The sequence below is a fragment of the Dipodomys spectabilis genome, unplaced genomic scaffold, assembly GCF_019054845.1.
Source record: "Dipodomys spectabilis isolate Male_0828 unplaced genomic scaffold, ASM1905484v1 ptg000002l, whole genome shotgun sequence".
Taxonomy (NCBI): Eukaryota; Metazoa; Chordata; class Mammalia; order Rodentia; family Heteromyidae; genus Dipodomys; species Dipodomys spectabilis.
The window spans coordinates 6677967-6822145 of record NW_024870679.1 but is presented as its reverse complement, the minus strand read 5'-3'; the positions used below and the strand labels follow the sequence as shown (position 1 = coordinate 6822145).

General features: G+C 34.8%; 1 long non-coding RNA gene and 1 pseudogene across 1 annotated transcript; one reads left to right on the top strand and one right to left on the bottom strand.

Annotated features, from left to right (window-relative positions):
- Positions 1-41254: 41254 nt before the first annotated feature.
- LOC122108138 lies at positions 41255-88574 on the bottom strand. Its single transcript, XR_006147479.1, has 3 exons — positions 88525-88574; positions 86564-86674; positions 41255-41597 (listed from the first exon to the last, which is right to left on the bottom strand). It is a non-coding gene; the product is annotated as an uncharacterized LOC122108138 (long non-coding RNA).
- Positions 88575-88640: 66 nt separating this feature from the next.
- LOC122109809 lies at positions 88641-89672 on the top strand (annotated as a pseudogene).
- Positions 89673-144179: the final 54507 nt, after the last annotated feature.

Below are 144179 nucleotides of genomic sequence, written 5' to 3'. Positions count from 1 at the left end.
CGCTGGTGGCTCATGCCTATAATCCTAGTTACACAAGAGGCTGAGACCTGAGGATGGCAGTTCAAAGCCAGCCTGGGCAGGAAAGTCAGTGAAACTCTTATCTTCAATTAACCATGAGAAAACCAGAAGTTGTTCAAATGGTAGAGCATTTGCCTTGAATTGAAGAGCTCATGGACAGTGCCCAGATCTCAAGCCCCACCACTGACCAAATATATATATATATATAAACAGTGAAGCTTATTGAGTTTTGTTTGGAAATTGGGGTGGTGATAATAGACTGTAATTGAGGAGGTGAGTTTGATCAAGGCATATCATGAGCATATATAAATGTATTGAATTATCTTTTTTGAGTAATTCATTTAATGAAATGTAAAAATGCACAATCTTTGTTGTTAGTCATATAGAATATGGGTAAAAGGAAGCAGTCAGAATTATCCATTGAATGGAATTATTTGTAATAGATATGCTTTATCATTTCATACCTCTTCTTTTTATTAGTGCTTTAAGATTTCAAAAGCTACAGCTAGCCTCATACCACTAAGGTGGTAGTGCTTATCTTAAGTGAACACAGAGAAGTCTGGAAAAAGAACTCTCTGCACTGTATCAAAAGCATAAAATCAGAGAACACTGGAAAATCATTTATCACCATTCAGAACAGAAAAGTAGCTCCAGTGACCCATAAGCAACTCTAATGACCCAGAAACTTTATACAGGAAGACCGTAATTTTGTTGTTGCCTTTGAACCAGATTATCTATTGCTTTTTTGATGTAGTAATCTGCCACACTCCTGACTCTTTCTTCCCTTACTTGTGATGATTTTTATGATTATTCCTTTTTTGTGTGTTCTGGTCTTCTAGCTTGAACTTAGTTCCTGGATACTTTCTCAGAACATTTTTGCTCATGGATAGCACTTTATGACTTGAACTACAGCTCCATTTCCAGGCTTTTGGTGGTTAGTTGTAAAGGAGTCTCATGGACTTTCCTGCCTTGGTTGGCTTAAAAACCCTCATTCTCAGTTATCAGTCTCCTGTGTTGCTAGGATTACAGCCATGAGCCTCTGAAGCCCAACACATTGAATTCTTAACCACATCTTCCCTGGAAGTGTTTATCTTTCCACTTAAATGATCTAAAAAATATAAGTTGAGTTGATTAATCATTAGATTCTTGGGCAGCCAATGACTTGACAGTGGTTTTCTCGGATTTTTACTAACAGAAGCTGTTTTTTATAGACAACAATGAAGAGTTCGGATCATTTCCTAGGATTGTTTTATATCAACGATGCATGTAAGGGGTCCCTTGGAAATTGGTTGTCCATAGGAAAGTTGGTGTGGAACATTAGAATGCTGCTAGAGAAAGTCTTTTTCCAAATTACAGGTGGGAGTGTTGTGAAGAGAAAGTGTTTTGCTCCTCTTCCCTTCTACTTTACACTCCATGTCATGTCTTAGGTCACACGACATTTGAGACTGTAACAGTCTCTTTGGAAATGAGGTTCAAGCCTGGGATATAAAATGAATATGCTGAGAAGGATGGCTTGCAGTGGTAGATGTGACCTAGCATAGTCTAGGAAGCCCCACATCAATGCTTCTGGTTACTAAAACCCCACATGTCTTTGGCTTGAAGCCAGGCTGCTGCTACTTCCATGTGAACAAATCCTAACCTGCTATATACTACATACAAACCTGAAGGAGACTGATTTCTCCAGGGAGGATATTACTGAATTCCTTTCATTTCTAGAAGAAATGGGTCACCCCAACACTTTGTGGACACAACAGTAGTCCCACACTTCAAAACATGGTCAAAATGCATAATGGATGGCTTGTATCATCCTTTCTCAGAATGAATGCTCCTTCTCTGAAGAAGTTGAGGAATCAGACTTTTATATAGGACCCAGAATTGATCATCAAAGAAACATTATTTACTCTAAACTAGCTCCTGTTTCAGTGTTTCCTGATGTCCTGACCTGTTAAGAAAGATGACATAGAACAAGTATCTTACAGAAGAAAGGTGGGATTCATAAAATGCAGACTTAGGCTGGGAAGGTGGCTCAGTGATAGAGTGCTTGCCTTGCATGCATGAGACCCTGGGTTCGATTCCTCAGCACCACATAAGCAAAAAATAAAAAAGCCAGAAGTGGCTCTGTGGCTCAAGAGGTAGAGCACTAGCCTTGAGCTGAAGAGCTGAGGGACAGACTCAGAGTTCAGGCCTTACGACCGGACCCCCCCAAAATAATAAATAAATAAATAAAAATAAAATGCAGAGTTGACTGCTACAGATGTGTAGGTACAAAGATTATCTATGCATGTACTTCAGAAAATGAAATACAAATCTTTGAACCTAATACAGGATATTCAGGTGACAATATGTGTATGTCTTAAAAAAATATACACTTTTGCAATACAATTCGCTAGCATATGGCCACTCATCTACTTTATATGTGGATACATGAGTAGTTTGTTAAATAACCTCAGGATAAAGGCTAGGCTAAAAAAATAGGTGAGTTATTTCTTCTGAATAATTTTAATTGATTTATTTACATTCTGTCTTCTCAGAATTAAATAGACCTATCTCTTCTTCCTAAGAAACACACAACATGAATTTAATTATCCTACCAGATATCCCCTTTATAACATAGTTTGTGTAGACCTGAGCCACGTGTTTGTAGTATTTCTTTGGGAAATAAAGAGCATCTTTCAGCTGAACTGAATTATTAGTATATCCAACAATTGCACTTTTAGATATGTCAGGAAGTGACATGAAAATTCTAGTCACAGTCAGAGATGAAGACACGTTGTGAAGCAGCTTATCACATTTCAAGCCCTCCATTTTGTTATTCTTTAAAGGTGTCTTCCTACCTGAATATCAGCTGTGCTGACAGACTACTCTTGTCACCTCCTTCCACAGGTGCTACAGACTGAAAGTGGTTTCTGAGGGAGCCGTAGTAACATGAAGAATTTCATATTCTCCCATCTCATGTATATTTTAAATGAGTGACTCGAAGTAGTGCATTAGGAACATCATTGAATGCATGTAAGGAAGTACTAATAGACATGTATTATCAATATATTTATTAACATCTTCTATACAATTATAAAGTATAGACATGTAACATGAATATATAACAATAAGGATTTAGAAAAATGATTACTTTGGAGACAGTTCTGTTGAATATTTTTCAAATCAAGCTAGCTGATAAATACATATTTTTCCATCAATAATCTACTTTTGTCTCTACTTTTGTGTACCTGCAAAATTTCAGTAAATCATTAGCTGATTGCATTTGATTTCTTCAAATGTCTGTCTCCATTAGATTTTTAAGTTGATCAATGATTTTATCCCAAGATAATTAAAACAAGAGAAATACTTAATAAGTCTGTTGATTATAAATCATATTATCTACCAATATCTATATTAGATAAATTTTCTTTAAAATACTTTTTGAAGGTTTTATGAAACCATAGTGAATATAACAAAAAATGAAATGGATTTACACAAACGGAACACATAAATACAGAAAATGAAATATATCAAATGTCTCCCTTGAGAAATATCCCTTTACGTCTATTGCCCATTTTATAAATTAGATACTATACTTCATTGAATAGTTTAAGCTCTTTCTGGGTTCTCATATTAAACATACATAGACCTTGCAATATGTCCCCCCTTCTGCATGTTTTCTATTCAAGCTGGTGATTATTTTAGTTGTTGTGTAGAAGAATTTTAGTTAAATGCAATCAAATCCATCGGTTTTGTTTTTGTTTCTTGGGCTTTGAAAGATACTACAGAGACAAATATTTACAAATTGTAGTGTCCTGAAACAATTTGTTGATGTTTCTTTCTATTAGTTTCACAAATTGAAACTTCCAAGACTTTATTATCTTTTAATTTCATTTTATATGCAATGAGAGACAGGTGTCTGCCTTGATTCTTCTCCATGCAGATATGCAATTTCTCTATCACCATTTATAAAAGAGACTGGCTTTTCTCTAACATGCATGTTTGCCTCTAATCCCAGTGGAGTGGGAAGTGGAGGTGAAAGAGGTTCCTGATTCATGACTAGCCCTAGAAAAAGTTAGGGAGATATTTATCTAGGTGTGATGGCTGCATGTACAACCTCAGTTACACAGGAGGCATAAGAAAGAGGCTCATTGTTGGAGCTTTGTTTTAGATCTTGTATGAACTTCTTTACTTCCTTAATTTGGTGTCCAGTGTTTATTCTCAAATCACTTAGTTGATTGGTGGACCCATTGCAACAATGAGATGTTCAAGTAGTTATGCCCCAAAACGAACTTTACAACTATGGCCCAGGTGGGGGAGGGGGGAGAAGATGGAAAGGGATAGGAAGGGGAAACAAAGGATGAGGCAACAATGCTTGATAAGAAATGTACTTATTACCTTGCCCATGTAATTGTAACTCCTCTGTACGTTATTTTCACAATAAAAAAAAAAGAGGCTCATGATCTGAGGCTGGCTCTAGGCAAAAATGCATGACTGTGTCCAATAAATAACTGAAGCAAAGAGGACTGAGAATGTGCTCAAATGGTAGAACATTGGCCCATAGAAAGTGAAGCATCAAGTTCAAATCCAAGTATTACCAGAAAATAAAAACAAAAATCCAGTTTATTGCAGATGGGAGTTTTGTTCTGGACTCTACTCTGTTCCACTAATCTACATGTATGGTTTTATGGAAACATCATATACTTTTTGTAGCTGCAAACTTGTAGTATATTATGAAGTAAGGTAATACATTGGTTTCTCTCATGTTCTGTTTTCTCAAGAGAGCTGTGGTTATTTGGGATGTTTTGATGTTCCATATGAACTTTGCTATTGTTTTCACTTATTGTGTAAAGAAATTCATTGTAATTTTCAGGAAGTTGACATGAATCTGTAGACCCCTTTAAAGTGTGTTAGTTTGCTCTTGCTCATGCAAAGTACCAGAGTCAATTCAATACAAAAAAACTGAAGGAATATTTATAAGCCAGACATAGTGACACATGCTTTTAATTCTGGGCTGAAGAAGGAGGATCATAAGTTCCAAGCATGCCTTTGATACATACATAGTGAGATATGGTTTCAAACCGAAAAGGAAGGAAGGGAGGGGAGGGAGGGAAAAAGGGAGGGAGGGAGCAAAAGAGGGAGGGAGGGAGGGAGATCCATTTGGGTTCATGGTTTCAGAGATTTTAGTTTCCAGCCCATATCCAAGAGTTCCTGTAATTTTACTGTTCCAATATGACTTAAAAGTTCAAATCCAAAATGTACATATCACCCAATGTGGAAGAAGTAACTATCAAAAAGCTCATAGAACTCATAAATGTTATAGACCGTGATAGACAATTTGCTCCAGGAAAGTTAGAATGTGTTTGTGACTTTAACTGAGCATCACTGTCCTGCAATACTGTGAAATTTAGGAAATTACGTAACCACTTAATCACAATAAAAAAATTGAAAAAAAAAGTTCAAATCCAAAGTCTTCTGTGGGGATCAAGATACACTTTAGCTGTGAACCTCTGAAAAAAAATTAAAGCAAGTTTTATACATCCATGATAAAATAGTACAGAGCAAATATTCCCACAGGAAGGGGGAAAAATATCATCATGTATGTAAGGATGGATAGGGCCAAAACAAGACTGAAAATGACAAACATTGAATCATAAATTTCTGTGTCTCCATCAAGGACATTCAATGGTATGGTGTGATTACGAAGCGCTTGAGCACAGTCTTTCCTGGATGGCCATACTGGTTGAACCTCACACCTTCCTCTTTCATGCTGACTCTGCACCTTTCCTTGCAGATGATCTACTTCCTGGCATCTCTAACTTTCTACTATAACTGGCTCCACTCACATAGCTCATTTTTAGTTTGAGATCATATCTCAACATATCTGTATCATAGACATGCTTGCAACTTTGATGCTCCATCCTCAGCCTGGAGATGCTGTCAACAGATGTTTGCAAACACTGCAACTAGCCTCTTAGTCCTGGAATAAATAATGGAGGAAAATAATTTTGTAGCTGGCCCTTTCTGAGCTGGATACCCTATTTTCCACTTCTCAAAGGACAATCTTTTAAATGTGATCACATTTTTATACCTTTGTATATACCCAGCTATTGTTATAATATACACAGTTACTTTTATAACTGGAATAGGTAGTTTCTTATTGAATCCTGAGATGTCCTCAAGGAATCTTTCTATGATGATTGTAAAAGGACCTCAGCTAAGAGTTAATGACACTAGTCTTTTAGCAGTCACCTCATTATTGACTAAGACTTTAATCTTTTGTGAGTACACGATTTCTCTAATTTTTATACACTTTGGTTTTCTTTAAGATTTTTACCTTAACTCTGGTAGAAGCAGCCAAGTATACTCATATCCAACTGTTAAGTTACCATGAAGTGTGTCCCACCAGATTAGTCCACCATCTTTAAATTAAATCTCCTACAAAATCTCAGGGCAAGGAACAAAATATTTTAGGATAGAATTTAACACATAAAAGCACATCTTCTTAAAATGTCTTCTATTTGAAACCTTATAAGCATAGACTTTGGTTATTTATATTTCTGTTAAATTTCTAATTTCATGAGATTCTACAAAGAGCTTAGTGTACTCTAAAATATTTTGCAGACTGCTTCTCCAAACTTTTTCATTCCTTCCATCAACAAATTATGAAATATTGGAACTCTATTTTTAGGTAAATTCACAGCAAGGACATTATTCAACAGCATAGATTTTCTATTATTAAACATGGAGACAATCATTTTAAAAGGCGAAATAATTCATTGTTAAAATTGTTTCAACATTTTTAGTTCCTGGTTATCTGCCCTGGCTTATTTGGGGCCTATAGTAGGACAACATATCAAGGTAGCAGCACACGAATGAGAAAAACTGCTTTTTTTTTGGGGGGGGTCTGGTTGTGGGGCCTGAATTCTGGGCCTGGGCACTATCCCTCAGCTCTTCAGCTCAAGGCTAGTGCTCTACCATTTGAGTCAGAGCACCACTTCTGGCTTTTTTCTTTTTGCTTATGTGGTACTGAGGAATTGAACCTAGGGCCTCAGGCATGCAAGGCAAGTGCTCTACCAGTGAGCCACCTTCCCAACCCCAGAAAATCTGCTTTATATTATGGTGGCCAGGAAACAAAGAAATAGAGAGAAGGTCAGAGAATATATGTGTCTGACTTTTGCCGTAAGAGATTCTTAGCTTTATCTTTCGTGTGTGTGTGTGTGTGTGTGTGTGTGTGTGTGTGTGTGTGTGTGTGTGTATACAAGTCCAGAGGCTTGAATTCAGGGGCGTAGGCATTGTCCCTGAATTTTTTTATGCTCAAGTCTAGTGCACTACAATTTGAGCCACAGATCTACTACATTTTCTTCTTATTTCCTTTTTCTTTTTCTTTCTTTTTTTTGTGGACTAATTGGAAATAAGAATCAAATGGACTTTTCTGTCTGTGATGGCTTTGAACCATGATTCTCGGATCTCAGGCTCCTGAGAATCTAGGATTACAAGAATAAGCCACTGGTGCCTGGCTGCCATCTATGATTTTAAATCTAACATATACCATTAGCCAGACTCCATTTTTAGTTTGTATTTTATTTTTTATTATGGTAAGAACAAATGTGATGAATTCTATCCTCTTCACTTTCTAAATACAGAATACTACAGTGTAAAAAGTAAACTATATACAAATGTTGTATGGAAAAACTTCAGAACATATTAGCTTTGCTTAACCAAAATGTATTCCTATTGAAAAATTTCCTCTTCTCAGTCTCTAGAAGTCAGTATTTTGCTTTCTGTTTTCATGAGAGTGGCACACAGCTGCTATTTACAATTAAGAAGAGTCACTTTTTGTCTTTTGTGGCCAACTTACTTTACTCAGAATAGAATTGTATGTTCCAGAAATTAAAAGCACTAAAATTTTAAGTGTTGAACATTGAGATTAGCTATGGGCTTTGCTTTTAAGACTACTGCCATATCAGAACTTTTTTTTCTTGTATTCTTTAAAACACATTGAGAACAAATCTCTTCTGTCTAACGTATTCTCATAAGTTAGTCAGATTGTAAGAGAGTTAACTTTACCTTTCCATCTCAGTTCTCTAATATGCTGATTGCTTCAAAACTAAAAAAATATTTCATAATCATAATGAGCTATAAATTCTGGATTCTACATTGTTACATCTACCAAAGTAATTCTATCGAACTCTCCTGTCTTTATTTCTTTTTGTCCAACAATAAGATTCCTCTAGCAGAGTTAAACAAGGTCTTTAACCTATGTATTCAAGTAGAAAGAATAATGAGAGTTCCAAATCAGATGCTCTTTTTTATTTTTATTTTTTGACTTTTGGGGTTTCAAATATAAATTTTTATAGCATGATCATTCATCTTTTTAGCAGTTTCATTAAGACTGATGAATCACTAAGAATGTCTGAATCTTAAGTAGTATTGTGGAGCCATTTTATGTAAAGGTTAGTATATAGTTTAGTAAATCATGCCTTTTCCTTTTAGTTTCATGTTCAAGATCATCCTATTTAAGCCATTTCTGGTGCATAAAATCTAATTTTGTCATGTTCATAATCCCAGATACTTGGATGGCAGATCTCAATGATTATGGTTTGAAGCATTCCAGGCCAAAGGCATCTAGTGAGATCTCCACCCTACCTCAACAAAAAAAATGAGGAATGATAATGTGCATCTGTATTTCCAGAATGAAGGAGAATGCAGTCTGATGTCATCCTGAGCTAAAGTGAAACCTTTCTGAAATATAAAATTAAGCACAAAGCTTTATGAGAATTAAGTACACGTTTATATGTCTAAGCACACGTGTTTATGAACATCACTGTGTGAAGACTCTTCAGAAGCATACCAAATGTAACATAATCCAAGGTAAAGTCTTCATTCCCAACATCCCCGCACTTACAATCACTTCCCTTAACCTAGTGAATGGTGGTCACTGTGGCTGTTTAAAGGAGAAAGCTCATTTGCCCTTTTGCTTAGATAAAATTAACCAGACATCCTGAAGATTGTTATTTGCTAAAAAGCTGAAGATTGTGTTTGATAAACTTCTTTTCATCTACTATGGCTTGGTTTAAGATCATTTGTCCTTTTACTTTCATAACCAGAACCTGTGTTTTCTGATACATCAGATTATCTTCTTGTGATTGCTTTCCTATCACCCTTCTACATTGCTGCTAGTGATATATTTCAACAAGTCAAAGCACTACCAGTTATGTCAGTAATTTTTCTACTTGCTTAGTATTGTACATTAGTAAGTAGAAGTACTTTGGCTTACCATGTAAGGAACTTCATACATTCATCCCTGCCTATCTCTCTAATGCAATCCATTTCTGGACTTGTACACAGTGCATGTCAGAATGTAATGGCTCCTGAGTGCTTCCCAAATGCATAGTGATACTCCCATATTCATATTTTATGCCACACTTTCCTCTACACGGAATATATTTTCCCATTTCCTACTTAGCACTTAGTGTTCCTTTGAAATTGTCTCTCTATGCTCATCTCCATCCATCTCAAGTGAGGATGGAGCTTTCTCTGCCAGAGTTTTTAATGCTGTGATGTATGTAAAATCAAGGGTTTTTATGTTCTTGCTCCATCTTAGCATTTTGTTTCTTACCCCCAATGAAAGCTAATATCTTGAGAACATGCTTCAACCATCTGAGTGCAAGTTCTCAAAATCTGTCTCTTTTTTTCTTTTTTTTTTAATTGTGAAAATACTGTACAGAGGGGTTGCAATTACATGGACAAGATAATGAGTACATTTCTTATCAAGCATTGTAGCCTCCTCCTTTGTTTCCCCTTCCCATCCCATCCCATCCTCCCCCCACCCCCCCACCCAATACTCCCCCCCTTACCAAAGTTTTAAAGTTCGTTTTTGACATAATGACTTGTACATCTCATTGTTGCAATGGGTCCACCTGTATCCCTATTTAAAATTATAGTAAGTGAAGTAAACCAGGCCCAAAGAAACATAAGTCCCATGGTTTCCCTTATTTGCAATATCTAGTATATGTCTGAGTCAAGCAGAAAAGGTCAAATAAAGTGATATTAGGGAAATGAACCCTAAGACATGTATTCAAATGTTTATTTTTCTTTCATGCCATTGTTTCTAATACATATATAAGATCATTTCTTTGTTGCTTTGTATGTCCCTCCCCCACAGTATAACCCCTGCTTTCACTGTATTTGATGTCAGTATAATTTGTGGAGGGGAAGGGAAAAAAAAAACCAATCGTTCAAAATCTGTCTTATAAACAGATTAATTCTTTCTTGGAAAGACTGAGATTATATATATTTTTTTTGGGGGGGAGGGTCCGGTCGTGGGGCCTGAACTCTGGGCCTGGGCGCTGTCCCTCAGCTCTTCAGCTCAAGGCTAGCACTCTACCACTTAAACCACAGTGCCACTTCTGGCTTTTTTCTTTTTGCTTATGTCGTGCTGAGGAATCGAACCCAGGGCCTCATATATGCAAGGGAAGCGCTCTACCACTGAGCCACCTTCCCAGCCCAAGACTGAGATTATATTAATGAATGATTGCACATTCACTCTTTGCTCCTATGTCCATCCTCAAGTTTCTCCTCTAAAGCAGTTGTAGAGACACAGTACCATGAAGAGTAAGTTTATTTTGGAAAAAAATCCTTTATCATTGAAGCTTTTTTGTTTTTGCTTTTTATCATTCTTTCATTATTTTCCTCAAGAAATCTTTAGTATATTTTAGTATGCAATCTATGGTCTTTGCAAAACTATTTAAATTTTTCTACTATAAATATGTATTGGTTAAAATGTATGTTAAAGAATACAAATTTCTATCATTTATTTTATATCACTACTAATCTTTAATAGATGCTGATGTGTTTTTAGATACTGTTTTATATACAGAAAAAACATCTTATTTCTTCAATATTCCCAACCACTGAGCAATTTCTAATGGGTTATTGTAATTGATGACAGGTTTTGATAGGAGCCAGGGTAGTTTATGAAAGCTGTGAAATCTTCATATTTCAAATACTTCTGAGATTTTTCTCATAAGTATAATTTCATCCTACAAAAGATAAAATAAGCTACACTTAGCTTTTTTAACAAAAGCTAAATTCATCTTATTGAATACTTATTTCTAACTTTTTACAGAATTAACAATTAGTGGCTGATGAAATGCTAACTGGAACTATCTGCTATGACAGTAGACTTCCAACACTGTGACACCAGTGTCACAGCAGAAACAAAGGCAGAGAGATTCAGAAAAACATAAAACCATGGAGAAAGAAATGTTTGAATAATTAGCAAATGTGTTGTGAACAATTCAAATGTGAAAGATGAATGATCTTGACTCATAACTATGACAGAACTTGTTTTTTTTTTGTTCTTTCAATGGATTCATTTAAAATATGCTCAATATTTCTTAACTTGCAGTACTATCATAATAAATGGATTTCTATCCTAATTTAGGAGAGTGCATAACACTTGATGATGATAATACCTTATGTGTTATTGATTTGTGAATTTACCACATTATCCTTTTCATTGTCTATTTACGGACAAAAAGAGAGGTGATATAAAAATATAGGCTGTGTTATACAGCAAGTAATATTGGAGTTTTGGTTTGTCTTATTTTCTGATTGCACAGGTTTCCCATGTGTTTGTTTTCATTTTATGTATTATAGATCAACCCCTCAATAAACAAAATCCATTCTGATATTGAGGTCCCTATTAAAGTGAGTGACCTGCAAACAAAATTAAAGTTGATGAAAACTATAAAGCTGGAAAATAAATGATAATTGTTACACGTTAATAAGGAATGTCCCATTCCTCCAAGCTTAAAGAACAGATAAATAGGAGCAGAAGCCTTGAATGTTTGCGCCACCGAGATGATGGGTTTAATAAAGATCTGAGAAAAGAAAACACCACACATAAAGAAGCAAACCTCTTCGCACTGTGAAGACTGCTGCCAAAGCAAAAGCTTTGCTTGCTATGTTCGAAACAAAAGGGTGCACCTGCTTATAAAAGATGAATTTACTGTTAACTCTGAGTAGTTTGTAGGATCCAAGAATCATGATACGCTGCAGAATGGGAGACAAAGCGGTGAGTCTGTTAGTACTGATGTGAACATAGCTAAGGAAATTTTGTACAATACATAAACTGACTATGGGACAATTATTGGATAGAGCCAATCAGATCAAAGCCATATGACAGAAAAAATCAGAGAAATCAATCAGGGTAATAACTTGTACCATAGTCTAGTTGTAGAGTGGACTATATTTTCTATGTCTGTCTAAGTATACTCTATATTGAACACTGGTGTACTGTACACCAGTAAGCTAGGTGACAAAGATAGACATATTTAGGTATTTGGTGTATTTATTAAGGAAATGGATAGAATAAAACAGCGAGTAAAATCCACATGAATCTGATATCTAAAGAAACTTTGTTTTTTGCAAGCATTTCTATAACTCTTTTCACACCAATTATTATGTATGGATAAAAAATCTATATTATATGTACAATACATTTCATAGTTACATATTTATATTTTACAGATATGTAGAATGTTTGGTCTGATTTGCACAGCAAATATTGTATATTGCAAGTAATTATGCAGATATATGGAATATCACATATATTGCAGTTTGTAAAGATATATATATATGTATGGATGTGAAATATATACATTTAGGTCTACATAATTTTATATACACATACATAGATATATAAGTATATATTATTATAAATATATAATGAATATATAATTTTTATAAAAGAAGTATAGTGTTGATTCAAAGGAAAAATATCAAAACAGTTTTCATATTCATTTTTTTTCTTTTGTACTAATGTTTTTTAATGAAATTTTAAAAAACATTAGCACTTAATGAAACATTTTATGAAAATGCTTGAACAAATAAATAAATATATATATATATATATATATGACCATTCAAGATAATTAAGAATAAATAAAAATGAGAGTATATCCAATAGTTTTGGAAAAAATCCACTGAGACCTTCTGTTCTTCCTTAGCTCCCTCCACATAGATTCTGGGTTGGCCACAGGATAATAGCTGTGACACAGTGAGTGATAGATTTCCTAAGTTCTTATGTACTAGTTGCAAAACCATGTAGATTTATGGACCGCTGCTGAATTTTATTTTGAAAATGATCTCCAAGATAAGTAAACAAAAGATCTCTCTCTTTAAAAATATGAACAGGGACAAAATAATGGCATTTGTAGGGAAAGGATGGAACTAGAAAAATCATTTTGAGTGAGGTAAGCCATGAGCAAAGAGACAAATGGCACATGGTCTCCCTGATATGTGAATGTTAAATACAAAATGGAAGGAGATACAACAAAGTAAACAGGACTTGAGAAAAAAAGGACCTTCACTTATTTTGTTGTATCATTATTAAATGACTCCATGTTCTTGACCACATATACGGTATAAATATGTGCACATTAAAGGGAAGCTAGGGGGAGGTTACAGAATCAGAGGGAAATGGGAAAATATACAACAGAGGGGCCGATTAGTGGGACTGGACATTGAGGAAAGCAAACTAAGCAACTCAAGGGCAGCAATGGGAGGGAGAGAATGAGAGGGAAAGAGGGAACAGCTTACAAACTATTTCAAAGAACAGCCTGGATGTGGTGGCACATGTCTTCAATCTCACCCACACAGAAACAAGGGTAGAAGGATTATGGATGAAAGCCAGCACTGTTAAGAATAAGAAAATGCTATCTAACTTTTTTAAAGGCTAAGGGTGTGGTTCAAAAGGTGGACATCTTGGATGAATTGTTGAAGTCGATTGGCCAAAATTTTGTTGAGAAGTTTTGCATCAACGTTCATCAAAGAAATGTGTCTATAGTTCTCTTTCTTTGATGAGTCACTGCCTGGTTTTGGGATAAGGGTTATGATGGCTTCATAGAATGAGTTCGGTAGTGAACTTTATCTTTTAATTTCATTGAAGAGTTGAAGGAGTATTGGTGTGAGCTCTGTTTTGAAGGCCTTGTAGAATTCCACTGTAAAACCATCTGGTCCTGGGCTTTTCTTAGATGGGAGGTCTCTTATTGCTATTTCTATTTCAATGCTTGATATGGGCCTGTTAAGATGGTTTAACTCATCTTGGTTTAGTTTCGGCATGTCAATATTTGCTAGGAAAACATCCATTTCTGCCAAGTTCTCAAACTTATTAGCATAAAGTTTTGAGAAGTATTCCCTTATAATGTTCTGAATCTTGGTTGTTTCTGTGGTGATGCTTCCATTCTCATTTCTGAGTTTATTTATCTGGGTGTGTTCTCTTCTTTTTCTGATAAGATTTGCTAAGGGTCTGTCTATTTTGTTAAGTTTTTCAAAGAGCCAACACTTTGTTTTGTTGATTCTTTCTAATGTTTTTTTTGGATTCTAATTCATTTAATTCTGATTTAATTTTTATTATTTCTTTCCATCTACTGTATTGGGGCTTATCTTGCTGCTCTTTTTCAAGGAGGCTCAGATGTATCACGAAATTGTTAGTTTCAGATCTCTCCAATTTGTTGATGTAGGAACCCAGAGCTATAAAATTGCCTCTGAGTACTGCCTTTGCTGTGTACCAGAGGAGCTGGTAGTTTGTGTGTTCATTTTTGTTGAATATCATGAACACTTGAATATAATTTCTAATCTCTTCCACGACCCACTGGTGCTTCAACAGTATGTTGTTCAGCCTCCATGTGTTACAGGACTTTCTCTGGTGGCTTTTGGTGTTGAGTTCTAATTTTATTCCCTTGTGGTCTGAAAGAATGCAAGGTATAACTTCAATGTTTCTGAATTTGGACAAGTTTGCTTTGTGATCTAAAATGTGATCTATTTTGGAAAATGTTCCATGTGCTGTTGAGAAGAACGTGTATTCTGATGCTGCTGGGTGAAATATTCATACACCACGATCAAACAGGATCCATTTCAAGGATGCAAAGCTGGTTCATTATACACAAAAAATTAATAAAATTAATCACATCAACAAGAGCAAGGATAAGAACCACATGGTTATATCAATAGATGTAGGAAAAGCATTTGACAAGATCCAACATCTCTGTATGATGAAGGTTCTGGAAAAATTAGGAATCCATGGAACATTCCTCAACACAATAAAGGCTGTATATGACAAACCTACAGCCAGCATTATACTCAATGGTGAAAAACTAAAGCCATTTCCTCTAAAATCAGGAACGAGACAAGGATGCACATTCTCTCCACTGTTCTTCAATCTAGTATTAGAATGCCTAGTGAAAACGTTCCTTAATAGAAAGAACAGTGCTGGAGGGATATCAATACCAAATTTCAAACTCTACTACAAAGCCATAGTAATCAAAACAGCTTGGTACTGGCACAAGAACAGTCTTCAGGACCGATGGAATAGAATTGAAATCTCAGAAAAGAACCTAAAGATCTATAGCTATCTAATCTTCAATAAGGGAGCTAAAAAATAGAATGGAAGAAAGACAGCCTCTTCAGTAAATGGTGCTGGCAAAATTCGTTAACTACTTGTAGAAAACTAAAGCTAGATCCTTAGATATCACCCTGCACCAGAATCAACTCCAAATGGATCAAAGACCTCAGAATCAAAGCTCACACTTTGAAAACATTACAGGATAGAATAGGAGAAACCCTAGGTCTCCTTGGCAAAGGCCAAAATTTTCTTAAGAGATACCCAGAAACACAACAAATCAAAGAAAGGTTGTACAAATGAGATTGCATGAAATTGCAGAGCTTCTGCATGGCAAAGTACATAGCTAGCAAGATCAATAGAAAGCCCACAGATTGGGAGAAGATCTTCACAAGCAATACAAGGGACAAAGGTCTCATATCTAAAATATACCTGGAACTCAAAAAATTAAATCCCCCAGCAACAACTCCTCCAAGAAACAACTGCCCAATAAATAAGTGGGCTAAAGACTTAAAGAGAAACTTCTCTGAAGAGGAAAGAAGGATGGCCAATAGATACATGAAGAAATAGATTATTTCTTTGTTGCTTTGTATGTCCCTCCCCCACAGTATAACCCCTGCTTTCACTTTATTTGATGTTGATATAATTTGTGGAGAGGAAGGGGAAAAACAAGTCGTTTAAATAAGAATACAGGTGGACCCCTTGCAACAACGAGAAGTACAAGTTGTCATGTCGAAAATGAACTTTACAACTTTGGTGGGTGGGAAGGATTGGGTGAGGGGGTAAGGGGAGGCTGCGAAGGGATGGGAAGGGGAAACAAAGGAGGAGGCTACAATGCTTGATAAGAAATGTACTCATTATCTTGCCGTGGGGCTGGGAAGGTGGCTCAGTGGTAGAGTGTTTGCCTTGCATGCCTGAGGCCCTGGGTTCGATTCCTCAGCACCACATAAGCAAAAAGAAAAAAGCCAGAAGTGGCGCTGTGGCTCAAGTGGTAGAGCACTAGCCTTGAGCTGAATTGCTGAGGGACAGCACCAGGCCCAGAATTCAGGACCCATGACTGGATCCCCCCCCCCCCAAAAAAAGAAAGAATTTGTGTCATTATCTTGCCCAGGAAATTGTAACTCCTGTGTACAGTATTTTCCAAATAAAAAATAAAAATTAAAAAAAAGAAATGCTCAACCTCCTTAGCCATAAAAGAAATGCAAATCAAAACAACATTGAGATTCCACTCACTCCAGTTACAATGGCTATAATCAAAAACTCTAGTAACAACAGATGCTGGAGGGGATGTAACGGAAGGAAACCTTACTGCATTGTTGGTGGGAGTGTAAACTTGTTTAACTACTTTGGAAAGCAGTATGGATGGTCCTCAAAAGACTCCACGTAGAGATCCCCTATGACCCAGCAATCCCACTTTTGTGCATTTACCCAAATGATCACAAACAAGACCATATTAAAGCTACCGGCACAACTATGTTTATTGAAGCATTATTTATCATATCTAAAATATGGAACCAACCCAGATGCCCCTCAGTAGATGAATGGATCAAGAAAATGTTGTATATATTCACAATGGAATTTTATGACTCCATCAGAAAGAATGACATTGCCCCATTTGTTAGGAAATGGAAAGTCTTGGAAACAACTTTATGAAGTAAAGTAAGCCAGGCCCAAAGAAACATAGGTCCCATGGTTTCCCTTGTTTGCAATAACTAGTATATGTCTCGTCAAGCAGAAAATGTCAGGTGAATTGATGTTTGGGGAATGAACCCCATGGTAAGTATTCAAATGTTTTTTTTTTCTTTCATGCAATTGTTTTTAACATATTTATAAGATGATTTCTTTGTTGCTTTGTATGTCCCTCCTCCACGGTATAACAACTGCTTTCACTGTATTTGATGTTGGTATAATTTGTGGAGGGGAAGGGCAAAAACAAATTGTTTAACTAGGGATACAGCTGGACCCATTGCAACAATGAGATGTATAAGATATTATGTCGAAAACCGAACTTTACAACTTTGGTGGGGGGGGGGAGGATCAGGTGAGGGGAGATGAGGGGAGATGGGAAGGGATGGGAAGGGGAGACAAAGAGGAGTCAACAATGCTTGATAAGAAATGTACTCGTTATCTTGCCCATGTCATTGTAACTCCTTCGTACGGTATTGTCACAATTAAAAAAAAAAGGTGGACATCTGCCCAGCAAATTTGAGATACTGACTGTAAACATTAGGGCAAAAAAAATCCTAATAAATTTTTTTCCACAAATTAAAAAAAAAATCAGGGAATTAAGTTACAGTTTTTATATCTTCTGCCACCAGAAAAAAATTGATACTGTGAAAAAATCTGATATAATTTATTATTCCATATTTTAAAATATTCAAATAAAGATTTAAAGCCTTTTTCATCACAACCAGGCAGATTTTGTCCCAAGAACTGAACAATTGGTTATATCAAATGACACCTGTGTGTATCCTACAAAAACATTCCAAATGTAAATGAAGAGGAAAAAATTCACATAAAATATTTAATAGTTAAGCCAGATGCTGGTGGCTCATACTTATAATTCTAGCTATTTAGGAGTGTATATTGTTAGACCATTGTTCCAGGCCCAGTTGAAATGAAAATTGAGATTCCCCTTCAACAAACAATCACTGTGGTATGTCCTTGTCATTCTAACTAACAGTCTAATATAGGTAGATCATGCCTGGTCAGGGAGAGAAAAATATAACAAAAATAATGGGAAACATTGGAGCTAGAAGTGTATAGCTCTGTGCTAAGAGTGTCAATGTAGCTAGCATGGGGTCATTGGTTCAAACACCAAAACTCATGTTGGAAAGCAGTTCACAGAAAAATAAATGCAAGTTGTTTTCAATGTCTAATTCAGATGAAAATGCTTACAGTATCAGAAGAGTTGGATGTGATTGCTGGTTTCAAAATTCAGTTACTATGCATTGCACAGACATGTCTAAATCCCCCTTAAGATCAGAAATAAAACAAATTAATTTAATGTTTGGCATGCTATACTACCAGGAATCTATATACATTTTGATTACAGAGAAATACAATAACTTTGGTAGAACAAAATATTCCAAATTTTATGACTTAACCAACAGAAACTATCTCACACTGTGGAGGCAAATCCTGAGATTTGCTGTCAGCAGAGTGCCATCCTTGCACACATGGTAGAGAGATATTGTGTGGGAGAGTCTGGTCCAGCTCTTAGCCATAGCTTCTGGTGGTTTGTGTTTCTGTTAGAAAAGCTAATTTCAATCACAATAACAGAATGTTATAATCCTTAGTCAAGCAACAAAATTGTAATTACATCCATGTATTAAAATGAGTAAATAAAGCAGTTGTAAGTTTTAATTAATGATATTCACTGTATAAATGCCATGTACATTCAAGGCTATTCTCACCAGGCATTGTGTGTTATTTCACATAATAATATTCCAATGTATCTAGGACATTAGGAAACTGTAATTAAGATTTATTTTTAACCTCACAGCTGTAAAAAACCATACAGAATAGTGATTAACTCTGAACAAAGAAATTAATGTTACAATGTTAAAAATGCTATTAAATATGATTTTTTAAAAAAAAAATCTGGCAAGGGTGAGGAAATTTGTCATTGCTATATATTTTCCTGAAAAAAATATGGAATTAAAGGGAAAAACTAAAGAATATTACTCTTATTCTTATATATATAATTAAGTAAAGGAAAAACAACTGAATCAGAATATATCATATCAGCTAAATAATATGAAGGAACTCAAAGAAAGTAAGCAGAAACTGATTTTAAAAATAAATTATATCTGGGTGCTGTGGCCCATACCTGTATTCCTAACTACTAAGGAGGTTAAGAGCTCATGATTGTGGTTCAAAGCCAGACTGGACAGAAAATTACATGAAATTTCCAATTAATTTGAAAAAATGTAGAAGTGGAACTGTGGCTTTTGTGGCAGAATATGAGCCCTGAGTGTAAAAGTTAAGGTCAAGTGCCCAGGCCCAGAGTTCAAGTCCCAGTGAAGGAATACATGCAAAAGAAGTCAACTGTGAGTACAGTAAGAAATATTTTATGTATTTTTCAATAAGTTTTTATTGTGAAAATACTGTACAAAGGGCTTACAATTACATGAGCAAGGTAATGAGTACATTTCTTATCAAGCATTGTTGCCTCCTCCTTTGTTTTTCTCCTACCATCTCTTCTGTCCCACCTCCACAACTACCTCCAAGCCCCTTCGCCCCCTCCCTCCCCCCACCTAAATTGTAAAGTTCATTTTTTGACATAGCATCTTGTATATTTCATTGTTGAAATGTGTCAACCTGTATCCCTATTTAAACAATTTGTTTTTTCCCTTCCTCTCCCCATACTATACTAACATCAAATACAGTGAAAACAGGGTTTCTACCATGGGGAAGGGATATGCAAAGTATCAAAAAAAATCACATGGTACCTTATAAATACATTGCTAGATCCTTATATATCACCCTGCACCAGAATCAACTCCAAATGGATCAAAGACCTCGGAGTCAAAGCAGACACTCTGAAAACATTACAGGACGGAATAGGAGAAGTCCTAAGTCTCCTTGGCACAGGACAAAATTTTCTTAATAGAGACCCAGAAACACAGCAAATCAAAGAAAGGTTGGACAAATGGGATTGCATGAAGATGCAGAACTTCTGCATGGCAAAGGATATAGCTAGCAAGACCAATAGAAAGCCCACGGATTGGGAGAAGATCTTCACTAGTCATACAATGGACAAGGGTCTCATATCTAAAATATACCTGGAACTCAAAAAATTAAATCTCCCAACAACAAATCTTCAAAGTAACAACTGCCCAATAAATAAGTGGGCTAAAGACTTAAAGAGAAATTTCTCTGAAGAGGAAAGAAGGATGGCCAATAGACACATGAAGATATGCTCAACCTCTCTAGCCATAAAAGAAATGCAAATCAAAGTAACATTGAGATACCACCTCACTCCATTTAGAATGGCTAAAGTCAAGAACTCTAGTAACAACAGATGCTGGAGGGGATGTGGACAGAAGGGAACCCTACTGCATTATTGGTGGGTAAACTTGTTCAACCACTTTGGAATGTAGTATGGAGGTTCCTCAAAAGACTACACAGAAAGCTTCTCTATAACCTAGCAATCCCAGTTTTTGGCATTTGCCCAAATAATTTCAAACAAGAACATACTAAAGCTACCAGTACAGCTATGTTTATTGCAGCATTATTAACCATAGCTAAGATATGGAACCAACCAAGATGCCTCTCAGTAGATGAATGGATCAAGAAATATCTTAATGATAGAAGAATCTTTCAGGAGATTTAAACAAACAACTTGCCACATAAAATACCCTCTGCAACAGTGTTCTATTCAATCCCTTGCTAGAATTTTTTCTTTGTGTTGTGAGTTTGATATTTAGTCATCATTGAAAATCAATGACACCATGTTTAATTCTTTATTTCTTGGAAAGTCTCCTCTGAATGGATGTAAAAGAAAGAGCTATTGTTCTTCAGCTGGCAATGGACATAGGAAAGAATACATTGAATATTAAATAACTATTTAGAACAATCTTTGTGACCATTGCAGTATAAATCAAGTATATGTACTTATGAGATATTCCCTTTACTAACAATCTAGAAATGATAGAAATAGTGACAATTAGGAGTGTTTCCTTGTGTCTCCAAATTTTAAAATTGTTTCAAGTCACTACTCATCCTTAAACCTTTACATTGACTGATCAAAAATTGAATACACAGTGTTCATCTGTTGTGTAAAAAATTCATGTATATGTAGCATGCTACATGATATTATGAAATATACATATATAATGGCAATATGCACATGGTCAAACCATTATCTTATTTTATATTTATTATTTTATTTATTCAGAATTATATTGTGTATGTACATATGTGTGACCTATGCATGTGCATCTGTCCATGTTCATGTGAATATGCATATTCTGTATATGTATATGCTGTGTTGAGTATATTGAAATTATCTTAGCACAACTCAAGCATATAATATAATTTCTATTAACTAGAGCCTATAGTATACAATAGAATTCTTAAAAAAAAATTTTGGTTTCCCAGACATTTTTCTTCCCTTTGAACAACATAGAAAGTTTAAAAGGAGGAATCACACATTTTTAGTAAGTGTATTGTCTGAAAATACCTAACTTCTACTTTGACCTTGAATCTCTTGTTATACTACCTTGAATTTCTTTTTACCTTAATGTCACAACTCTTGTTATCTTAATTATCCAAAACAAAACAAGCAGGAAAATGGAATCGCTTGCATGCTTCTTGTCTGATCGTTTGTAAAAAACAATGGTGTAAAAGGATCTGTGCCTTCAGATTTTTGTTTGCTGGCAAACAGGAAGATAGAAGATCGAGCTGCATTTCAATTAAGTATCAAAGAAAACCCAAGTGTTTAGATTAATGTAGACCACCCAGAGTTCCTGTGAAGAAACTTTTGGAAAGTGAGTTATGATAAATCTCTTAAAACGTATTGACTTTGCCAGTCTTTGTCTACATGGCAAATTGTCTCTTCTGCGCCCTGACTGCTTCATGTACAGATTAACCCAGTGATCCTATACATGAAAGAAAATGCTCCAGGACTTCATTTATATTCAAGCCTCTCGATTCCTTGTGGAAAGTCTGAGTAAGCCATACAAATTGCCAGTGGATAATGTCAGAAGCAGAATTGTGAAGAGCAAGTGCCTTCGATTCATTACTTTTATTTTGGAAACAAACCTAATACAAATTAGCTAGAATAAATAGGCATCTATGAACTCAACGCTCTGATTGAAAAGAAACTAATATTCTCAAAATAATAGGATTTGGGGCTGCTGCATTATTATTTGTTGTTTGCAGACACTGACCTCAATATAGTTTAGTACTTAATATTTGTGACTATATATGTGAAAGAACAGAATTGTGTATCATGATGTTTTAAAAACATTGAAATGGGAAAAATCTCCCTAAAATACAATGTGCTTATGTGGTACAAATTTAATGAATACTGTGTACAGATAGATGGAAATACCAACCATATAATATTTTGAATTATGTACCATTTATAGTTTATAAATTAAATTAAAAAATAACATCAGAAATTTTGTCATATTAGTGTACATAAACTTACATATATTTCTGTAAATAAAAACATTTTGTACTTTTTAATTTTTTTCTAAAACATTGCTTCCAAGGTGACATACAACTCCAGTGCTAAAATCTCACATAAAGTCCGGTACACATAGTTCATGCATACAATCCTACTTAATCAGGAGGCTAAGATCTGAGAATCAACATTTAGTGCCTGCCCAGGGAGACAAATCAAAGAAAGTTTTATCTATTAGCAAAAAGCCAGAAGTGGAGGCATGGCAAAGTAATAGAGCAACATAAATGGAGTGTGGCCCTAAGATCATGTCCCAGTTCTATATACCTCTTACAAAAGAATTTGAAAGCATATTTTAGTTGCTTGTAAAAATCTGGGCAAACATATGGCAGGTATATCTCTATGTCATAAACTAAGTTACCCAAATAAAGAAGTTCATGTAGGTAACAGATACAATCCTATGTGATAATCTATAACAAACTGTTGGTTGGATAATTTCCACCAGAATACAAACAATACAGAAATGGTGAATGGAATTCAGTCCAAGGCAGCTCCACAAAAAGAAGGCGATACTGATGATTTGAATGAGCTTATGTATGTGTGCATAAAAACGTAATTCATTTGTAATGAGCTCATATATATTGATTAAAGAGGAATTGTGGTAGGCTAAGGAAATGAAGATACTAGTTGAAGCTATATGGTTTCCTACGAAATGCATAACACTTTACCATGTTCACTATTTCAAGCTGTATCGCATTCTACAATAGACGTTTGTGGCTGTAGGAAATGGTTAGCCATGCCATAGTTTGTTATCTGCCTCTCCACCTCTCAGGAGCTGTCCCTATGTAATTCATTTAACCATGCCATAAATACTTTGTGAGAGACAAGAGGCAGACAGGGTAGAACAAAAGGTCACTCTGGTTCTAGCAACCTATAAGTCACCTACCCCTCTCTAGCAAGCCAAACCCAGGCTCTCGGTACTCACCAAAGACAGTGCTTCACAACATACATGAGCAGCAACTTGGTGACAATCAGGCCCAGTTCTGTTTTGAAGCTAGGTAAATTTGGGATGCCTTTATTGTTATATAAATTGCTAAGAAAGTAAATTCCTTACCTATCGTATCATGACCTCCATAGAGAGAAAAATGAATCTAGAATATTGCAAGATCCAGCAATATTAGGAACTATTATTTTAACATGAGAAAATGTGTATTAAGAATGTGTATAGAATTCATAAAAGTAGAATTTTTCCAGGAATTTCCTCATTTATTACCATTGAGGAAGTTTTGATAAGGTATAAAACGTGATCTTTTTTCTGTTATTATCTTCTGTTATTAACTTTCTCTTAAATAACTGTTACACAACGCTTGCTTCTGTCTAATATTTACTTTTTGTCTTTTTTTAAATAAGTTTTTTATTGTGAAAATATTGTACAGAGGGGTTACAATCACATGAGCAAGGTAAAGGGTACATTCCTTTTATTTGGGGGGGGCGGTTCTGGTCGTGGGGCCTGAACTCTGGGCCTGGGCGCTGTCCCTCAGCTCTTCAGCTCAAGGCTAGCGCTCTACCACTTGAGCCACAGTGCCACTTCCGGCTTTTTTCCTTTTTGCTTATGTGGTGCTGGGGAATCGAACCCAGGGCCTCATGCATGCCACTGAGCCACCTTCCCAGCCTCATGGGTACATTTCTTATCAAGCACTGTTGTCTCCTTTGTTTTTCCCCTACTATCCCTTCCCTCCCATCTCCATACTTTTGTCTTATAGATCCATTATTCCATAAAACTATCAATATGAAATGTGACCATTAAACATGTTAACGTTATATACTCAGTTACCAGTAGCTTCCTGTAATCCTAGCTACTCAGGAGCCTGAGATCTGAGGGTCATGGTTTTTTTTTTTGGGGGGGGGGGCCAGTTATGGGGCCTGAACTCTGGGCCTGGGCGCTGTCCCTCAGCTCTTCAGCTCAATGTAGCGCTCTACCACTTGAGCCACAGCGCCACTTCCGGCTTTTTTCTTTTTGCTTATGTGGTGCTGAGGAATCGAACCCAGGGCCTCTGGCTTGCAAGGCAAGCGCTCTACCACTGAGCCACCTTCCCAGCCCAGGGTCATGGTTTAAAGCCAGTTGGACCAGGAAAATCCGTGAGATGTTTTTCCCCATTAATCACCAAAAGCTGAAAGTGGAGTTGTGGCCCAAGTACCAAAGTACCACTTAATGACAAAAAAAACTAAAGAGCAACACCCTACCCCTGAGTTCAAGTCCCAGTACTAACATAAAAAGAACTTGGGGATGTGTTATAATACCACATTTGGATAACTTTATCTATTTGTTAAGATATATTTTTTACCAGTCCTGGGGCTTGAACTCAGGGCCTGCACACTGTTCCTGAGCTTTTGCTCAAGGCGAATATTCTACCACTTGATTCACAGCACCACTTCCAGTTTTTTCTGTTTATGTTGTACTGAGGAATCAAAGCCAGGGCTTCATGCATTCTAGGAAACACTCTACTACTAAGCCATATCCCCAACTATTTGTTAAGATTTTATTGAGCATTCTAGAAGTTTTATTTTTTTATTTATTTATTTTTGGGGTCCAATCGCGGGGCCTGAACTCTGGGCCTCGGCGCTGTCCCTCAGCTCTTCGGCTCAAGGCTAGTGCTCTACCACTTGAGCCATGGCGCCATTTTTGGCTTTTTTCTTTTTGCTTATGTGGTGCTGAGGAATCAAACCCAGGGCCTCATGCATGCAAGGCAAGCGCTCTACCACTGAGCCACCTTCCCGGCCCTCTATAAGTTTTATATTGAAAACAATTCTTGTCCAGGGGATAATCAGCCTAACCACAGTTAATATTTTTTGTAGCTAGTATAGTGACCATCTGTCCTTGATCCTCGCAGTCACCGTGATACTGACACAAGTTTGGATGACTAGACTTTATGTCACATGGGTTTTATTAGAGAAAATGTCCAAGTAATTGGTATCCTACCTATACCATTTTGTTATTTATGTGTCTACACATACATTTTGAGGTAAGCAAGTAGGTGAGTAGATTTAAAGTCCAACTTATGTAAACTAATCTGTATACTAGTTCAGCAGCATAATTTAGACCATGAAACATAAATTGTGGTGCCAACCTTATACTTATGCTTCTTCAGTGGGTCAAGTGATCATTATGTCATAATACATCTTCTGTATTCTGTTTCTCCAGAGAAGGACTATAGTGTTTATGTGAAGGTCAGATGAGTCACCCTAGCAAAGTTACCACTTCCTCCCATCTGCCAATATTGTTTACCTTCAAAACACCCTCAGAACACCAGTCATCTTCTGTCATTAAAGAAATTCATTTATTGTCATTGTAAAGGTGATGTATAGAGGGATTACAGTTACATTAGTCAGATAAAGAGTACGTTGCTTTTTGAACAATGTCACCTCTTCCCTCACGCTCAATTGGTCCCTTGTGTCCTCACCCATAAGTTGTATAGTTCCTTTTCAACATGTGTCTAACGAGTACCACAAGTCAGTCATTTTCAACAAGTCCATAAGTGATCTTTCCTCTCAGACTATAACTTAGACTACATTAAAATTCTCTATTTACTTCTCAGTAGTCTTGAACTAAGACTTAAAGATTTTTCAGATGGGAATCTTGCCTAATATAATTTGTGTTTATTCACTGAAAGAGTGAATCAATAATTTCAAAAATTAATATGAGATCTCCTAATTATGTAATTATAGAAATATTTAAGGCATGAAAATTTCTAAAATATCAATGAAAATGGGAAAACTGTGTAACCCTACTAAGTTTAAAAATATACATGCCTTAAAATTCATAAAGTAGAATGAGGAATGTGTTTTAGTAGAATCACCTGAAGTAGTAGTGAAATTTGTGACTTCTCATAAGTAGAATATAGACTAATATATAGAGCTTAGTTAATTTTTATGTACTATAGTTTACATCTACATACAAGATAAAAACAACATATGAAAATATGTCAATTTGTAGGGAAACATTGATAAATGAATATATATTATTTATTAAAATACACAAGCAACTAAACTTCAAATCATTTCCTGATCTATGTCTAAATGGAATGTCAGATGATTATACAGATTAATTGATTTACTTTCCACTTCTAACTTTGAATCAATGCTTGATAAGTAATGTACTCATTAGCTTGCCCATGTAATTGTAACTCCTCTGTATGGTATTCTCACAATAAAAATATAAAATTTTATTACATTTGGTGTCTAATCCCAGAATAATTCAATAAAAGAGTAAATAAATTATGAAATGATTAAATTTGGATGTGTCTCCAAAATTATATATAATCAATATAGATTAAAACTATTTTATGAAATGTGAAAGAAAAAAATATGGCTCATTGTTCTTTGTTAAAAGCTTTATTGATTATTCAGAGTATAGTTGCTTTTTGCATGAAATTTAGTATTAAAGATATTTAATAGAAAAATTTATTTAGAAGCAGAGTCTTTCCAAAATCCCAGTGACATTTTGTCAAAGAATAAATGAGAGATACAGTTGTAAGATTACTTACAAGTAATATGAAGTGACAAGCCTGGCATTATATTAAGGATGAAAGACATGAACATAACAGAAAGGTGTTTATCTGTATATATATTGTCCATTAGTCTCTGGCATGTTGAGGCAGAAAATAGAAAGATATGTTTGTTTGCTTATTGAATACTTGATATGATTTACACTAAGTCAAGTTTAAATTTATTGCATACTATAGAAGTTTCTGTTTTTCCAAATAGGACAAAGATGAAAAGTATCAATAGTACTTAAGCTTATCAATGTGTTTATACGTAAACCTAAACATTGAGAAAAAATTGCAAATGTTTCACACAAAAATTTAGGATTATTTTATAGTTAGCTACGCTCAAAATCTTCAATAAGTTACTAATCATTGAAGATATTTTTCCTTCTGTTTCGATCACCAAATGAATGACAACTTGAAATTCAGACAGAAAGTCTCATCAACTAAGCTATGCAATGTATGTATCTTTCAGAAGCTGGATACAATCAACCTATATATATATATATATATATATATATATATATATATATGTAGTGAAAATTCCAAACAGAGGTGTTACAATTACATGGGCAAGATAGTGAGTACAATTCTTATCAAACATTGTTGCCTCCTCCTTTGTTTCCCCATACCATCCCTTCCCCTCTCCACCCCTCATCCCCACACCCCTCTACCACCATCCCCTCAAACCCCCCCACCTCCACCGTGCCAAGGTTGTAAAGTTAGTTTTTCAACATAATGTCTTGTACATCTCATTCTTGTAATGAGTCCACCTGTATCCCTATTTAAATGATTCATTTTTTCCCTTCCCCTCCACATATTATACCAACATCAAATGCAGTGAAAGCAGGGTTTATACCGTGGGGGAAGGACATACAAAGCAACATAGATATCATCTTAGAAATATGTTAGAAACAATTGCATGAAAGAACAAAAAACATTTGAATACTTATCTTGGGGTTCAATCCCCTATCATCAACTTATCTGACCTTTTCTGCTTGACTCAGACATATACTAGTTATTACAAATAAGGGAAACCATGGGACCTATGTTTCTTTGGGGCTGGCTTACTTCACTTACTATAATTTTTCCAAGTCTTTCCATTTCCTAACAAATGGGTCAATGTCATTCTTTCTGATGGAAGCATAGAATTCCATTGTGTATATATACCACATTTTCTTGATCCATTCATCTACTGAGGAGCATCTGGGTTGGTTCCATATCTTAGCTATGGTAAATAATGCTGCAATAAAAATAGTTGTGCTGGTAGCTTTAGTATGGTCTTGTTTGTGAACATTTGGATAAATGCCAAAATGTGGGATTGCTGTGTCATCGGGAGCTCTATGTGGAGTCTTTTGAGGAACCTCCATACTGCTTTCCAAAGTGGTTGAACAAGTTTACACTCCCACCAACAATGAAGTAAGGTTCCCTTCTGTCCACATCCCCTCTATTATCTGTTGTTATTAAAGTTCTTGATTATAGCCATTCTAACTGGGGTGAGGTGATATCTCAATGATATTTTGATTTGCATTCCTTTTATGGTTAGGATGGTTGAGCATTTCTTCATGTGTCTATTGGTCATCCTTCTTTCCTCTTCAGAGAAGTTTCTCTTTAAGTCTTTAGCCCACTTATTTATTGGGCAGTTGTTTATTTGAGGATTTGTTGTTGGGGGATTTAATTTTTTGAGTTCCAGGTATATTTTAGACATGAGGCCCTTGTCCCTTGTATGGCTAGTGAAGATCTTCTCCCAATCTGTGGGCTTTCTATTGATCTTGCTAGCTATATCGTTTGCCATGCAGAAGCTCTGCAATTTCATGCAATCCCATTTGTCCAACCTTTCTTTGATTTGTTGTGGATCTGGGTCTCTATTAAGAAAATTTTGGCCTTTGGCAAGGAAACCTTCGGTTTCTCCTAATCCATCCTGTAATGTTTTCAGAGTGTCTGCTTTGACCCAGAGGTCTTTGATCCATTTGGAGTTGATTCTGGTGCAGGGTGATATATAATGGTCTAGCTTTAGTTTTCTACAAATAGTTAACCAATTTTGCCAGCATCACTTACTGAAGAGACTGTCTGTCTTCCATTTTATTTTTTTGCTCCCTTATCAAAGATAGATGGCTGTAGGTCTATGGGTTCATTTCTGGGTTTTCAATTCTATTCCATCAGTCCTGAGGTCTGTTTTTGTGCCAGTATCAAGCTGTTTTGATTACTATGGCTTTGTAGTAGAGTTTGAAATTTGGTGTTGATATTCCTCCAGCACTATTCTTTTTGTTAAGGATCGTTTTTCCCATTTGGGATCTTTTATTGTTCCATTTGAATTTTTGGATTGCCTCTTCTATTTCTTGAAGAATGAGGTTGGAATATTGATAGTTATCACATTGAATTTGTAGATAGCCTTGGGAAGTATTGCCATTTTCATGATGATGTTGATCCTTCCAATCCAGCAGCAAGGGAGTTTTTGCCACTTTCTAAGTTCTATTTTGATTTCCTTTTTCAGATTTTTAAATTTTTTATCATAGAGGTACTTCACTTGTTTGGTTAATTCCTAGGTACTTTATTTTTTGTGAGGCTATTACAAATGGAGTTGCTTTCCTGATTTCAGCTACACTTTTCTCATTGTTGGCATACAGAAAAGCCATTGACACTCAAATATTGAACTATGTCTTTCAAGTGTTTCACATAGTGAGTCATACTTCATCATCTTCAAAGGAAAGGCATTTTTGTTAGATGATGAATCATCAGTTCATTACATATCAATTCTTCATATTCTAAAGGCACAAAAAGGTCCTAGGAAAGAATGAGAATGAGGTGCTGGGAAGGTGGCTCAGTGGTAGAGCGCACGCCTTGCATGCCTGAGGCCCTGGGTTCTATTCCTCAGTAAAACATAAGCAAAAAGAAAAAAGCTGGAATTGGTGCTGTGGCTCAAAGTGGTAGAGCACTAGCCTTGAGCTGAATAGCTGAGGGACAGCACCCAGGCCCAGATTTCAGGCCCCACGACCAGACCCCCCCCCCAAAAAAAAGTAAAAACATGAGAATGTAACCAAATCTTAAAATTTCTGTCAAGAATATGGTATGCGTTCAGATATTCAAAATTTCAGTTACCCAGAGATGACTTTGTATCTATTGATCCTAGCCAGGGAAAGGTAGCTTATGCCTGGAATCACAGCTACTTGGATACTAATATCTGGAGGACCAGAAAATAAACCAGTCTAGCAGAAAAGTCTACAAGACTCTGCCTCTAAATGATGAGTGTCAAGTATTGGTGAATTCATGGTGGTAGAGCACCAGTACAGCTAAGAAAGCAAGAAAAGCAAATATAAGGGCTTTGGTTCAAAAGAATCTATGTGCATTCAAGAAGCAGGAAATTATTTTAATAATTAGCAACTTTCCTGAGATATATGACACCAAAACCCAAGGAAAGTATAAGAAAATTATGCAAAGACTAGTAAAAGCTTTATTAAATATTGTATTATAATCAAAATAATGTATTTTTTAGAAGTTTGCCTTCTTAGTTAAAGAAAGAAAGTGAATTAATCTGAATTAAAGACAAAACTTTGGTGATATATGGATTGATACAAAATTATTATAGTATTACATTATTATATTATTGATGCAGAATTATTCATACAGCAAGAAATATAACCTTAGTTCAGGTAAAAATGAATATGACAGTAGAAAAGAAAAAGTAGAAAAGAAAAGGCATTTGAAGAACATTTAATAAATTTTGTAGATATATATTTTAGTAAGGTATTTTCAAATAATATCAGATAAAAGTAAAATGAACTCATTCTGGTGAAAAATATACAGCATAAATATAATATATAGTTCAAGAGAATATATTTGAAGTTAAAATCAGAGCACAATGAATCAACATCATTGGTTACAATTCCTACTAAAACTAAAACAGATTTTTAAATCCTGACTTTTGAGTTTAATTGGAATTTACCAACTGAATAATGACAAATTACATACTTCCTCTACTTAATGAAATTTTATTGAATTGTAAAAACCTTTCTTCCAGAAAACAATGATTACGATGTAGTAAGTTAATTCTATATTTAGAAAAAAATCCCATGTGCACTGCAAATGTATCATTTAGAGATACATATGGAGTTTTATTCATGGCTGTAGATATAAGTAATTATTCTTTACATTACACTGCATATTAAGGGCTTTTGTGTTGGAATTTGTATTACTTGATTGTTCCTATTATTCTAAACAAAAATCACACAAATGATTATTTTCAATATACTAAGAAAAGGGGTACAATAATAAAATATAAAATTATATTTAACCAAACAAATTTATTATATCCAATAAGATTAACAAACTATATTAATAAAAATAATGATGTACTAAATTAATTGATGAAAACAAGTCATGTGTCTAAAGTGTTAAAGTTCTAAGAGAAAGATTAGCAAAATAGAATGTCAATAGGTTTAATCTATTATGACTGGACTGCTCTCACAAAGGACTACAAAGGAGAAAGAAATATTGGAAATAAGTGGTATACTTATGCATACTCTGTGTACAAGAGTGTACACAGAATTGGCAAGGAAGTATTACACTACTGCTCATATTCAATGTCTAAAATGGAAATTTAAGTAGATTTCAAGAAATTAAGTCTATTTATAACCTATCATTTTCCATAAATGAAATTCAAAGTATAGAAATCATACTCCTCCACACATTACTAAAGCTTCTTACTTAAGTAATGCCCAGTAAATTGTTTCAAAGGAAAGATGTACAGCATTTTAATTCCCACATTGTAAGAAATGGAATATTCATTGTAACAATTTTTTCCAGAAGGGATAAGTGTCTAAATAAATAAATGAATACAATAAGAACCCTATCCCAAACCATTAGCTTCTTTGCTACACGGAATTCCCTTTAAGCTTGGAATGCAAAGCTGAGTTTATGAAAGCACAATAGAATCTACATACGTGAATTTAAACATTTTATGATTTTTAAAATGTAAAAGAAATCTTACTTAATCTTCTAAGATAAGGTATAGCCTACAATTTGCATAGAGTATATCATCTATCACTCTGATACCAGAGACTGCAGTTTCCTTCCAAAATTGAATCCAATTCTTGGTCATATCCATTGAACAAGGAAATATGTTTGGAGCATAAGAGAAAGGACGATGTGAGGTTTGTACAGGCAAGAAGTGATTTTTTGCTATGTATCAATTACATGCATTTGCTTTATGGAAAAATACAGAAGTCTGATTTATGGTACTGCTCTGGTTGTGGAACAACCAGAGTGAGTTAAAAGTGGAATTCAATGAAATTTCCAGACGAGATGTTTACTTGACAGTTCAACACACAAGATTGCTTCCTAAGAATGGCACCCAACAATATTTGATATAGGTTTTTCCATCAGCCTGGTTTTTGGATGACTGATTCTCACTCATTATTGGCATTTAATATGCCAAGAAGAAAGAAATACATTTGTTGTTTCACATGACTGAGATGTGAGGATTTACAAGACTAAATCATGACCTAGTTTTGGTGAATGATACAGTGAGATTGTTTAGTAAGTGAAATCAGTCTCTTGAAATAAAAGAAGTCTATGAGAACTACACCTATTTATCTATCTATCCTCTCCCTCATTTTCTCCCTCTCTCTCATAACTTAGCATATATTTATGAATTATCTATCATTTATCTATCATTTATCAGCCTATCATCTACCCATCATCTGTCATACATTTGTCATCTATTATCATCTATCTCACATATGGAAAAAGAATTGGACAAAAATTCTAGGTGCCCTTAAATTTGTCCCACAGATTTGATCTTATAGCTTATTATGGATGACAAGATAAATATTTCTTCTAATATTTACTAGGAAAGAGGGGTACAGGGTTTACTTACTGAGAGACAAAAAAAATCCCTTGTTGTTTGTATTATGTTTACATTCCAGGTAGTGTTCTCTAACACAATAAGTATGAGTTGGTTTGAATAGACCTGAAATTTCCCATGTTTAACTGGAATGGGTAAGTTCTATTCTTCTCCTAAATATTTATTAGGGTATAGAGTATAAGCTTAGGACTGGTATATAGATCTACAATAAAATCAATTACACATCTATAGTGGTTTATCCAATTTTAGTAAAATTATTTAAAATCAGAAAGCAAGTTTCAATAGCTAACAAAAAAATTGTTCCAATGGCCCAAGCACTTAAAGTAGAATAAAATCCTAATTCTTATGATGTCTAATTCACAGTCTATTATGAAATTACAAATAACAATAAAATCAACTACTCAAATCACAGGAGACTGTGCAAATTCAAATGGCATTTCATTCTTTGTAGTTTTACCTTTTGTTGAAATCAGCTTATAAATATTGTGAAATGAAGATAGAAAATAGGCTTTTGTTTAATTGGAAAGTTTGGATGTTCTAAAATAACATAATGAAATAAAAAAAAACCAGTTGGTTTTAAGACAATCAAGAATTTTAAACAAACTAAGTTTTATATTGAAAGAAAAAAGGATCCTTAATCACTCTGGAAACTTTAAAACAGCAGAAAAGTCAAATTGGTTTCTCAATATTTTGCCAAAGGACAATCATATCCCATTAAACTACAGTCTATATCACTAGACCAGTTCTAGCCAATGATGCTCCCTCCCAGCTATATTCTGATTACTGTATCTCTGCTCATAGAGTGGACAATCACTTAACCTTTATTCTTCCAATAATAATCTGTGTAAACTCTTATGAATTTAAATGAGCATCAATAGTATGACTGCATTCATTCAGTTATGCCTTAAATATATTAGAGAAACACAATTTGAAAGCAGTTCCCAGGGCAATGGAATAAATTTCTTAGTTCACCTGATGTTATACTTTTACATGAACTGATCATGCTGTGACACATGGGAAGGAAATGGGAAAAGGTCAAGTAACTTTTCTGTGTAGTGTTGGTAGGCAGGTTGGGTGATGGCAGTTCTCTTTGAAAGACAGGAAGCAAAATGGAGAAAAAAATTCCAACAAGAAAGCAAAAGCTTGTATACAGTGCCAATATATGTATTTATTAGTCCTTCTGAATAAATAATAAATAAAATACATATCCCTGAGGTTCAAGTTAACATAGAAATAATAAAGGGATAAAAGTTAACATAGAAATAATAAAAGTTAAAATAGAAATAATAAAGACATAATCCTTGTTTATATTCAGGATAGCCATACAGACTGGAATAAAAGTGTTGTAGGACTTGAACATAATTAAAACTCTAAAAGACTAAATACTGTATGTGTAAAACTTTCATAACTTTTACCAGTGGAAAACAAAGTGTAACCATTGATCAGCAAGAGAGTCTCAAGAGTCAAAGTTCTTTAGAGAAACAGCAGAGCTCAGTTTAGTTTAAAAGTCCTTTGGCTTTTAACAGAAAGATGAAATATAAACTTTGATTTTCAAATCTCCAAACTACCTGCGTGGAAAGTTAGTGTGTTGAATGAATTTCTCTGAAATTATTCTACTGAATGTAGTGACAGGATATGATTTTTATTCTTTGATTAAAAATGGGCATGGGATGGGCGAGAATGTTGAAAAGTGAGACATTGATCAAGATGCATTGCATTCATAAAACCATTTGTGAAATGGCCAGAAAAGTAGTTATGCATCATCTTCATGAATACTAACACAGATACTTGTGAGGCCTCACATTAGCAACATTATGAAGTTGCGGAGACTCAGTTTATTATATTTAATTTCTCCAGGGAATTATTTATTTATATATATATATATATGTCAAGAATTATGTTAAGACAAAAATGTCAGAATTTTTGTAGACAATTTTATATATGGCTAATCAAATTTGTATGCAATTAGAGCAGGTGTCAGTCACATACATACATATTGTATATTCTGCCTGGGACAAGGTTTATTAGAATGTGCATCCAATATTTAAATTTTACTTTTTGATGCATAAAATCATACTTCTTAAAATTATAGTTAAATTGCTTTTGTATTTTTGATTATACCTTATATATGGGGAGTTTATAAGCAGAATGAATATAGTATAATTAACTCATCTATTCAAAAATCTCCTTTTAATTTTTTGTTCTGTGCTAACACATTGGCTTGAACTAAGTTCTTCACAATTCTTAATTAGAGATGAAGTTCCTCAGACTTTTCTGTCTTCATGAAACAATCACCCAGTTCTCAACCTCCTGAGTAGCTAGAATTACAGGCATGGACCACCAGTGTCTGGTTTCAAATGTTTCTTATTAAAAATTAAGCACTAATCTCAGGCCTAGGAAAAAATAAACAGGGAACATGCTTTTATGCAACTCATAATTTATTGCAGGAGATAGTCACCAAGTAAATGAAACAATAATAGAAATATACATTCAATGTATTTGATGATAAGAGACAAATAATAGGATGTTTCCATGGAGTAGAAGTAAATTTCATTGTAGTCAAGATATCTGAATATGGATCTTTTTTTGGACTAAAAGTTAATGTGGCCTCTACTAGAACCAGGCTGTCACACAACAAGGATATAAGTTTTGGTGCAAAAAATAACAACGCAAGGTACAGGACATTATGTTCAAAAACGAGCTTTACAACTTTGGCGGTGAGGAGGAAGGGGGCAGGAATGGGAAGACAGGGATGGTAAGAGAAACAAAGGAGGAGGCAACAATGCTTGATAAGAAATGTACTCATTACCTTGCTCATGTAATTGTAACCCCTCTGTACGATATTTTCACAATTTTAAAAAAAGTAATAATAAAAGAAAGTTTAGGTTTTCCAAATCAGTAAATAATTGACTCTGAAGAAAAAAATCATATAGCACTTTTACCCCAAATAAAAACATATAAACACAGGCATTTGTACAGATATCATAATCCAGGCCTGAGACATGAGTATGTAGTAGTTATGGTGACACTAACCAAAAAGTAGTCTCGTTTTGGAAAGTCAATTTGTCATGGAAATGTTATTATAGAAAAATCTGTTTCCCTTTAAGAATTGGAGGTCAAAAAATAAATAGAATTCCTAGACAGCTTTGTCAGAGCGGTTTAAGGTGTTTTCTCTTTCCTTTGTGATGGTGAAAAGAGAGTTGTTGGATTGAAAATTCCTTTCCAAATTGTTACCTTCCTATTTAGCCGAACCACAACCCCTCTATTTTGATTCAGTGAGAGGGAGAGGCAGAGAGTGTCTTCCAATAAGAACACACTCTATGAACATTTTGGGTGTCTTTAACTTGGGGGAACAAAGGCAGCTCCTATTACAATTAGAAGCTCCTATTAGGTCCATCTCAAGTGTCCAGGTTCTAGAAAAGTGTCTGTTCCCACACATATGTGCATATGAAATACATAAACTTGAGAAAATCAATCATTTTCCTCTTCTACCCAAATGTCTATACTTCCTTTTCTTTTTTTTTTTATTGTTAGACTAACATACAGAGGAATTACAATTACATGGGCACGATTAGGAGTACATTTCTTATCAAGCATTGTTGACTCCTCTTTGTTTCCCCTTCCCATCCTTTTCCATACTTCCCCCACCATACTTCCCCTACTTCCCCCCACCCGATCCTCCCTACCCCCCCCCCCACCAAAGTTGTAAAGTTCGTTTTTTGGCATAAGGACTTGTACATCTCATTGTTGCAATGGGTCCACCTGTATCACTAATTAAACGATTTGTTTTTGCCTGGCCCCTCCACAAATTATACCAACATCAAATACAGTGAAAGCAGGGGTTATACCGTAGGGAAAGGACATACAAAGCAACATAGAAATCATCTTAGAAATATGTTAGAAACAGTTGCATGAAAGAAAAAAAACATTTGAATACTTATCTTGGGGTTCATTCCCCAAACATCAACTTACCTGACCTTTTCTGCTTGACTCAGACATATACTAGTTATTACAAATAAGGGAAACCATGGGACCTATGTTTCTTTGGGCCTGGCTTACTTCACTTAATATATTTTTTTCCAAGTCTTTCCACTTCCTAACAAATGGGGAAATGCCATTCTTTCTGATGGAGGCATAGCATTCCATTGTGTATATATACCACATTTTCTTGATCCATTCATCTGCTAAACTCAGGAACGAGACAAGGATGTCCACTCTCCCCACTGTTCTTCAGTGTAGTATTAGAATGCCTAGCTACAGCAATAAGACAAGATGCAAACATAAAGGGGATCCAAATAGGGAAAGAAGAAGTAAAACTCTCCCTCTTTGTAGATGACATGATCTTGAATTTAAAGAATCCCATGGACTCTGCTCCCAAATTACTCAAGGTGATTCAAAACTTTGGCAAAGTAGCAAGGTATAAAATTAGCCCTCAAAAATCAATGGCTTTTTTGTATGCCAACAATGAAAAAAGTGTGGTTGAAATTAGGAAAGCAACTCTATTCATAATAGCCCCACAAAAAATAAACTACCTAGGAATTAACTTAACCAAAGAAGTGAAGGACCTCTATGATGAAAACTTTAAAAACTTGAAAAAGGAAATCAAAACAGAACTTAGAAAGTGGCAAAAACTCCCATGTTCCTGGATTGGAAAGATTAACATGGTGAAAATGGCAATACTTCCCAAGGCTATCTACAAATTCAATGCGATACCTATCAATATTCCAACCTCATTCTTCAAGGAAATAGAAGAGACAATCCAAAAATTCATATGAAACAATAAAAGACCCTGAATAGCAAAAACGATCCTTAACAGAAGGAACAGTGCTGGAGGAATATTAATACTAAATATCCCTCCTTTTGTTATTTCATATAATAGCACAGGAAGAAGAAAGCTAGAAGTAAGACCTTCACTTTTGTGAGATTTAAATTTCTCCTCTTTAAGAAATATAAATACCTAATAAATATGAATTCAATCCATCTTATGAAAAAATTACATCTGTTCTCTCTGCTAATGAGACATACAATAGCATTATGCCTGTTCTTCTTCATCATAAATCCGTAACTAGGTATAAAAGAAGTACCTTTAACCAGACACTTACACTTCAAGAAATACGTGTTTGAATTGACATATGATTATCATGTACATTTTCTATGTCCACATTAATTCACACCAGTGTCTCTTCTTGTCTTATTGTTCATTTTAACTATTAGTGAAATCTCTATATCAAATTATACTTTTTATTATACTATATAATACTATAGTATAATATAATTATGCAATTATATTGTTTACTTCATTTTCTTCACATATAGGAGACACTGAATATTTTCACACATTTACAAATATAATAGTCAATTATTTTCTTTCTTTTATGATTCATGCTCCAAATTACTTTTTAATCTTGGGGTATTCTTTGTATTTTGAGGAATATAGTGTGTAATACAGATATCTCAGGTTTATTTTAAGATTACATAACAGAATGTCTCAATACAGATACCCACACTGTCCCTTCTCTCTTGTGAAGTTATTATTATTAAGAGAAAAAATAAATACATAGGTAGAGAAGTAGTGAAGCTAAACAAATACCATTGAGTTTTATGTTCATAAGTTTTTTTAAAAACAAGATTTAAGGTTGAAAGTCTGACAGAGCAAAAAGAGAATTACATAATGCATGGTTTTACCAATTTCTTCACAAAAATGTGCAAAATTTATTCAAGAACAAAACCTACTTAGTAATACAGAAAGTCAGTTGCCTTTTCATTGGGTCAACTGACATGAAAATTAAGGAAATAATCATTTTTCCCAACAAATTATCAAGGAATATTCCAAATTGTTTCTTATTTGAGCTGGATAATTAAAATATAGGAAATTTCTGTCCTGAAAGACAACAGTATAGATTTTGATATTTCTAAAATAAGTCAGTTATTTGATTATTTACTACATGTATTTATGTATTCCCAAAATTTTTGAAGCAATTTGTTTATGATCTATATACTCTATGTAGACACAAAGACCAATTAATTTTGTCAACCAGTCTGGTGCACATTGTTAAAAACACATTGCATTACAGAGGAATGACAAAAGTCTGTTAAAAATAATTTAATAACATAATATATACTCTAAAAGTTATATGTCTGTACAACAGAGTTCAGACACTACTAGTCTGAAATAGTGCAACTTCACATGAATTAAATACTTGTATTAGCTCCTTTTTATTAAGATTTTCATTTTAACAGTACTTTGAGAACCAAGGTACTAAAAAATGCCTGTAATCATAGATACTTAGGGGATTGAAATCTGAGGATCACAGTTTGAAGCTATACTGTGCAGGAAAATTCACATATCTCCAATTAACCAGTAGAGAAGCTGGAAGTATAGCTGTTGCTCAAAAAAGATATGGAACCAACCCAGATGCCCTTCAGTAGATGAATGGATAAGAAAATTATATATATATATATATATATATATATATATATATATTTATATATATATATATATTTATATATATATATATGTATGTATGTATGTGTACACAGACAATGGAATTCTATGCCTCCATCAGAAAAAATGGCATTGCTCCAATTGTTAGGAAATGGAAAGACATGGGAAAAATTATATTATGTGAAGTAAGCCAAGCCCAAAGAAACACAGGTTCCATGGTTTCCCTTATTTACAATAACTAGTATATGTCTGGGACAAGCAGAAAAGGTTAAAAGCTATGTACTAATGGCCAGATAGAGATGTTATGTGAAATTAACACCAAGATATGGATACAAGCAGTATTTTCTTTTTTGCTATTGTTCCTAACGTATTTATAATGTACCATGTTATTTTTTTTTTTGCTTTGTATGTTCCTCCCATACAGTATAACCCCTGTTTTCACTGTATTTGATGTTGGTATAATTTGGGGAGGGGAAGGGCAAAAACAAAATGTTTAAGTAGGGATACAGGTTGATCCATAGTAACAATGAGATGTGCAAGACACTGTTGAAAAACAAACTTTACAATTTATGTGGGAGAGCTGGATAGGTGGGAGTGTAGTTGTGGAGGTGGGAAGGAAAGGATGGTGGGGGAAAACAAAGGAGGAGGCAAAAATGCTTGTTAGGAAATGTACTCATTACCTTGCTCATATAACTGTAACCCCTCTGGGCAGTATTTTTACAATTAAAAAAAACTTATTAACAAACAGCCTTAAGCAAATAAGCCACAGGACAGATGTCAGGCCCTGAGTTCAAGCCTCTGTGTTGACAAAAAGAAAAAAACACCACAGTGCCAATAATTTCTTTTTTCTTTTTCTTTCTCTATTTTTTTGCATTTCTTTTTTTTATTGTGAAAATACCGTACAAAGGAGTTACAATTACATGGGCAAGATAATGAGTACATTTCTTATCAAGCATTGTAGCCTCCTCCTTTGTTTCCCCTTCCCATCCCTTCCCATCCTCCTCCCACCCCCCCCCCCCACCCAATCCTCCCACTCTCCTGCACCAAAGTTGTAAAGTTCGTTTTCGACATAACAACTTGTACATCTCATTGTTGCAATGGGTCCACCTGTATCCCTGTTAAACGAGTTGTTTTTCCCCTTCCCCTCCACAAATTATACCGACATCAAATACAGTGAAAGCAGAGGTTATACTCTGGGGGAGGAACATACAAAGCAACAAAGAAATAATCTTATAAATGTGTTAGAAACAATCGCATGAAAAAAAAAACATTTGAATATATATCTTAGGGTTCATTTCCCTAACATCACCTTATTTGTCCTTTTCTACTTGACTCAGATATGTACTAGATATTGCAAATAAGGGAAACCATGGGTTAAAGACTTAAAGAGAAACTTCTCTGAAGAGGAAAGAAGGATGGCCAATAGACACATGAAGAAATGCTCAACCTCCATAGCCATAAACAAAATTCAAATCAAAACAACATTGAGAAACCACCTCATTCCAGTTAGAATGGCTAAAATCAAGAACTCTAATAACAACAGTGCTGTAGGGGATGTGGACAGAAGGGAACCTCATTGTACTGTTGGTGGGAGTGTAAACTTGTTCAACCACTTTGGAAAGTAGTAAGGAGGTTCCTCAAAAGACTCCACATAGAGCTCCTCTGTGACCCAGCATCCCACTTTTGGGCATTTACCCAAATGTTTACAAACAAGACCACACTAAAGCTACCAGCACGACTATGTTTATTGCAGCATTATTTACTATAGCTAAGATATGGAACCAACCCAGATGCCCTTCAGTAGTTGAATGGATCAAGAAAATGTGGTATATATACACAATGGAATTCTATGCCTCCATCAGAAAAAATGACATTTCCCCATTTGTTAGGAAATGGAAAGACTTGGAAAAAATATTAAGTGAAGTAAGCCAGGCCCAAAGTGCCAATAATTTCTGAAGAGAAGTGTCTCAAATTGTTAAAATATAGGAGTTCTGTTTTATCTTGGAGGCCATAAGGCATATAAAGGAGGCTCTATAACTAATAATCTCTTGACTCTAGAGAAGTCCTTTATCTTTACTCTGATTCGGCTTCTTCATCTGTAAAGCAGGAATCATGATTACATTGAACACATAGGGTTTTGATCAGGATCTGTCTCTTCCAGTTCTTGAAGCCGTATCTGCTGCATTACATATGTTCCATACGTGCCAGCTCTGAAAACAATGATAGTCATCATGAAATTGAAGTTGTGCTACAATATTAAAATAAAGAACATTGTTTGGATCTTCACATCCTAAGTTTCAAATGTCTGCATTACATTCCAGCACTTTGAGTTTCACAGCTATATTTTCCTCATGTGTCTGCTGTCAAAATGTGATTCCATTTCAAATATCTCTCTGGGTCAGCCACTGTTTTTAATAGTTTCTTGACACCACACTAAATATGAAGACTCATGGAATCCTAGTCCTATGCTTTACCTTTCAGCAATCATGAACCACATCATTTATCTATTAGTTGTTAAGTGACCAACTATCTAAAACAGAGAGTGAGCACAATAGGTTTTACAGAATGGCTTAATTTGTTCAAGTTGTTTCTGGTGACAGGATAAGATGCAAATAAAAGAACTTGTATGTATGGTTATCTGAATTAGGGAAGGGAAGGAGACCAAAACAATGGTGAGACAAAGAGCAAAAGGGGAACCAAAGCAACAGTGATACTCTCAAGTCACTATGTTGGAAATGATCTGTACAACTTTGTGAGGGGTGGGGGATGGAGGGGCAAAGAGGGAGAAAAAATGAGAGGGAGTAAAAAGTTCAGCAAGAAAGGTACTCACTACCTTACTTACTGGTATAAACACCATGACTTTGTATATGCTCCTAGAATATAACCTGTCTGAATGTTATCTGTCTTGAAAAATCAGGCCAGCTGATACTTATTTTGAAATACCACAGATTTTTAAGCCATCAGTGTATAGCAATTCAGCATTGTTCACTTTGGACACAGGAAGGAAAGGGTATGACTTAGAAACAAAATCTGCAGTGGAGGTTAATCGTGACTTGTGAAAAGCTGTTGTATAAGTAAATGTCTGCTTCATGCTATTTTATATTATCTATTCTGGATGAAGAAGCTGTGAGTTTTAAGTCAGGTCAAAAAAAGGGAAAGGAACAAAAAAGAAAGGTTTCTTAAAAGAGAAAATCTAGGCCACATTTGGCTTCTAAAGCTTCTTTGCTCATTTATTTGATTGTTGTCCTGAATCTAAAAAAGTCAATTTCAAATAAAATAGTTTTCATTCTGTCAGCTTTTAGACTACAAATGGGGACAGAAAATAATAAATGTTTCAGTTTTAGAGGTTTTAAGTCTCTACTATATATTGGGAGTTTGTTTTAAATAAAGTTCAAAACTATGTATCAAACTTTTGTTCAACATCTTTGGCTTTAAACACTGAATTTATAATTATCTGCTCAATAATCATGTACTGAAACTATATTAAAACATTACACTCTATAAGATGCATGAAAATGGGGCTAAAATGTATTACATCTTAATGAAATCCACATTACATGAAGTTATGAACAAAAGGATCCTGAATATAAATAATTTAGGTAAGTCATTTAATTAATTAAGAGGTTTTAAACCTTTATTACTTTTATTGTTTGTTCTCAAATATTTCAAGTAAATCAAAAAAGAAAAATATTTCTAGCAATTATTAGATACAAATACAAAATGTACTTAACATCATACCATGACACTTATGAAATTACATTCAGAGGAAGAGAAGATTGAGGGACATACCAGCCATGCATTGGCATGTCAAAGGTAACATTAAAAAAGCCAGTCCCTGTATTTCTCCCTATTAAAGGCTCCAAGAGACTGAACAGTGGACATAGGAGAAATACAAGATGCCCAAATAAATTAAAGAATTAACTATACACATACAGAAAACTGAAGTTAGATCCTTATATATCACCTTGCACCCAAATCAACTTCAAATGTATCAAAGACCCAGAAGTCATAGCAGATTCCTTGAGGAAGGAAGGGATAAGTGATAGGCTAGGGCTCCTTGACACAGGTAGAAACTTTCTAAATAAAGATCCAGAAACACAATAAATTAAAGAAAAGTCGGATGAATGGGATTGAATTAAATCGCAGAGCTTCTGCATGGCAAAGAGCTTAGCTATCAAAGTTAAATAGAAAGCCCATAAAGTTGGAAAAGATCTTCACTAGCTATACAACAAATGAGGGCTTCATATAAAAAATAGACTTACAGCTCAAAAGTTTAAGCCTTCCAATAACAAATCCTCAAAGAAACAACCACCCCATTAATAAGTGGGCTAAATAATTAAAAAGAGACTTATCTGGGCAGGAAATAAGAATAGTCAATAGGCACATGTTCATTATCGTTGGCCATAAAAGAAATGCAAATTAAAAGTACATCGGGATTCTATCTCACTCCAGTTAGAATGGCCATTATCAAAATTAAAAAAAATTATAATAATAACAGATACTGCTAGGGATGTGGCCAAAAGGGAATGTTACTACACTGTTGGTGAGAATGTATGCTGGTTCAACCACTCTGGAAAGCAGTATGGAGTTTCCTCTTAAGACTAAACATAGAGCTCCACTATGATCCAGCAACCCTACTCCTGGGCATTTACCCAAATAACCACACTAAAAAAGGCCAAACTAAAGCTACCAGCACAACTATGTTCATTACATCATTATTTACCATAGCTAAAATATGGAACCAGCCTATATGTCCCTAGGTAGATGAATGGATCACAAAAATGTGGTATATATACACAATGGAGTTCTATGCTTCCATCAGAGTGACATCGCCCTATTCATAAAGAAATGGAAAGATTTGGAAAAATCATATTAAGTGAAGTAAGCCTGATCCAATGAAACTTAGGCCCCATGGCTTTCCTCATTTGTAATAATTAGTATATGTCTAGAATAGTTCTAGGATAGAATCACAACAGCTCAATAGATGTATATTACCATATAAAATGTTGCTAATCTAACTGAACCCCAAGACATGGAAACAAGAGGGTTTTTATTTAATTTTTGTTGTTTTTGTTTTGTATTTAAGCTACTGTGTGAAGTTATTTCTCCACCCCCTCCCTTTGGTTTGTACCCTGTTGTCATTGTTTTGGTTTTTGTACCCTGTATCTTTTATTTACATTTATCTGATTTGGGGAAGGGAAGGGGAATAACCAAATGGTGAGAAAAAGGAAAGGATGAACCAATTCAACAGCGGTACTCACAAGACACTATGTTGGAAATGAACTTTACAATTTGCAGGGGGCCGAGGAGTTAGGGGGCAGAGTGAGAGAAAATGAGGAAGGAGGTAACAATGTTTGACAAGAAATATATATTCATTATTTTACTTATGTAACTGTTACCCCTTTTAGATCACCTTTACAATGACACAAAATAAAATTTAAAAAGAGTTAAAAACATAATAAAAATTTAAGTTAAAAAAGCTGTTAGATCTATATTATAACCATGTGAAAATGTATGGCGTAATATGCAGGTACGCATAAATCGACAATACGTACAAAAGAAGATTTCAATGAAGAAACTTTTTTGAACGAAAAATGAGTTAAAAAAACAAATGCCAGGAGGCTGGAAAGTATGGTTAAGATATGACGGAGGTTTACTGGGAAGAGGAAGTTGATGAATGGAGAGATTAATATGTGTTAGGGAAAATAGTCATAACCCTCAATGCGCATATCCAAATGAAACCAGGTAACTTCACGGAATAGTAGGGCTGGGAAAGATGAAGGAAGATAGATGGGAAGACAGTGTCAAGGATAATTTTTCTCACAAATGAAGTGTTGATTTGAAACCTCTTTATAAAACAATTTAAACACAATAAACAAAGAAACAGTCATAACTAAAGAAACAGAAAATTCCCAATGTGTTATGTTAATTTTATATTTTTAGAATAATTTAATGAGATTGTTAATCTTGAGATGCTTCTGAAAGCTCACAGATTTAAACAACAGAATGAGATTGAAATAAAAACTACAAAATGGATGCAAGAAGTTCAAGAAAAAAACGTCAGTACAGAACTAAATAGTGAATAAGTAACTTAAAGACGTCACTGATATTTACTTAGTGCTAATGGAAAAGTCTTGAAATAATAACTGGTAAAAATATAAATGAATCACAATGAGTCATATTAATTTCACAAAAATTTATATAGCAGCATGTCACAGAAGATGGAAAATATTCTCCAATAAAAGAATAATTGAAGGGCTGGGAAGGTGGCTCAGTGGTAGAGCGCTTGCCTTGCATGCCTGAGGCCCTGGGATCAATTCCTCAGCACCACACAAGCAAAAAGAAAAAAGCCGGAAGTGGTGCTGTGGCTCAAGTGGTAAAGCGCTAGCCTTCAGCTGAAGAGCTGAGGGACAGCACCCAGGCCCAGAGTTCAGGCCCCATGACCGGAACCCCCCCCCCCCACACACAAAAAAAGAATAATTGAAATCCTTAATTAGTAGGAAAAGAAACACAATGAAGTACATGACTGTAGATCATTATCTTGAAGGAAAATTTATGCAAAATAAAGGATTTCAGGAATGCTTGATATAACAGTTGGCACTCATGCATTCTCTTGTTGATTCTTTAGTTTTTTAAAAAAAGCAGAGAAACATGTTACTTACATGTCCGCACAACTTTCACATGCTTAATATTCATTTTCTACATAGTATTCAAAACCTGAGACACAATAAGATTTTTTTTACAATAAGATTTTATAATGTCAATATTTTTATTATTAATTTGAGGAGCTGAAATCTTTATACAGACTTTTATACTCAGAAAAATACAAGCCCAGCCAGATGTTGATGATTCACAAGTATAACCAAAACTAAATGGGAATTTGAGATTTTAGGATAGTGGTTTAAAGAAATTCTGGGAGGAAAATTTGCAGAACTCTTTCTCAGCCCCATAGCTAGGTACAGTGGTAAGTGTCAATCATCCTTAATTGGGTTCAGGAGGCTGAGATTGGGATGATTGCATTTCTAGGCCAGGCTAGGTTGAAAAATCTGAGTCTCCATGTTCATAAAGAAAAGCTGGACAAAATGACAGCTGTCTGTGTTCTCACTTAGCATGGTAAGCCTGAAGTACATTGGTCATGGCTTGCACTAATTGGAAAAGAGAGTCTACTTAAAGCTAGATTGTGGTAGAGTGCCTGTCTAGCAACAGAAAGGCCATAAGCTCAAACTGATAAAGCAACTGCCAAGAACAGAAGGAGACATTGTATTGTTGGAGAGAAAGAGAGGAAGGAAGGAAGGAAGGAAAAAAGGAAGGAAGGAGGGAAGGAGGGAGGGAGGGAGGGAAGGAGGGAAGGAGGGAAAAAGTGAGGGAGCAAGAAAAAAAGAAAAAGAAAGAACAAAAAGAATGGAAAAATGGAAGTAAAGAAAAGAAGCAAGGAGAAAGAGGGGGAGGGACAGAGAGAGTGGAAGAGAGGGAGAAAGGAAGATGGGAAGAAAGGGAAAAAAGACTAGGGGACAGAGAAAGAAATAGGTAGATACTGAACAGAAAGCAAAAGTATAGCATTATCCAATATGTAAGTAAACATGTACAAATATATTTTATATTGACATCATTATGTAAAAATAATCTAATATCATCAACAAAAGTTTCTGTATATAAGAATATGTATATAAATATTCACTGCATGGCTGGCTATGTTACATCAGAACATGATCAGATATTGTAAGGACATATAGAACAGCATGGTGGTGAAACCTGTATGTACAATTAATATGCACTCAATAACTGTGAAGTTAAAAAGGAGGAGTCAGAAAAAAGGATGATAGGATGGTGAATTTGTATTCAATGTACCAATTCAGAGTGCATTGAAGACATGGATGGCAAGGAAGTCATTTTTTCAAATCCCTTGAAAAACATAATAAAAATAAAAATTTGAACTTTCTGACACCAGCCAAAACAACTCAGTTATTTGGGTCTTATTTTAACATTTATTGCAATGTTTTATAGTTTGAGTTGTCTAGTTCTTGTACTTCTCTATGCAGAATTACTCCCACAGAATCTCACATTTGTAAAATCCAAGAAGAGTTTATCGATGTATGCACAAATAACCCTGTCAGGAGCTAAAAATTATTATATATGATTATTATGTATATGTGTAAATTAGGAGAAATGCTTTCAACAATGAGTTAACACTAAATGATTTCGAGTTTTATTCTAATCATAAACAAGGTGGAGTTATTTATATAAAGATACACAGTTTGAATAATGCAACAGAATATACAAAGAACAAAATGCCCTGATTACTCAAAGACAAACTAATTTTCAAGAATGAGTCAGATACAACCCAATGATTTAAAAATTGTCTTTCAAATAAGTGAAGTGAAATACTAGGATATTTATATGCCTGTATATAAACCTAGACCATATTTTGAATTATATGTAATAATGAACTTATAATGGAATCATTAATTTAAATATAATATCTAAAATTATACACATTTCAGCAACAAATTCTTTGCAGAAAATATTTCCAACTTTGGCTTAGGTCAATAATGTTTTAAATTAAAAAACCCAAAGCAGAACCCATAAAAGAGCCAACTAATAAATCATATTTAATAAAATCATTGTGTCCACAGTCAATAGCATTGTCAAATAGTGAATAACCACAAAAGTAAATTTTTAGCATCCAAGCTCATTATAGTCATTTATAATTATAATTACTTGTATAATTACATATATAATTATAGTGATAATTGGATGTTGATCTTTATTTATTTATTGATAATCATATACACCTTACTGTTGTTTATATTTTTCACACACTATTCACTAAATTTCCTGATTTTTTCTAAAAGGAAGATATGATTTCCTTCATTTCAGATAAAATTAAAGTGTAGACTTGAGAAATAGATTGGTCTGGATCAAAGAGCTTAAGCATATAAATATAAATACATCGTGTTCCTTTTCTCTAATGCCTCATGCAACAGAATACTACAATTAATTGTTAATTTAGTAATTATTATTGAATAAATCATTTGAACACTATGAAGGAAAAAGACTATCTTGGTCATTCAGTAAGTCAGCAGAAATAGAACTTAGTGACTTAGCCACCATGATTACTATCCTGACTCCATTGTAATATTGAATGTTCTCTTTACTTTCTATTTTCTAGCCTCTCCCTACCACATTCCCATTTAATCTCCTGTCTCATTGTTGACATAAAATTTATCTAGATGGTCATTTAAAAGAAATTTTAATTTCCCAAACATTACAGCACTTTTCAGGTTACAATCAGACCTTAACAATGTATGTGCAAAGAACACTGGAGCCATCAGGCAGTAACTAATGTTGATTTTTACCTCTTCTTTCCCTCCTAAAACTGTGCTCTTTTCCAAGCAAAAGCAGAGGAACTTATAAAACTGAGTGCATTCTAATTATGTTCTTTCCAGAGAGATTTTGAAGAGATGAAAAAAATTACAATTACAATTTCTTAGTTACTACTATTAGGAATAAAGTTGTTTAGAAAACATGTCTATCAGATGCTTGGCGCTTGCTTCTTACACTATTCATCCATGCCTGCCTTTTTTGAAAGTGTGAACTCAATGTGAACTTCCCTTTACTAATGAAATACATCTGAAAACAAAACTAAACAAAGAAACTAATGTAGCTTTATTATGCCCAAAGATATTGCCTAATTATGCTACAAATAACAGATATACGGCTTCATATTTAGGCTTTTAAGAGTTTTCCACCATAGCTGTTACAGTCTGAATTACTTTACTTTTACATTTTCTTTATAACATTGGCTGATATCCCCGAGACAAATTCCTTCTTGCCTTGCTTAAGAAATGCCAAGCAATTAAAATATACACTTATGGTTAGGTTTTTACCTATCTTAATCATCCTAAAGGTGTTTCTATCAACTAAACAAAAGGCTTTTAATTATAATAGAGATTAAAATGTTCTACTAGAAATGCTTGATATTTCTATGTAGGTTTTGCATTGCTGGCTTTACTGCATTTACTGTTAGACTTATAGTCAAAATTGTTTCTCTGCCTTTGGATGTGATAACAGGGGTTCCTTTCCATCTAAAGTGGTATTCTCATCGTCTTCAGCCTTACTAGATATCAGCCAACTTAGCATGACAGAGAGAACAAAACAGTGATGACTGTATATGCCTGTAGAAATGAAATCTTACTCTGATTTCCCTAAGACATAATTGATCACTTATTCTCTAGAACATAGAAGTGGTCCATTTATTTATTACATACAAGAATCAATCTAACTAAAACTAAAAAGAACAGTGTAAAAAAAGTGAAAAATTTGTTCTTAAACTTTTTTTTAAAGAGAAAAAGAAAGAACAGGGAATATAGATTTCTAATCACATATATTCAGCACTAGGCACCAGTGGTTCATGCTTGCAATCATAGTTTCTCAGGATGCTGAGATCTGAGGACTACTGTTTGAAGCCAGCAGGGGCAGGAAAGTCCCTGACACTCCTATTCCACTAAACTACTCAGAAAGCCATAAGTGGTGCTGTGGCTCAAGTGGTAAATTTCTAGCCTTGAGCAAAAAAGGGGACTCATGGACAATGTCCAGGCCTTGAGTTCAATCCCTAGGACTGGCAAAAAAGAAAAAGAAAGAAGGAAAGGAGAGAGGGAGGAAGGGAGGGAGGGAGGGAGGGAGGAACGAAGGAAGGAAGGAAGGAAGGAAGGAAAGAAGGAAGGAGGGAAAGAGAGAGAGAGAGAGAGGAAACTAACATTTCTAACTTGTTTCTGTGTCAATACCAGAAATAGACTCACTCAGCTACTGCTAATAATCTGCAGAAAACATACTGAGGATACACAAAAGGAAAGATCATAAAAATAAAGGATATTGAGAAACATGAATATCCACATACACAATAGTAAGTAGGCCATTATAGGACCAAATAGACAAAAAATCAAAATGGATTAAAGAATTAAATGTACAACCTGAGAATATAAAATGAATGGTTTCATGATATTCCTGTTCACAATTACATTTTTGATATGCCACCAAATATAAACACAGCACAAAGCAAAAATAAGTAAGTAAGACTGCATGAAAATCCAAAGCTCCAAAAAGTAAAAATAAAAATAAAAAAGAAATGAAAGTTGAAAGAGTAACCAATAGAATGTATTAAAGTTAATACCCAAAATGTATAAAGAATTTATATACTTAAATATCAAGTGCAAATAAAAGTAAAAAATATAATTCTACTAAAATAAAGCATTTGCATATATAACATATCATGGTAAAACACCTTCTTAAACTTAAAACTGATTAAAAAAATAAAAGAATGGTGGAAAGGTAAAACAGGTTTCAATGGAAACTATGGAAGGGAGCATAAATGTGATCAAACTAGTTTACATGCATTTTTTTATTCACTAATAAGTTTTTTATTGTGAAAATATCGTACAGAAGTTTCACAATTACATGGGCAAGGTAATGAGTACATTTCTTATCAAGCATTGTTGCCTCCTCCTTTGTTTCCCCTTCCCATCCCTTCCCATCTCCCCTCCACCCCCACTGTCAAAGTTGTAAAGTTTGTTTTTTGACATAATGACTTGTACATCTTATTGTTGCAATGGGTCCACCTGTATCCCTATTTAAATGGTTTGTTTTTCCCTTCCCCTCCACAAATTATAACAACATCAAATACAGTGAAAACAGGGGTTATACCATGGGGGAAGTACATACAAAGCAACAAAGAAATCACCTTATAAATATGTTAGAAACAATCGCAAGAAAGAAAAACCATATGAGTCCTTATCTTGGGGTTCATTTTTCCTACCATCAACTTATCTGACTGTTTCTGCTTGTCTCAGACATAAACTAGTTATTACAAATGAGGGAAACCATGGGACCTATGCTTTGGGCCTGGCTTACTTCACTTAATAGAATAATTGAGTCTTAAAATTTTTCAAGAGAGTGGGCAGAGATGAGGGATAGTAACAGAGAATGAGTTTGATCAGGGTACTTGGCATGTTTTTATGGAGTCATAAAAGTGAAACTCCTCCTTGTACCATTAGTAGATGCTAATAAAAAAATCTTCAAAGAATAACAATTTACAACTAAGTAAATTAAAAACTAATAGGAACCCATGATGAGAATTGATGAGTTTAAGAAATTTTATACCATAATGTCTAGCATGTAGAAAGAAAGCTCATTATATGGTAGTTATGTACTTTCTTTTCTTTTCTTTATTATTTGTTTATTTATTTGTCACTCTAGAATCTTGAACTCAGGGACTGGGCAATGTCCCTGAGCTTTGTCGCTCAAGGCTAGCACTCTATCACTTCGAGCTACAAAGTCAGTTCGGATTTTCTGGTTGTTAGTTGGAGATAAGAGTTTCACAGACTTTCCTGCCCTGTCTGGCTTAAAACTTAGATCTTCAGATCTCAGCTTCCTGGGTAGCTAGGATTATAGGCTTGAGACACCGGCACCAGAGCTAGTTACTTTTCAGTGCATATTACTTGCATAAAAATATTTAATATTTAAAAATGTGGAAAGTTTCTAATAAGATAGGATAACAGTAAATGGAATGATACACAGCCTCACTAAAAATGGGGAAAATGCATACATATGTGTTTTGTGTGTGTGGTATGTGTGCACGCGCCTGTGTGTGTACAATAACATTTAAGCAAATGATAAACCTACCATTTTGACAACGAAAATGAAATAATAATGTAAGTTAAATGAACCAAGCATATAAAGACACCAGGTGCAATGATTTTTTTTGTACTTGGAATTGTATAAAAACAGAGTGGAAGGGGGTAATCAAGGGTGAAGGGATTGGAAAATGAACTGACATGGGTCTGAATAGCTAAGTAAAAGGCAGGATGCTGAATAGGATTATTATTATTTTTGTTGTTGTTATTATTATTGTTGTTGTTGTTATTGTTGTTATTTTGGTCATGGGGCTTGAACTCTGGGTCTGGGCACTGTCCCTCAGCTCTTCAGCTCAAGGCTAGCACTCTATCACCGTAGCCAAAGTGCCACTTGTGGTTTTCTGGTGCTTTATTGGAGATAAGAGTCTCATGGACTTTCCTGCCTGGCCTGGCTTTGAGCGGCCATCCTCAGGTCTCAGCTTCCTGAGTAGCTAGGGTTACAGGTGTGAGCCCTCAGTACATGATTTGAATAGGAAATTTTTGAGACATTCCCAAAATAACATTAATAACATTCCCAAACAGGAGCTCTGTAGTAGTTTTCATTTAGGGAAATATGTTCTATTAAATCTCTCAGGGAATGAATTTTACCAAATAACATCCAGAGCCAATGCATTAATTTATTGTTGAAAATTATAAGGTTTTATTGTTTTTATTCAAATGTATATCAATATAAGTGTGCTATAACAACCAAATAGCTTTTACAGTTTTGTGTGAGTGAGTGTGTGTGTGTGTGTGTGCACACACGCGCACACGCGCACTTATTTTTTTCTTACTACTTACTAAGCACCACTAGAGGGCAGGGTTATTTCTCAGTTTTAACTAAATTGGTTCTGTTAATTATAAGCCAAGAAAATAATAACAATGGCACTATGTTGATCTATTTGTTAAGTGTTTTGGAAAGGTCATTTCTATATAACAGCACTTTCAGATTAATTTTATTTTAGTTACATCTTTAGATGTGCTTTTATTTAATTTCAAATTTCATTCTACCTCACAAATTGAAATAAGTGATGAAGAGTTCACAAAGAGACGTGATTTTTTGTTCAAACTATTCCTGATTTATCTAAGTACATAGGAAATATTTATTTAATCTGGAAAGAACAACACATTAAATAATATACTCATGAGTTATGATTTTTTACACTTAATAATATATAAAACTTTTCTTATTACTAGTTAATTGTTAGAACTTTAGGATACACAGAGACAGCCATGCTATTTTAGAGTAATTTGTTTTGAAATCTGTTTTTACTCTCATTCTAGTTTTGAAGTTAGAGAGGATTCCTTTGTGTTTATGCACTTTTACACTGTGGAATGTAAGAATTCATATGAGAACTAACTCAATGATATATCTAATACTACAATTGTGTGTTTCTTAGGCACAATTCAGAATTGTATAAACACGGTATCCCAACAACAAAGAAGAGATCTAGTTATGATTAGAGAGATACTTATTAAAATCTTGTATGTATACATATTACAACAATAGTAGAAAAAGTCAGTAAATATTTATCCTGGCAATATCTGTCATGCATTGTTCATCAATTTCAAATCAATATAGTATCAGTCTAATACCTATGTATGTAGAAAACTGAATCAACAATAATTTTATCCTCAATAAAGTTCAATTAAGCAAGCATATCTGAAGGATTTCTTGTTTATTGTGTTCTCTCAGGACTGAGCACAAGGAGATAAATCAGATATTCTATATCCTTTTAAAGGATGAGATTATAGGCAAATAAAAGCAGGTAAAGCCCTTCATTGTCATTCTTGTAATAACAGAATATCGGAGGTAAATTTTTCAAGTGTTGCTGAGGAAGTAGAAAAGCTGAATATATTATATAGAGCTAGTAGGATGTAATTTAATGCATTCATTGTACCATACATTCCAGAGTTTCCTTAATGAAATTAAAAGCACAATGACTTTAGAATCTAGCCACATTATTCCTTAGTATATACCATGAGGACATAAAATCTCTTGGCTTTTTAAGTCTTGAAAATGTACTTCTTTACTTCCAAATGCTTTTTCTTAAATTCGTATTTTATTTATTTTACTTTATATTTCTCGAACTTCAGTAGTTGTACCCGGGGTCTTGTGGGTACAATGCATCTTGATCAATGCCACCCATTCCATTGTTCTCTCCCATCTTTCCCAATATCAGCTATCTCCTCAATTTCTCTAGCTCCATTTTCACAGATGTACATTTCTACAATTCCAAATGAGAAAAGAACCAGTTTGAACTAGGAGTCCATAGTAAACATGGTAGGCAGCAAAGAACATAAAACAGATACTGAATCCAGCAAATTCTGGCAAAGAAATGAGAATGGCTTTCTTATTAAAGGATCAGGTGAGTAGTAGTGGGAATAGTAATAAAGGAGTAAGAAGAGGCAGATTATAATTAGAGAGAGAACAGAACACAGAGAGAGACTTGAAATATTAATATTAATCATCTATCTGATTAAAAGTAGAAAGAAAATTTAATTTCTTAGTTTTTTTTTGGCTTGACTATTCCATAGACTAAGAGAAACTTACTGAACATTTACATGAGGACTCTAATTTATCTTAACTTCTCATTTTACCACATTCCTGACCAGGAGCGGACATTAAAAGTGAAAGGCTTCCCCAAGAAAATCATTTGGACACTTGGTCAGATACAAAGAAAAAGAAATTTAATGCCAGTAACTTGACAGGCTACTTTGAGGGCAGAGAATAGCAGCTCCGGACTATAAGCACAGTTTTCTAGGGCTGGATTCATGTGGGAGAACTGTGTTTGAAAGGGGTTAACGTTTACACTTGTAGCTGCAAACAAAGGAGAGGGAAATTGCATTTGGGGGAGGGGCTGCGATTTGAGATCATAGCTACCTGAGTCACTAGTTTAGGTAAAAGCCTATGTCATCTGATTTTAAAGAAGACCTTGCTGAAGGTGTAAGGTGGCAGACTGAGTAGAAAGATGGAGAAGGTTAGGCTAACAATGTCTTCCTCTTAAGACTTCTTTTCTTCACTCCTGTAATTCTAGCAGAGATCTAAATATGTAGAGATCTGAGTATTGTGGTTCAATGCCAGCCTAAGCAGAAAAGTATTATCTCCAAGTAAGTGGCAAAAAGCCAGAAATGGAGTCTTGGATCAAGTGGTAGAGTGCCAGCTTTGAGTACAAAATGTTAAGTAACAGCAAAGGGCTCTGAGTCCAAACCTCAGTACTTGCATGCATGTGCACACATGTGTGTACGTGCTCACACACACGTATGAACACATCTTATAGATGATGTATACATATAGCTATGTACTATAATGTATTGTATAATATACATTTACCTAAATTAAATACATTATATAATAAACATTTATTTGTGTTTACTCACATTTTGCATGGGACAAATTTGTCAGAATGCTCGGATTTTCTGCATTTTCTGTATTTCTCTATGTCTACTCCTCTAGATCAAGCAACTCTCCTTATTGTTTGTAAACACTAAGATGATTGATCTTGTCCTTGAGTTCATTTACTAACATGGGAAGGTAAATATTTAGAGCAATACATGGGAATTTAGTCGGTGATTCTCATTATTGTAAATAATAATAAATATTGACAGAGCATTTGTCCCATGTTTGTCCTGAGCCTTGATATAATGAAAAACTCATAATTATTTCTTATAAAATTATTTTTTACAAAAAATTATTTCTTACAAATTTCTGCTGAATTCACTATACTTAAATTTATAACAACACAGACTCCAAGATATTATATAACCCTCTATTTAGAATTCAGTAAAACATAACCAATCTAAATATCACCAGTAGTCTTCAAAGACAGACAAACTCAAAATGTGAACTATTAGCAATTTATAAATGGCTGAAAGAAAAAGGGATATTAAAGAAAAGCCAAGATGGAAGAAAAGGACAATCTGTTAATTGTAATTCTCCACCTCATTCCATTAGCACAGACAGGTTGCAAGATAAATTTCACTGATTTTTTATCACAGTATGTTATACTCTGCTAGTGTAGAAATAGAAGTAAATTAGTTTAAATGACTTTCACTGAAGATGTATCTGAAAATAAGAAAAAGTTATTGCAATGTAGATTCTGCTCTTATGCTAAGAAAAATATCATTTTTAATGCTTTATCTCTAATTGATTCATAGTCCTAGTTAGAAAGGATTAAGAAACTCCCATATTTCTCCCATATAGGAAAACAACTCAAACACTAATACGACTTTGATATTACTCTCTTTGCTAGGAACATCAATGTTCTCAATACGCCTGGTTCTCTAGTCTGACTGTGTAAATCATTTCCCTTAGATAACAAAAAATACTTCAATAATAGAAAAACTGTGTGCAGGAACATGTTCTGTAATGATTTGTTCTGTGCTCAGTCTACTTCCATGAAGAAGATGGGAGTCTAATGTCCCCTCACCCTCCTTCTTGCTGAATGCTGATTGGTTGGAAAGTCTTTGCTACATATGAATTCAAGATGGGTTCAACACTAGTCTGGCCTTTGAAAAGAATAAAATATATTGTTCTAGCACATTGACTATTTTAACAAAGACATTCGATAAACAGCAAATACAACAAAAAGATCACTTTGACCTTCATGCAGTCTGTCAAGAGGTAGTAGATGACATTTCATATGAAATATGCTCTTCTGAAGAGCCCCAAATCAGAGAACAATCTTATCTTTAAGATCCCTTCAATAATGTAGATGTTTCTTTATAACTAAAAATTCATCTAATTCAGTACCTAAATGTCCTGTACTGGTGCTAATTACTTTATTGGTTCTTTAATTGCTTAACAGTAATCCCTTGCCATGTAAAATGTGTATTATTCTTTTTCCCCTGTTAATCTTGTTATGACAATTTAATTTTCTTAATAGTCTAAGCCTCTAAGAGCATAGAGTTGAAAATTTCCCCCCTTTTGCCATCAGCACAAATATATTAGTATTATTTCTATAACTACCATCACAACTGAAGACTGAATTTCCTGATGTGAAGAATATGTCAGAAATAGATGTGCCCCATTACCTTACACTATTCTTGGCATAATATTATATACAGTAAAACTTTTAACTTCTGTCTTATAACCTTCTTATGCATTATATTAGAAAGCATGGCTTACTAAAATAGCTGCATTTTCTGAAAATTAACATTCTATTGAATAGTTGTAATGCCTTCTTGTTTGATGTAGAGGATGATCTGATGACCTAATAAAATTCTCAACCATTCTATACTGTTGTGATTCAGGCTTTCCATAGTCAATCATCACTAGAAAGATACTTGCATAATTGATTCTCATGTGATTTCAATTTGCAAAATGTGTTTAAGTAAACACACCTTTATACTTTGCCAGTGAAATAATTTGTGAAATACAATATGTATGTCTCAGGATTTGCCTGTTGTTTGACCTGGGTAAAGTATTAATTATAATTATTTTTATATTTTAAATATATATATTTTATTGTAAAGATACAGTACAGAAGAGTTACAGTTACATGAGCAAGGTGATGAGTCTATTTCCTATTGAGCATTTTTACCTCCTTCTTTGTTTTTCTCTACCATCTCTTTCCTCAGCACCTCCCCAACTCCTCCATCCTCCTGACCCCCACAAAGTTGTAAAGTATGTTTTCAACATAGAGTCTTGTACATCTCATTGTTACAAGAGATCATCCTGTATCCTTATTTCAGCATTTTGTTATTTCCCTTCCCCTCCCCAAATTGGAAAAATGTATATACAAGATGCAGGACACTGGAATCAAATACAGACAACAGAGGTTGTACCATGGGGGGAAGAATGTACAAAGAGACAAAAATAAGTCACATAGTACATTATAAGTACATTAAAAAGAACAACAAGGAAGATACAATATCTTGTGTCCCTATCTTGGGTTCATTTCGCTTAACATCAGGTTATGGGTGTAGCCAAAATATCTTATATACACATTTATCAAAACTTATTTGCTATAAGAAAATAAGGTAAACATATAGGGGTAAAATTATACAGCCTTCGAGAATTGACACAGTGTAGGTTAGGAAAGAGACTTGTTTGTTCACTGTAGATACCAGAGTTTGAATTCAGAGCATTCTTTCCTTTCTCAAATTACTTGCTCACAGCTGATGCTTTGCCCTTGAGTCACACCTCCCTGTGACATTTCTCTGGTTAATTGAAGAGGCATTCTCCATGAGCTTTCTTTGAACTCTGATCTATCAGAGTGCAGGAATATAGACTTGATCCAGTGATGCTCATCCCATATATTGCATTTTAAACACCTAAATTAGACTAGGATTTCTTAAAGCAAAGGTTGATTCCAACTCCAGGAAACAGAAAAATGTCTGGACAGCTTACTGTGATAGAAAGTAGAGACAGTGTCCTATTTCAGAAATACAGGACATTCTAGTGAAGAATGGTAAAGGTATATCAAAAGAACCCCAAACCTAGTTTAAAGAAGAACATACAAGATCTAGGACAATTGGAACATCAAAATAGATAAATACAACAGCTCATATAATAGGATAAAATAAAAATCTGTGTCTTCTTTTGCTTATGTAAGAAGTAAACAAGGAAATGTTTGATAAGAAATGGGACATTTTATATGGTTTCAAAATATTTCCTCAGACTGCTTTACTTTAGTATCAAAGTGAATAGGAGCAGGAACAGGATGAGTGACTTTGTGTGCCACACAACAGGAAAGTTTGAGAAGAATGCGGTGCCCCGACAGAAAAATGCATAATCTAACATTAGCATAAGGAAATCTTACATAAAAGTATATCTAACCAGATTTTGTAAAATAGTCACATTTTTAAACTAGATCCTGTTGTTAGAAAGGATACTTTTTTTGGGAGGGATAACTCATATTGATAAAATTTGGATGGGGTTTGAAGAACACACAATAGAAGTGTATTGTTCTGGTTCATTATTTCTGTATGTAAAACCACTCTCAATCTAGAGAATGAAAGATTGATTTTGTCATGTTCATGTGTTCTTTGAATACCATTCAGCTGAGATAACTGTGCTTCATGGCACTGGGGGGTTGCAGCTTGCAAAGGGCTTGCTTGCCAAGAGCCACAACCATATGATGTCTCCACTGAAGGTATCAGGATTCCAACACTGAGGTTCTCAAGAATACTACCCTCATTTCTGGCTTTGCCATGGTTTGTCTAGATGCAAGAACAGAGAAGATAAACAGGCTTGCCTCCCTCATCCTAGGCTGAAGGGAGAGGTTTGATGAGAATACAAACTGTGAATGGAAGATAGAGCCTGAGATTCAATCACATTTTAATATTTTAGTTTTGCACAATGAACAAAAAGGGATTCTAGAATTTCCATTGGAACTATAATGGCAAAACACTGCCATCAAAAATCTCTGGATATCAGAAGAAGTAACATGCAAATCAGAGTTATAGAAATAGATTTTAAACAATTAGAATAGCATTTTATAAGCAGAATACTATTTTAGTAATGTATAATCATTCATTTATAATGGAAACATAATTGTAAAAGATGGTTTATTATTTGGTATTAAAAGTAGAAATAGTATCTCAGCTGCCACTTCAAAAATTACAGTAAAATTGAACAGTCAATAATATTTGTAAAAGCATACATTTTAAGGATAGCTCTGTTATTTCATATTTTTGTGACTCTGAACAGACTGCATAAATTCTTCAAGTCTTGTTTAGGTTATATTCTTATAGAACAGTAGGGGTACTATTCATAGCAATATTGCAAAATAATGGATCTAAATATTTAGCATTAAGTCCCTTAATATTTTATGTATTGTAAATAGTACTAATGAAAATAATGCTAGTAGTGGTGATGATAATGACAATCATTTTAATTAGAAGGCTCCTTTTGTTTCATCTATAAAGGCAGGCAAAATGCAAGTACAAGTACAAGGGCAGCCTGGGCCACATAGGTAACTCAGTACAACCATATCTTAAAAAAAAAAGAAGGCTGGGCACTAATCACTCAAACCATTAATTCTAGCCACTTAGAAGGCTGACAATCTAAGGATCACATTTTGAAGCCAGCTCAGGAAGAAGAATCCATGGGATTCTTATCTTCACTTAACTACCAGAAATCCAGATGTGGAACTGTGATTCAAGTGGTAGAGTGTGAGCCTTCAGTGAAAAAGAGAGAGATCACAAGGCCTTGAATTCAAGTACCAGCATCAACACACACACACACACACACAGAATGAGGTAAAGCTATCTCATATTTTATATTATTTAATTCAACATGAAGAAAATATTTTTTCTTTATACATATTGATTTATTGCGTACATCCTACTAGAATATTGCCATATATCTAATGGGGATGTTACACTAAGAGGACTTCTCAAATAGACTTGCACATTTGACAAGTTCTCAGTATTCATGGGGGAGGAGCAGATGCCATAATGGGTGGCACAGCTGTACAGTATCTGTGTACCCATGGCAGCCAGCAGATGGTTCTCTGTATCCATGGTACCTAGTGCATGGTCCTGCTCATGAGCATGGATTTATTACATATCATACCTTACAGTACTGATTTGAAGATTTCTATTACAAGACTATTACATATAAATGTTTGAATTTGTTAAAGATTAGTAAATATTTTTGACAAGGGAATTTTAGCACCATAACATATACGATTACTCTCTTGGAAACATTACATTTTGCTTATGAAAAACATTTTATTTCAAAAAGTTAATTGAAACCTGGGCATTAGTGGTTTATATCCAAAGAGCTCACAGCTACAAACACAGTTGTGGTTAGAAGCCAGACTAGACAAAATAGCATGACCTCATCTCAAATACAAAGAAGGGAATACTGGTCTACTCTTGGGATAGAGGATAGAGGATGATAGTCCAAGCCTAGACCCAAGACAAAGAAGACCCTGCCTGCAAACCAACTGAAGCACAAAAGACTGGAGCTATGGCTCCAACAGTAAAACACAAACACTTTCCCGAAAAGTACTAAGAATCTAAGTTCAAATCCAGAGCAGCTCAAAATGAAAAAGTTAAATAAAAATTATGACACTCATATACACAAAGTATCACAAACAAGGCCATATCAAAGCTACCAGCCCAACTGTTTATCGCAGCATTATTTACCATAGCTAAGATATGGAACCAACCCAGATGCCCCTCAGTAGATGACTGGATCAAGAAAATGTGGTACATATATACAATGGTATTCTTTGCTTCTGTCAGAAAGAACAATACTGCCCACTTTGTTAGGAAATGGACTTGGAAAAAATCATATTAAGTAAAGGTACTCAGTCCCAAAGAAATTTAGATCCTATGGTTTCCTTTATTTGCAATAATTAGCATCCATATAGGATAATCTTATCAGATAAGCTGAAAAGCTCAAAAAAAAAACATGTACAAATGACCATATAAGTTGATGCTAAGTGGAATGAACCCCAAGACATGGACACAAGAAGTCTGTCTTTATTGTTACTGTTTTAAATGTACCATGTGATTTCATTATTTGTTGTTGTTGTTTCCTTTGTGTGTTCTTTCCCCTATGGCTTATCCCCTGTTGTCACTGTACTCTATTTTGATATCCTGCATCTTGTACATACATATGTTTAATCTAGGGAGAGGAAGGGGAATAACAAAACTCTGAAATAAGGACACAGGATGACCCATTGCAACAAAGATACCTACTGGACAGTATGTTGGAAATGAACTTTACAACTTCAGGAGGTGATGGGGGAGAGGGTTAGGAGTGTGGGAGGTGGGGGAGGGAAGGGATAGCGGGAAAACAACAAGAAGGGGAAGGGGTAACAATAATCGACAAGTAATGTACTCATTGCCTTACTTATGTAACTGTAACCCTTCTGTACAACATCTTAACAATAAAATAAAAAATTTAAAAAATTATGACATTGATCAAGATGCATGATACCCATAAATCAACATGTTGAATTGAAACCTATTTGTACATCTTTAAAGATACCAATATAAATATATATATAGTAGTCTGCAACATATAATATGAAACAAACACTTCTCATAAAATCACTTTGAAATAAAAATATTTCATTGAAGACTCAGAGTGGGAGGAAAATTGGCTGTAATATATTTCAGAGATATTTGTAGGGGGATCTCTAATGTCGATCATGATCTACTGAGGGGACTACTCCATACATGTCCTGCTTATCATCTCTGCATACCCCTTATGGTTTATCTGGGATATAATAAAGCATTCAAATTATTTTTCAGAATATTTAACCAAGAAACCATCTTGGCAGTTGTAATGGGGGGCAGAAGCAATCATATCCACCCAAGCAAAGAAAAGGGTTGGAGTTTCTGTACTATAAGCACAGATATATGCTTAATATGCAGTTAATTGAGGAAGTATAATGATTACATATCAACATTTCCCATCACAAATTGGAGATAAAGGCAGTTAAGGTAAATACTCAAAGTCATGCAGACAGTAGCAATATAGTTGAGGTTTAAATTGTTAGATGGACTTGGAAGCACTGATACTAACATCTCAATTTCATATTTGAAAAAAAGGGAAGAAAGAAAGGGGAGAGAGGGAGGGAACAAGGAAAGGAGGGAGGGAAGAAGGAAGGAAGGAAGGAAGGAAGGCAGGCAGGCAGAGAGAGAAGGAGGGAGGGAGGGAAGGAGAAAGAGAGTAAGGGCAGGAGGGAGGGAACTTTGGAGACAAAAGAAGGAAAGAAAGAAATAAGGGAGTAAGTAAAGAAGAGGAAGGAACGAAGGCAGCAAGAAGAAAACAGAAAGAAAACAAAAGGAATTATTTTCTTTCATGAAGTTATCTGCTTATTTGATTTTCATGTACACATTTGAGCAAGTATGTAATATAAAGAAAATTTATTTATGCCAATAGATTAATTGACTTTGCATGAATCAAATAATTTTTAAAGCATAAAATTTTGAAATTACACATTTCTACTAATTGCATAAAGTATTCTCATCACCACATCCCAGGACCCTGCATGCATTCAAACTTGGCCTCATCCAAGAACTACTATGTTTCTTTCCCTCTGTGTGACTTACACTGTTTTCATTCTTCAACTTTGAAACCAAATGGAATTTAATACTTCTATTTCCCTCTGGGACTATAAATAGATTTCTCCTCTTCCCAGACAGTGGAGAATAACAACAGGCAGTAGAATTTCTCTATGTCCTAAACTATCCTTACTTATTGTGCTGGACTGCAACAGATATCTACCTGGCTTCCCAATGAATCCCTGGAAATTTAACAGTAAACATAGCAAAAGTGAGTGTGTTCTACCCTAAGGCACCACACACCTCCTCACCCAGCCAGAACATATGGAGGTCATAATGTGTTTCTCTCTTATCTTGACAATAAATCCTATTTATGTCAGAATGAGGGAATAGATAATTCTGTCCAAAGATTAGTATTCCTGGCAGATATGTCTAGCTGATGTTAATATTGTGACTACTTTGTTCTTCTTGCTTTTATTTTGTTCTTTTTCTTTTTAACTAATGACTCTTTGCAACTTGGGAAACCTGTGAAGTTTCTAAAAGGTATGCTTGGAAAGACTGTTTCCTGCCTCACTCCAATCAATAGGAACCCACAATACTACTTAATACTAGGCGCCTTATGCCTTTCCTAGTTAGGTTTCCTTGGGACCCAATAGTAGATTTTTAATCTAATTGGTAAAAGTTGCACAAATCTATCTCTTTTTCTGATGCCTTCATACTAAACAGATATGAAAATTAACACACGTAAGAGATCATTTTAACCCATAAACCAACATTGGAATATTATATGCAAAATAATTTAAACCAATCAATTGGCTACTTGAATGAGAATAAGTTAATTAGTCATCACATTGAGTTGAACAAGTAAGAATTCTATTCTGTATTGCTTCAGTGTACCGGGCAGTAAAATATAATTTTCCAAACACACAATGGTTTTGTGTACTTTCATTTTTATCTTTTTTTCATTTAAAATACACACTGGATATGCAGTGATAACTTAGGAAAATTATCTCCTATAGACAATTGTATCAAAGCACCTGGGAACTTAATAAAAAGTGTTTATTACTGTGGAACAAGGTATTAAAAGTAAGCAATAAAGTTGAGTCAGTCGGCTGCTTATCATGCAATGTGTAACTTGCAGAAAGAATATGATGTGATCAGAGCTGGAAATCTGTAAGGCCAGTTCAAATGATTAGAATGATTTGATGGAAGCTCTATTAAAAGACTTTCATTTTATGTAGCTATTGTGTTCAAAAAACAAAACCTAAAGTCTCTTCTTGTGGATAGCTGACTTATGATGCAATTTGAATTTTCTGATATAGAAGATCCTATGTTAATGATGGGAAATGGATTGAGAAGGGGATAAATTTCAGAAAAATTGAGATGATACTGAAAATTGATGCCGGCAGATTTTCAAAATTTTAAGAATCTTAAGCCTTTAAACTACACAGAGCCATAGTTTGACAGTACATGTAAGTCTTCCCTATGTCTTGGCCAGTAGGTTTCTTCTGTATAAAGAGCCTATAATGCTATTTGTAAGTCACTGTAGATTCTCCTCAGGAGGATAATACACTCCAGACCATTAAATCGACTTAAGTCCCAGTTGGACCCAGAGGATAAATTACAAACTATGAACAATGGGTAATGCAATATACAGCAAAATAATTGCGCTATTTTTCAATTTATATAGAAAGAAGCTTGGGGAACAAAAAGATGGTAATGGGTCCTAAAAGTATTCAGATTAGTTAGCAAGAATGGAATGCTTGGTAGAACTGAACTTATTGATGAAAGATTTTCAAATGAATCTCTGAGCTCAAATAGTGAGAAGAGTCTCTAACGCATACTGTTGACTGATACATAGTCTTTACCAGAGACTGTTTAAGAAATGTCTGACATGACACAATTTTCTGAGCATACTCCAAATATTTACCCAGGCTTGAATGATTATGTACATATCATCTTCTAGCCAACTATTAACTCTCTTAAAGAGTCCAGAAAATAATCTTTTGGAAAGGACCATAATAAAATGAATGAGGAGAAGTTTACAGATCTGTGTTGTAGTTCCTTACACTTGAAATACACTGTTGCTATTATTCTCTGCCTCCCAGAAGTGAAAATGAAAAATTCTTCCATCACACTCAGATCCTTTAATGCAATAGTGATGATGAGAGTCTGAGGCAGCTGTAGCCAAAAGGAGGTTCTGAACTATCAAAGATACATAGGAGCTGTTAACTTAATGGGGGAACATAGACAAAGGAGGAATCTGAATGCTCTTTTCTCTAGAGGTACTTTGCGTTGACTAGTGGACAATTTTAGGTCTACTTGTGAACCTATGAAAGAGATTTCTCATTTTGTAAGTTGAAAAGCTCTAGGCATACGACAAGTAGAAATCTGAGTTGAATTATCATAATATAATTTTGGGACCTTGACTATTTGACAGGTCTAGGGCCCTTTGAATATAATGGAGATTTTGTTTCTTAGGTATATAACCAGAATGTGATAACCTTCTTCAAGTTTCCTCTTTGTATCATGAAACTATTTTCTAGAGTCCCTGCATTACAGTAGGGAAATTTTCAGAATTTAGGGTTTCTACAAAGTACATATTTGAAAATAGCCCCAATTCTTAAAGATCAGACATTGTGTTAAAGTCTTCTGGAAGTCAGTGATTATGCTCGTTTGGGTATTTGTTCATATTAGATGGATTAATAGCACTACAACACCACCTACAACCTCTCAGCCATGCTGTGGCCTCTTGGGGAATGCTTTACCATCAGCTGACTGAGTAAAACATGTCCTCGCGCATAAAGGATAATGTGAATTAGATGTCTTCAGCCTCACAGTATATAGAAATGCCCTGGACAATATAATTGAGAAATTATTCCAGGACTCTAAGAAATACTCCAAGAACTTCAAACAGCATGCTTGTTTATCCTATTTGTCTTAAAGAAGAGGTAGTGTTTGAAAATATATCTGCAAGTTATAGTAGAAAATAGTGGTGCTGATCCAATATCTAATTAGCAGAGACTGAATGGATGTGATTGAAAATTGGTGGTAAGGTCAGACATTGGTAGCTCATGCTTGTAATCCTAGCTACTCAGGAAACTGAGGTTTGAGGATCATGGTTCAAAGGCAGCCAAGGCAAGAAAGACCTGAGAGTGAGACTTTCATCTCCAATTAGCCACTAAAAAGCTGGAAGGTGAGTTGTGGCTTAAATGGTAGAGGGCTAGCTTTGAACAAAATATTCAGAGACAGTGCTCAGGCCCTGAGTTCAAGGCCCAGGACGAGCATGTGCTCCTGTGCATGCATGTGTGTGTGCACGCGCACACACACACGCACACACACACGCGCACACACACACACCATTGTTGTGTTTGACTATGTTCAGGGGTAGCTTCAAATCTGTTGAAGATATCTGGAGAGAAAAAAAAAAAAGAAAAGAAAATGTTTAGAAAAAAATAAGAAGAATGACAAAACCAAAATGGTTGACAGTATTTTGTGTAAAATCTAATAATAAAACAAAGCAAATATTCTAGAGAAATAACAAGGGTGTAATCATACAGTTGGTTAACTGGTTTAGTGTAGCTGGTGTCTAACCTCTAAGTAATATTATGGTTCTATCATTGTTCCTTATTTTCTTCAACAGCCTCTATCTATTATCTTGCTGCAAACCACAGAGGGAAAATGTTATATTATAATTCCCATATAACCTGTATTTGAGACCAACACTTTCGAGAACCTGTTGTTCATTTCAGAGTTGACACTTTTATAATAGGAACAAAGGATAGCTTGACAGAGTGTGTTTAGAGTAACTTATTAAAACCACACACACACATAGACACACACATACAGAATAAATTTGTGATGCTACAACTACACTACTGATATAGATCTCAATGATTTTGTTCTAGCACTGCCTTGAAATGTTTAGAGACACTGAAATTACCTGTAACTTTCCCAGCTGATATTGACATGTCAGCTTTCATTTCACAAGTAAACGAGACTCTAGGCACCTTCATCTGTGGATTTTTTGGTTTAATCTTTTCTTTATCTCTCCTCTTTTCTTTCTCCATTGCTGGGCCTTTTATTAGAGTCGCCTAATAATGCTAAAGAGGATTTCATTTTCTTCTTTTCATTTATATTTAAATTACTTGAAATCCTGTAATCTTGTACACAAAGTACGTACTATCATTTGAACTCTAAGACTTCTTGCAGGAATAAGGAAATTTAAATAAACAGAAGATAAAAAAAAAACAGGAATGCCTCTATATTATTGTATACTTGGTACACATTTGTTTCTGCCAGGGATATTACATTTAAAGGATCAATGCATATTAATGAACCTCAACACATGAAGGTTTTGATAAAATATACTTGGTGTTTTTATTCTTTTATTAAACTGTTTTATATAATTTTGGGGTATTTCCTCTCATTCTTTTTCTTTTTTTAAAATTTTTATTTATTTTTTATTGTGAAAATACCATACAGAGGGGTTACAATTACATGGGCAAGATAATGAGTACATTTCTTATCAAGCATTGTAGCCTCCTCCTTTGTTTTTCCTCCCCCCACAAAATGTAAAACTCCATGGTCTATTTTTAAAGTTTTACTATTAACTTGTACCACTATGTTGTTTTTCTTCTTGACTGAAAGAATAATGATATGTCTATCATAAGAGAACTACAGTGGATTGGTGTGGGTGTCTCACCATACAACCTCTAGATCTGGTACTGAGATTAGAAAACACCTTTGATCTAATCATCCCAAATGAGAACTTGAGAGGAGTGTGCACTGCTTTTGACTTTCTTTGGGGATGTTAGCAATTTTTGGTATCTTACATAATCAAAAGAATGGAATTCTATGCCTCCATCAGAAAGAATGACATTATTCCATTTGTTAGGAAATACAAAGACTTGGAAAAAATTATATTAAGTAAAGTAAGCCAGGCCCAAAAAAACATAGGTCCCATGGTTTCCCTTATTTGTAATAACTAGTATATGTCTGAGACATGCAGAAACGGTCAGATAAGTTGATGTTAGGCGAAATGAACCCCAAGATAAGGACTTAAATGTTTTTTTTCTTTCTTGCTAGTGATCTCTAACATATTTATCAGATATTTTTTGTTGCTTTGTATGTCCCTCCCCCATGGTATAACCCCTGTTTCCACTGTATCTGATGTTGGTATAATTTGTGGAGGGGAAGGGAGCAAAACAAATTGTTTAAATAGGGATACAGGTGGACCCATTGCAACAATGAGACGTACAAGACTCTATGTTGAAAAAATGAACTTTGCAACTTTGTCTCGGGGGATTGGGGGAGATGATGGGAAGGGATGGGAAAGGGAAACAAAGGAGAAGGCAACAATGCTTGATAAGAAATGTACTCATTACTTTGCCTATGTAATTGTAACCTCTCTGTATGGTATTTTCACAATTAAAAAAAAAGAATCAATTGCTACAAAGATCATAACAATAAGTATAATACTCACATATTACCTAAGTATTTTAGGTTAAAAATCTGCTGTGTAGCCAGTAAGGTCTCTTCAATTCTCACATCTGTTTCATTATTAGCTTGGTACTTAGATTCAGTGTGGATAAAATGCATATGAGACTAGTGAGTTAAAAGCAAAAGGAGTTAGGGAGAAGGAAGGAAGAAAGAACAGTGAATATTATCAAAGTACATTATATGCATACATGGAAATGCCATGATAAAATCCAAAAATCCTAGTCCCTTACTATGCAGAATTTGACATATTCCATTAGAGCAATAATTCAATGGCTCCCAGATAAGGTATGTAAGACTATAAAGGAAAGGCTGTTACAGGGAAAGGGAAATGTTATTGATGAGCTGTTTCTAACATATCCTTTGACACATCAGAATATGGAGGCTAATAAAAGCAAAGTAACTGAAAAGATCTCACAAGACAAGAACACCAGCTAGAAATCATATGGGGAAGAAAACAACATTGAATTTAAGGTAGCTTAGCAGGCATCATGAGAGAGAATTGTGAAAATGTGTCCTGCCGTGGACAGACACATGCACAACCTCTTCCTTCAATGGCAAAGGCCTTGATTAATCTGCTACTTTCCTTCTTCATATCTACATCATAAAGAGAGAAGGATGGTTAATTTCCTCGTGTTCCTTTGAAGGCTTAAATAAACCATAATATGTCATTCTGGGAGCTCTACTTGTATCTAGAGTGTGAGCCTTACCCATATCAATTTGGGATATATAAGCCTTCAGTTTTAGCTCAAAGCCGTGCCTCTCTATAGCCTGAGCTGCTCATGTTAAACAGCACTGTTGGTACTGTAGTAGCACTTGCCTGTAATCCTTTCCTCTGTGGACATGGAAGCAGGAAGTTTGATAATTTTTAGCTATTCTCGACTAAACAGCAAATCTGAGATTGGTCCCAAATTTTAAAAAAAAAAGGAAAAAAGAAAGAAAAGATTGCAACCTGGACACAGGTAGCTGACTACTGGTAATTCAAACAACTTATGAGGTTTAGTATAAAGGGATTGTGGGTTGAGTCACAAGACTGCTTCTCAGCCCACAGCTGGGTATGAACCTATGCCTCTCATCCTAAGGTAGAGAACTGTGGATGCAGGGCACCCCATGAAGATACTCCTCAACAGAAATAAGTTGGTCAAGATAGAGTACACCTGTCATTTCAGCTACAATGAGAAGCCTGAAGGAGACAGACTACGTACCAGCCACATAACTAGGCAGGAACTGATAACCTACCCAGAAAATGAACAACACAAAACTGATGGAGGTATGGATCAGCAGTAGAGCTCCTGTCTAGCAAATATGTGGTCTTGAATTCTTCAAGTCACAATTACACACACACACGCACACACACACACACACACACACACACACACACACACACACACACGAAAGTTACAAAAGACATTGGTACACATTTATCAAAAGGCAATAAATATATCAAAAGCATGTCTGCACTTTCATATTTACTGCAGAATCATTCAGATCAACTTCATGTCCACTAGTATGTGAGTGGATAAAAAAAATGTGGGCTGAGCATATGTCTGTAATCATAGCGCTGGAGAGAATATTGTAGTCGTATCACAGGTTTGAAGCCATCCTGGACTGCATAATGAGTCTCTTCTTCAAAAATGGCACAGGCTGGGTGCCAGTGGCTCAGGCCTAAAACCATAGCCACTCAGGAAGTTGAGATGTGAGGATGGTGGCTCCAACTCAGCCACGGTAGAAAAGTCCATAAGACTTTTATCATCAATTAACCACCAAAAGAAAGAAGTGTATCTATGGGTCACTAGTAGAGTATTAGCTTTGATGAAATAAGCTAGACACAGCCCTTAGGCTCTGAGTTCAATTCCCAGTACAAGCACAACCAAAAAAATCATATAAGCACATAAAAAATAAAGAATAATGTATGATACATACGCACAGTAAAAATGTTTCATCTACATAAAAGAATGAAACCCTACTATTTACAGCACAAACATGAAGAATAAAATGTGAAGTGACCACATGGAGAAAAGTCAAGTCTTGTGTCATCTTATTTATATGTGGATTCTAATGATGTTGCTCACCTAGAACAAGAAAGACAAAAAGCTGAGGAGGGTCCGGATAATAAGAGACAAGGAGAGATTGGTCAATTGGTACAAAGTTAAGTGTTATTCCATTTCACAGTAGAGTGATTATGGTTAAAAGTACTGTTTTGAATATTTATAATTTTTTCAGGTAAGGGGTAGGTTTATTCAGTAGACCTGCTTGGACCAGGCAAGGTTGGCACTCCACACAGCTGGCAAAAGACCTGGGAAAGAGGTGGGAAAGAGCTGAGAAAGAGCTAGAAAAGAGAACAGAGAGCTGGGAAAGAGAGAGAAAAGAGCTAGAAAAGAGAGAAAAGAGCTAGAAAAGAGAGCATCTGGGAAAGGTGAGAAAGAGAGCTAGGAAAGAGAAAGAGAAGAGGAGGAAAGAACTGAGAAAGAGTTAGAAAAGAGCAGAGAGAGCTATCTATAATTTAATAGAAGAGAGGAAGAGGATTTTAAATGCTTTCACTAAAAGAAATGGTATACATTAATGGATATAGGAATTACATTGTTCCTCATGAGTATGTGAAGTTATTATGTGACAGTTAAAAGCAAATGAAAAATAAAGGCACAAATGGGCTGGATACATGGTTCTGTGGTAGAAGTGTGAGGCCCTGAGCTCAAATCCCAGTCCACAAAAAACACATAAATAAGATTACAACGAATAAAATATATGAAGATACACAGTATTAAGTATTAAATTTGTTCCAAAGAAATTGCCAGAGGTAATTATCAGGAGGTTTAAAGAAAAAGTGTTTATTTATCATGGACTGGAGATTGGAGATCTGAGACAAGGATACATGGTTGCATTCTGGGTAAAGGCTCTCTTCCTGACTTACAGATAAGTGGCTTTTTGTTGCATCTCCAATAATAGAAAGATAACCAGTTAGCTCAATGATATCTTCTTAAAAGAATATATAACTTCATTCTTCACAGCTGTCTATTCATGATCATATCATCTTCCATAGCCCCAAGTGCTAAACAACTGCTGTATGTAAATATTCACAGGGGTTTGAGGCAGTTTAGATATGTAGTCCCTAGTGGAACTCCATAGTCAAAGTCATGTGATACAGGGACTTGGAATGTGGCTTGTGGTAGAGTGCTTCCCTAGCATGCATGAAGCCCTGGGTTTGATTCTTCAGCCCCACATAAACACAAAAACCCAGAAGTGATGTTGTGGTTCAAGTGATAGAGTACTAACCTTGAGCAGAAGCTCAGGGCCAGTACCCAGGCCCTGAGTTCAAGACCCAGGACTGACAAAAAATAATCATGTGATACAAGATAAAAAGATATTAAACTAATACAAATGATACTACTGTTTTACACCTTACATAGTTAAGGGACATAGAAATAATATTTATATGTGTAATACAATATATTACATATATGTATACAGATATGTTATATTATTTATATAATTACAGTACATACATGTCTATTATATATACAAATTTGTTTGTAACAATAAATAGTAGCAAAGTTTCCTTGGAAATGGGTGTCAGTTTTGTCATTATTTGAAATAATAGGAGAGGATTATTAGAAAATTGATAGAAAGTTGTAATACAAGATATCACTGGCTATGGCTCATATCACATATAGTAAACCAGGAAAATGAAAATTATCTGAAGGATGCATGGGCATATGTGTGCATGTCTGTTTATGTGGATGTATCTATGAATAAGTGTGTGCATATGCAGTGTTGGCATGTATATGCTTTTTCTGTGCCAGGTATGGTAAAGTTCAACTGAATATACCTGTTCACTTAGAGGAAAATTATACATAAGTAAATGCAAAATATATATCAAAATATATACTGTATTTTTTTACATGTGTTAGGGACAAATTGTATTTTTCAAACAATATTATGGGGAAAAAGCCCACCTGACCATAATTAAAAATAACGTCATCAATTGTTGTATGCATTGTGTAGAGGTACACTATCATTGTAGTCTCTAGGGGTTAAAGCTCTGTTGGGGATAATGATTAAATGAATCATAAACTCATGAATGATAAGATTATTTTACTAAAGAGAATGGCAGTCCATTCTGGGAACCAATGAGGTGTGTGTCATCTAGACTAGAGAATTTAAATTGTAGCATGAGTTTGGAAAGTGAATTAGAAACTCTAGTATAATTGACAAAGTGAAGATCAAGTTTTTGAGCCTAGGGAAAATAACATAGCTTGTTCTAAAGAGGTTTTGTAAATGGATAGCATAATCTTGAAAGGAGAACTAAGCAGGAGATGAGGCTAGAATATAGAACGTGATGAGATAAATATTGTTCAGCCTCCACATAAAACAGTGAATTTAAAATCAATGGACATCTTTGGAGGTTTAAAACAAAGAAGCAGTTAGGTAGATTATGTTGGTTTAAAGACCATATTTGATTATAGTTTGGAGAACTATTTGGATTAGAGTCAGATTAGAAACAAAGGAGGCAGAGTTTAATAGCTAATACCCAAAAAGTATGTCTTCATCTAAGCACAATGCCACAATCTGTTTTCTAGTCCTTCTTTTAAGGAAACAAATGCCAAATTCTTATCGATAGAATGTGAATGGAAACACATACACTCTATGAGCCATTTTAAAAATATTCTTCTTAAATCAATATTTTAAGGAGCCTTTTTCATTTTCTATATTAATTTTCTTTCTTTCTCCTTCTGCTGTATGAACATAGATACCATGGCAGAGCCAATAGATAGAAGATGTTTGGGTCTCAAATTAATGCATGAAAAATGCCTAACTATAGCTCAGGAAAAACTGACTTGAAATGTTATACGAATAATACAATATTCTTCAGCTTAAGCCACTGCACTAGGGGAAATTTTTTAAAGGTTAGGTTTTTTTTTCTTTTTCAGTTAGACGTACATTACTAAATACAGGTGAATAGGTAAGTCATCACAGTGAAAAAGTAAAATAGGGAATTTGCTAGTTCCATCATGAATTGATATACATGTATGTAGGTAGATTCAAGAAAGATGTATATCATTCCACATTACTTCATTTTTTTCTTTTATCTGGTTGTGGGGCTTAAGCTCATGGCCTGCATGCTGTCCCTGAACATGATTTTGTCGGTTGTAGGGCCTGAACTCTGGACCTGGGCACTGTCCCTCAGCTCTTCAGCTCAAAGCTAGCACTCTACCACTTGAGCCACAGCACCACTTCTGGCTTTTTTTGCTTATGTGGTGCTGAGGAATCCCAGCCCATGTCCCTGAACTTGTTTGTGTTCAAGGCCAGCACTCTAACACTAGAACAGCACCATTTTGATTGGTTAATTGGAGATAAGAGTATCTTGGGGACTTTTCTGTCCTAGCTGGCTTCAAACCATGAACCTCAGATCTCAACATCCTGAGTAGCTAGGAATACTAGTGTGAGTTATCAGCACCTAGCAATTACTTCATTCTTGATGCAAGTAAAACAATACAGAGACAGGAACTGGTGGATCAAACCTACATCCTATCTAATTTTTTAAAATAAGTGTTTTTTATTGTGAACATACTGAACAGAGGGGTTACAGTTACATGAGCAAGGTAATAAATACAGCATTATTACCTCCTCCTTTGTTTTTCCCCTATCATCCCTTCTCTCCCACCTCCACAACTACACATCTCCCCAAAATGTAAAGTTCGGTTTTCAACATAGTGTCTTGTGTATCTCATTGTTACAATGGGTCAACCTGTATCCCTATTTAAGCATTTTGGTTTTTTCCTTCCCCTCCCCAAATTAGAGACGTATATATACAAGATGCAGGGCACTGACATCAAATACAGTGAAAACAGGGCTTATACCATGGGGAAGGAACATACAAAGAAACAAAAAATCACATGGTACATTATAAATACATTAGAAACAATAGCAAGAAAGAAAAAAAAACCACTTGTGTCCCTATCTTGGGGTTCATTTCGCTTAACGTCATCTTATCTGGCCATTTGAACATAGCTTTTGACTTTTTCTGCTTGTTCCAGACATATACTAGTCATTGCAAATAAGGGAAATCATGGGATCTATGTTCCTTTGAGCCTGGCTTACTTCACTTGATGTGAAGGGCAATCTGGCTGCAAATTCTGTCACCAGATTGATTGCCAGGGTCGATCGGCTGATCTGGCTGGCTAGGTGCGTGTCCCCTTACTCCCTCAACGCTCCATGTGTGTCCCTCTCAAAGCTATGTGCTCAGTAGAAAGGACGGCCATCCCTGATAGAGGAGAACTGGTCTTCAGTCAAGGGTATAGGAGTAGCTGTGCTCCCCTACTAGAATATCCAAACAAGCTCTCAAGGTACTGTCTACTTCTTAATGGCTATGATCTAAGGACCACAATTTGAAGCGAGCCTGAGGAAGAAAAGTTGATGAGATTCTTTTTTATTTTTTTTAATTGTGAAAATACCGTACAGAGGAGTTACAATTACATGGGCAAGGTAATGAGTACATTTCTTACCAAGCATTGTTGCCTCCTCCTTTGTTTCCCTTTACCCATCCCTTCAGATCTCCTCCCTGCCCCGACCTCTCCTCCTAAACTCCCCCTCCCCCCCCCCTCCCTGAAATCTTCAATTAGCCAATTAGCCAGTAAGCCAGATGTGGATATGTGACAGGTAACTTGCTAGGCCTGTGAAAAAAAGCTAAGAGAAAATAAGAAGCTTTTAGTTCTGGCTCAAATACACACACAGACACACACACACACATGCACACACACATACATACAGGCACACACATGCACACTTGAACACACTAAATAGAGAGGAAATTAGGGAAACAACTTGACTAGGAATTGTACATTGTTTCCCTACTTTCCCCTCTCTCAATGTTAGACTAGAATTTCTCCTTAATTTTCCTAGACTATGTAAACTAGTGGTGTGCAACCTTCTGTAGCTTCATCCATTTCCTTCTGTTGTCAGGTATCTCAGTCGCAAGAAAACAGAGAAGCCACATTTTGAGAGGTCTCATTGGGAGTCATTTGCTACACAGAGAATGCTGGCCTTTGGTTTTCCCTAAATGGTTTGATTCACTTTTCTCTGAGGCTATCCCCCATGTGAGGTTGGGAATGATATGCTGGTATGTGAGCTACTTCCCAAATAAGGTCTGCTTTTGTTAAGGGTTGGACTCCACCTCAAATATGTGGTTTTTGTCTTTAAAAGCTATGTTCAAGCTCTATACTGGGCTGCTGGTTTTTGAGACAGAAGTCCACCTTCAGCTGCTGCCTTCTTCCACTGAGCCACCTTCTCAGCCCTTGTCCTTATATATAACATGTGATACGCAAGCCAGGTGCTGGTGGCTCGTACCTGTCATCCTAACTACTTAGGAGGCTGAGGCCTGGGGATTTGCAATTCAAAGCCAGCCTAGATAGGAAAGTCAGAGAGACTCTTATCTTCAATTAAATGCTACGAAACTGGAGCTGTACCTCAAAGTGGTGGATTGCTAGCCTTCATCAAATAAAGCTCAGGGACAACACCCAGTTACTGAGTTCAAGCCCCAGAACTAAAATGAAGAAGTAAATAAAGTGATACTCAAGGCAAAACAGGATTTCTGATTTGTTCCTGAGATCATGAGGTAAGATCCTGAAGTGATCCAGAAAAGGAAGGGAAGGAAATCACCTAGATGATAGCTCCTTTGTTAACTACAGCATCTTAAGAAATTATGTGACATAAGATCATGTTTATGATCATCAAGAAACTTGTATTCCTTGTAGTTACAATTTTCCTAACAAATATTTACTAGGTCTGGATAAATATTTCTCTGATGAGTAAAACTATGTATACATTTCCCTAATAAAAAACACAAAGCCAGGCACAGGTAGCTCACTCCTATAATCCCAGCTACTCAGGAGGCTGACATCTGAGTATCACGGTTCAAAGCAAGCCCATGCAGGAAACTCAGTGAGACTCTTATCTCCAATAAACCACTAGAAAACGAGAAGTGGCACTGTGGCTCAAGTGGTAGAGCACTCACCTTCAGCTGAAGAGCGCAGGGACAGCCCCCAAGCCCAGAGTTCAAGCCCCCAAAACAAAACAAAACAAAATAAAACACACAAATATTACGTATTTGTATGATTTGAATCCCTAATTTTGTTTTCCTAGCAACTTACTCTTCATTGTTATATTTTTATTACATATTTACTTCTGCATCTTCTAGGTCATTCAAAATGTCCTTGAAGGAGGAGACTGAGGTAAGGCATAAGTTGACATTTAGTACACTCTGAATATGTGAATAATCTCCACAATAAATTATATTAATATGCTAACTAAGCTTATAAACTTTAGAGTATGAGACACCAGGCTGAAAGTAGAAGTCTAATAGACCACAGTGCATGGCAAAACAAAGAGCATCATGTTGCTAATAAGGAAAGGCCTGAAAACCATATTCTATCCTCAGGAACCTGGCTGTTTGAAAATTATATATATATCAGTAAGAGATAATATAAAGAAAGACTGGCAAAGTAAATGACCTTGGAGCAACACTAGAATGTCAGTTCAGAAAGCTTGGGATTTACTTTGCAGGGACAGGAATGTCACACTGGTAATGCTTACATTCTATTACTCCATAAAAAGATTCCATGATTTTTTTGAATGACAGGTAAAATGTCACATGCAATAGTCAACGAAAAATAGGAATATGAGAATTTCAAAGTAGGTAGGTAGTGACATTATAAATAAAAAGGAACATGTATAGGTAAAATGTCTTGCCAATAAAAATAGAAAGAATAAATTATGTTGGAATAGCCCTAAATCTAAAACATTCCCAATGTCAAATTCTGGTGACGTTTTAGAGCCCAAAAAACAATTATTCATCCTTCATAGGAATGCATAGTAGTGGAGCTACTTTGGAAGATATTTTGAAATTCTTTTAAACAAATCTAAATATACTTTTCTCTTGTAATGTAGCCATCATATCAGTTGACATTTACCCATAGAATGTGAACACTAATGTTTAGTTAAAAACTTAGGCCAAGAATTTTATTCATAATTGCCAAGATTTGGAAACAATTAAAGCTCCATAGTTAGGTGAACAGATAAATTGTACCTGCAGAGTATGAAATAATATCAATCATTGAAAGAACTGAGCTACCAAGCCATCAAAAAGCATGGAGGAATTTAGGTTCACATTAATGAGAAGCAACTAATGTGTGTGTGTGTGTGTGTGTGTGTGTGTGTGTGTGTGTGTGTGTGGATGAGGATGGAATTCAACATCTTGCACAAATGGGAAGTGAGGTAGAACTGAGCTGTTTATACAGCCCCCAGAAAACTACATGGCATATTCTTCCAATTATCTAACTTAGTGAAGAATGAAAAATTACAGAATCAGAAAAAAGTCCAATAGTTGCTAGAGATTAGAGAGTCAGGGAGGATAAATAAGCGGAAAACAAAGTTTTAATTCACTGAAACTATTCTATATGATACACCAGTAGATAAGTGTCATTATGTGCTTGTCAAATTCATATATACTGTAGACACAGTGTTGACACTCAATTTCAAATATTTGTATCAGGTTAAAAATATTTAATTCTATATGGAATATATAGATGTGTCATATATACATATGTGTGGAATATATGAGATGTGTCATATATACATATATATATAGAGAGAGAGAGAGAGAGAGTAATGTGTCAGTCAGCTTTATGTTATTGTAACAAATTCTTGGGGAGATTAGCTAATAAGAAGAGATTTGAGATGTACAAGTTGTTATGTTGAAAAACGAACCTTACAACTTTGGCTGGGGGGGGGGGGGCGGGGAGGGGAAGGTAAAGGGGAATATGGGTGGGGGGGTGGATATGGGAAGGGATGGGAAGGAGAAACAAAGGAGGAGGCAACAATGCTTGATAAGAAATGTACTCATTATCTTGCCCATGTAATTGTAACTCCTCTGTATGGTATTTTAATAATAAAAAGTTTAAACAAAACAAAAGAGATTTGATTTTAGTTTAGACTGAAGTCTCACAATCCTATTCAAGAGACTATCGTCAATTACCTACACATCTCTAAAGACTCTTCCTCTCCCAAGACCTTTACACCAGAGACCAAGTCTTTAACTTGGGGACAATAAAGATCCATGCTGGAGCATGTACTAATGGCTTTATGTGAATAATTTTACTTCTCTGACTCCCAGTTCTTCACGGTAGAGGAATTAATTCTCCTGTCACCACAATGTCTCAAGTGATCTCTGGCCAAGAAGAAATGCTTAGAAGTTGGCATGTAAAGAAATCAGTAGTAGAAAGAGATCCCTATAACATTCCATTGTTTTGGTTTTTTTAAAAAAAACTATAACTGATACAGGACATTGATAGATGTAACCTCATACGTTCAAAGCAAACTAAATAAAAGTTCAACTCCTTAAGCTTTATGCTTTCCTGGTTTCTAAGTGCATATATCTGAAACAGAAAGTGACCTTTCCAAGCACAGGGCTTGGCTTTGCCTCATATGCAAGGCATTGTCAAGCAGACAAGTTGGTTTTTCTTTATATCATGTGAATGGAAGGACTACTCACAACTCACTGAACTCACCATATTCCTTACTTAACAGCTTTTTATTTTACTTTTAATCATTCTTTTCATCTTCTTGAGCCCCTTTACTAACTCCCCAGCATTTCCAATTTCCAACCAATAGTTCGCACTAATACTTATGACTATTTCTTCTGTAAAGAGTATCTACATATATAAAAAGAAAGTTTCAGTGCTGGATGTGAGTGCCTTATACCTACCATCCTAGTTACTCAGGAAGCTGAGTTCTGGAAGATTATGGTTTGAAAATGTAGAATATAACATTTTCAATTTAAAAGATAAATAGCAGACTGGAGGTGTAGCTTGGGTAGTAGAAACCAAGCCATGAGTAAGCATGCCAAGGCAGAGTGTGCAGCCTTGAGTTCAAGCCATGGAACTGGCTCAATTATTTTTCAATATCATTCCCAATATTATTTTATAACTATTGAGCAGGTTTAGGGGTTGAACTCAGGGCCTTGACACTGTCCCTGCAATTCTTTTGATCAAGTCTAATCCTCTACCACTTGAGCCAGAGTTCTGCTTCCATTCTTTTTTTTTTTTGAGTAGCTTACTGGAGACAAAAGTCTCCAGCACTTTTCTGCCTGGGCTGGTTTCAAATCGTGATCCTCAGATCTCAGACTCCTTAATAGCTAGCATTATTCATGTGAGCCACCCAGCAGATGGTTACAATATCATTTTAATGATAAGGAATGGGCCAGAAAGTTTTACATGACTTTATTGGTTATATTTTTCATGCCCTGCAGTGAGCATGGTGAATGCTCTATGAAGCTGGGCTACATTGTGCTGTGTTCCAAGTTACATGGAATCCAAGGCACGCAACTTGACAACATGGCATCAGTTAATAAAAGATCGGAACACTTGGGTGATAACAAGAGCGATTCAAAAGCTGACATTTAACTGTTATAATAGATTCTCAAGGTTACACCAAATACAAAGTGTTTTCTGTACTTTTTGTCTTTGTATTTGGGAATCTGAGAGTCTTAGAGGACAAACTATAAAGAATACAGCGTGCATTTCATTTTAGCCGTGAGCAAGTTCCATTGTGAACTGTGGATTCATTCAAAGCACATCTGCGACAAGGTTTTTTGCTTTTTAACAATAAAAATGGCAGCATCTAACTCATCACAGGTGTGCAGGGAGCAATTGTATGTTCAAGAGAGATGCACATTTTTAGATTTCAGATGCTTTCAATAGTTTTATAGTTCTTCAAGTAAAGAAATAATCTACCCACCTATATCTGGGTAAACACAGTTACTTTGCTATTCTGTTTTATTTTCTTTAGAGAGAGAATGGGATAAATTTAAAGTCTATTCTGCTATAAGATATGGTATATGTAAGTATATGTGTGCATATGCTTACATCTATGAATACTTTCTATAAAAATTTCAGGCAAGAACTCATCCATTTTATATGCTTAGGCTTGTATGTGGAATGAAACAAATGTGATTTTCTAAGTATCTTTCTTGGAGGAACTGGAGTTTGAACTATGATCTTCACAATAGTTAGGTACTCACTCTGCCCATTGAGCTATAACCTCGGCCCCAAATTAAGGTTTTTCTTTTTTTAGAAGTAGAAAACTTTTTAAATAAGTTTTTTATTGTAAAAATACTACACAGAAGGGTTAGAGTTACATGAGCAATGTAATGAGTACATTTCCTATCAAGCATCGTTGCCTCCTCCTTTGTTTTTCCCCTACCATCCCTTCCCTCCCACCTCCACAACTACACTATCCCCTCCCCCGCCTAAATTGTAAAGTTCATTTTTCAACATAGTGTCTTGTACATCTCATTGTAACAAATTAAGGTTCTTATGACCTGCCTTCTTACAGAATCCCTATATTCAAATACCATTGGGAAAATGCAAGCTATCACTATGTTGCCAGATCAAAGGTGATAATGAATCTGCAGAGGAACAAGTCATCTAGAGAGCCACTAACTGCAGCAGACAAGGGTAGGTACAATAGGACGGATCGGGAGTGTACCCTCAAGTAAAGTTAGTTAGTAAGGTTATTGCCTAGATTACAGTACTATTTGAAGGTTGAAGGTGATGGAAGCTTTAGAGGGTAGGGCTTCATAGAAAGAAGTAGATTAATGGATGTATTAAATTGAAAGATATATAGACTCTCTCTCCCCCTCCTCTCTCTCTGATGCCCTGAGGTAATTATCTCTCCTCTTCCACATATGATCCTTCATGATATTCTGCCTTGCTGCAGACCTAAAGTAACAATGAGGCAAAATAAATCCTTCCTAGCTGGGTGTCAGTGACCCATGCCTGCACTCCTAGCTAGTCAGGGGACAGAGATCTGCTGATTGTGGTTCAAAGCCAGCCTGCCCAGAAAAGTCCTTGAGACTCTTACCTCCAATTAACCACTAAAGAAGGTAGAAGTTGAGCTGTGGCTCAAGTGGGAGAGTGCTAGACTTTTACAAAAACGCTGAGGCAGTGCCTAGGCCTAGTTCAAACCTCCGGACTGGCACAGACACCCATGTGGAAAAGAATGAATGAAAGAAATATGTTCTCTTCTGAGTTCATTATTTAAAAAAATTGTCACAATCCAGGATATGTAACTAATTCAGTAGGATATATACCAAAATAGAACAAAAAGAATCTATTGTTCAACTATTTTTTTCAAAAAACAGATTTTTATGAATCTTACTAATAGTTACTAATTATGGCATTTAGATTTCTTAAGCAATATTTTCTTATATACATTAAAAATTAAGCAAATTCTGGTTGTTTAATCAATCGTCTGAGTAATCAGAATGAGTGAAGCACTTCTATATTCTATGGTCAGAAAACAATACTAGGTTTATTAATATGTGTTGGAGGAATTGCTTTATTTTTATTAGATGGAAATTTTAGGTAGTTCTATGCTGTCTTTTACTTCTTAAATTTGATGATGATGATGGTAATGATGATGCTGACATTGATGATGATGGTCATCATTTTGATAGTAGTGGTGATGTTTTGGATATTCAATGGTCCTTGTAATTTTCATACCAATATCAAGTAATTTTGTTCACTTCTATATCATAGCGAAAACTCTGACTATTCCATTTACAGATAAATCCTTAACAACCAAGGGTGCATTCAATTTTGTTTTGAGCTAATATCTGGTAGTCCTAATCACTTTGGCATTGCAAGGAAAGTAAATAATAAAGAGAGAAAAGTGAGGAAAGACAGGCAAACAGGACAACGAAGTTCTTACTTGACTGCTAAAACCATCAGCTCATTCTTACCCTTTCTGACACCTTAATACATTATAACAATTTAGATTGTGCAAATGCTGATAAAGAGATTCTAAATATTTAATGGCTACTAAAAAGATTCTAAGTATTTATTTTAAGTATTTAACAACTCTTTTTTAAAAAAAAATCATATAACTTTCAACTGTGCCCTTCCAGAAACTGGACCGGACTGTCTTAAATGGATTCCCACAACAAGTCATATCATAGTTCAATTGGAGCTGAACAGTCTCAGAAAGCCTTGTGTGTGTGCAGGGCCTGGAATTGTTGTTATCTGAGTCAGAAGTTCTCATGGATTTTCATCTCATCTTTCAGTAGTATGTCATTTTCACATGCAAAGTACAAAGATCAGTAAGAGAGAGGGCAAAACCATCTCTCTTTGAAAATTTTCAAGAGTACTTTTCAAATTGCAGCCTATGCTTTTCTTTTTTCTTTTTCATTCCATTGGCAAAATGACATCCTATGCGAAGCACGGATACAGCATGAAAAGATACGATCCACGGGTACTGTGAGATTTTTCTGTAACAATTGATCACTTCAGGGCTGTTCTGAGCACCTATGCCAGATGGTCACCCTTATTTCTTACAGTTTCAAAGAAACCCACTAACATCCTAGTTTCTCTTTGCTGATATTTCTATCTGGTAGTCAGCCTTCCTAGATCATGATCCAACACAATTAAGGCTACATTCTTGACTGCATGGCCCTTGGTGTATCTTCAGTTTACACAGAAATCTTTTGCTTGGACAACCTCTAAAAAATTAGGCCAAATCTAATTCAGTTACCTGTTAATGACCCCCATGTTTGGAAGTACTACCCATCCTATCTCATAACTGTTAGATTCCCAACAAGAGCTGGTATGCAGTATAGCTTCTCAACTTCCAGCCAATTTATTGAAGTCTGTACAAAGTCTTGCTCAAGCTAACATCAGGAAGCTTGAGATATGGTGAGACACCTGTCCTTCTTTAAACCTGGGAGTGATTAGAATCATAATTCACCAGATTCACTTCTGAATAAATATTTCAATTCTCTCAATCATCAAAAATACAATTCCTTAACATACCAAATCCACAGACTCTAAAAGTTTTTGCTATTAACATTTTTTCTTCTAAATATTCATCTTAATATGGTTCTTTAATTTGAGGTTTCATAAGTACCATAACTATAGTCTTCCGATCCCTTAGTAGTGTTTTCCAAATCATCATTATTTAGATGGAAAATGACCAAGATAGTGAATCAACCAACATTTTACTTCCCTGGGTAAAAAATGATAGATTACAATATATTATATTTAATGGAGTATATATTGATATCAACTCATCATTATAGACTAGGTAGATTATCTGAAAGAACACTCTTTAATTACTGCACTAATTATTCTCACCAAGATCTGTATTGATTAAAAAATCTGATAGCTCGTGATTATTTCTTCATGTAAGTAAATTTTAAAACCAGTGGAGAATAGAGAAATCAACAACAAAGTCTCTGTCTTTCAACATGTGAACTTCCCATTTGTTGAATTTCCCACTAATATAAACAGAGTCATTTATGATGTATTAAATCTAGATAACTGATTTGCAAAAGCTTATGAACACTCCAATGGATGAATTGAAGGTATAATTTAAAATAGAAGAGTTAGCCCAAACTAAGTATATAACTGTTAGTATATGTTTTGAGTGATGCAACAGGAAATTACAAGATCATTCCAAAGAACTCAAGTTGAATGCTGCTAGAATCTCTCATGTTTTCATCCATCTATTCTTCTAGCAATCTATCAAATTCTGTGCCCTCCATTTAAAGGCCCAACCGTCCTATAACTGACAATATTCTTAAAATTCCTTAATATTTTTCAAGCTTTTTTCTTTTCTACTACCTATTATATTTGATATATAGCAAAAGGTCATTATATACATACACCACACACACACACACACACACACACACACACACACACACACACACACACACACACACACAAACCAACATTTTTTTTTGGTCAGTTGTGAGGCTGGGCTCTGTTCCTGAGCTCTTTTGCTCAAGGCTGGCACTTTACCACTTTGGACCACAACACCACTTCTGGTTTTTGAATGATTAATTGGAGATAAGAGTCTCAATAGGGACTTTTCTGCCCAGGCTGGCTTTCTCAGATCTCAGCCTCCTGAATATCTAGGATAATAGGCATGAGCCACCAGTGCCCAGCTCAGATAATTGCTTTTTTTGATGTTTGTTTTTTGTTTTTTTGTTTTTTAACTTTTTGCTTGGAACTAAGAAGCTGCTATTCTTTTAGCAATATTTCTTAAAGCCTGCCAAATCCCACAGTAAATCCGACACATACATTATTATCTGAAAATTACTTTTCTTCTTTCCTATATTTTCCATTATTCTTAAATGTTCCAGTTCAGGTTTTGTTTTTCTTTTTGTCACTACTTCATCAACACTAAGACGGACTTCACAGGTTTTTTGTTGTTGTTGTTCCCTTCACATTATGGAAAAGATCACAGAGGGACCACAAGCCTCAGGGAATTTACTCATGTGGCTTCACCACATATCTCTTACAGTTTTCCTGCATTTGGCAATGACCTCCCACTTAACCAGAAAGTGATTTAGTTAAATCTTCCCACAACAGAAAAGATTTCCTCACTTTCCCTAATATCACAAAGTAGTTTTGCCTGATAACATTGCTTTCAGAAAACTGTTTTGGTACTTTCCCCCCCAACATTTCCTACTCTGACATGTAAGAGCAAGTCAGGTTTGACTTACTGTGCTACTCATACTCATGTTTTTGAGAATTCTGAAAACCATGAATTGTTTGTTCCTGATGTCTAGCTGTTCCTTTGCTTTTTTATGTATGTTGTTGTGCTGACGTATTTATGTTCATTCTATCTTTTTTAATAATCTTAAGATTATTTTCTCCAACTAGAATTTAAGTCAGGATACATAACTCAACTCTGAAACAGGAAAACTAATGTAAGTTTTTCACAGCAAGTTCTGTTTGACTGTTTAACAAAACTCATTCCTCTCCCAAAACAATTAACCTATTTATGTCATTAAAAAAGTATTTTATATGTAAACAACCTATTTATCTCAAGAAAGAAACATTTTATATATAGCACTTCTATTATTAAAAGATATATTTTATTCCAATCTTCATACAAAGTTCATATATTCTAGCTTGTATTTTATCATGGGTATCATGTATTGCAGACTTACATTGTAAGTCTGCGTTACATTGTGGCATATAAACAGGCCTTAATCCACTTCTAATCAAGACAAGGATAACACAACAACAATAAGTACTATGCTATGCCATTATAGATAAAGCAATACCAAATTCAATTTAAAAATGTTTTTCAATGGATTGAGGTTTATTAAAAGTAAATACTAAGGAAATATTCAAACTTATTACTGTTTTTATTGTTTATTTTCCAAATAAAGGAGATGATTTTATAACTGAGTGAAAAATAAAAATCCATGATACACAAATGTATAGGAAATCATGATCACCAAAGCAGAACAACAAAAATATACTCAAAAACAGTCTTGCACACAAGAGCTGAAGATCAATTAGTAATAAATGTAGTGGATAGAAAAAATTCCACTAAATGAATAGATAAGCAAAGGAAAAGTAAGAAAAGTCAATCACCAAAGTTATTTTTAAATGGCAGAAATTACTGAATACCCTTTTATTTTATTCAATGCCCCTGTCTCAATTCTCCAATCAAAAGACATATAATGCTGAGTTGGTTTCAATGGTAAGACCTGACAATTTGTTCTGTACAATAAGCACATCTTACTGATAACAAACAGTGGTTTATGGTGAAAAGTTGGAAAGAGATCTTCCAAGCAAACAGCCTCTGAAAGCAGCCATTATTCGTAGCTGAATTCTAGAAATCTTCTAACCCAATGGGATCATGGAAATGTATTTTACAAAATCTTGAGCTCAAGGCTTGGGCTCTTTCTCTTAGCTTTTTCACTCAAGACTAGAACTCTACCTTTTGAACCTTTGTGCTGGTTCATTGGATATACGAGTATCTTGGGCTTTCCTGCCCGGGGAAGATTTGAATCATCATCTTCAAATCTCAGTTTCCCAAGAAGCTAGAATTACTGATATGAGTCATTGGTGCCTAGTGGGCCATAGAACCTCTTTTCACCAAAAGCTAGCTAAAGAACTGAAAATATTAGTCTAACTTTTCCAGACCCATCAGTGTAAAATAGATACCAAGGGAGTTATCTGACTTACCTTGTTAGTTGTAGGTTTCAAGAATCCCATTTCAAGAATCCTGGCAAAATGGGTTTCAAGAATCCCATTTCAAGAATCCCATTTCAAGAATCCTGGACGAGGATTCTCCTGCTGTATAAAAGGGCCAAGAAAAAATTTGAACAAATATGTTTTGCTGATTTTCCCTCAGATTATTATTGTCAACATAAGCTATTAAACTGTACCTTTTTTTTTTTTTGGTGAGTCGTGGGCCTTGAACGCTGGGCTGAGGCTCTGTCCCTGAATGCTTCGGCTCAAGGCTAGTGCTCTAACACTTGATCACAGAGCCACTTTCGGTTTCCTAATGGTTAATTGGAGATCAGAATCTCATGACTTTCCTGCCCAGGGGCTGGATTTGAACCACAATCCTCAGATCTCAGGCTTCTGAGTAGCTAGGTTTAAAAGTGTGAGCCACCAGTGCCTGGTTTAAATGGTACCCCTTTACTGAGTTCTATTCTACATGACTCTTCTGCTTAAGTGAACCAAAGCTTACAGAGGGAGAGTTTATCCTCAAACTTTGTGTTTTCAGTTAATAAACTCCCATGTGCCTTAAAACTGTGACCAAAAAAGAGTTGTATTTTTCTCTTCTTATTCTTCTTTTGTTATAGAGGTGTTGGTCATGACTCTTCATGTAGGCAGTCAATGCTTCACCCCCTTCTCTAACCCTTGCCAGGAGACAAAGAATGTTAGGGAGCTGACAAGACTTTTTGCCTCTTGTTTGAATGAACACAGTCCATTCATGAAAGTTTGACCATGAACTTCACTTTAGCTTATTGAATAAACTTGACACCTGATTACATGACCACATGAATCTCAGGGACTAATGCTAGAGCAAAAACAGCTAGACGTCAGTGAGCATATCTACATGATGTCATTTACCGTGAGCTCAAAACAAGATAAACGAATCTTGAATCCAATTAGAAAAGTGGTTTCCTGGGTTTTGGGAAGGAAGGTAGTGGGGAATTCTCTAGAAAGGACAAGTTGGGAAAATCTCACAAGGATAGGGAACATTTTTTTTATTTTATTTTGAATTTTCATCTTTTTTTTATTGTGAAAATACTGTACAGAGGGGTTACAATTACATGGGCAAGATAATGAGTACATTTCTTATCAAGCAGTGTAGCCTCCTCCTTTGCTTCCCTTTCCTATCCCTTCCCATCCTCCCCCTGCCCCCTCCCCACCGAACATTTGTGTTGCAAAGGAACATTTGGATATTTACAACAAAATCCACAGGCCATATCAAACTATCAGTATAGGCAAATAGATGTGGGCAACCAATGAAAACCATTCAAGAAGCACACTAGTGTGTTCCACAAATTAGATTTAGTTGGCCTTATACAGCTTTCAGGCCAGATGTTCCCTCCTCTGCAGCCTTAGAAACAGTGTATATAAATGGTTGCTGTCAAAAGTCACTGTATTGTAGAACTGATTTTCATATCTAATTGTCCTTAATTTTTCCCTAAAAAATTATAAACAAAACAGAAAGGTACTGTGATGTTTTGTGGGAATTCAACCCATATACCCAGTACTTCCAACTGAAAAAATACAAGTATAAGTCAAATTTAATGACAGTAAATGAATTGAATCTTAATGAATGTGTGTTCCCTAGTTTCTACAAGGGAGAAACAAGCAGACTTCTCTCCTGGCTTTGATGGTAACTATAATCACTCTTGTTTATGCAGAGTTTATTATTTCTAAATTACTCACTCAGGGTCTGATTAAAAATGATGTTCATGCTCTTTTTTTCTTCCATTCAGTAATGTATTCCTCAAAGCAAGAAAAAAAGTGCTTATCATGAGCCCAAATTAATTAAATTTGATAAACTCGCTGTTCATTAAACCTCTTCTGAGTTTGCAAACATATCCCTTTCAATTGCACTACTTGGAAATGAGAAATGTAAGGAAATGAAAGGAAAGGAAATAAAATTTCATAAATTAACATACTCTAAATGCGACCAATACCTATGTGCCCACCGTGGTCAAGGCCTTAAACCTACAATAAAGAGAAAAAACAAAAAATATTTCCATATCAAGAAATTGACTATTCTATGCTACATAGCATGCCCTCCTTTAGTCGCATTTGGTCTGAAACATAAGCACACATTCCATCTGCTAGTCTTCTGAGGATCCGTTATTTACCAAGACACAAGTAGTGCCTTCTTTGGATCTTAAAATGTGACTTCTATTTTTTTTAAAAAAACAAGTCACATTTAAAAAATTGAAAATTGCAAAAGGAAAATGTCGCTTAAGAGGAATTAAACTCTGCTGGGCGCCCAAGTAGCAGCCAGAACTAGGGCCTCCTACAAAGGGCTACCCCTTGCAGTCTCCAGCAGGGATCTGGAGAGCAACATGATGCAGTAACAATACCTCCGGAAGTCAGCTGGATAAAACTTTCATTTGTCAGAAATGTCCACCCGGGAAAGGATGCTCATTCTAATCTCCTAACCAAAAGGGAAAGATACAGTCTGTACAAATTAGTGTCACAATGTTAAACTGGAAGACCTAGATGCATACACCACAATTTGTCAAGAGGGATTACCAAAGATTCACGCAGATGAGTGTGACCTTGGTCTTTGGTGGGGGACTTGGAGCACGTGGTATGGTGAGCAGAATCAAGAGATCCACCTGTGGCGATACGAAAGGGGCTATTCAATTCTCAGGGAGGTTAGGAATAAACTCAGGGAAAATCAGGAATTTGTGAATTTCCAGAAGACAAGAAGTGACATGCTTCTCTCGAGCAGAAACCAGCAGCTGTTGGAGTTCACCTTCTGGAATGAGCTTGTCCCATGATCAGGACCGAATATAGATGAATTCAGGTTCTAGCAGCTTTGCCCAGGAACCATGACTAAATGGGACAATTACTGAGCCCTTGGAATTCACTTAGAAGGGACAGTAGAGAGGCAGGGGGAAGGGGCTTCTCTCAGATTGAGCATCATCATAGAACATCATCTTCAGGACCAGGGATGATATACAAAGGGCAGCATTGCACAAACATAGTTGGGAAGAATTGGTATACTATACAGTCCCACTCATGCAGGAAATGGAATCCAGAGTCATGATCCCACTGAAATCTGTAGCCCTCGAATGATGCTACAGAACTTATGTGCTTAAGTAATGTGACTAGGCTAGGAATTAATTTTAATTGTATATCCAGTGACAAGAGAAAACAGTGAGGTGTACACTGCTGTACATAGCTTTAAGAGGCCTCTTGTCTTTAAAATTCATCACAGGAAGGGAAACCATCACTGTGTGGCTGATAGTAGCTACGCCATGCTCTGTTGGCTTGGATCCTCCAGGAAGGGGGTCCAGATTAGAGTCTCAGTCATCTCTGAATAAGATTACAACCATGAAAACAATCAGCCCTTTTGTCATGGTTCTCTTGGGCATATTTTCTGAGTCTCAAACCAGGAGCAAGTTCTGACTGTACTCCATGACTGACCTTGTTTGAATTCCAACTCATCTCTACTCAGTCATTCTCAGTGTGTCATCACTAAGCTGATAGTGGTGTACAGGATGCATTTTCTCAGTAATTTTCTTCACTTCCTTCACTGTGGTCTCCAAGAGCAGGGAAAAAAATGGCTTCAACCTATGGATCATATGACTGAAATGAGCACCTGAAAAATGCGAATTATCTTTGTAATATTTGTTTTCTATGAAACAAGTAGCAACTGGAAAAAGGGTTTTATTTTGTTAAGCAGTCAAAGCCATGGGTGGAAGGTGGACCAGGTGGAGACTTAAATTGTCATGAAGCTACATATTGTGTCTAGATCTGTGGATTCCATTTTTTAATAGTGTGTCAATTTTGAGACTGTATCACATGACAATTCCATTAAGCTGAAAAAAAATTATACCCCATGAATCGAGGAACGCATGTGTAAAATAAAGTATGAATACATTTTAAAGATAATTAAAATCCTTTAATTCCATGTGAGTGATTCAAAATAATCTTCCATCCATTGCTAATCTGAAAGTTAAATTGATGGGAAAGTATTACCTTGTTCTGGCGAATGCCATTTTACTCCCAAACCAGTTCTTTGCTTGAAGTTAAATGTAGCCCAAGCCAAACTTTTAAGGCCATTATAGCCTCAAAGGAGGTAGGGATTAAAAGTAGAGCCTATGTTCAGACACAGAATTGTTAATCAAAATGAGAAGAAGAACAGTAGTAGAAATAGATATACAGACAGAAGAATGTGTAGGTGTGAAAATAGAAGTGCTTGTGGGTGTTGGATTGTGTGTCAAGTCTTAGCCATATGTATTTTGACACTTTAAAGGGGGATGAAATGTAATGTAATAAAAATTACAAAGAGTAAGGTAATAATTCACTAATAATTTTAATTGGTTTTCTAATAGCTTTCAAATGCTTTTACCTGGGGAAATTATTAAATTTATTACCAATCTTCTGAGTTACCCAAAGAAGACAGCTTAAAAAAGGACGTTATTTAACAAAACATAAAGCATTTTTAATTAAAGAGAAGCATTTTATTCTTACTTGCCTTTATTTTTTTTTTGGTTAGTACTTTCTAAGAGGCTTCTGTCATATGGAATTTTAAATCATGAACAGAATTACATTATGGAAAATACCTTTAGCAGGTTTTCAGCATAGACTTGGCCCAATTAGTGAATCACTCTATGGTCCAGGAAATATCCTGATGTCTGCTAGCCAGTGAAGTATATGTATTGTTATATATGCTCCTATACATTGAAGAGTTATGACAAAGATGCCTAAAGCTCCAAGCACTCAATGCTCATGGGCTGTATTTTATTTTAAATATATATGCTATAAATGCATGTATAGTAAAATTATAATATATTAAACATCATAAGTATCTATAATGTAAATTATACATATAATAGTTATTATGTATATAATATATAATTACATATATGTTCTATAATAAATATATAAAATATAACTATTATAAAATATATAACAGGCTTTCATTCAGCTACATAATGCATTTTTTAGTGTGCATCTATGTGTTCCTGTCCTGGGTTTTGAAGTCAGGGCCAGGGTATTCTCCCTGAGTTTATTTTTTTTTCCTCAAAGGTAGAATTCACAGCCATTTTCAGAGTTGTAGTAGAGATAAGAGACTCATGGACTTTCCTTCCCTCTCTGGCTTTAAGTGACAATTCTCAAATCACAGCCTCCTGAGTAGTTAGGATTACAAGCACAAACCAATAACACCTAGTATCATATATTCTTAATAATCAAACTAATATTTCTTCTCAATTGAAGAGCCTTTATCCCTGTACATGCCTCTCCACCAATTCTAATGCATGCAGGCACCTTATATCTAGGGTAAGAAATCAAATTGAGTAGTTCAAGTTGATCTTACTCCATAGATATAAGCTATAGAGTGTTTGGTTTGAGTATAGTCTTTTCTCAATCCTTCCACTGAGGAGAAGCAAACACTCCACTACAAACTATCACTGAACATCAGAAGAGTTCTCCCTAAGACAGAGAAATATCTCTTATTATTCAAACTCAAACTAAACAAATATTAGAAATGCAATTTAGCTCCATACCTGGCTCCTCATGTCTTACCACTGCTGGGAAATCTTCTCATGTTGTGAGAGTTTTAGGAAAACTTGAGCACCAACTGGCTCAGAGACCAGAACAGAATGTGAAAAACAAAACTTCCACTTTGGGTATCTATTAACCAACCTAGCATTCCTTTGCGGTCAGATTGTTCATTCAGGAAAAAAGCATATATTTTCTATGACATGGAATACTTGTGTATCTTCTGTTTCTCTCCTTCCCTTGGGCACAGCTCTTCCCTTCATCTTTACTGTCTGAACAGGGACCATTCTTTTGTAATTTACCACTTTCTTTTCTGTAAGTCCTCATCTGTTCCTCTCATCTATTTCTTTTCTGTACTCTCTATTTGATGTCCAAACCGATTCACAAGGTAATGCCCCAGATAATGTTTTGTTCCCTCCATACTGACAACATATGATCTTCATTAGACTTATTTGGTTTTCCAATTTCCCCTCCATTCAGAGCAGTACCTCTGACCTTACCTGCTGGATACTTTAACACTTCCAATGATATAGAAAACTCCACATTTTCAATAATGCATTAGTGGTACTCTGAAATATTGTCATGTTCTTGCTTTTATTTAACTGGTTAACTGAATGAAGTGTAAAGCCCAGATTTTAACTAAACACTGTACTGTATGTTCAGCCAGAGTAAAAAAACAACTAATGATTTAAAAAAAGTAAAATAAAAGCTTCCTGGAAATTCACAAATCAGTAAGGCACACACTCTGTTATTTGTGAATGGGTTATTTATTTATTAATTTATTTATTTTTGGTCAGTCGTAGGGCTTGAACCATAGGCTTGAGAGCTGTCCTTCAGCTCTTCAGCTCAAAGTGAGCATTCTACCACTTGAGCCTTCGCACCACTCCTGGTTTACTGACTGGTTTATTGGAAATTAGAGTCTCACAGAGTTTCCTGCTCGGCTGGCTTTGAACTACGTTAATCAGATCTCAGCCTCCTGAGTAGCTAGGATTACAGGCATGAGCCACCAGGCACTCAGCTTGCAGTGGGTTATTTTATATATTCCTACAGTTTGCCACTCTATTGGCTCTTACTTCCTGCCTGCATAGGACCCCAAGGTCAGCCAAGGGTAAAGAATGGACTTTTTAGTTCTTCACATGATTTCACACTTTCCTATGGACAGTCATCTATCAGGGACTAAATTGCTCATTATATCTCAAAATTCCTATAGATATCCCATTTCACAGTAGTTCTTTCAAGTTTTGTCAAACTTCTTGCTTATTCTCTTCCTTCTCTTCTTTCTTCCTCCTCCCTCCTTTCTTTTTGCTACTCATTCTTCTTTCTTCCTCCTCTTCCTCCTCTTCCTCCTCTTCCTCCTCCTCTTCCTCCTCTTCCTCCTCCTCCTCCTCATTTGTCTTCCTCTCTCACTGTCTCTCTTTCTCTCTCAAAGAACATTCTTGTGCTAGGGCTTTTAGATTGAGGATCTGAAGCTGCTCAAATAAAAACTAACGCTGTAATAAAAGTTTTTTTTTTTTTTTTTTTTTTTTTTTACAGATCTGAAAAATGGTTAAGTTAGAAACAATGGTCTGAAGATGGAATTTTTAGAGCAGTTCTGTCTTTCCTAGCTCATCCTGTCTCTGCTAGGTTGCTGATTTTAAAGCTTGCTTTGTTCCATGACCAAGTTAACTGTAGAGCTAGGAGAAGAAGATGAGAATATGAGAAGAAGACATGCCACAAAGCTTGATGTTCTTTTCAAAATTCAATTCTTTCAATTGGGCAAATATTCCTTGGATTATAGTAATTCTTTGGTTAAATATGGACACTAAAAATGATAGAAAATATTTGATACATTTTTTTAAATTTTAAGGCAGCATGGATTTAGAATGTCCTTACTATATCTTTCCAAGAAGTAAAATAGATTTTAATAAAAAAGAAAAATCTACCTAAAGTATAAAATACATATTAAGAATTTCTAGAAGATCAAATTATTAAATTTATATTGGTTCTTGACACCAGTCGTTCATTCCTGTAATCCTAGTTTTTCAAAAGTCTAGGATCTGAGAATGGCAACTCATGCCAAATGGGCAGGAAAATCCACAAGACACTTATTTCTACCAATGAATTAACTACCAATGAAAACAGAAATGGGGCTGTTGTTCAAGTAGTAGAATATCAGCCTTGGGTGAAAAAGCTAACAGACAGTACCAAAGGCCTCTGAAAGTTCAAGTCTCAGTACTTGTACACACACACACACACACACACACACACACACACACAACACACACACACACACCCCAGAGGCACCACAAAAAGCAACAAAAGTAAAAGGGATTTTGTTGTTGTGTTGTTAGTCTTGGGTCTTGAACTCAGGGTCTAGGCACTGTTCCTGAACTCTTTTGCTCAAGGCTAGTGCTCTACCACTTGAGCCACAACTACACTTCCAGTTTTCTGGTGGTTAATTAGAAATAAGAGTGTCATGGACTTTCCGGTCTCAACTGGCTTTGAACTGCGATCCTCAGGTCTCAGCCACCTGATTAGATAGTGTTACAGGTGTGAGCCACCAACACCTGGTGTAAATATGAATTTGTAAAGAAATATATTTAGTGATTTGAAGTGACATTTAAGGATTTTCCAATTCCGTTACAGAGTTCTTGATAGTTCACTTTATTAATGTTGCAGCTTTGCTATTTTAACAGATTTCTCATATTTGTATATGTATACTTATATATTATGTATATATATGTAAATAAATTTATATACATGTACATATACATACATGTGTATGTATATATAGAGAGAATGATATTAGATACATATGTAGTATTTAGTAAACCAACATTTGGAAAACAATATCTTTTAAAATGGAGTGGTTTTATTTTCATAGGAAAAAATGCTCCCTTAGCTAATCTTTGAACTTTAGTGCATGCGCTCCCAGAAAGCAAATTAAGACATCTAGATGCGATCATTAATGGTCCTATGTTAACAATACAGGATAACACATGAGTATATAATTTGTCAATGTGGCTAATAAATTATGTGACCTACTACACTGATTCAGTATTTAAATTTTCTCTATTGTATCTTTTACTTAATAAAACTCTGGATGTCTCTGAAGATCTGTGAGTAAGTGCTTTTCTAAAAGGCCAGTTTCAGATTATACCTGTATATAAAAGCTTTTAGTAATGAGGTACTGTCTACAACCATCACATACCCTCATCATCTTGTATGCCTCTGATAGCCTGGCCCTGCTGCTATTCAATTAACCTGTCATCCCAGCTTCCAACAACGGACACAGAGCATTACACATCACAAATGGCTCTCAAGTGAGCTCACTGGGCTGTGGTAAATACATGGTGTGTTCCTTCCGCGAAAGGGGAACTCATGAAGATACAATTTTCCACTTCCTTTGTATCTGGTAAAATTTCTCTCAGTAATCCAATTCACCATGCTCTCTCAATCCCTAACAAACCCTTTCATTCAGAACAACTGACCATACCAAGGGAAATTAGCTTCAGAAGTTTCATATTCCAGTCATACCCATTCTCCCTTTGCAAGAAGTCCTCCCACTTAACAAGGTATGCTGAACATTACTTTGCCTTTCTTTGGAATATTGGAATATTTGTTCACAAATTATTTTCTTATTGATAATAAGGATCTTGTACACAGTTTTCTAAATATCAATCATGTCCTTTTTTTTTTTACTCTACATGCATATGATGACACTGTTGTTCATATGCCTTGGTTGTCATTTTATCTTTTACAAATCTCTTCCTTAGCTTTATTGGGAATGAAATGGGAACAAAGTTAGTGAGGTAATGACTAAAACAACTCCTTTAACTTACAGACTGAGGGTTATTCAAGATCATCTTCTTGTTGGGGATTCTTCTCTTTTTGAAAAGCTTGGTTTTTAAGTTTGAAGCATTACTTTCTGCTTCATTGTTTTGCTTATTTAAATATAATTAATTCATTAGCTGTTGCCAGAAAGTAATGTGACTGATACTAAGTGATTTTTTCTGCATGCAATTTCAAAGAATTTTTTAAAATTTATTTTACTGTTCAATGAAGGTCCAATTTACTGCTAATCATGGAGCCATCTGTACGACAGTTAATGTCCTTCAATCTGAAAAATGAGGAGCTGTGTCTCAAAGGAGGAGTAATGAAGCCCATCCTCCCCAACCTCACCCCAGGGAGGATGCTTTAGACTCTTACAGATCTGGAATTTGAATTCCAGGTTCAGAATATACTCTGTCTGATTGTTACTGAGTGATTTTCCCTTTTCCAACCTCAATTTTGTCACTCAATTTCAACTCAAAGTTGATGCTATCCTTCATACTATAGCTTATTTAAGAGATTTTTTTTTTGTTTTGGTCAGGCAGGGGGCTTGAACTTAGGGCCTAGGTACTGTCTCTGAGCTTTTTTCTCAAAGCTAGAGCTCTACCACTTTGAATCACAGTGCCACTTCCAGTTTTATGGTGATTAATTGGAGATAAGAATCTCAAAGACTGTCTTGTCCAGGCTGGGCAACTGAACTGCAATCCTCAGATCTCATCCTCCTGAGTAGCTGGGATTGAAGTGTGAGCAATTAGCAATGAGCATGAACATAATGATCAATTTTGAAGAAAGGATTTTGTTTTGTTAATGTGTTATTATTTTGTACTTTCTACTGACTAGATTTTTGTATTAATTTGTGAGTGAACATTAAAGAAGTTGGTTCTCTTTAACAAACTAAGATTCATGTGTGTAACTCCAGCTGCATCTCTACTAGACTAAAACCTTCTAGGTCACAGAACTTACTACAAGTAGACTTTTGGCAAATAAGTCAAAGAATAAATGGAAATATACTTTTTATACTGAGCTTCCAAAAGAAAAAAATACATGTGCATATATGTATAGATAGATAGATAGATAGATAGATTTCCTAAACCGGGAGCTCAATACTCTTTGTTCTCTGAGAAACCTGAATCCTGGATCCTATGACACATATTTGTAAACATTTTCAAGTGATACATTCACTTATTCTTTTTTTTTTTTTATGGGTCCGGTAGTGGGGCCTGAACTCTGGGCCTGGGCACTGTCCCTCAGCTCTTCAGCTCAAGGCTAGCACTCTACCACTTGAGCCACAGTGTCACTTCCGGCTTTTTTCTTTTTGCTTATGTGGTGCTGAGGAATCGAACCCAGGGCCTCAAGCATGCAAGGCAAGCGCTCTACCACTGAGCCACCTTCCCAGCCCCTACATTCACTTATTCACTAAGTGAACATTTGATTAAATTCTACATTATTTTTAGCTACTGTTATTTTTAGTTAGATTGCAAACAACATTAAAGAATTAAAGGTTTCAATTATTTCCTTGTTTTGTACATGTATGGCTTATTGACAGGTATATAATTGAAATTTTCATTTCTTCATAAAAATAATCTATAGTTCGATTTTTTTTATTGTTTCCAAATATTTCCTCCCTGTTTCTCTAGAGACATGTTTCCCTGAATTAGCAAATTTTCTCATTTACTGATGCAGTATGGTGACTAACTTCCCATCTTGCCCAATTTCCTCACAGTCATTCTTACCAAAATTGCCTTCTCTTATGATAAAATATGGTTTTTAACAATAATATCAAATGAACCAACAATTTGGATGTAAAAAATGTGTTAAAGTACTAAGAAATACATTTATAATACAATTAAATTTCTTACAATTCTTACAATTCTTGGCAATTCAAAATGTTCTATAAAGACCAAGCTACTTCCATTATAATAAATCTATATATAAGAAATGTTGGGTTGTGTGCCAATGACTCACGCCTGTTATCCTAGCTACTCAGGAAGCTGAGATCTGAGGATCATGGTTCAAAGCCAGCCCAGGCAGGAAAGTCCATGAGACTCATCTCCAATAAACCACCAGAAAACTGAAAGTGGTTCTGTGGCTCAAGTGGAACAGCACTTTTCTTGAGCTAAAGAGCTTAGGGACAGTGTCCAGGCCCAGAGTTCAAACATCATGACCGACAAGAAAAAAAAAAAAAAAAGCAATATTGAATGCTGGGAAAAAACCGTCTGTTTATGAATTTCAGGGGAAGAATATTTAAGTGTCTTTGGTATAACCAATATAATTGATAAAGAAAATCTTCACAGGCAATATCAATAATAAATGAGTAATTAAAAATGTTACTAGAAGTTACTTGCTGAGTATTAGGTAAAGACATTTCAGAATGTCACACATTAAAGTAAGGAATTAAGAGGTTTGCTATATGAGATCTACAGAGAGCTTCGTTTCTATGGATTTACCTGCTGACTTGTTTTATTTATCTTGTTTATTTTGAAGCAGTATCTTTTTATGTAGGCCAAGTTGGTGTTGACCCTGAAATTCCCCTCATTCAGTCTCCCAAGCACTGAGACTGAATCTGCGTGCCACTCCTCTCAGTTTTGGTCTGTTTTATATAGGAACATGACAAACCACTGCCCTACCCCCATACACACAGATAGTTGATTAGTTTTAAAATAGTTTTCACACATTTCATTCTCCTTTGCATTTCACAGGATATCGGTGTGTGAGCTAAGTATTTCCATGAGTAATTATAGGAGTGGAAAATGTATTTTGGGGAACTAATCTCCTCACCTAGAACTGAGAATCAACCCTAAGACTTTTAGTACCATTTATACTGCACAAAATGCACTATTTTAGGAAAAGTAACTAACTGAGTGGAATGAGCCATATGAGAAAAGTTATTAAGATTATTATTAAAATATTAGAGATGGGGGCTGGGAAGGTGGCTCAGTGGTAGAGAGCTTGCCTTGCATGCCTGAGGCCCTGGGTTGGATTCTTCAGCACCACATAAGAAAAAAAGAAAAAAACCAGAAGTGGCACTGTGGCTCAAATGGTAGAGCGCTAGCCCTGAGCTGAAGAGCTGAGGGACAGTGCCCAGGCCCAGAGTTCAGGCTCCATGACTGGACCCCAAAAAAATTTAGAAAAAGATATTAGACATAGTAGATATTAGAAAAATGATTAAGATTAATTAAGTGATTATTTAAGATATTTGATAAATGTATATACAATACCAGGGAACCAAAATCAAATACAGTGACAACAGAGGACATACCATAGAGAAAATAACATACAAAAGAAACAAGAAATCACATAGTACATTAAAAACTACAACAACAAATAAAAACCTTTCTGTTCATGTCTTGAGTTCATTTTGCTTAGCATCATCTTATATGGTCATATGTACATAGCTGTTGAGCTATTCTGCTCATCTGCTAAGATTATCCTAGATATATACTAATTGTTGCAAATAAGAGAAATCATGGGACCTATGTTTCTTTAGATCTGGCTTACATAACTTAATTTGATTTTTTTCCAAGTCTTTCCAGTTCCTTACAAATGGGGCAGTGTCATTCTTTCTTTCTGATATATATATATATATATATATATATATATATATGTATCTATATCTATCTATATATCTCTATCTATATATCTACCTACTAGAATGTGCTCTATCTGTCTGTCTATCTATCTATCTATCACATTTTCTTGATCCATTCATTTACTGAAGGGTATCTGGGTATCTTAGCTATGGTGGGTCGTAAGGGATCCTGGTATTGTATATACATTTATCTGAATTAGGGAAGGGAAGGGAAGCAACAGAATGGTGAGACAAATGACAAGGGGGGGTGGACAAATGCAATGGCAATATTCACAAGACAATAAGTTGGAAATGATCTGTACAACTTGGGGGGGTGATAGGGGGATGAAAAGAGGTAGAAAAATTAGGGAAGGGGTAACAAGTTTGACAAGAAATGTACTTATTACCTTACTTATGGTAACTTATATAGCCCTTCTGTATAACACCCTGACAATAAAAAAGACATTTGAAAAGTGATGGATACTTTATTCACTAAAGCAACAACCTGATTCACCAAATAATATGTATTAAAAACAATTTTATGACAGATAAGAAAGTATGAATTGTCCTGATTACCAATTAGAAATGTATCTATCCCACAAAAAATGGTGATACAAAGCGTGAGCAAATGTACCAACAATACACAGTAGAAAATATATAGAAAATCAACTATAGAAATTATGGGGATGGGTTGAGAAGGAAAATCTTGGAAGAAACACAGGAAGAAGTGACACTGTTCAAAAAGACATGTATTCATTACCTGATTTATGTAATTGTAACCCCTCTATATAGCACCTTTAAATAACAATAGTAGAAGAGAACCTAGAACTAATTATCTTCCACTTAGAGGCACTAGGGTAGCAAGTCCCTACCTACAAAGCAACTGACAGAGCTGGAATTCCAGTGCATAGGTCCAAACATGGAGGCATCCTCAACAGGCGGACAGCTGACCTCATAAGCCAGAAGCATAATAGTAAAAGAAAAAAAATGTGTTTGCTGTAAATACCGCTCTACCACTGATATCAGATGTTAAAAATTACTAAGAACAAGAACATTTACAGAGCCATACTTAATATTTCTTGAATGAAAAAGCAAATTAATTATTTTGGTTTTATACCTCAAAAAAATCTTTCTTAGAAATATTTTGGGTATTGATATATTTTTCATTCTCTTTTTATTGTGAAGGTGATGTACAGAGGTGTTACAGTTACATAAGTGAGGTAATACATTTCTGGTCGAACTTGTTACCCCTTCCCTCATTTTTCTCCCCACCCCCCAAGTTATACAGATCATTTCCAACATACTGTCTTGTGAGTATCATGTTGTGTAGGTTCCCCTTTGTCTCAAAATGCTGTTGTTCCTTTCCCTTCCCTAGTTCAGATAAACGTATATACAATACCCAGAGTACCAAAATTGAATGCAGTGAGAACAGTGGATAAAGTATAGGGTGGAGGAACACAAAAGAAAAAAAGAAATCACATAGTACATTGAGTACAATAGCAACAAAGAAAAACCTCTTGTGTCCAGTTCTTGGAGGTCATTTCACTTAGCATCATTTTATATGGTCGTATGTACATAGATGCTATTAAAATTTTACTAATTTGACATTTTTTATTTTCATTTTTAATAACCAGTACAGTAAAATAAATAAAAGAGTAAAAACAATATCTGTAAGTGATCTCAGAAAAGACTTAAAACCATGATAGCAACTATGCCGAAGTAGAAGAAATATTTTCAATCTCACATCTATATTGAAACTTGTTGTATACAATTGGTTTTCAAATGATCTACAAAGACAGTGAAAATTACTCTTTGCTCTAAGAGCTCATCTTTTATGTGTATTTTAGTATTTTTAACAAATACATTCTAAAACAGACTTAAAAGATACATGGGACCTGAAAGTCAGTATTTATGAATCTATGATGATAATCTGATAATCTCTTGGAAATTGAATCTATTGACTGTTTTTATACTATTTCCAGGAGGTATAATCACAAACATACACTAGATATCAATTGCAAAATAGATTGTTCTCTTACTGTTTCTTTTTTTAATAGTGTGACCTTGTATTATAAAATATTGTTCTATAATGACATATATATTATTGTAAAATAATGTACAGAGGGGGGTTTACAGTTGCATGAGCAAGGTAATGAATCCATTTCCTATAGCACATTGTTATCCCCTCCTTTGTTTTTCCCCTACCATCCCTTTCCTCCCCAACTCCCTAACTCCTCCCTGCCAAGTTGTGAAGTTCATTTTCAACATAGTGTCTTGTACATCTTGTTGTTGATTTTTAAGTTTTAGCCCACACCTATCTTTATTTCTTCTCCTATATAGATTTTTCTCTAAGATACCTGCTAGTCTATCTATGTGTGAAGGGAAAGAATCTCAATTGTAGGAGGATCCTGATGTCTTCAGTAAAATTTGATGTAACAGAAAACAATTTTGAGCAGGTGTTGGTGGTTTAATCTGCAATTCTAGCTCCTGAGGAGACTCAGATTTGGAGGACTCTAGTTCAAAGTGATCAGGCAGAAAAATCTGCAAGACCCCACCAACAATTAATCAACACAATGCCATATTGGAGATGTGACTCAGATGAGCATGAGGTCTTGAGTTTAAAACTTCATTACTGGCAGACACACACACACAGAGAGAGAGAGAGAGAGAGAGAGAGAGAAAGAGAGAGAGAGAACACAATACTACTATTTTGGTGAGAGCATAGCACTTACATGCAATGGAAAAAATAAATGCCTGTCAATTCCTTTATGACAGGGAGACTTCTATAATACATTTCTTTCATATATTTCATCATTTAACCATGTAGCAAACTTTTAAATGGCTATAAATAGAAGTCACATTTTTATCAGATGAAGAGATTACCTTGATTAATGGTATGTATGTGCATAGATTATATAAAAACTATGGCATAAGCCTTTAATAAAGTATGGTACCTTGCAATTGCCACATAATTGAATAATACAAATAGAAATTAAATAAGGAAGGAAGGATAGAAAGGACGAAACATAAAAAAAAAAGGCTAAATTTCTTCTATAAACTGTCCTGAACCCAAAAGATAAATCATCCAATCTCCATAGAACAATAGGAAGCATAATCCCACATATGAAAGAAATGGCTTTAAAATGTTCTGAATATATATATATATATATATATATATATATAATTCACACATTTTAACTTATCTCCAAGTGCCCTATCACTGCACCTCAGGGAGCCTAATCTTTTAGCACCCATTTAATTCCGACTCACTTTTTATATTGTAGGATGACTATCATGAGTCCATTGTTGCCTAAAACTTTATGTGGGATATGATTGTGTCCTTTCAGTAAATGTGTCAGAGGTTTAATAGATAGTGATGTTTATGTGAGTCAATGATTCATTTTTCTATTGTAACTGTGCTAGATCCATGGGTGATTTGGAGCACACATATCTATCATGTACAGAGATTTATTTTATGACATTCAGTGTTCCCTGTAGAGTGGGCTGGGGAAAAAACCTTTTAGTTTTTGCAATGTTATTACTGTACTTTTACAGAAATCTCCAGAATTTCATCATATCCATCTCCCTGCATTTTGTAGCTAAATACAACTTTGGGGAGAAGCATAAATATGTCTGTTCCATTACCTTTGCTAATAACAGGATAAAATCACTTAAAATTAAATATTAAATTTAAGTAGCTCAAGTAGGTTTTCAGAAAGAAAAAAATGTTATGTCTAAGGGATAATAGGAACAGAAAAAAGTATATTTTGCAATCTATATTAAACATCTCGATTCCCAAATTCCAATTCTAGTTTTATAGAGAAATTTCCTGTAATATGATGGTAATACATTTGCCCAAAATTGAATAGTAGGTCATAAAAGTAATTTGCATGGTTAGGCTAAGTACAAAGAAAACTTTAAAGTAAGGAAATAAATATAGTTAAATTTTGTTCTCTAAATTTAACATAATCAATTTAATAAATAAGATACATGATGGTAATAATAATAATCGCTGTATTACTAGATTCATTAATAGATTATAGACTGATGACAGATGATAAACTGTAGATGTAAGGAAACATCATAATCATCAGTAATTGTCAAATATGATAGTTGATAAGACTAAATTAAATACCCCTTTCCTACTTATAAGCATAGTAAAAATTGATACTAGGGAAAATATACAGAACGATGAAAGATATATGCTCAGTTTTACTACTCAGGAAAGCTTTATGGGCAAACAAAGCTTATATGGCAGTAATGATCTTCTTTCTACTGAATGTCATGTTTAGACATCAGAGTTATTGAGCAGTTTTCACACATATGACTTGCCACAGTAAATCAGAGCATGCAGAAACTCAGAAGAATCATTATTGTCTGATTTGAGAGAGCAACAGGCAGAATGTATACATTTTAAATTCTTCATAATCATATAAATCAATCCAAAACCCCTAGTAGAGTTAAAAAGCTGGCAGTGTCCCTGTCTAATCAAATGCTCAGTTGAGATCTAATCCTACATAAGGCCCACTCCTTCTAAGACTTTCTGCCTCAACTGAAACCAAAGTTATAGTCTAAACACAAACTGAGATGAAAGTGTCCAGGCAAGACCATTATCATTTCTAGCAAAAACTGCTTCAACATTAAAAACATAACATATAAACATAAAACAAAAATATAACACATAAACAATGCAGTAGTGAGTTAAGTTCTCATACCACAATAAGCATTTAATGTAAACATAATTATAGAAAATATGCGAAGAGGGCTGGGAAGGTGGCTAAGTAGTAGAGCGCTTGCCTTGCATGCATGAGGCACTGGGTTCGATTCCTCAGCACCACATAAGCAGGAAAAAAAAGCCGGAAATGGCACTGTGGCTCAAGTGGTAGAGTGCTAGCCTTGAGCTGAAGAGCTGAGGGACAGCGTCCAGGCCCAGAGTTCAGGCCCATGACTGGACCCTCCCCCCAAAAAAGAAAAGAAAATATGCAAAAAGTCATGGATATAATTACAGTAAATATAAAAAAGGAATGAAAAACTATGGAATATAACTCTTCATAAAATATAATAGAGATCAGCACCTTTAAATTTTAAGCAAGGATGAAGTACAAACCATTCAACAGATAGAAATCAAAGTAAATAATTAGAAGTATAAATTCGGTTTTAAAATGTTGCTCTGAGAAATGGACTTACAATGTCTTTTGTCTTTGGGGAGAATATAACTGGTTTATTTCATAAATTAAATAGCCATTCTTCTCAAATCAAAATCCATATTTCTAATTGGAAGTACCAATCTTCTCAATAGATTCATGTTGACCCAGGTGAATAACTGTAAAGGTAATCAATTAAGTCAGCACCTGAAAAGAAGCACAATATGCTTTCTCTGAAAATAAAGCCTCATGTTTCTATTCTTGTGGATACATATGAGATTTTTTTAATTAGTTAAAAGAAAGATTGGTTCTGATACATTAAGTTTTGTTAGACAGGTAAGTGGTTAAATTCTAATATTGCTAATGGTAAAACATTTACATTATAAATACATTGTGCCTTAGCTACTTTAAAGGAAATGCACTCTTACTTTCCTATAAAATTTCCATAGTATTGGCCTTTCATATCTGCTAAACATTTTATTTTAAAAATTATATGGTGGCTTTAATGTGAAAAATGTATTTGTTACATGAATTTCAAAGTTCTATATGCATATATATTGAATATTATATTAATAGATGGATAAACACTCAAGGGACCACTGACTCTTGAAAAGAAAAGCATGGTGGAGGATGTTTGAAGTGGATGGATCTTGAGAATTTCTTTCCAATCTGATCATTGCTTATAGCTCCCAGTGGGTGGATGATCATCCCATCAGTTCTTCCATTTTTTCTCCTATAGTTTAAATGTAATATATTATTTCTGATTATAACGGTTCTATTAGGAGTTGATACTTTAACATGTCCAAGTGTCCAGTACTTCTTGTTCAGAATTACTCCTTTTATCATTCAACCCATCTCATCTTTTTCCTGTCTCAGACTCACATTGCATGTTTCCTGCTTCCTTATACACAGATATAAATTGAAATTTTTTTGCTGAATTTGTCCCCTGATTCTTTTTTTATTCAAAAACACAATTTAGTTTACTAAAGTATAATCTATAAATGAGTAAAATTCAATGCAGCAAACCATCCTTCTCTTTCTATAGTCTAGTGATATAAATTTGGACCAAATATATAGAAACTGTGATACAAAGTCCTCTTCCATTTTAGAAAAATCCTTTTCACTGTAGGAAATGGTTTCTAACTTTCCTCCCTCCATTTCACCTCCATTTCATAGTCACATTTATTTAATGTGGTCTGGATAGTTTTCCATTTTGGAAGTCAAATGCTTAATAAGATCCCTTTAATCTTTTTAAAGCTAATTCTTTTTTTCTTAATGCAGCCTATCTGACAACTTTTATCTCTTCACTTAATGTACTTGCAGTCAGTCTGCTAGACACCCGTGCCTTATTTTTGGCCATTTCCAAGTGTTATCACCTGTGAGGATCTTTCTGTCTCTGCCTTATCATGCAATTACATAGTCCTTAGTGGTTTCAATTCTCTCTCTGCTGAGAGCAGCACCAAGGCCCATATATTCATGTGACAGTCTGCACAAATCTCACAGGACAATGCTCTTTTTTGACAATGGTGTTAACCATGAGAGAATTATATATGATTGATTTAACATCAAATACTTTTCAAATTATGACATAGTTTTCAACTATATAGAATGACAAATGACCAAAACCACATATACTTGTAGAATATACTATTATAAAAAATAAAGGAGAAGAGAAAGGAAACTTTTTTTTATTAAAAGAAATCACAGCATATTATTTGAGGATCTCCTCCTCTCTCACTGGGAATAAGCTAGCCTGACACAGTTACTTGAATAATTCATGAGACAGGAATAAAAGATTTATCAATAAAAACAGGGTCAAGTTCTCTTGAGGAGCTGGAGAATATAAGTATATGCTAGAACAGCATGAGAGGTGAGCTATATGTTTGAATGTTCAATTTAAATTTTCACCCAGTGTAGGTCTTTGTTAATAACATAATATAATAAATTCCCAACCCACCACAAAACCTGTGATATATCAGAATCATTGTTTTTTAAAATATTACTTCTGGGAAAAAATCCTCCCAGGCCTCTCAAATAATTTTCCACTATATTAGCTTTGAAGAACTACTCAACTTACCATAATAAGAGGAATGTTCGTTGAATAGCCATATGGATCAGAGAATTGATAAAATACAGTCACATAGACTTCTTGTCATTTACATTTCATAGACTGTGGTGGTTGCTTTATAGAGTCTCATGAAGATATTTTTAGTACATATACTTGTACTTGATGGAACGCTAGGCGAACATCGCCACATGGGTGTAATTATAACACTGGTACATGTTTGCCAGGAATGGAGAAAGAACATTTGGCTGATGCCCCACATCCAGCAGCCATAATAACCCCAACAGGTAGTAACCAAACAAGCAGAGGCACTGCAGATTTAGTAAAACTATTCAAAGCAAAGCAAATGCTCTTACAGTTAGTAATAAATTCTATCAGCGTCTCCTTAGTATGTTGATGATAATTAAAATAAATTCTCTGATTAGATTTACATAATATTGACATACATAAATGTTGAGCTCACAGATGAAATGCAAATAGGTGATGTTTAGAAATGATATGGCTGAATTGAGTTTAGAAATCTCAATGGTTACACCTACAGAGGAAATGTACATATTTGTCAGAAGAATTCTGTCCAAAGTGATTTCTTACTAAAAAGATTTTAATTTTTAATTCATTTTAGCTTTAAACTTCTTCTTCCTAGGAAATCTCTCTTTAGAAAGGTTTGATTTGATGCTAATTACTTGGTCACTTTTAATCACATTGCCTTACTTACATCATAAAATATCACAGCACCAACTATTGGAAGAGTATTATCTTTTACCAGAAAGAGTTGCATAAAATAGGTGCAAAAGGCTATGTTCTAGTGTATTTTGAAAGGTCATCCCACATGAGATGAGGCTAGGCAAATACTTATATGTAGAATATACATTTCATTCATTATAGTAAGAATAATGTAATGTTTCCTAAACAATTAGATAGGATTTCAATGGCCTGATATAGAATTTTTCCTCAAGAGAGCTGTATTTTGAAGTCAGTGATTCTGAAATATCCTTCGTGGTTTCACCCTTGTAATTTTCCATAATTATTTGACAGCTTATTGTTGATGGAAGGTAGTTTCTAAAGTGTGGGAAAAATGGCATCCCCAAATCAAGTTTCTACACTTGTCTCAGCAATTAATAAATCAAGGGAATTGTAAGATTACTCAGTGTGAATCCTTATTATAGAAAACTGTATAAACCCATCAGTATTCTTTTAGATATTAATTTCAAGACACACAAAATATCACTACAGCTGATTACTAGAGATTTATTTTTTGCTTATACTTTATTAGGAATTCCACATCTATAAAAATATTGAACTAAAAAGAAATGGTACCACCTTTTTTAGACAACATGTTTTACAGAACAGTATATGGATAGTAAGTCACTACTGCGAAACAGTTACATAATTTTTCAAAGTTTCTTACTTTCCATAGATCATAACTATGAAAAATTCACAATTTCAGATAAACAAAACACATTTTATTATACCAAAGTATATATTTCAGTACTGAGTTGATGAAAATACTTCAAAGGTCCCAATAAATTACTGTTACTACTTTCCATTTGCTAAAGATAATATAATGATAATATTTGTTATTCATTTTAGAATATTATGTACACAGGATTCTAAATAAGCTCCTTTTATACTTCTAGGTGTCCCTTTTATCACTTACAATGATGTTCTTCAAAATTAAGACCTTATCTTTGACACATCTGGAAAAGATTTTTTCCCAAAAAATAACAGAATAGCTCTAACTGAGCCCACATGTAGGTATAGAACAAAACAGCTTTTGAAAATAAAGATTTTGGTCATAATTCATATGAGCACAAAATATAATAATGTTCATAGAACAATATAGCCTCTTATACAATTAATCCTCAAATGTAATCAAGAATAAAGCTACAGTCCTCAAATGATAAAAGCTAGGATTCACAGATGGTTTGGGGTGAAAATAGAATTTGTTAAATATATCAGCAATTGACCTAAGGGCTTCCTCATAATTAAACACCTGCTCGCCTTACTATCACATATATGAGCCCTTGAGGATAAAAGTAATAACATTTTTGAGAATTCATTGAAGTATCTTACTTTGAAAAACTAAATTCTTGAAAATGTTGGAATAAGCCCATTTTGTAAGGGGGACTCATTTCAACTCAGCTAGCTTGCAAGCATTAAGTATGTTTAATTGATAAAACACAGCAATAGTTTACTACCATAAATACTGAAGATACATAGCATGATTACATTATCTTCAATGAAAATGGAGAGCCCAAGATACAAAAGAAAAGTTGGTCAATGTTAAATAGAGGTAACACCAGTGTAACCTTGGCAGCAAGGATGTCAGCAAGGATGGTAAAAGAGATCCAGCAATAATCAGAAATAAATAGCCTCATATGTTTTGCTGAACTAACAAAGTAAGCAAGGAGGTATTTCAACTCTCATAGAGCTCTGGTTTGTGTAAAATGGACATTCAATATTTCCTTTCTGCCTTCTGTTTCTCCTACATAAAAATAAATCTCTTGTGGTTCTTTACCATTGAACAAGCAAAATTAAGGGAATTACAGGAAAGTAGTTGTAGCCTAGATCAAGTGAACCAGTGCAAGCCCAGCTCATGCATGAATATTCAATAGAAGTTAGATAGCAGAGATGGAAACATAAAGGGCTAAGATAATCATAGATTATTAAGAACTAAATTCTAATTGAGCCATGCAGAATAGCATAGCACAAATGATTTCAGTACCCATTCATAGACACAAATTATCCCTAATTTTTCTAATTTCTAACAGCTTTTATTTTTAGTTTATATAATATGGCTTTTAAAGTATGACATACTATGGTAGCTTACTGCAAAAAGGCTCAGTTTGTATATACATACATACATATAGGCATATATATAGTTTTTATGGATCTTATGTAGATGAATGAATACATAACATAATGTTTGTGATAATATGTCACACAATAGTGTGCAACAAATATATCTGAATTACAATAAACACAGTTAAAATGAATGCTTGGCTATGACACAATAAAGAAAAATAAACTTATTTTTACAATACTAATCATGCTAATCTGCGTTTTTAAACTGTAATGAAAGAATCTTCTTGTATGCTTATATATATTCCTTTCACAAATACAAAGCAAAATTTAAATTCACAGACAATCCACCAAACTCATAAAAAAATGTAAATAAAACAAACATTTTGGGGGGGCGGGGTCCGGTCGTGGGGCCTGAACTCTGGGCCTGGGCGCTGTCCCTCAGCTCTTCAGCTCAAGGCCAGCGCTCTGCCACTTGAGCCATAGAGCCACTTCCGGCTTTTTTCTTTTTGCTTATGTGGTGCTGAGGAATCCAATCCAGGGCCTCATGCATGCAAGGCAAGCGCTCTACCACTGAGCCACCTTCCCAGCCCCAAACATTTTTGAGAGACTTGTACACTCACTCTCCTATTTGGATGAGGAGTCATTCCAGCAGATTAAAAGTTCATGGTGAGCATCTGAGCTGGAATGAATTCATCCTGACTACCACAGCTTACTTAATCTCTCAAAATACCTCATTGATTGATAAATTATCATAGAGTAATAAAATTATTTGGAACATAGAGTTCTTAGAGAACAAGTAGAATATTTCATATGAATGAAATCCTTTAAATACCAAGTACTAAGCACTGTGGACAGTATTAATTTTAAGGTATTTTATTGTCTTTTCTTTTTGTTAAGCTAGTGCTAGGGCTTGAACTTGAGGCCTAGGCATAGTCCCTAAACTTTATTTGCTTAAGGATATTAATCCACTACTTGAGAAAGAGCTCCACTTCTGGCTTTTTGGGTGGTGTTTTTTTTTTTTTTTTTTTTTTTACTGGGGATAGGAAAAGACTTTCTGGGTGAATTGGGTATATATCCAGATCCTCAGATCTCAGCCTCCCAAGTAGCTAGGATTACAAGTGTGAGCCACCCGTGCCTGGCTCATGGCTCATATTTGTTTGAATTTGTAACAAGTACATTCAATCAACTAGTTAAATTTAGTATGTCTTGTAAAGATCTTGCTAAGTAAACATATTACTGGAATACCTGCTAAAACACAAAAATCAATGCTTTCTAAAAGAGTGTTACAAAATATTATCCCCTCCATGTGTTGAGTACTCCTTATAATGTGGCCACAGGATGAGTAGCTCTAAACAGGATATTTCTGCTGGATATTCAAAGCAAATATTAACTGTCCAAACTGTCTTATGTACAGTTGAATTCACTCTGTTGCATTCAATGTTCATATTTATATATACTTGTTTGTATTCTAATCCTGGGAATTGTACTCAGGGCCTAGGCACTATCCCTGAGCTTTTGTGCTCAAAGCTAATGTTCTGCCACTTTGAGCCACAGTGTAATTTCTGGCTTTTTGGTAGTCAATTGAAGGTAAGTCTTATAGACTTTACTGCCTGAGCTTGCTTCAAAACTGTATCTTCAGATGGCAGCTTCCTGATTAGCTAGGATTACAGGTGTGCCCAGCTAACTCAAAAAAATTTTGAACAAAAAATATACAAAGAAGTACGAATGGGTGGTGTTTAAACCATAAAATAGTACTCTCTGGCTTTGAATCTTAGACTGACTTTTGAATATCATCTAAAATGGGGTAGATTGTTTCAATTTCTTTAAATCCATTTCTTCATTTATCAAATGAAATAAGAGGAATAGCATCCTGCTAGAGTTTTCATTGCATTCAGTGAGAACTGTGGCTAACATTTATTAAATGAGTGCAAAAGTTTATTAATTACAAAAAGGAAAATGACTTCTCGTGGAAAACAGTTTAGAAAACATTCTCAATAGACATTCACTAAATTTAATGCTAATGTTTTCATCTTGTTCAGAATTGAATTACACAAGTGTACTCTTTCTTCCTTCTTTCTTTCTCCTTCTTTCCTTCCTTCCTTCCTTCCTTCCTTGCCTTCCTTCCTTCCTTCCTTCTTTGCCTTCCTTCCTTCCTTCCCTCCCTCCTTCCCCTGTCCTCCTCCTCCTCCTCCTCCTCCTCCTAGTCCTCCTCCATCTCTCCTCTCTCTCTCTCTCTCTCTCTCTCTCTCTCTCTCTCTCTCTCTCTCTCTCTCTCTCTCCCTCTCTCCCTCTCTCTCTCTCTCTCTTCCTTGCAGTCTCTGTCCCTAATCTTCTCTTTGTTCAAAGCTAGTGCTCTACCACTTGAGCCACAGCACAACTTCTAGCATTATCTAAGTAGTTTCCTAGAGATAAGTGTCTTAAGGACTTTTCTAACTGGGCTGGCTTTGAGCCTTGATCCTCAGATCTCAGCCTGCTGAGCAGCTAGGATTACAGGCCTGAGCCACCAATGCCTGGCTACAAATCTAGTCTTGGCCCATAGCAGCCCCCCTTTTCTGGAAAGTGAGGTATGCAAAGTCCAGATGAGTACCCCAAGGTTATACACTTCATTTGTGGCACAGGTTTAAATACTAAGCTTTCTAATTACTAATTGAGTAGCTGTTTTTTTTTTCTCCACATTTAGCTGCTTCTCAGATATTCATTTACTTACATATTGATTCTCTTTCTATCAAAAGGAATGGGTGCTTTTTGAAGGGAAAGAAGTTAAGAAATCAATTTCCAATTACATTAGTCATTAATGATATCAAATATAATGGCCTTTCAAATCACTAGTCTCTATCATGGATGCACTACAAAATCACATTCCACTGTGACGCAAAGCTTATTTTCTATTAAAGGAATGAATGTTCGTTTAATAATCTCTATATTATGCTAGCTTGTACTTATGTTTATAGTGTCCTAATAATTATAATTTTAGAATTTAGTCTATGGTATTATTATTATATTTCTTCCTATTTATGGTTGATTTTGATTAGAATGTTATGCACCTATGACCTCCAAATCCAGTGTTCTGAACATTTAAATGTTATAATTTATTTTACTAGGTATGCTAATGCATAAATCATGATATCATTGCAGGTTAATATGAGCCTTCCATAATGATTGTTCCCAAGTAACTTTCAAGTCATTCAATTACATGACTGGTTTTTGAAAACTGAAAATCTTATTGATCTGTTTTTGTTTCACATAGCTCATCATGAGAAATTTTGCAGAAGTCACTAAAATATATAAATGATGTTTATACATCTAATGAAATGATGAGTGTGCCAATAGAAACAAATGATTCAAACAATAAGTAACTTTAGAGATCCATTCAGTGTGCAGACTATTCTGGCTTTAAAAATCCAAAAGTCAAACTGAAACAAAATCAAATCCAATAGATCACTTATGCCAGCAAGCAAGTCACCACTTGCTGCTCTGCCTGAACAATTCACTTGTCAGGACTGGTTACCCCTCAAGTTCTACAAGCCATTCTCCTAAAGACTTAACAAAGGGTCAGGGAAAGAAAATGTGAGAACACTGCCTCTCACGATGTTGTTTATAGAAATCTAGATTTAGATCAGTTCACAAACTCCAGCATCAAGAGTGTTTGCTAACCTGGGTTGTCAGAAGGCTGAGATTTGAGTCATTGGCAGTTTAAAGTCAGTCCAAGTTTGCAAGTCATCATCTCAATAGAAATATTGGGACAGGATGGTGTGTTTCTTTCATCTCCCCATTATAGGACGCATAAAATAGATGGATCATACTCTAGACATATACCTATGCAAAGATCGAGACCCCATCTCAAAAGTAAACACTGCCAGAAAAGTGAAAAGTTGTCTTACTAGCAGAACACATGTCTAACAAGTATTTGTCTTAGTTTAAATCCTAGCATTGCTTTAAAAACATGGTAGCAGATATAATATACAGCAAAAGTGATATTAACCCCCAAAAATCTTAGAAGAGATTTATAAACTATTTAATCCATCTTAGCTTTAATTTAAAATGTTAAAATTGGGATGGGAGTGTGGCTTAGTAGTAGAGTGCTTGCCTAACATGCATGAATCCCTGGGTTTGATTCCTCAGTACCACATAAACAGAAAATCCCAGAAGTGGTACTATGGTTCAAGTGATAGAGTGCTAGCCTGAAGTAAAAGAAGCAGACAGTGCCCAGACCCTGAGTTCAAGCACCAGGACTGACAAAAGAAAAAAAAAAACCGAAATAACATTTTATAAAGTCAGTGTTAGCAAGATGATTTATAGGAAATGAGACTGGGAGAAGATTTCACATCATTGTGTTTTCTCTTAGCTATGTAGTGTTACGAGAATAAACATTTTGTCTCTTTGTACTAAGGCATCGCTATAGTCTCAGCTACTCAGGAGACTGAGGCAAGGATTTCTTGAGCCCAATAACTGAAACTCAGCCTATGCTACATAGTGAAGCTCCATCTTGAAAAATGACTGTATTTATGAACTAATGAGACAAGTATTCTAGTACTTCAGACAAGCATACAGCCTTGTTTTAGTTGTAGCCATTTTTTCAGAGAAATGTCTTAGTTATTTTTTTTTCTAAACTAGCCTTGCCCTGAAGCTCCTATGCTCATTCATAGCTGTGATCACAGGATTGAGCAGTCGTGACCAGTGTTTTCATTGAGATGGATGACTCTCTAATTATTTGGCCAGGCTGATCTTCATCCACATTTTTTCTTACTTCCACCAGTCAAGTACTTGGTATTACATATGTGAGCAGTATGCCTAATTTGATTATTTATATCTTTTTGTTTGTCTACATGGTAAAATTAGGAGTGTAGAAATAAAGGTGTTATTAAATTAGCATTTTAATCTAGAACAAATCATATTAAGAGAGGTAATCTCAGATAAACAAATGGCTGATGTTTTCTCTCATATGCAGAAGCTAGATCTAAAATACACCAGGTCATGATAAATTATAGAGGACTCTAGGCAGTCATACACATAGCAACATCAAAGGAAGATACTCTTAGGTGAGAAACACAAAAGCAAAATGCCTATGTGCACCTGATCAGATAAAATAATATTTATTAAAATCAACTCCAAGAAATGTTAATGAGGTTTTTTTATTTTTTTTTGTTTTGTTTTTGGTTCATTTATCTGTCTTTGCATTGGTAAGGGAGGACAAAGAAATGGAAGGACATACGGTGAACAAATGCAGCAGTGGTACTCACTAAACACTATGTGGAAAATGAGCTATACAACTGTGGCGATAGAGGAAGGGAGAGAAAAACAGGGAGAGAGTGAGGGAAAGGGTGACATTGTCCAAAAAGAAATGTACTTTTTTAACCTGACTTATGTAACTTTAACCCCTCTGTACATCACTTTTATCAAAACTTTAAAAAAACTAATTTTAAGTTCATGATCAAAAAGTTAAAATCTATTAGAAATATCATTAAAGGACTTAAAGATCTAGGCAGAACTTGCTTCTAAAATAATGTTAAAACTAATCACGTAGAATTCAAAATAGTTTTCATCTCAGTTAAAATTATGCTTGTACATGTTAGTATTGTATCAAAAGATTAGCAGATAATGCTCTTACGGTTTTGAGTGGCCTCTGACAAGAATCCACATGCTTTAACTCAGAGTGATATTCTTCAGTTAAATTACATCTTGATTTTTTAATTTGATGTTGGTATAATTTGTGGAGGGGAAGGGAAAAAACAAATTGTTTAAATAGGGATACAGGTGGACCCATTGCAACAATGAGATGTACAAGACGTTATGTCAAAAAATGATCTTTACAACTTAAGTTTTAAAATTTCCACTTAAAAATAATAAGTTCAACTTTTGTTGTCTTCCTCTGTATTTTATACATACTCCCTAGATGAACCTCATTTTCCCAGTGTCAATATCTACTCACACACAAAATTATGTTTGTCTTTTGTAAGCCTGCATGTGTAACGCCAATGAAATTGTACTTGATTTTGTCTCTAATGTAAAATGTTGAGGATAATTTCATTTAATGTCTTCCTTGACAACAAACAGAAAAAAGTAGCACATAGCTTTTAACCCCCCAACAGGCCACTTTTGATAGTGAACGTAGTCCAAGAACCAGAACCTCATAGTATTAGCTCCTTAATTATCTGACCAGTCACCAGGGACAGCATCCACCCAGGAAGTGAGTGCATATAATAATATAGCACCTTACTGGTGCCTTATTTGGTTTGCAAAAGGACTGGTTATTTGGTGGTAATTTGTACCAGTCTACATATAATAAAACATTAATGATATTTGTACTTTCCTTTTCTCTTTTTAAACATTATAATTTCCTATTTTTAAAAAATTAGTAGAGGAGCTGGGAAGGAAGGATGGTAGGGGAAAAACAAAAGAGGAGGCAACAATGCTTGATAAGAAATGTACTCATTATCTTGCTCATGTAACTGTAACCCCTGTGTACAATATTTTCACAATAAAAAACTTATTTAAAATTTATTATTAAATAGGTGTGCAAAGAGGTTATAATTGTATAACTCCTGTGTTCAGTGCATGTGGATTAACATTACTGCTTCCATTACTCTCCTTCATCAAGCTAACCATCAAGTTATATAGCTCAATTCTTACATGCTGTACCTTGAATATAATGATGGTATTTTCTCACCCTCCTTTCCTCCACTTGTGTGCCCCCTTCATTGTCCATGGGCTTTTCCAGCTAGAATGAAAAGAAGCCAAATTACAAAATGAAAGTTGCCCTTTCAAATCCAATACTTCCGTTTCCAAAATAATTTTGCTCAAAATTTTAACTTACTGCTTAGAAAGAGAAAGGACGATAGCCTTTGCACATAGACTACAATGAGCACTTTTTAAAAGTGAGGTCTCTCAGACTACCTGGAAAGGGAAGGAAAAGGGCACAGATAATCTTATTAGTGTTAGGAAGAATTTAAACATAAAGGATACCAGAGTGTTCTACCTATATGCAATCCATCTTCCTGGAAGGTATTGACCTTTGCAAAGGGCACTTTTCTGAGAGTAAACTAACTTCCCGGAGAGAAAATTCTCCCTAAAAATACCCTTGTGTTACAAATAACGGGGGATGTCAAAGTCCTCCCTCGCTAACATTATCCAATATAGACATCTCAATTTGGTTAACATACTTCTCTTTCCCTTTAAATTTCCTAATCCCAGTCACATTAGGATGTTCAGATTAATCATTGCTTTCTATCATATACATGAAAATGCACCCATGATCAATTATCATTCTGATGCTTGAATGTGTAAAATGCTCTAAGTAGATCCATAGTAGGTATTCTCCACCTAGTTTATATTCCTCCTATTTTATTTTCTTTTGTGCTGGTATTTGGGCTTGACTCAAGACTTCGTGCTCTTGCTTAGTGTTTTTGCTCAAGGCTGGTCCTCTAACACTTGAACCACATCTTCACATCCAGCTCTTTCTTAGCTAACTGAAGACAAGAGTCTCAGAATTTCTTCCTTGCACAACTTCAAACCACAGTTCTCCAGAGTAGCTATGATTACAGGCATGAGCCACCAGCACCTTGATCGATTGATATTACTTATGCTTGAACATAATTCAAGTAAAATGTTTTTTCGACCAAAGCAATGTAAGTATAGAATACATACATGTTATGCAAAATATTTAAGCACTGGTTATTTACATTTTTTTGTTCCATTAAATGACTACTCATAACATGTTACTTAAAATAATCTGGATTATTTTATTATTTACCTCTAAGTTCACTGGTATAGTAGAAATGCATGTCTACAAAGAATATTTCTGAATATGTTTATCTTGGATGAAACTGCTGATTCTAAATAAAATTCACAAAGGGATTGGAAGTGGAGTTGGTCTTTACTGAATTACCCATTCTGTTCTTAGATTGTCTCCATTCTATCAAAACTGTGCCTGAAAAGGCTAACCACTTGTTTCTGCTGTATGTAAGAGTTCTGAAGATTACTAATCTTAAAGTTTTCAGAAGTAGTTTTCCATTTATTTATTTATTTATTCATTTATTTTTGTGCCAGTCCTGGGTTTTTAACTCGACCTAGGTGCCACCTGTGAACAGATAATTGAACCACAGTAGATCCTGTGTTAGGTCCTGTACTTCGGATTTGTTAGGTTTCAGAAGTTTTAATTTGTGTTATGTTATAACAGCAGGATGAATGATCCAGGGCACTCTATATGTACATGCAGTTCCATGAACAATTTCAGACTTCTTAAATTACAATGAATGTTATACTGTACTATTTTGTTGAGATAATTTAAAAATATATCCACAACTATAATCTGAATTTGGATATAAATGTATAACTGAGTATAGGAGTATATACACATGCACACATACTTTCATATGTTCGTTTATACATGTGTCAGAAATGGAATTGAACTGTTCATTAATAATAGATTTATTTACTCAATAGATTAAAATAGTTCCAAATGATTTAATTGTATTTCTACTTGACTATATACTTTTAGGCATGTAAATATCACTTTTATAAATGCAAGAAATGAAAAATAAAACAATTTTCCAGAGATTAAACTGATTTAACACATACATTGTCTCTGGCTCAAATTAATAAAGCATCAGCCAATTTCAGCAAAGTAAACATAATTTGACTTTTAAAAATGTACTGATTTCATGAATATTTACTGCCTTTTAATAAACGTTAAGGAATCACAAAGGCAAGGAATACAAACACTGCAATTGGCATCCTTGTTTGATATGAGGAAACAGAGAAGCATTTCTTCCCACAGAACTTTGCTTGGACATACAAAAGCAACCTTTCAAAATGGCTTAGAGCTACTGCAGACATTTTCTCAGTGATTTCAGAAAATACATTCTACCAAGTTTACACATATATGTGTACATGCAATTTCCAATAGAATATTTGTGGTAAGCATACTTCTCTTTTGAAGAAAATTTCAAAAAATTAAAAAACAAACATTTTTACCTTCTTAACATGAAAACAGAGTTAAAGCTGATAATTTATTCAGATATTGCCTAGTTTTTACATATAAAATTGAGTGAGGAGGAAGAAAGATCTAAGGTGACTAAATAGAAATCTTTTGTACTTGTCTCTGACAAAGAGAATCTTTTATAAAAAAAGGTTGAAATTTGACAGTGATGAGAGGGAACAGTGGAAGTCTTCAAGTAACTAAACAGAACCATAAGGACACAGGGACTTGGAAGAGCGAGATAAAGTAACCAAACTTGGTGACTTCAGTCTCTGTCAGAGGACAAGACGAGAGTGTGGGTGAGAGAGAGAGAGTACCTGCCACCATTACAAAGAAAAGGGATGCACTAAAGCAACAACAATCTTAACTATCGAATTCTAGAAACTCCACAAGGTCTTTCTCAGTTAGTAAGGCTGGGAACTGAGCAATTGCTTTGCTCTAAAATAAGAATTCACCTTATACCCATGAACAATGGAACATTATTCAACAGCAAAAAGAGAATCAAATCCTATCCTTTGTAGCAACATAGAGGGTACTTAGCACATTATGATAAGTGAAATAACCCAGATCCAGAAAGAAAAGTACTATACTTTTCTTACTCATTGCTGGAAAAAAAATGTTAATCTTCTGACTACATCATTAGACATCAAGCATAGAAATTAGTGTGCATGGAGTTAGATTTATGGGCTAAAACATACTTAAGTCAGAAGAAGAATTCTGTTTCCTTTAATAGCACAGTAGGATAAATATTGGTTATAATAACCTATATTTTAAATAGCTAGAAGAGTACCTATGTTCCCCATATTGAAATGATTCATCTTTAAAGAGACATTCAATTATTGTGCATTATACTCATGAATGAAACTTCTGGATCCCATAAATAGGTGCAAGTCTTATGTCTCAATAAAAATATTAAAAACTTCAAAAACTCTATTAGTCAATCTATCTTACTTTTTTGTAGTTCACGTTGTAATACACGGTCCTTTTCTCTTAGGTTCCATTTTGTACATTTGTAACCCTTTTGATTTCCCTTACTCCTTAAAAGAGTAAGATGATATCTTCTGTCAAAGCAGAAGGTACACTATTTGCAGACTTCTATTTCCTTTGCATCTTTTTATACTATCACTGAAAGTTTCCCTTAAAGATTTCTTTTTTGTAACAATTCTTAATAACTTTATGTATGATTACATAGTAATGAAGGTTTCCTAGGTACACTCAAAAGTGCTATATTTATGTCATTGGGGGAGCTCTTTTCCAGTTATTCTAATTATCCTCAAACTTCTTTTTGTCATTTTTTTTATTATTCTTCTTGTAAGATAAAATTGATTCTCCTGCTTTCATTACCTTTTCAGTGACCATGGGAAACACTTAGATGCTTATCTCAGGAGCTCAAGAACGTTTATCACAAGTACATCTATTAATATGAGCATTAATTTGCTATGTGATTTAATTATCTTCATTTCTTTGTGTGCCTTCCTATATCTATCATTATTATTGTTATTTAACAAGAGACTCTTACTATTTATTTTGTATTGTATTAGCAACACACAATAAATTTTGTTGGATCAACTGTATGTTTTATCGTTGATGTCATTTTATGGATTTGGCAGACCAAGTCTTTACCAAACTAGTTTTATGAGCCCATATGACTGAGTGATAAACCAATATTATTTAAAAAAACATAAGGTTTTTCTATAATAGCTACATACATGCATACATTTGCTTTATGTACACAATAAACCTTCAGATATTCATGGCTTGAACAGTGTCTTCCCTCATAATTCTTAGTCTGAAACCTCATCATTGATTGTTGAGATCCCAACAGTTGATCTAGATCAGAAAGATGGGTGGAAATGGTACATTAGAATTAAATTAAGCCAAGGGAGCACCTTGGCTGATATGTGAAAAAAAAAAACATGAAGATATTACCCATTTCCTAGAATGTAGATTTGTATCAGGAATTAAATGCTCCAATACTTTGTTCTTGGATATTGTAGACACTACAACACTGAGAAATAAATTTACAAGCCATCCAACTAACTGGTGTTTAATCATTAGAGCATAAGTAGAATTTAAAGTATACACATTTGATTTTACCCTTGACAGTCTTTGAGAAGTTGTTTATTCTGCTAGTAGTTGGGCAACTTAGGACACAACTACAAATCAGACTGAGGTCTGTTACCTTTTCTAGCATGCCTTGACAACCACATAAGCAGGTATAACTGCTTCTGAACAGAGTATACTTTCCTACTCACTTTAGAATGTGCTGATCATACTATTGTATGTACATATATTTCATATCGCTGAAAATCATACCTGATATTCCTTCATTAGGTAATTAATAAGTGGACTAATTGTTAGATAAATAATGAAGATCCCTTAGAGAATGCATCTGAAATCATTTTTTTATAAAAGGCCTCTGGCATTCTTTCTGAATATGTACAAAAGGCAGAAATGTAATGAGAAGTAAATGCTCCACTCATGAAAACTAAAATGGAATAGTATTTCTATACAAATGAATGCCAAAATGAATAGCATTAAGCTCTCTTCTCTGTGTGTATATTTTCTGTATATTGAGAATAATTTATCATAGTAGTCAGAGCACATTTACTGAGTTTCAACATCTGTCCTTCAAACCACAACCCTTTTATGACCAGCACGGTATTTGTGAACAATTAAAATTTGCTTTGCCTCAATTAATCTATGTTAAAGTGATAACTATCATATTATACAACAAGCCTGCTGCAAAAATTGTGGAATTAAATATTTGGAAGTAAATTTCAACCCCCCATTCAGGATACATTAAATCCTAATAACTATCATTAGTGTCTTTAATTGTATTATTGATGTTATTAGAATATATTTTAAATTTAGAGGAAACAGGTTTGTATGAGGAAAATGAAAAACACCTACAGGTATTCACAGTGAGAAATGTATTCTGGTTATGTGTTTCTAAATTACTTCTACCTTACTTACTAAACTCCATATGAATGCCTGGTCTTGTTTGAACTATCTACTTTATTTTTCTTTGGTTAAAAACTATTTGCATAATTTGTCACTGATTTTTTTCCAAGACTATAACAAAACTATCCAGGTACAGATCAGATCTCACAGAAAATGAAAATATAATAAATGCCTATATTATAATCATAATTTGTAAAAACAGTGACTCAAATGGTAAAGACTAGACTTGGTCAAAACAACTTGGGGACAGTGACCAAGCCTCAAGCTCAAGCCCTAAAATTGGTACAAATATGTGTGTGTGTGTGTGTGTGTGTGTGTGTGTGCGCACGCGCACACGCAGTGGTATAATAATAACACAGAATAGACTTCAAGGTATTTTATTAATCAAAACATCCTATTTCAGAATGAGGCATGGATGTACTTTTAACTATTTATCTATATTACTATGCTTGGTTTTATCTTCACAGACAATTTATAAAGGAATAAACTAAAAATCTTTTGACAATGCTGTCTCTTAGTAATATTGTATTAAGTTCCAGGAATTCTTAATTTCCAGTATTTATCCCATGGTATCTATAACTTTTATTAGAGGATCATTATAATTAATAATGGTAAGAAAACAGCCATGGTATATGTACTGCCATTCATATCAGAGCTGATTAATTTTTCTTAATTAGTATGCTGAACATAATACTGTCTTTTGAGACTGAAGCATTATAAATGCCACTTTTAAACAAGGGAATAAACATTTCACTTTTAGAATAATGACCCCTTATTCAATCATACTTTATTACTGTTAGGTCGGCTTTCCCTAAATTCTCCTGTGTAATCTAGATATTATGTAGAATAGAAGAAAATGTGAATGAATTTAATTGTTTTAACTATTGAAAGCTCACTGATGATTTCTCATTTTTAGTTTTTAATAATTTTTCTCCTACAAATCATGATTTTTATCCATAACAGCTGATACTTAGCAAGATTTAAAATAGAACATAACTGAACACTCATATGCTTGGGGCAATCAGATGTTCAAAGGGAATAGTTAATTCCAATCACAAACAAAGATAGAAGCAGAGGAATTGGATAATGTTTAATCTAATAATCTATAAGTTCAGATATGTTTGAACACTATCCAAAAAGCCAAGGTATAAATATTCACATATATTATATTACACATTCACATATTTATGCATGTATATATAAATGTATACTTTTTGTGTTTGTATGTAGGTATGTGAGTGTTTCTATGTGTGCCTGGACTAAGCTCTAAACTAGATCCTCGTTATTTTGTTTGGTATTTTCATTCAAGGCTAGCATTCTATCACTTGAGCCACATGTTCAGTTCCAGCTTTTTGCTGATTAATTGGAGATAAGAATCTCACAGGCTTTCCAACCTAAGCTAGCTTTGAACCTGGATCCTCAGATCTGAGCCTCCTGAGAATCTAGGATTAGAGGCATGCACTATTAGCAACCAACATAGTATATTTTATGATTACATTACTTTCTAAAAAATCTATTGTGGGCAGCATAATCCATTCCCCAAAATATGTTTATGAATAATGCAATTCTTTATATTAGAAAAATCTTATACTGGCAAAGTTATATTCTCAATTCATAAATATCTAAAAGAGCTACTAAACTCTAGTAATTGTTTCAATAAATTGAGATACTATTGTCCAATACTTCTGAATTTTAGCAAACCTTTGCTAAGTTTATTTGACATAGTTGAAATTGGTACTGCATTTAAAGGGTACAATATGACTAAATTTAATTGTTAAAAATTTGCAAATCATCTACATTTTTTCTTTCCTTATTATCTTTAAGTAGTTATACAAACGGCTTTCAATTCAGCATGAATATCATGAATCATGATCAATATCACTATATTTAGTCTTTATTATCAATTCTACAACTGTCTGCATTCCGGACTCTTAATGGGAAATGTACTTTGACCTGCATAATTTAAATAATCCCAACACAGATTCACAGTTAACCCTTCGTTAAATGAAATCTGTTTGACTATTTTCTTGAGAAAATATGAATTAGGAGCAATAAGGAACAGAAGCAATTATTATTATTTATGTGTTTACAATATATTTATGTATTTGCTATATATGTATTTATACACATAAAATAAATATTTTACATGTAATATATTTACTGGCAGTACTGGAGTAGTGAAACCATGGCCAGTATGTCTAGGATAAAAAGGACAACTCATGGGCTGGGAAGGTGGCTCAGTGGTAGAGCGCTTGCCTTGCATGCCTGAGGCTCTGGGTTCGAGTCCCTAGCACCACATAAGCAAAAAGAAAAAAGCCGGAAGTGGCGCTGTGGCTCAAGTAGTAGAGTGCTAGCCTTGAGCTGAAGAGCTGAGGGACAGTGCCCAGGCCCAGAGTTCAGGCCCCACGACCGGACCCAAAAAAAAAAAGACAACTCATAGTAACAGTATTCCTTTACATAAGCATTGATTTCAGGATAATATCCAGATTCATATTGCATTGTTCAAATTTTTTGCATCTTTTTATCAAAAGATCATAGTTCAAGCTGAGTGTTCTGGCACAGGTTTGTGATTCTAGCACTTGGGATGCGGATACAGGAGGGTGAGTGTGTTCAATGCCACCTTGGGCTAGATTTTACTACCACTTTAAGTTATCAAATGAGGCCTTGTATCAAATTTCAAAGTCATTTAAAGAGATCAAAAATACATATTATCTATTTTGGATGTCCACTGACAATACAAATGGAGATTTTAATGAGAAAAAAAAATTGTATTCCAAGAATTGCTTTTCATTTCTCAGTTGTGCGAACTGGCCATCTTGAGTAAAAGAAAAATAATAAATTTAAGCACAATGCCTCATCTTTATTCTTTTGTGAAGAAGACAATACCAGCAGATATTCTGATTAAATCCAAGCATCTTTTATTTTCTACACACAGTTTGCTAATCAGAATATTTTCTTGAGGTATGTGAGAATAAGTATGCCTAAAAGATTAGCTCAGAAAAAGTCTGTGAGATTCCATTTCTAATTAGGCAGCAAAATGCCAGACTGGAGTATGGTTAAAGTGGTAGAACATCAGCCATGAGCTAGAAATCCAAATGAGAGTAAAAGGCCCTGAGTTCAAGCTCTGAGCTTGAATACAAGCACATGCACATGTGTGTGCATATACACACCAAAATAATTGCTCAAGAACTGAAGTGTACATAAAAAAAATTTCAAAGTACTATACTGTAATTTGTAAGAACTCTTGTCTTTTCTTGCTGTAAAAAAAAAAATCAGATTTTTTTCTCATTATATAACATATTCATTTAAGTATAATGCTGTCTGGCATCTGCTTTTTTCTAATTTCAATTGTGTCTAGGGAATAAATACAATAAATAAAATTAGCCAATATTTGTTAGTTAAAATTCGTAATTGCATTGTGCTAGAAGTTCTGTTCTGTAGGCAACCAGGAGAATATCCATTCACAAACAATGTATCCATTCACAAACAAGGAACAAACAAAAAATTGTAAAAAGGGGGCTGGTAAGGTGGCTCAGTGGTAGAGTGCTTGCCTAACATGCATGAGGCCCTGGGTTCAATTCCTCAGCACCACATAAGCAGAAAAAGCCAGAAGTGGTGCTGTGATTCAAGTTGTAGAGCGTTAAACTTGAGTTAAAGACCTGAAGGACAGCGCCCAGGCCGAGAGTTCAGGCCCCACGATTGACAAAAATTAAAAATAAAAATAAAAAATAAAACAGTAAAAAGAACAACAAAAAATAGGACTTACAAAAGAATGTAAAATCTGTGATTTTAGCTTTCAACTGTATTGAGAGGGAGTCTTGTATACTTTATTGTGTTAATGTTTTTGAGTTGTGACTATATTGGAAAATTTGTATAGGATTGAGTTGTTTAAATTTTTGTTTGAAAAATCTTTATCTCCTATATAAGTATGAAGAAAAAATGCATTTGTAATGCATTTGCATTTTTCAGTGAGAAGCTCTGCATCTATTTGTCTGTCAGTCTATCTTTTCATTCTACTAAAACATAGCTTTTACACCCTAAACACAAATTCCAAGAATCCCAATTTAGGTCCGGCCATGCACTCGGATAAAGGGAAAGGCAGAGAAAGGAGATTTATTACACTGCAGTCATAGGAAGACAACACTTCAGTACAGCTTCAGCACTTTTCTGTGGAATAGACAGTGGATTTAGGGAGAATTTCTGGCAAGGAGTTAGAAAAATGCGCATAATTAAAGCAGTCTCAAGTTGACCATTAGCTCATTCTTTCTCTGGAGGCTTAGTGGGTGGTGTTTAGCCTTAGGATGATAAGAAGAAAGCATTGCTTGATGAAAGGCATTTTTGCCTTTGTTGGATGATATTTTTGAGTGATCCCTGTTCTTCCTGGACCTCAAGAAGATTATAAAGAGATTTCTGGAGGATGGTTTAGATCCAAGGGCCCTAGTGAGCAGCTATTAGTTAATTCATAAGCCTGGCAAAAAATCTTTCAGGTAGCCTTTTATGATATCATTATGACTATATTTGAATTGGATATTACTGATTCTGCTTATAAGCTAGGAAACTAAATGGCTGTATATAGAACACAATGTGATAGCCAATGAATTTCACATTTTGAGAACTTCAAGTATGAAATATAGATGTAAAAGGCAATGTAAATTCTCACTTAATAGCATATGTGTGGGTGCACATATATATACATATACAAATGTATATATTTAGGTTTTATGAATAAATCGTTAATGTTCAAAGTGAAATTTTTAATTCTATATAATACTACCTGAAAAATAGGATAATTATATAATTATGTACTTATATTGTAAAAGAATATGCGTGCCTTAAAAATATCCATAAGTAACTTGTGTTTTCACATTATGTTTATGATAAAATTATAATTTAAGGCTGAACTTGCTGGGAAGTAAAATCCCAGCAAAATTGTGTACAGTTGTATTTTCAATGTGTGGTATGCTATCTTTAGAGATGAAAATAATATGGCTTGTATTAATGAAGTGAATTCCTAGCTATAAACAAGTGAGATTACTTGTGCATGAACAAAGCACGCATTCAGGGAGATGATTTCTGACAAATTAAGAACACTTTTCTTCTCTTACCCCTCTCCTCTTAGCCCACTTCTTGCAAGCACCCATTTCCTAGTGTTATTTTTATGTTGGTTGACTTAGTCTTTCTAAAGAATTATACTATTTTCATTTTCCATAAATTCTATACTGTTTCAATTCACTCATTTATAAATGCTTGTGTGCCACAGAATGAATGGGGGAAATAAATAGAATGCTGGCAAGAATGCATTGTATATACCACAGAACTGAGAAAAAAATAAGGGAAGGGGAAGATGGAAGTGGAGGTGAAGATGCTGAAGGGATAAGAGCTATGTAGATGCATTGTATACATAAGTTGCTTTCTTAAATGGCAAAAACTTCAACATATAATCTTAAAAACTAAGAAAAGTGAAGAAAAAGGGAAGGGTAGGTAACAATGTTAAAGGGATCCATTCATCTACTGAGGGGCATCTGGGTTTGTTCCATATCTTAGCTATGTAAATAATGTTGCAATAAACATAGATGTGCTGGTAGCTTTAGTATGATCTTGTTTGTGATCATTTGGGTAAATGCCCAAAAGTGGGATTGCTGGGTCATAGGGGAGCTCTATGTGGAGTCTTTTGAGGAACCTTCATATTACTTTCCAAAGTAGTTGAACAAGTTTACACTCTCACCAGCAATGCAGTAAGATTCCCTTCTGTCCACATCCTCTCCAGCATCTGTTGTTATTAGAGTTCTTGATTATAGCCATTCTAACTGGGGTGAGGTGGTATCTCAATGTTGTTTTGATTTGTATTTCTTTATGGCTAGGGAGGTTGAGCATTTTTTCATGTGTCTATTGGCCATCCTTCTTTCCTCTTCAGAGAAGTTTCTCTTTAAGTCTTTAGCCCACATATTTATTGGGCAGTTGTTTCTTTGAGGATTTGTTGTTGGGGGATTTAATTTTTTGAGTTCCAGGTATATTTTAGATATGAGACTCTTGTCTGTTGTATTGCTAGTGAAGATCTTCTCCCAATCTGTGGGCTTTCTATTGATCTTGCTAGCTATGTCCTTTGCCTTGCAGAAGCTCTGCAATATCATGCAGTCCCATATGTCCAACCTATGCCTCCATCAGAAAGAATGGCATTGCCTCATTTGTTAGGAAATGGAAAGACTTGGAAAAAAATATATTAAGTGAAGTAAGCCAGGCCCAAAGAAACATAAGTCCCATGATTTCCCTTATTTGCAATAACTAGTATATGTCTGAGTCAAGCAGAAAAGGTCAGAAAAGTTGATGTTAGGTGAAACGAACACCAAGATAAGTATTGAAATGTTTTTTTTTTCTTTCTTGAGATTGTTTCTAACATATTTATAAGATGATTTCTTTGTTGGTTTGTATGTCCCTCCCCCATGGTATAATCCCTGTTTTCACTGTATTTGATTTTGGTATACTTTTTGGAGGGGAAGGGAAAAACAAATTGTTTAAATAGGAATACAGGTGGACCCATTGCAACAATGAGATGTACAAGACGTTATGTTGAAAAATGAACTTTCAACTTTGGTGGGTAGGGGGTATGTGGGGGTACATGGGGGGAAATAGGAAAGGATGGGAAGGGGAAACAAAGGAGGAAGCAGCAATGCTTGATAAGAAATGTACTCATTACCTTGCTCATGTAATTGTAATCCCTCTGTATGGTATTTTCACAATTAAAAAATAAAAGAAATGTACTTATTACCTTGATCATTGATTGTAACCCCTGTGTACAGTATTTTCACAATAAAAACACTTATTTTTTAAAAAAAGGAACGACATTGATCAAGAGGAACTGCATCCATGAACTGTTCTGTTGAAAAACTCCCTTTTACAATGATATAAAGAAAATAAAAAATACATTTATTTGAGAAAAAGAACTATCATAATCATACTTCTAGCAGCTCAGACTGCACAGTTTGAGAATTCTCAATATCTTTTAATAAGAGTGCTGGAGAGCATATGCTATAAGTAAAAGTCCACAAATATCTCATTGTTCAAACACAGGGGAGTGCAAAAGAAGAAATTTTCTTAGAAACCACAGAAGCATTTGCATCTTTCCACCTGAAATTCATCTCCTACTTCTTTCATTGCAATTCCATAGTTTTTGAAATGTAAGGAAATGTCTTTAAACCATCGCTAATTTGAGATTTTATAGGAGCTCTTTCCATTTTATTGGAAAATGAGTTTAACCTTCAGGTATTCCAAGAATTTACCTATAGTTTATGACCAACTGCCCTGAGAAATGCTCAGGATTTATTCGAAGTACTGTGATCAGTCACCAAAGCAGCCTATATTTATTTAGTACCAACTGTGCAGATAAGGCTATTTTAGTCATTACTTTCAAAGAATATTTAGGTTTTAAGAACATATTAAAAACATTTACTGTGCTTTTTTTCTTCCTTGCATTTAATTCCTTAAAAATAAAACAGCCATTAAAATGCATATGTATGTAATTTTATATTGGTAATATTTGGGGAGTAAAAATGTCTTTGTTGAAACAATGTTTCGTTATTTAATTTTGACAGTGTTTTGCTTCAATTATTAATTTTAGCTGTATTCTTGCTTACAATTAAGTTGTTGTATAGCGAATCAACATGTAAGAGACCTGGTTGAATAGTTAGTTAATCCTGCCCATGCTGCTCATAAATGCATGCTGACAGTTTTCAATGCCAGTTCCTATAAAAAGTTTACTATTAACTATTTAATGAAAGCAATCATACATTTCAAATTTGGTAAGACTTTGTGAATAATATGTGTGAATGTCTCCTTTTAAGTATTAGGTATTGCAGAATAATACTTACACTTTGAAAAAAGAAATCTCCATAGGCCATGACCTTATGCATGCCTGCAGTAAGGTGGCAGATGGAGAATTCAGACATACATATTGATTCCTACAGGCCTTGTTAGGCAGTAAGGAATATGTGTGCTATAAACCCAGTTGGGCTACATCAGCAACACTACATTAAGCAGCGTATATAATTTGGACCTTTATAGACTGATATGCTTTGCATTTATGAAGACTCATTTTTCTATTGCCTGAAAAGAAACAATACTAATAGTGTGTGCAATTAAGAGCTCCCAAGAATAATGGAAAAATTGTTGACCTGTAACCACTTAGAGTACTATGTGCTCCCTTGAAAGCAAAATAAATTCCTCTTTATTCTCTTTGCACAACAGCAATGCAGTTAAGCAATCTACAAGACTTCAAGAATAACCCTGAAAAGAAACTGAAAACACCACGCTCATGATAGTATCCAGAGGTGCAGATTTGCTTTCCTAAGCATCTTCTATTCCCCACCACTCACTCTCTGTGATAGGTCTGCTACACTCTAACATCATTCATTAATAATAATATTCTCTGGTGGGAACTGTGCAAACACATAGGAGGTTTTGTTTTTTTGTTTTTTTTTTTTGTCTCCAGGAATAATAAAGCACACTGGGGAAGAGGAAGATATAGAGGGTAGAGATTAATAACTCTATAGGGAAATAAGAGTAGTAGAAAAAAACACAAAGAATTCAGAGAATTATGCAATCAGAGGGAGATAAAAAATTTAGATAAAAAATTTAGTCCTTAGAATTAAGTAAGAGCATATGAATATATGGATATAAAAATGATGATAGACAGGAAAGGAAGGAGGAGATGTATGGAAAAATGACCAAAGGTGATAAAATTCATATTTCTTGGCACTAATCTGAGGTTATACTTTATGTTCTCATGTTAGATATGTGGTCTCTTTCCAGGAAGAAAATGTGCATTTGGTGTTTCTGCCTTAAACAAACACAGAAGAAGACGGAACAGAAGATTAGGTACTCAAGTTGGAGTGGTGCTTGTAACAACCTTCTTGCCTTAGGCCTTAGTCTTCAAAGAATAAGGAAAACACTCTCCAAGAAAATGTTTGCATCAGAGCATGGAAGATTCTCTGGTGCTAATAATATATCCCACATAATTCATAGTTTAAACACTTGTTTATCCTCTGATGAATAGAGAGTTCTATAATCAGAATTGTAATAAGTGTCAATTAAAATTAGGTACTCAATTTGGGGGACTTTTTAAAAAATATATTGTCCAGCCATTCTGTTTGTATGCTCCTTTCCTTGAGATTAGAACCTCATTAATCTTCCCTAGGCTGACCTAGAATCCAGGGTGCTCCTGTACATGCATACTGAGTAGCTAGGCTTACAAATGTGAACCACCATGCCCCATTAATAGGATAAATTTTAGGACCACAACTTGGTATTCTTTTGTAGGGCTGTTTGAAATCCTCTTCCACTAATTTTGAACTAATGAGTTATTTTATTAATTACCCTCTTATGAGCTTTCTATACAGCGCCCTTTCTCTTTCTGTCTCCCTCTCCTCTTTTACATCTGCAGTCAAGATTTATAATTCAGTGAAATCAATTAACAGAATCCCCTGTTGACTGGTTTTTTGTTGTTGTTATTGTTCTTAATTTGTTTGTTATTGTTGGTCGTGGGGCCTGAATGAACTCTGGGCCTGGGCGCTGTCCCTCAGCTCTTCAGCTCAAGGCTAGAGCTCTACCACTTGAGACACTGTGCCACTTCCGGGTTGTTTTTTTTTTCCTATGTGGTGCTGACGAATCGAACCCAAAGCCTCATGCATGCAAGGCAAGCACTCTATCACTGAGCCACCTTCCCAAACCCTGTTGACTTTTTTTTATTAATTGCCTACTTTCACTTTTTAACCACCTTTCCTAGGAAATATACTACCTCCATAATTCCACATTCTCCAAAGATCTGTTTCTTCTTAGCTTTTTACTAATCATGGCTCATCCATTGTTCTCTGAAATAACAGCAATTTTTTTGTAGAATCATTTTTCTTTCAATTTTTCCCTATTTTCTTTTAAGCTACTACCTTCTATAAGCCAGAGATTGATATGAAGTCTGAACAAACTTTTTGAAAATCAAGAATTCAATGTGATTCCAAAGGGGCCACAGTTGATACAGAAAAAAATGACATTAATAATTATTTAAAAATCAGATTTATAGCCATTTAAATAAAATTGCTCATCTAAATTTGACTCTTTAAAATATATATGACCACTCAGGTCTGGGTTTGGGGCTAGAGGTTAGTAGAGGAAATGGTCAAATGCACTGAAGTGAATTATTAGGAATAGTGAATTATTAGGAATAATATTAAAATAGTTTCATAATCTTACTATTTTCAGATAATTGTTCATTAAACCAAAGAATGTGTATAGGATAACATAATAACACACAAGCCAGCTCATAGAAAATTTGTATATTGTAAGCAAAATGTTCAGATTTTCAAAAACAAAAGTTTCACTAATTATGGAAGTTAATGATATTTTGTTTTATAAAAGTCTATAAAATAATCTATATATTCTATTTGTATACTAGAACAAAATAATAATTATACCTGGATTCAACAAATGTGTTTCTTTATTTGTATGGATAGAAAGATACATCTAATTTCTTAATTTATTTACATTGCATAATTATTTGATATTTTACTTTGTCTTTATATTGCTTTGCAACTGTAGAGAAAATATTATTGTTATAATTAGTTCAAAATTTTATTTGGCACACATTATATAAAGAATCAGGGTTTTCCGGAAAAACCAACTACCTTTGTAGAAACTAAAATAACTCAATTATTTCATGAATGTCATTTATGAAAGATAACACACAAAAGCAGGTGAGAGAATAAACTATACCTTCAGTCTCTAATTGATCAGCATGATCTTAAATGCAAAAATATGTTTAGACATCACACTATTTTGTGTGTGTGCCAATGCTCATGTTTAAACTTGTTAACAGGGTGCTGTCTCAGCTTTTTTGCTCAAAGCTGATGCTCTTCTTCTGGCTTTTTGCTACTTAATGGCAGATAAGAGTATTATGAATTCCCTGATTAGGCTAGCTTAAAACAGGATGCTCAAGTCTCAGCTTCTTGATTATCTAGGATTAAAAGTTCCAACCCAGATGCCCCTCAGTAGATGGATCAAGAAAATGTGGTATATATACACAATGGAATTCTATGCCTCCATCAGAAAGAATGACATTGCCCCATTTGTTAGGAAATGGAAAGACATGGAAAAAATTATATGAAGTGAAGTAAGCCAGGCCCAAAGAAACAAGTCCCATGCTTTCCCTTATTTGCAATAACTAGTGTATGTCTGAGACAAGCAGAAAAAGTCAGATAAGTTTATGTTAGGGAAATGAACCCCAAAATATGTATTCAAATGTTTTTATTTTCTTTCAGGCAATTGTTTCTAACATGTTTCTAAGATTATCTCTTTGTTGCTTTGTATGTCCCTCCCCCACGGTATAACCCCTGCTTTCATTGTATTTGATGCTGGTATAATTTGTGTAGGGGAAGGGAAAAAAACAAATCGTTTAAATAGGGATAAAGCTGGACCCATTGCAACAATGAGATATACAAGTCCTTATGTCCAAAAACGAACTTTACAACTTTGGTGGGAGGGGAGGGGGCAAGAGGATTGGGGAGGGGAGGGGGAGGATGGGAAGGATGAGAAGGGGAAACAAAAGAGGAGGCTACAATGCTTAATAAGAAATGTACTCATTATCTTGCCCATGTAATTGTAACCCCTCTGTACAGTATTTTCACAATAAAAAAAGTTTCAGCCAAAAATACGCAGCTACGTATTTATTTTCTAACGGTACATATTTCCACATTATTATCTATTCTTGTTATAGTTAGTACTAAGATATGTTCATAATATTATAGCATTTTCAGGGTAGTGTATATTAACTTGAGGAGTATTAGTATAATTAGGTGTAAGTATGTATGTATTTATTTGCAAAATATCATAGTTTAAATTCCTTGTAAGGAATTCTGAGTAAGCATAAATCTATAGTAGGGATCAAAAGAATATTAAATCTTCTCCAATAAATTGATAAATAAGTAAATAAAGCTTTAAGATAACATAAAGCAAGTAGGATGAATATTCTCAAGGACATGGCTGAGAATATAAATCTTTATTGAAATTAACATTATAAAAATACATTTTTACATAAAATTTTACCATGATGTTGTTCAGCTGCTGTCAGGAAGTTATGAACTATGAGTTATTTTTAATAATGTTATTCATAGCTGAGTAGACAAAGTTGACTCAGATAAATTGTTGATAGAGTATAGTCACTGATTTGACTTTAGCTATGTTTTTTAAAATTTTGCATTTAGCTATAATTTTGTTATTATAGAAAAATTCTAAACTTTCATACAGCATATACACTTTCATGGTTATAGTTAATAGACATGTTTGCATAGTATGATATTCCAATTTTTTTTCTACAGAAAACATGTAAATAGGTGTTTCAAAGTACTCACTTGTTCAGGAATAGAATCTATAGAGATGTAAGCAAATAGAAATGTAGACATCAGGAAAAGCTCTTATCCAAACATATTTAAGACAAAGGAGCCTCAGGAAATTGTATAGCCGAAGATGCTAAAGAATGCACTAATTCTGCCACAAACCAAAGATACTTTCTCAGGAGGTTTCAGAAGTTTCACAGCCTTGCCAAATACTTGTTTTCCCATTTCTAGCCTTAAGAACTAATAGGAAATAGACAATATTTTTAGGAAATCTGTATAATTTGTACTACTTTTAAGGCTAGCTCTAGTAACTTAATACAGTCGGCTATATGATAAGGGAAAAGTTTCATTGTCAAAATAGAGAGGTGCATTATGTCTTAAACACATAAATACAACTAAAGGATATTTCTGTGTATTATCCTATTATTGATTATTTATATGTCTCCAGCAAGAAAATAAATGCAAAGTATTTCCCATTGTATCGCTCCAGAAAGAAAATATATATAAAATATTGTCTACAAGGATTTGTCAGTGGAAACAACATATTTCTCTAATTGCTTATGTCACCTAACTATACTCTATGGAAGCTAATTTGACAAATGCAGAAATAGAATATCTAAACTGAAATACAACCTTAAAACTGTATTTAATAAACTTAAAAGCAAATTATGTCCCACAAATTAGTAGTCAGTGGACCATTTAATTCTATTTCATGCTTTGGCCTTCATATAAGTTCCCATTTTGTTTTGTTTTGTTTTTGATTGCTCGTGGGGCTTGAACTGTTTGGGCTTGAAATGTGGGCCTGGGTGCTGTCCCTCAGCACTTCAGCTCAAGACTAGCACTCTACCACTTGAGCCAGAGCGACACTTCTGGCTTTTTCTGCTTATGCAGTGCTGAGGAATTGAATCCAGAGCCTTATGAATGCAAGGCAAGCACTCTACCACTGAGCCACCTTCCCAGCTCCTAGAAGTTCCCATTAAGAGAGAGAGAGAGGGGGAGAGAGAGAGAGAGAGAGAGAGAAGAACTCTGAGTTCTTGAAGGTAAATTTCAGTCTGTGAAATCTTTGTCTTAACAGGTTATAAAGTCAGATACTAAGATGGCAATAGCAAGTATAAGAGTTTACATTCATTTCAGGAATCCACCTTCCAGATCAGCATAAAATAACACCAAATGCAACAGTTCAAACATTTACCTGGACAAACTTCATAGAAAATATGAATTCCTCAAATGTTGTTAGAGAAAGCAAAATAGTATTGAAGCAAAATACACACTGAAGATAAAGAAAAAATCTTATACACAAAGTTATTTAATTAAGTATCTGAATACACTAAAATCTGTTGTACACTATTCCATTTTTATGTTTCTTTTGTCCTTTTTGTTATTTGCTCTCTGAGAAATGTCATTTCTTTATCAAATTCATAATGTTCATAGTGCTCATAGTGCTACCTAACTGAGTGCTAGCTAGGGAATAGGAATGGAAATGTAGGAACCAGTTTAAAGATTAGCCTTTGGAAAAATACACAGAGTGTTCTCAGAACCACCAACAGTCATGAATCATTTTACAAACTGTGTGGAAAAGGTCGATTACCATTTTGTAGAAAGACAGCATCCCAGAGACCTCATGTGAGGGACAACTACTTGTCTAAGACACATTTATGAAATTATTAGTTGGCTCCATTAATGTAATGACAGTTTGAGCATTTCTGTTATCACATCTCTTGCTAGTTAACTAAAGACTTCTTCAAATGCTTGAATTTTCTTTCTAGTGCACTTTGAAAGTATTTGCTTCATAGTCATTAAAATGAATGAACATGTCTGTTCAATTGCTGAAAAGAAAGCAATAATCACAATACACCAAAATTATTTCTGAGGTTTTCATTCATTGCACTTGGCAGAGGTGTTGAGGTCATAAACAAGACAAGTAATTGAATAAAGCTTTGTCATGATAAATTAAAACTATGGTGGAAATATAAAATGTCACTGTGGAGGCAGTAAGGTTGGGAGGAAATTTTTCATTGTTTTAGTTAGGTTTGTCACAGTCTCCTAGAACAGAGGGAGAGGAAACCATTGGACCTCTTGAGGAAAAAAAGGTTTGTGATGGATGCAATATCAAGGAAAATGATCCTAAAGAGACTCCATGTCTAATGACAATTAGGAAATAAACAGGAAGAGATGAAGTTCAGACACCATAGCTCCCCTTTGGCCGTTATTGGTTAAAGGCATTTCTGTTAACCTGAATAAAATGGGAGAAAACTAGAAAAAAATAAATAAATACATATATAACAGTATTCTGTAGTATTCTGACTGCTCTGTTTGAGATAGGCCCAAGAGGAAAGGGCATAAGAAGGAGGGCAATTAAGCAAATTCAATGAAATGTTCAGGCAAAAGAGGGTAATAACTGGGAACCTGATCTCCACAGTAATTTAATGATCAAATTATGCTCTATTATGAAGGTAGAAGAAATAAGCTGTTCTTATAGTTGGATAGGATATAAGAGAGAAAAGAATGAGTTATGATTACAGAAATTGACCCAAGTAATTGGAATAACAGAGTTGCCGTTTACTAAGTGAACCAAACAGAGAGAAAGAAATCAAGCTTGATAGGTAATGTTTGGAGGTACAATTTAAGACCTGCTATTTCTATGCTGTGTAGAGGACATAGAGCTGACACAGACCAAGACATTTGGAATTCTGAGATGACTCTTTCGGGGAAAAATTGAATAAGAGATATAAATTTTCAAGCTCTGAGTACACAGAGGTATTTTAAAAACATGTCCAAGCCATGGGTAGTGATTCTTAGGACATCAGGAGATGAAGTTATAATAAGCCTATTTGAAACCTGGAGTGGATAATTTTTATACATACTCTTATATACAAGAAAATTACTTCCAATGTACATCATGAAATGAACTGAAGAGTAATAGCTAGAATTTTTTAATCAAAGAATATTTATGGGATACAATATGTGCATTGAAGTCTGAGCTCTCAGTTCCTAAGAATTTAACCTTATTTAGTGGTGGGGTCTATACAGAAGTAATTAAGCTAAAGTGATGTCAATTGACTGGGCTCTAATTCAATTTTAATGGTGTTCTTATACATATTTGAGCCAAGAGACAGACTCAGAGAGGGAGAGCTCCTGAGATTAGACCCACACAGAAAGTGGCATCGAATGCACCCTATTCTCATAAGCCATAGAAGGAACAAGCGGTGTCTAGCCACCAGAACTCTAAAAAATATATTTTTCTATTGTTCAGTCAATCTGTTTCAATTAAAAAATCATTAATCATTGTATAATGTAATTAATGAAATCGATTGGTGTAATTTTAAAACTCCTTTTTGGGAAAAAAGGAAAGATAAATTGATCTGTCACAATAATTTATTATGATAACACAGTTTGTTTTCTTAATTATCATTTTTAAAAAAATCATGTAGCTGGGCACTAGTGGCTCATGCCTGTAATCCTAGCTACTCAGAGCCTGAGATCTGATGATCATAGTTCAGAAAACCAGAAGTGGCACTGTGGCTCAAGTAGTAGAGCATTAGCCTTGAGCTAAAGAGCTCAGGGACAGCACCCAGGACCAGACCCATGACCAACCAATTAAAAAAAAATAACCATCATGTACATAAGAACTCTAAATTACAACTCTAAAGATAGTATTGGAATTTTTTAGGTTATTACACTTATCTAAATACATATGTAGAAAACAAGAATAATATACTTTGTAAATTGTTTTCTATTTCATGCTTTCAGTGTGCACACATACACACACACTCAAACACATACACTCTCACAAGTGCATTAATACACATTCATATGTACATGCACTCACACATACACAAATCCAAGAAGAACATAAATTAACAAAACTGAAGTACCTCATGATGCTTCTGTCCATTTGTCTTCACACACACTTGTGTGTCACTCTGACTTGCAGTACTCACAGGAAGAGGCCAAATTCTGACGAGTCAATTCTGAGATGTCATAATCCTACTCTTGGAAAGAAACTGAACTTACACAAGATGAAAATGGCCAAGGGCTAAAGATCAATTATATTTTCTAAAATTTTATATTAACTGCCATGGCATTGGTTAAATGTGTGTGTGTGACAGAGAGAAAGAGAGAGAGAGAGAGAGAGAAGGGAAAGGAGAGAGAGAGAGGGAAACACCCCGATGCCCTAGTAATGACAAGAAAACTAGAGTAATCTTAACCTTGTATAAAACATAATGAATAAATTTTCTTGCTCCTTAGGCAAACAACTAAGGGGGCAGTGTTAGGTATTTTGAAAGTAAAATGAAGAGATTGTTTTGAAAAAGACCTCAAAAAACCTCTGAGATGTACGCTAAAGGACTGACAATAGGAGGTCACAGAGACTTTGACTGGTGCCAATTGGTTAATAAGAAGCTTGGCCAAAGAAGGTACAAGATCTATGAAAAAAAGGAAGTAAAAGAAAAGTAAAAAAGGACTTGTGGCCTTAGAAAACACTAGAGAAATTCAAATTCTTGCTTTATAATAGAAAAGGAAATTAATTGGTAGTAGCAGAAAAGCATATGACATGTAGAAATACTATGAAGACAGGAAAGATTAGGTGTTTCCCTCTTCGTAGGAAATCCAATAGTGAGAATTCAAGAGATCCTCTTCAACGAAAGGCAGGGGAGAGCAGTGTTGAATCCATTGGACAATTGGGTTGGACTGGATGAATACTGAAGAAAGGCTAGATTGTTGGCATGAGGTAATGGAGCACAAGATATAAAGATTTTAAAGGTGTGTTATTGAAGAACAGACTCAAAATCATCAAATGATCCCCAGACAACGAAATAATGGTGTAATTAAACAGATGTGCCCAGTGTTAAACTTCTTTAAAATATCACATATAGTTGAAGATTTAAGTAGCAGTGTAGCTCGTTCTAGCTGAAATTTATAGGACCTATTACTAATAGGGAAGGAAACTAAGTGTGCTGTTCAAGTATGTGATTTATTCCTGTAATGCCAATCACTCAGAAGAAGTAGAGCAAGGCCAGTCCAGGAAAATGTGTTGGACTCAATTTGGGAAAGGAATGAAAGTAAAAAGGCCTGGACCTATAGCTTAATAAGTAAGTTGTATCACTTGTCTTAAAGCTCCAAGCTTTGAATTCAAAATCACATACAGCTACTTACACCTACAAATATACTAAATAAAAGGATAAAGTAAAATATTTTCTAAAACTCAATTTGCATGGGCGGTGGATCCCTTACCATTAAAATTGTAAAAACAAATACCTTTTAAAATTATCCTTAAATATCCATATAAAAGAGTTTCAATTCAACATATCAATTTATGAGTACAATGCATCTTAACAGTGACACTTCTTTCCTTGTCTCACTTCCTCCTATACCCAAACCACCCATCCCCAAAGTTACCTAGCTCTATTTCCACATATATAACCTGATTATTTATAACTGTATTTAACCACCTTTCTGTTCTTCATTTCCCCACACCTCCCTACTTAAGACCCTTTCTTTCTGTTAAACTGACAAGGACCATTCCAAATTCAGGAAAATTATATATAAAACTTACTTTGAAATAATTTTTTCAGAAAAGTATTAAATGGCATAGAACCAAAAATGCATTTACTCAAAAAAAAGACCAATGTAATTCAGCAAGTTTACAGACTGTGCATTGGAGAGAAAAAAAATTGAGAACAACTAAATTCATGTGAAATAAATAATTTGCTTCTACCTCAAGTAGCAGGTGCTAAATTAGCAGATATCACGAGAGCAGAAAGAAGAAGCAGTTGACTTTACCACATTTGAACATTTTTTTTTAATTTAATTTTATTTTATTTGAGAACATACTGTACAGAGGGGTTACAATTACATGGGCAGGAAAATGCATACATTTCTTACCAAGCATTGCAGCCTCCTCCTTTGTTTACCCTTCACCTCCCTTCCCAGCCTCCCCCCTCCCCCCCACCCGATCATACTCCCCCTCCCCCCCCCCCCCCACCGACATTGTAAAGCTGGTTTTGACATGACATTTTGTACTTCTCATTGTTGCAACAGGTCCACCTGAATCCTTAAACAACTTGTTTGTCCCCGTCTCCTCCACATGTTATACTGACATCAAATATAGTGAAAGGGGGGGGGGGGTTACACTGTGGGGGAGGGACATACAAAGCAACAAAGAAATAATATTGTACACATTTGAACATTTTTAAGAATGGGTCTTAAGGAAACCAAAGTGTGGTTTAAGCAGAATAGAAGATGCATGAAACTTCTTCAGATGAAACAACCCTAGAGGTGAAATCGCGAGCGTGTGCAATCACAAGACCATTTTAAACACAGGAAAACTCCAGTGTGGATTCGGGGAAATGGAAAGATGGACACTATACACTCTAATCAGACTGAAAAGATGCAGTAATTATTCTGCTCAAGTCAGAAAGGCTACAGATTATATCACATAGCATATTTATATGTGTATATACTATGCATATACACATATTTCATATACATATATAGTGATATGTATATATTTCATATATATATATGTATATCAGAGAAGTTGTTTATAGATAATAGGATGTGTGTGTACGTGTGTAAATGCACACACATATCATGGAGATGGATGTAATAGGTGATATTCAAGTCTTTCTGACCTACAATACTAGGGACCAGTTACCAGCAAAAACTGGAAACACATTTCCACTGAAGGGAGCATAATCTACATTTAAAACAGAAAAGCAACTGACAAACGTCGTAGCCAATATTTTTGTGAGAAGTACAACAAACAGATACCCACTTTTCCTTAAAAAAAAAGTAAGGCCACATATTCATTCCTCAGAAGTGTAAGGCTTATGTGTTTGTTGCTAGGTAGCAGTAAAATAACCTTCAGATTCCTGGAATCCACTGATGAAAGGTCAGGATCTGTCAGCATGTTCTCCATCCAGCTGAGAAAGGCAGAATTGAAACATTCCTAATATGCTGGAAATAAAGGCAACGTCCTGCTCTTACCTGCTGGCAGCCAAAGTCCTTCAGTAGATTGGTGTTTGTCTTCTCTTGGGAAATCACCAGAATGCAACTGCCCTCATCAATGTTCCTTTCCTGCTCCTCTTTCCCACTGCCATGACTTACTGACAGGCCTCCTGAAAGATGGTAATGGAACAGGACTGTTACAGAATTAAAGCCCAGGCTGTTTCAACAGAGCAATATATTCAGTTAGATGTCCTGCCTGCTGCAGTAAAATAACTTGGAAACAAAACATTGACATTACAGGAAACAGTCTCAAAGTTGACAGGCCTAGAAGCCATGCTAATAAACGTTGATAACAAAACAGTTCTTTTAAAAATATGGAAATATTGATAAGGATCGGATAATCTAACGCACGATGAATCTAATAATTTTCTTGGAATAATAATGCCAGTACTTTCTTGGTGATAATAATGTAGAGTTTGGGAGAATTACAATGGATGCCAGTTTGGCTGGGCACCGGTGTCTCACATCTGTAATCCTAACTACCCAGGAGTGTGTGATCTGTGGTTCAAAGCCAAGGCAGGTAGAAAATTCTATGAAACTCTTATTTCTAATCAATCATCAAAAAGCCAGAAGTGGAGCTGTGACTCAAGTGGCAGAGTGCTAACCTTGAGCACAAAAGCTCAGAAACAGTACCCAGGCCCTGAGTTAAAGCCCTAGAACAAGCACAATAAATACATTAATTAACTAATAACAAATAGAATTTAGACAGGACCTTCTTTACATTCTTAACGTTCATTTCTATTGAAGTACATAATTAATGTTCAAAGAGTTTCATCACATTGTTTCACACATGCATCAACTATGCTTTAATCAGATTCATACTCACATCTATTGTCCCTTTCTACAATTCTTGCATCTTGTTGTTTGACACAGGCATTGAGGTGTGTTCCTGTCTTCATTCACCGATGCACTGTATTTCAATACTATTAATCCTCTAATATCCTTGTTTTCCTTCTAATCCCCTCAAACAATCCAACACTTGCAAACATGAGGTACTTACAAACACAAGGTACTTAGATAATCTTGTAAGTGTTTATCTTTTAGGTTTAGTATTCATCTAAGAAATTGGTAGGGGGAATGATGAATAGAGAGAGTGAAGGAAGGTGGATATGGTCAAAACACTTTATGTAATGTGTGAGAATGGAAGAATGAGGATTGCTGAGATTGATCTGCAAAGGAGAGATCCAATATGATACAGGTGATAAAGTGTGAGTCTGATGAAGGTACTTTATGCATACATGAACACATCAAAATGAAACTTCTTTATACAGCTAATAGTGCTAATAAAAAAATAAACAAAAAAGGACAGAGGAATCATGGCTTGTCATCTAGTATGTGTTCATGTGGGATATCTTTTCAGAAAAGAAATCTGTAATAATTGATTATCAGAAAAAAGCAGATTTTTTTGAGAGTGAGAGAATGCAACACAGCAGGACAACAGGTGTGTATACAAATGCTGAGCACTAGCACTATAGTTATGATATTTGATATGTGCTTGCTAACTTTTGAATAGTAACATAATAAAAGCTAAATACTAAATTTTGACATTTGAAAGGAAACCGAAATGTTCCAGTAATATTGTTTATGTTTTAGATTAAAAAAATGCTTGTGGATAGCTGTAATAACTAAACCTTGTGAATAAAATTAATTTTATTTATTTAGTTTTACTTTGTAAATGTAGCTCTTAGGAACAGAATTACATAAATGGTTTATATTATAATTCTGTAGGAAACCACTGTCTCCCTTGTATTAATGTGAAGCTCTATGAATTCTATATGTTGCAATTTATTCCTTTGTTTCTAAATAGATTATAAACTAATCAAGTCTAGTGACTCAGTTTTACATGGAATCCTGCACATTCCACTGATTCCAAGTACCTTTGTTGAACTGGTTTAGACAGTGGATATGGTTACTGGATAGTTAAGGAAGTTTGGGATTATAAAAGCTCATAAGAGCATGCACAGAACAAAAAAAACAGAGGAAATATATAAAATTTAAATTTAGATACAGTTTTTTCCTCATGCTTGAAATAGGCAATACCAGTCTCTGAAATTTTGATTAAACCAATGCTGTCTTTAAATCATGAGACAACTACTTATCAAATCAGGTTCCTGGTATTAGATCTAGTCAATAGCCAGCATGCCATCATTTCATTCTTCAAGAATGGCAGGGACATGGGGGAGGAAAATGGGAGAGAATGAGGGAAGGGTGAAATTAACCAAGAAGCATTGTACTCATAACTGGACTGAGGGAATTGAAACCCTTCTCTGTACAACTACTTAAAATAACAATTGAAAAATGCAAAACATATTCAAAGCAAGAGGAATGGAGCATGGTTCAAATGTTAAGGCATTTGCCCAGCTGGAGGCCCTAGTTTCATGAAACACACACACACACACACACACACACACACACACACACACCAAGAAGAAAAGGAAGAAGAAGGAGGAGGAAGAGGTGGTGGAAGGAGAGGGGGAACAGGATGGGGAGGAGGATGTGGGGGAGGAGACATTGAAGTATCTCACCCCCTAGAAGTCACATACTGTACTAAAATGCTTTGCAGCTCCTAAGAACTGAGCAATTGTTTATACCAGGGAGCATTGTGTCCCTTATCTTGTTGGAGCCTCTTTCGCCTTGTCCATCTTCAGTGAGCCTGAGTGCAGCCTGTGCTACATATCTACACATTTTTAAATAATCAGAAGAATCCAGCCCTAGTGGCTCAAGACTATAGTTCTCACTACCAAAGAGGCTGAGATCTGAAGATCATGGTTTCACACTAGCCTGGGCAGGAAAATCCATGAGTCTCTTATAACTCCATTTAACCAGTAAAAAAGCTGGAAGTGCCTGTATGGCTTACTTGGAAGAGTGCTAGCCTTGAGCAAGAGAAAGCTCAGGGACAGTGTCTAGGCTCTAAGTTCAAGCCCCAGGGTCTGCATGAAAATAAACAAACAAAAAAGCTAAACTAAAAGAAAACAATCACCGAAACAAAACATGTAAGTACAAATTAGTGTCTGAAGTTGTGAGACTGTCAAAAGTATGTTGTAGAGACTACAAGTAAGACTAGAATACCTTCAATAATGAATGCTTTGGTAAATCAGAAGAAATCAACAGTGTAGAAAAAAAAATACGGTAAAATAGGAAAAATAATCAAGATATTTGCTGCGTAGTTTCATCAGTATGGTTGTAGGATATTGCCAAAAATGAAAAAAAAAAAAATGGCACAGCTGTGATTCTCGCACACACGCATTGGCTTGTATCCTTTCAATCACCTGTAGATTATTCATACTTGCTAAGAGAAAGTGAACCATCTGTAAATAGTTTCCATACTGTATTATTTAGGAGAAATGAAGAAAAAGTGTG